Below are 144,179 nucleotides of genomic sequence, written 5' to 3'. Positions count from 1 at the left end.
CAAATCCTTAGACATGCTCTCTGTACTCCTATTTGGGACAGTAAGCATAATGCAACAATGATAATGTATAGACAAAGTAATAGACAACCAGTTAGTATTTTTCTGACCTGCACAGAGGAATAAGAGCATTCAGCATGAGTAGATTTTGGGAAGGATAACTAGTATTGTATTGAAGGATGTGAAGGTCAACCAGCGCAATTTACTCTAATTATCAAAGGAACGTGGTAACCAATTTCACAACAATGGGTTGGTTTATTCTCAAATACTGCATATTCTCAGGAGTATCTATTTGAGTAGGTTATCCAACTCACTTGATGTAATTAAGATGATTTGAAATAAACACAAATAGCAGTGTTATTCTAAATGACTGTTCCTCAAAAGGTTCTATAGCTGCACCATCGAGAGCATCCAGACTGGTTGCATCACTGCCTGGTATGGCAACTGCTCGGCCTCCGACCACAAGGCACTACAGAGGGTAGTGCATACGGCCCTGTACATTACTGGGGCCAAGCTTCCTGCCATCCAGGACCTCTATACCAGGCGGTGTCAGAAGAAGGCCCTAAAAACTGTCAAAGACTCCAGCCACCCTAGTCATAGACTGTTCTCTCTGCTACCGCACAGCAAGCAGTACCAGAGCGCCAAGTCTAGTTCCAAGAGGCTTCTAAATAGCTTCTACCCCCAAGCCATAAGACTCCTGAACATCTAATGAAATGGCTACCCAGACTACTTGCATTTCCCCCCTCTTTTATACTGCTGCTACTCTCTGTTATTATCTATACATAAGTCACTTTAATAACTCTACCTACATGTATATATTACCTCAATTGCCTCTACTAACCGGTGCCCCCCGCACGTTGACTCTGTACTGGTACTCCCTGTATATTGCCTCGCTATTGTTATTTTACTGCTGCTCTTTAATTATTTGTTACTTTATTTATTTTTTAAAGTTATTTTTCTTAAAACTGCATTGTGGGTTAAGGGCTCTGAAATAAGCATTTCACTGTAAGGTCTACTACACCTGTTGTATTCGGTGCATGTGACAAATACCATTTATTTGATTTCATATTTCTGACTTAATGCAATGGACAAAGTGGGTCATCAACAAATGCCGTGATGATGACACAGTAAAGGAAGGAATACAAGTTGGCAACATCCATTGGGAGCATATGATCATGGTCTTCACAACCAAGTTACTGCAAGCTTCTTCACTGGTTGAATATAAACCTATATATATCAAATATCAAATAGAATCAATAGAAACCAATCAACAAAAATCTATATAGCCTACCCTGCATAATACTCGTAGAAAAATGTGTTCCAAAAGGGTTATTTTGAGTTCCATGTAAAACCTCCTGTGGATATGTTCTCCCATGGGGACAGACGAAGCACCCTTTTAGGTTCTAGATAGCACCTTTTTCTTCTAGGTGTACGAGCATTTGCTACATTGAATCCTTCATCATGATGCCATATTTTAAGAATGAATGAGATAGCATGTTGACGGAGAGGGTTATCACTACTATATCACGGTAAACAAATTCACCAAGCCTCTGAATGCGACAAGGCACTCAAGAAGGTTGAATGTTTTTGCAGACACAGCACATATATTTTATTTCTAATGAATAGGCCTACACATGACATAACGGTGTTCGAGGATCGAGGCCAGGATACTTGTAATTGGCCAATGCAATTTGTATGTTCTCATGGCAAAGGCAGTCTATAAAGATATTATGAAAAATAAGCTTTGTAACATCTCAACTAGCCTACAGACATGAGAGCAAATGCGTTATCCATAAGAACACACTATGGCAAGATCCATTATGCCATCCAATAAAGATAAAATCAAAGTCATTCATTTCGCATTGGTATAGGTGCGATTACACAGAAACAGGATAGGAAGGACAAACGGTTCCTTACCGATTCGAAGGCGTCTAATTAACCGGACGAATGTATTCCATTGCAGTTGAAGATGAGACGCTTGATGTTTTTGTGACAATAATAACCTTGTAGCCTACATAAATCCTGTGTGATATTCGAGCTGCCCCACTCGCTATAGCTGCTGAGTATGGGGTATGATGGCGTTGTCTTTGCAGGGCCACAATGAAACTAACGGGACCAGTGGAGTGATTGACAACACCACCAGCCAATAGAATGGGAGGATGCTACTAGTAGTGAGGAACAGGGGATCGTAAACAGGTTCCGTAGCCATAAAGTCAGTAGGGTAGGCATTTAGAAAATTATTGAGGTTGCGAGACTATTGCGTTAGAGGTATTTCCATGACACGAGATTTTGGGTCTAGACTAGGTCAAGACATGGCTGCCCATAATGAATGTTCATCAATAGATGGAGGGATGAAGTAGGCCTACTTCACATGATAGGGATGGAAAAATGTGATGTTTTAATTGACAACTGCATCAGTTCTTTAGAAAAGTGTGTGCCCAATTAACATACATGCTTACACAAATACCAAATGTTAGATACTTCTATAGTTGAGACGATAGACTAATAGAAAAATAACTGCTCAATACACAGAAAATGTGTACATTGTATTGTGGGACAAGGTTTTGTGAAGATCATCATCATCAGTGCGATTGAATCAAAGATTTTGGAATTCAATCAATGATTTCTCGCGTTGACACTGTGTCTAATAATCATTGCGTTGGGGCGCCCTCTGCTGCCAAAAACTACCAGTTCGTATTATTCAAACTGCTCCCAAGTAATCTCTCATTATACCTTCATAGAATTAGGAAATTAGATCTGTATTATTCAAATACCAGTGAGATCAGATATGGAAATATAGTCACACTTATGAAACGTCTGTTTTTCAATTTGATGCCAATGTCAATGAAATAGGCACTATGGTCTCTACTCTAGAAACAGAGCTCTGGCAAGTAATTTCATAGTCCAAGTGGAATGAAAAAAGGGCTGTGCATACTCCTAATAATTTCACTTTACTGTAATTCCACACTGTAAATGTACCTTTAAAAAATATCCAGGACACTGTTGATACATTCTCAGCATAGTACAAGAACAAATGTCAGTACAGGCATGAAATTCTAAGGAGATGTGTGCCTACAGCTGTGCACTTGTTTCACACTAGTGTCTCTGTCATTTTTTACAATGCATCTTTTCACATCTGGGCTGTACAATGACAGTAAGCCTAATGTACATTCCACATCATAGACAATGCCACTACAACTGTTAAATATTTAGTCAAAGCTTTCACAGACAAAATACAGTACAACAGCTCTCTCTGGCTGTAGTGTGGTGGGGGGATGGTCAGTGGGTTACTTGCAGCTGTTCTTGGGATCCTCTGTTGTAGTCTAATTGAAATACCAGTTGTTGCTAATGTCCCCTGGGCAGCGACTCATTGACAGACATATGTGTCAGATACTCAGTCAGTCAGACAGCACCAACCTGCAGTTGATCCCCCAAAACAAGTCTTTTAACACTGGCATCTTATCAGCCCCTGTGCTGCCCCTCAACATTGACTATAGGCCTTTTTGAAACGACACACAGCATAGCAAACATTGTTTAAGCAGAACTATATTGTACAAATGAAAGGTGTTAGTATATATATTTTTATCACATCATGGATAACTTCCCAATTTTACTTTGATTTTTGTAAATTTGTAATACATTTGTATAAAAGTACTGATTCTACAGAATCAGGAAATGCATATGTTGTAACACAATCACTGTGGTCATCATGCTTGTGCCCCATTACAGTACTTACCGTATATACAGCAGCTTTTGTAATACATTTGTATAAAAGTACTGATTCTACAGAATCAGGAAATGCATATGTTGTTACACAATCTCTGTGGACATCATGCTTGTGCCCCATTACAGTACTTACCGTATATACAGCAGCTGATGTCAGACAAGAAGCAAGTACCACTTTCATCCAGAGAGTGGCAGTGATCACTAACACAACACATTGGACTCCTGTTGACTACTGTTACTAAACATATAGGCCTATTACAGTCGTTTGGTTACATGACTGTAAGGCAAACCCTGTGTTTCATCCCAAACAAGAATGTGCGGCTTTGCTCTCCTAAGCCTTACAATGACAGGGGAACAATTGAGGCCTGTCAAATCATCCACTGCCATAAAAATAATAAGATCCACCCAAAGTACCACAGAGAGAGCATGTCATCACAACAGTCTTCTATTCTTCTCCACCCGATGTGAAAGATCTCAAACTCGGATCAGTCTCTCTGGTGTTTACTGCTGCGGTTCAATTCAGCAATAAGGCACGGGGGGTGTGGTATTTACAGAATCTGATGAATGGATATTTGATGCATAAATAAACTGTTACTAATGTACTTCATCATCAATCTAAATGTGAACTGATAGTCACTATAAAACATCAATATATAGTACATCTTTTCAAAACAAAATATATATTTTTAAATATAAAATAAAATTGTATAAAATGTCAGTTCAGTGACATCAATGTCTTATGTACAAAATAGGAAATAGCTTTACAAACGACAAATTTGTTCAAACACTCTTAGCAGATATCTTACAACGCACAGTTGAGTTCCTTGGAGGAATGGTATTAGAAGTTCTCCAGATGACACGACCACAGGTCTCAAAGTATCAGTGGACTGGTGCCATGTCCCACTCCTGGTTCTTCAGATTATGATGTCTGGGTTCCTTGTTGGACATTCCTCATAGAGGGCTGGCTTCATGTTCCCTTCCTCTGATTCCTCACTAGACGAGACAAGCGGATATCCTTGGATTACTATTAACATCACATGAACCTACAGGTAACCCCAGTTCAGCACTGTAATAACAGTTATAGTACAATCAGAAAGGTTGACCCAAGCTAAGATGTTCACTCCTGGTTTCAACTGAAATACTATGTAATATAATCTTCTCACTGTTTTCCCCTTCAATGGATAGAGATGGGATTCAGACCTGATGCTGGATCCCTCCACATCCTCAATGGTGTCAGCCAGGGGCTGGTGGGCTGTCTCAGGCAGCAGCAGGGTGAGGGCTGCACCTAGCAGAGTACACAGGCCAAACAGCACCATGGGAGCATTCTTACTGACACCCCTCAGCAGGTAGATGATGGGAGCCAGGACTCCCCCTGCCCTGGCACACATGGAGCTCATACCAATTCCACTCTGCCTGTGGAGCACAGAGGAGACGTGTTCAGCCAAAATAACTCCACATTGTCGCAGCACTGTAATTAAGAATGTGCATTGAGACCCGTTCCGCCACATCTCCAAACAATTAACAACAGCTGCTCAGCTAGTCTGCTGCCTCTCTTCTTGTTGTGGTTGTTTGGGTCAGAGAAATGTACACTAGGCAAATCATGGGAAACATCAGAATCTGATTTAAATGTTATGAATGGTTAGACACCGGGCAGGACACTTCCTGAAAGTGAGATATACACTACTGTTCAAAAGTTTGGATAGAAATGTCCTTGTTTTTGAAAGAAAAGCACATTTTTCCTCCATTTAAAATAACATCAAATTGATCAGAAATACAGTGTAGACATTGTTAATGTTGTAAATTACTATTGTAGCTGGAAATGGCAAATTTGTTATGGAATATCTACATACTGTAGGCGTACAGAGGCCCATTATCAGCAACCATCACTCCTGCGTTCCAATGGCACGTTGTGTTAGCTAATTCAAGTTTATGATTTTAAAAGGCTAATTGATCATTAGAAAACCCTTTTGCAATTATGTTAGCACAGCTAAAAACTGTTGTTCTGATTAAAGACGCAATAAAACTGGCCTTCTTTAGACTAGTTGAGTATCTGGAGCATCAGCATTTGTTGGTTCGATTACAGGCTCAAAATGGCCAGAAACAAATAACATTTTTTTGCAACTCGTCAGGCTGTTCTTGTTCTGAGAATGGAATGCTATTCAATGCGAGAAATTGCCAAGAAACTGAAGATCTCGTACAACACTGTGTAATACTCCCTTCACCGAACAGCGCAAACTTGCCCTAACCAGAATAGAAGAGGAGTGGGAGGACCCAGTGCACAACTGAGCAAGAGGACAAGTACATTAGAGTGTGTAGTTTGAGGAACAGATGCCTCACAAGTCCTCAACTGGCAGCTTCATTAAATAGCACCCGCAAAACACCAGTCTCAACGTATACAGTGAAGAGGTGACTCCAGGATGCTGAGGTTAGAGGTTCTTGAGGTTAGACCCACAGAGAACTGCTCATTAAAGTAACTAACTTTGGCCTTCCGGATAGCCTGAGTGCACTTATTTCTCATTTGCCTGAACGACAGCCAGTCAGTCTAAATATTTGTGTGCCGAGCCTTTTGCCAAATGGTATTCTTGAGGTGGAGTAACTCTGCCAGATCACGGTCGAACCAGGGGCTGAACCTGTTTTTAATGCATATTTTCTTTATGAGGGCGTGCTTGTTAACAATACCACTGAAAATATCAAAAAAGAAGGTTCAAGCATCTTCGACAGATAATATTGCTGATATTATACCAATTTACATAGACCAGGTAATGAAGGAAGGCTTGCTCATGAAAGTTTTTTAGCACGAGTCTATGACAAATCAGGACAGGTAATTTAACTGAGCAGCCATTCAGAATACTCTTGTGACTTCATGCAACAGTTGTTTCAGCCCTCATCAGAAGTTCAAAAGTTAGGGTTAGGAATTAACAGACCTTTATACACCCATTGAGTCAGTGTCGACTATTGCAATGAAGAAAGACGTTATTGGCATTGGTTGGTAAAAGATGTGTCCACATAAAAAAGAACACATGCAACATTTACTTATCGATGTAAAATGCAATGAAGAAGTATTACAAAACTTAGCTTAACATGTCAATAATTTTTGCTGACTGAAGTGGAAACAGTTCTATTTCAAATACTTGTTTTGATGTCTCACTATGGATATACCTGGCCATGACCACAAGCTCGAAGAAACCAATCACACAGTGTCTGTTCGAGAGACAGGTCGAATGGTGAATGAGGTGAGCCTCTCTCCTTTGAAAAAGGAGCCACTTGCCTGCCAAGTTAGTCATTCTTGCCTCTCTTCCTTGTGGAAGTGACTGTGTTCACTAAAGCTCTCCTCAGCGCGACTGGATTTCTGTTTTTGCTACTGAACTGTTTTCAGGCGAACCATGAAGTTAACACTGCAGAACATAGTATTTCAGCTCCTGTCGATAGTGTTGAGTACCGACCAAATTAATTTTCTACCCGTCAGTCTCTAGCTCTCGAGATTTGGTTAGCTATCGCTGCAATGCTTTAGCTAACTTGGTTAACTAGCTGCAAGTCTAGCCAACCATGCTAACAAAGGACTAACACAGATACTTCCCGATGAGCCCTGGCAACTACCCCTACGCAGTGATCTTTTGACCCAGACGCACAGAGTAAAACCATGGCGCTCTGAACATGGCCTGTGAGGAGGAGAATCTGAATGCTACTTGCCTCTTGGAGTCTTCTAGACTACCCAGGAGCCCCTTATACACGCTCACTGTATGAAACAATGGCGCGTTATCGTTCTTATGACATACCTTCTCAGCCCTCAACAACAAAATTAAGGTCACAGAGATATTGACAGAGTCAGTTAGAGGATTAACTCCAAGGATGGTTAGACTCATGTTGTGATCTAATGCTCTATTCCTGAATGATCCTGATGGAAACCTGCCCAGACATCAGCAGTCCACATTAGTCAGCAGAACACTCCAAATGTGTGTCCCAAATGGTACCCCATTACCTATGTAAAGGAATACTTTTGACCAGGGCCCATAGGGCTCTTGTTAAAATGAGTGCACTATATAGGGGATAGGGTGCCATTTGAGTCAGATGCTCACCTTATGACAGTAGGGAAGACCTCTGCTGAGTAGACGTAGACGATGGATAAGGAGGCGGTGATCCCAAACTTCCCCACCATAGCCAGGACAGTTCTAATAATGGAGAGATCTGTGTATATGTGTGTGTGTGTTGTGGGGGGGGCATGGGGGAGAGAAGTGATGGGGTTAGAGATGAAACAGGGGGTATGGGGGTAGAGAGAAGTAATGCGGTTAGAGATTAAACGTGGGGGGTGGGTAAGTGATGGGGTGAATGGGGGGAGACAAATGATGGGGTTAGAGATTAAACAGGGGGTAGAAGTGATGGGGGAGAGATTAAACGGGTAAATAGCTAGGCTATTTGTGTATAGCATCTGAAGCTCTAGGTTACATTACTGTGAATCACTCTCCAGCATTCCTACTGGATACCGTAACTACCTAAGGTAGTGTAGATCCTATTGGAGACCGTAACCTCCTAAGGTAGTGTAGATCCTACTGGATACCGTAACTACCTAAGGTAGTGTAGATCCTACTGGATACCGTAACTACCTAAGGTAGTGTAGATCCTACTGGAGACCGTAACCACCTAAGGTAGTGTAGATCCTAATAGAGACCGTAACCTCCTAAGGTAGTGTAGATCCTACTGGAGACCGTAACCTCCCAGGTAGTGTAGATCCTACTGGATACCGCAACCACCTAAGGTAGTGTAGATCCTACTGGAGACCGTAACCACCTAAGGTAGTGTCTTCAAGTGTACGGCTGACATGACTTCCATGAGGGCCCCGGTGGGAGTTAATAACAACTCTACACCCAGGAGGTTAAGTCAGTAACAAACTCTGGTTATTACAAAAGGAGCTAGTTATATAACATTTAAATGTGGCTTGCATAAGATTTTCAGTTTCGAACGTAAGCCAAGTTCCAAGCCACAAAGACTTTCCATTGACTACTAGCTAAGTACTTATAAACAAGGCTATAAAACTACACAACTATGACATCATTCAAGGACTGCCATGGTTTAATTACACTGGTAAACAACTTAATTCAACTGAAGTCTTTTCAGGGCCAGGAGGATACTGTAACTCGTCATGTAGCTCAGGGTGTGTTTAAATATCTTAAAGCTGTATTGACACCCAGCAGAGTTTTCTATGGAATGGTCCATACCATCAGGAATGAAGATGGTTAGCAGGCAGGCCAGGCCTCCCACAGCGAGGAAGGCTAGCTGGGATATCCTCCTGGAGCGGTTCAGGGTAAAGAGGGTGATGGTCCTGGCGGGCATCTCCACCAGGCCAAAGATCAGCTGGGTCAGGTAGATGTTCATCCCAAAGTCAGAGATGTTCAGGGACAGGCCATAGTAGACCAGCACGTTGACAAACCTGGACAGACACAGAGATGGAATGGTGGAGGAAACACTGGTGAGGAAAGGGAAAGATGAATAACATCGCTGCCACTGCAGTGAAACAAGGACTCCTTTCTTCTGCTGGTTTGACTTAAGCCTATCATGCAAAGTGGAAAGATGTCTGGGAAGCAGAAATGTCTCTCTAGCCACAGACTGGATAATTGAACCAAAATCAAGGTACTTTCTAACAGACTAATATTACAGTATATACCTCTTGTAAACTGTATTTGACACGGAATATAGTGCAACAATTTACAGTAGTGATATCTGTTGACAATGTTTTCTACATTAACACTCACTTCTCAGTGCCTGGGAAGCTACGTAAAGTATTCCCATTCAAATAATAATCTTCCAGTGTTGCCTCAGTGAGTGATACACTGCAATTCAAATGGCTTACACAGCAAGCATAGTGACCTGAGGAGGCCTTAAGAAGCCTGTGCAGTGAACAGTTCTGAGAACTACATTGGCGTACCACATCAAGGGAATCAACCCATAATGAAAATAGTTAATAATGAATCATTACTGTGAATTTTTGGCAGAAACAGAAATCTCAATGAAACAGTAGTTGATACAGTAGATGTGATTAATTCTTGTTTGCCCCACAACAGGATGTGTCCTGACAAAGTTCTACTGCGAACATCACACGGAATACTGGGAATGACACTCACCACAGGTAAAATGACACTCACCACAGGTAAAACATGATACATGAATTCCTCCTCATTTTTGGCGTACGGACCAGGTCAATGACTGTGTCCTTTTTCCTCTCCTCCATCTTCACCATATCGTTGTACCCCTGAAAAATAACAAGAGCAGATGAGCCCTGAGTATTTCACCTGATGCTTCTCAGAAAAGGAATGACCTCATCAATGCAAAAAGCACACCAATGCAACTCATATAATTTGCATGTCCCGCATGCCTACACAGCATAGAGGATAGCATGCAAAGCACTTTAATATGCTCAGGTTTGGGCGCTATTGCACTCAACACTGCTTGTACATAGAAACGTTGTTTGGCAAGTGCTTTAATCAAGGCTGTTGGAATTTCATAATGATCAATGATAGCTTAGTCTCGTCCACCAGCCGGCTATTTCTCTCTATAGCAATTAGCCTTGGGACAAGGTTAATGATACTGTACTAGCTTCACAACAACAAAAAACACACCTGATCCTCAATGTCCTCCTGAGTCCAGTTCTATATGTGTGTGTGTGTGTGTGTGTGTGTGTGTGTGTGTGTGTGTGTGTGTGTGTGTGTGTGTGTGTGTGTGTGTGTGTGTGTGTGTGTGTGTGTGTGTGTGTGTGTGTGTGTGTGTGTGTGTGTGTGTGTGTGTGTGTGTGTGTGTGTGTGTGTGCACATGTGTAACCACACCTGATGTATCTCTATGTCCTCCTGCAGGGGTTTGCCGTTCATCAGAGCAGCTTTCCTGATCAGATCCATGGCCTCCTCGTTCCTCTGGTTGGCCATTAGCCACCGAGCCGACTTGGGTAGGACCCTAAGAATGTAGAGGAGAGGTGTTGACCCACACGCATAAACAACTACATATGACTCTCCGCATAAATTTGGCACCATGGGAACAAGAGATAATAACATGAAGATACATTTAGTCATGAGGCAGGATATAGGCCAATACTACTGCTAAAATATTAGAAAAAGAAAAGAAAATAATTTGGTACTATGCACACAATTTTGCAACTTAGATATACTTTAGGTATTCCCAAATGGCATTCAATGACCCATCTGGTTTTGATTATTGATGAAAAAAGAGAGTTCCTCTACATTCTCTTGAATTTCCCCTTCAGTGAGTTGTCTTACCAGCCTGGAATCAAAACTGAATGATCTTTTCCCTTCATGGACGATATTCAAAGTGAGTGATATTCCGTTTGTATTTAAGGCTACAGGCGTGCTACAGCTGGCCAGTGACTCACCAGATGTAGAAGATGAAGAGGAAGCCTGGTGCTGAGATGGCCAGTTGGAGCTTACGCCAGTCTCTGATGAGGTAGGCCAGGCCTGCCAGGGTGATGTAGCCGAACCCAAAGAAGTAGTCTGTGATGATCCCAGCTAGCATCCGGTGCTTTGATCCTGTCCACTCTGTGCCTGGGGGCAACAACAGAACAGTATAGAGAGTAGAAAACTAAAACCTTATCATCTGAATTTTTTCTTAGATCACAAGTCAAAATGTTATTAATGTTTAATGTGTGTGTGTGTGTGTGTGTGTGTGTGTGTGTGTGTGTGTGTGGTGTGTTTGAGAATGAGAGGGAGCGAGCGAGAGAGAGAGTGAGAGAAAGACTAACCTAAAACAAATGCGTTCATGATGACAGCTGAAATAGTTGTTCCAACCACAAAGCGCAGAAAGACATAAATGTAGAAATTTGGGGCAAAAGCAGCACCAACCCCAAAGGTTGACTGGATAGTCAAACCAACCAGGATGATGTTCCTGCGTCCAAACCTGAAACAAGAAAGAGGTAGCAGCTACTCTTCCTGGGGTCCGGCAAAATTAAGGCAGTTATACAATTTTAAGAACATTACAATACATTCATTACAGAATTCACAACACACTAAGTGTGTTGAGAATGAATTAGACTGTTATGGAGTGGGGGGTGCTGCAAATTAGATGCACTCTTTAAAATACCCCGTGTTAAATTCTTCAAATGCTTTTGACCTTTGACTTTGGCCAACAAGAGTGCATTTCAAATGAAATCACTGCCGCCTATACAGATCAATGAAGGAGACAGCTAGTACTGAAATAGTCTGTACAGACATTTTGTCTGTGTACTTTCTATGAATAATCCGAGATACACAAATAAAATATACTAGCAAATGTACATAGAAATAAAAGCTGCAAAGTGTTCATTGATCTCAATTTTAGTTTTACTTCACCTAAACTGTGACTGACCTCTCTCTTTATATTTCTTTAGCATGACCTTTTATTACGTTTGTGACCTACCTACAATAGATGTTCCATGGATCCTCAGGCTCTTCAATTTATCTGAGTCAAGCTAATTATAAATGACATTAAAAATACATAAGTAACACTGGTGGAAGACGCATGGTTGTTTTACACTTACTTATCAGCTAAGGAACCAAACAGCACGGCGCCGACCAGAAGACCAAACATGTAGATTGAGGAACCAATGTTGTTCAGATTGGCATTATCACACACCAGATCCCACTGTCAAGGACAGAGGGTTCAAATGAGATGAAATGCTACATCATATTAACAAGCCAATCTGTATTTTCACCTACATTCACCTACATTCACCTACATTCTTTATAAACCATGTACTAGGTATAACATTTCAGATTTCAAATGATACTATATCCCTTTTTACCAGGCTTTTGTCCTTGATTGACTATACATAGCCTATTACACTGTGAAGGTTCACACTCGCACAACACGGTAACTGTATTTTGACTGTGGTGTCCTACTCCTTTGCCCCTGAGCAATAGAAGCCTGTGAGCACCTTGCTTCTTAACATATTCTAATAGAAGCCTGTGAGCACCTTGCCATTCAACAGATTCCAATAGTAGCCTGTGAGCACCTTGCCATTCAACAGATTCCAATAGTAGCCTGTGAGCACCTTGCCATTCAACAGATTCCAATAGTAGCCTGTGAGCACCTTGCCATTCAACAGATTCCAATAGAAGACTGTGAGCACCTTGCCATTCAACAGATTCCAATAGAAGCCTGTGAGCACCTTGCTTCTTCAACAGATTCCAATAGTAGCCTGTGAGCACCTTGCCATTCAACAGATTATAATAGTAGCCTGTGAGCACCTTGCCATTCAACAGATTATAATAGTAGCCTGTGAGCACCTTGCCATTCAACAGATTATAATAGTAGCCTGTGAGCACCTTGCCATTCAACAGATTATAATAGAAGCCTGTGAGCACCGTGCTTCTCAACAGATTCCAATAGAAGCCTGTGAGCACCTTGCCATTCAACAGATTCCAATAGAAGCCTGTGAGCACCTTGCTTCTCAACAGATTCCAATAGAAGCCTGTGAGCACCTTGCCATTCAACAGATTCCATCAAAACATCCTTCAGGGCACTGACATCAATCAGGGTGGAACGTGACAGAAAATATGAGTTATTATAGATCATACAGACAGCCTCCAACAGTGGGCCTCACAGTGAAGGTCTGATCCCAGTGTTTATAAATCATAACAGGTTCTGCTGGCTGGGACCATTCCACTACGGCTACTGTCGCTGTGTGAGGGTCTGTCACGTGGCACCACTACACTGTTACATAGTAGTGAAACATGCTCCTAGGGAAAAATTTGTTCGACATAACAAACTGCAGAGGCTCCATGTGAATTCATCTGAGAATGTGGGACAGAGGGTAATGATCATGTTTGAACCCGACAGACAGAGAGACAGACTGACTGATTGACTGGCTGACAGAGAGACAGACAGACAGACTGACAGACAGACTGACAGAGAGACTGACAGAGAGACTGACAGAGAGACAGACAGAGAGGTTGCCCTGTTTTACTGCACCACCACTTACTCACCTCAGTTGCCACGGTGCTGTGGAAGGTCTCTTTGCTGAATTCCCATCCCCCTTGACAAACCCCGGTGACGTGGTCATCGCTAAGGGCCAGGGCGGTGCTGTGATTCAACTGGGCTAGCGGGGTGCTAGGGACCCCCCCAGGGGCAGAGCAGGACAGGTCAGGGTCATCGTCTGGGCCTGTAACCAGGCTGAAGTTAAATGCGTCTGAGCTGGCGGCCAAGGCCCAGGTGGTGTTGTTGGAGCGACAGAGATGAGGGGGGACGGCCCCCGTGAAGACCGATATCAGCATGTGGAACGCCAGCAGGACCTGGGGTAGGCAAATCCACACATACAAGATCTTCTGGAACTTGCCAAAGCCACCGATATGAGAAAGAATCTCGTCAAAATTCATGCTTCTTTCCATAGCTGCTATTTCAATGCAGACGCTACCCTAATGTATCATCACAGATACAAGAGGTCTAACAGAACAGTGCTCTCTCAAGTTGCCAACAAAGATTTGAAACTTCTGAATGGTTTGAAAGTGGAGTGGACAGATGGCTGAGAGGCAGCTGACACCTCACAGAGCTCAGGATAAACTACACAGACTGGTTTGTGTAATTCTCATTCAGTCCTCATTCAGATGAAGTCACACCTGTCTATGGTGTAGTGAACCCTGAGCGCAGGCAGGCTGCTGCCGCTGTCTGCAGTGTTGTGAACTTGAAGCACTGCATTTGCAGGGTAATATAACCATTCTGTACGGGGAGGGAGTGCCCTAGATCCTGGGGGTGGAGTCTCAGCTCAGAGGGAGGAACTGTACTTCGTGCTGGCTGAGTGACTGCATTTGTTAAAATCTCTCTATACTGTATATCCTTTACTCCCCATCTTTCTGTTTTTTTTGCATGGTGAGAGTCAGAAATGGTGGAATAAGTCATATTTGTGTGTGTGTACAGGCGTGTATGTGTGTTGTCGCAACAACGATGAAAGCTATAAATCCACTTGACTGCCTCCTGGGACACTACAGTTGCAAAACAATATCAGTGGAAAACGAATACAGTTGTAAAGAAATGCAGATTCCATCTGGTATCCAATGATTCATGTTACATAGAGATGCCAACAGTGGAGAGCTGGCTAAACTGGCCAGACAAAAGCAACAGATTAATGCCATGGGAAGAAGGGATTAAAGTTTGTCCCCCTGACACCAATGAAAGAGCTGCATTCTGGCAACTCCATAATTATCCATCACCCTGGCTCCTGTTCCTCGGTCTTATCATTTTATCCTTTCCCCTGTTGTGGATTCCCATGTTTGAATACGGCGAGCGCTCTTTTCTCTTAGTGAGCTGCAGCCCATTGCTCTCAGCGGACATCCCAAATCATAACCATTCATCAAAATGGAACAGAACACCCAGGGGTAACCAGAGAGGGGCTGACGTTCTGCATTCTTTTGAGAGGTGTGGGACTCCAGTTCCGGGTTCGCGTACTATGCAAGGACAATACACAAAACACAAATGCAAACATCTACAGTATATGACCTCTCCTAAATGACAAGATTAAACAAATGAATGACAACATTGCACCTAGGAAAGGACATTAAAGTCGGATGTTCGAATGGCTGCAACCGACTATCATTATCATAATCCTCAGACTCACATGTGAAACTCAGCATGTGAAGTTTTCCTGTGTCTAAAGTGACATAAGCTGCATTTAGACAGAGAGACTAATCATGACATTTTCTCCACTAATTGGTCTTTTGAAAAATCACATCAGATCTTTTCAATTTCATTGAAATGACGTTGAAACAACATTGATTCAACCAGTGTGTGCCTAGTGGGTATGCATTAGTTCCTGTAAATGGCTGTGTTGTAGTGAATAGGCAACATATGGTGCATTGCTTCTTTATCTGGAGAGGAGAACAGGAATCCAATTGTTTCTCCGTGATACGGATGTGGAGTGCCATAAAATGAAAATGCCTTCTTCATAAAGATGACCACAACCAAATAAGAAGTCAATCAATGACAAGGATAGCAAAATACTGAACAATAGCATTTACCCAAACATGCAGAAATTTCTAAGATTTTACTGAGTTACAGTTCATAAAAGGAAATCAGTCAATTTAAATACATTCATTAGGCCCTAATCTATGGATTTCAGATGACTGGGAATACAAATATGCATCTGTTGGTCACAGATATCTTTAAAAAAGGTAGGGGTGTGAATCAGAAAACTAGTCAGTATCTGGTGTAACCACCATTTGCCTCATGCAGCGCAACACCGCCTTCGCATAAAGTTGATCAGTCTGTTGATTGTAGCCTGTGGAATGTTGTCCGACTCCTCTTCAATGGCTGTGCGAAGTTGCTGGATGTTGGCGGGAACAAGAACAAGCTGTTGTACACGTCAATCCAGTGCTCAATGGGTGGCATGTCTGGTGAGTATACATGCCATGGAAGAACTGGGACATTTTCAGCTTTCAGGAACTGTGTGCAGATTCTTGTGACATGGGACCTTCATTATCATGCTGAAACATGAGGTGATGGTGTCGGATGAATGGCACGACAATGGGCCTCAGGATCTCGTTGTGGTGTCTCTGTGCTTTCAAATTGCCATTGAATTCATCAGATGGCACCAGAGAGATGGTGGATGTTTTACTTGCTCCTAACAGATTGTGTTTTTATGTTGTTTTTTTTAACGTTGTTTGTAACTAAATTTTTTACTTCTTTTGTACATAACGCTGCTGATACCGTCTCTTATAACCAAATATAACTTCCGGACAGCGAACTGGCGTCGTGGTAAGACAAGCGGTGGCGGACTATGCATATATGTAAACAACAGGTTTTGCTCGCCTGAGGTAGAGTATCCCATGATAAGCTGTTGACCACACTATCTACCTAGAGAGTTTGCATCTGTATTTTTCATAGCTGTCTACATACCACCACAGACCGATGCTGGCATTAAGACCGCACTCAATGAGCTGTATTCCGCCATAAGCAACCAGGAAAACGCTCATCCAGAGGCGGCGCTCCTAGTGACCGGGAACTTTAATGTAGGGAAACTTAAATCTGTTTTACGAAACTTCTATCAGCATGTTAAATGTGCAACCAGAGGGATAAAAACTACTAGCGGCGTGACCATCTTTACTCCACACACAGAGACGCATCTCCCTCACCCTCCATTTGGCAAATCTACCCTCCTGATTCCTGCTTACAAGCAAAAATTAAAGCAGGAAGCACCAGTGACATGATCAATAAAAAAGTGGTCAGATGAAGCAGATGCTAAGCTAAAGGACTGTTTTGCTAGCACAGACTGGAATATGTTCCGGGGTGGCATTGAGGAGTACACCACATCTGTCATTGGCAACCAGACGCCATGGATTACAGGCAACATGCATTAGAGCACCAGTTGTTTTGGATGACTGTGTGATCACGCTCTCCATAGTCAATGTGAGTATGTCGTTTAAACAGGTAAACATTCACAAGACGGCAGGGCCAGACGGAGTCCTGTCAAGGTTCCTCTATTCTCGAGAAGAGGGAACTGCCAGCTTGGAAGTGATAAACGAATGGTGAGAACTATGGGGAAAGATTCATCCCACCTACTGTTTGTGTGTATGTATGTGCGAGTAGTAGGTAGGGAGGGAGTGAGTTTATAAAATGGCATGTCTTTGTATTATGGACTTTAGAACATTCTCTGAATAAACTTTACGGACCTTTTGAATAAGCTGAGTCTTTGCCTAATTATTATTAAACCCAGGGTCTTACAAACCTCGGGGATTGGTCAAAACTTAAGTAATTGTTAGTTATGATCATTGGGATTGAACATTCTCGTGACACCTGCCTAAATTACTACTGACCCACAGCACTCACGTCTGTAGCCATTAAGTGATTTGAAAGGCTTGTCATGGCTCACATCAACACCATCATCACAGAAACCCTAGACCCACTCAAATTTGCATACTGGCTGAACAGATCCACAGATGATGCAATCTCTATTGCACTCCACACTGCCCTTTCCCACCTGGACAAAAGGAACACCTATGTGAGAATGCTATTCATTGACTACAGCTCAGCGTTCAACAGCATAGTGTCCTCAAAGCTCATCAATAAGCTAAGGACCCTGGGACTAAACACCTCTCTGTGGAACTGGATCCTGGACTTCCTAACAGGCCGCCCCCAGGTGGTAAGGGTAGGTAAAAACACACTGATCTTCAACACAGGGGCCCCTCAGGGGTCTGTGCTCAGTCCCCTCCTGTACTCCCTATTCACTCATGACCCCATGGCCAGGCACAACTCCAACACCATTAGCCAGCAGCATACCACCCTGCATACTACTGCTGGCTTGCTTCTGAAGCTAAGCAAGGTTGGTCCTGGTCAGTCCCTGGATGGGAAACCAGATGCTGCTGGAAGTGGTGTTGGAGAGCCAGTAGGAGTTACTCTTTCCTCTGGTCTAAAACAAAATGTCCCAATACCCCAGTGCAGTGATTGGGGACACTGTGTAGGGTGCTGTCTTTCGATTGGATGTTAAACGGGTGTCCTGACTCTCTGTGGTCATTAAAGATCCCAAGGCACTTATTGTAAGAGTAGGGTTGTTAACTCCGGTGTCCTGGCTAAATTCCCAATCTGGCCCTCAAACCATCACGGTCACCTAATAATCCCCAGTTTACTTTCCCCTGTAACTATTCCCCAGGTCGTTGCTGTAAATGAGAACGTGTTCTCAGTCTACTTACCTCATAAAATAAGTTTGCCTATGACACAACAGTGGTAGGCCTGGACAACAACGAGACAGTCTGTAGGCAGGAGGTCAGCGACCTGGCTGTGTGGTGCCACAACAACAACCTCTCCCTCAATGTGATCAAGATAAAGGAGATGATTGTGGACTACATGAAAAGGAGGACCAAGCATGCCTACATTCTCATTGACGGAGCTGTAGTGGATCAGGTTGAGAGCTTCAAGTTCCTTGGTGTCCACATCACCAACAAACAAACATGGTACAAGCACACTAAGACAGTTGTGAAGAGGGCACAACAAAACCCATTCCCCCGCAGGAGACTGAAACAATTTGGCATGGGTCCTCAGATCCTCAAAATGTTCTACAGATGCACCATTGAGAGCCTCCTGACTGGTTTAATCATTGCCTGTTATGGCAACTGCTTGGCCTCCGACTGCAAGGCACTACAGAGGATAGTGCGTACGGCCCAGTACATCACTGTCTCTGCCTGGCCGGTTCCCCTCTCTCCACTGGGATTCTCTGCCTCTAACCCTATTACGGGGGCTGACTGGTGTTCTTCCATGCCGTCCCTAGGAAGGGTACGTGGGTTGAGTCACTGACGTGATCTTCCTGTCCGTGTTGGCACCCTCCTCGGGTTTGTGACGTGGGGGAGATCTTCGTGAGCTATACTCAGCCTTGTCTCAGGGCAGTGAGTTGGTGGTTGAAGATATCCCTCTAGTGGTGTGAGGGCTGTGCTTTGGCAAAGTGGGTGGGGTTATATCCTGCATGTTTGGCACTGTCCAGGGGTATCGTCGGACAGGGCCACAGTGTCTTCCGACCCCTCCGGTCTCAGCATCCAGTATTTATGCTGCAATAGATTTTGTGTTGGGGGGTTAGGGTGAGTCTGTTATATCTGGAGTATTTCTCCTGTCTTATCCAGTGTCCTGTGTGAATTTGAGTATGCTCCCTCTAATTTTTTCTCTCTCCTTTCTCTCTTTCTCTTTCTCCTTCTCTCCCTCTATCTCTTTTCTCGGAGGACCTGAGCCTCAGGACCATGCCTCAGGACTACCTGGCCTGATGACTCCTTGCTGTCCCCAGTCCACCTGGTCATGCTGCTACTCCAGTTTCAACTGTTCTGCCTGCAGCTATGGAACCCTGACCTATTCACTGGACGTGCTACCTTGTCCCGGACCTGCTATTTTGGACTCCCTCTCTACCGCACCTGCTGTCTCTAACTCTGAATGATCTGCTATGAAAAGCCAACTGACATTTATTTCTGAGATGCTGACCTGTTGCACCCTTTACAACCACTGTGATTATTATTATCTGACCCTGCTGGTCATCTATGAACGTTTGAACATCTTGGTCACGGTCTGTTATAATCTCCACCCCTGGCCACCCCTCAGAGACTGATTCCTCTCTAGGTTTCTTCCTAGGTTTTGGCCTTTCTCGGGAGTTGTTCCGAGCCACTGTGCTCCTACATCTGCGTTGCTTGCTGTTTAGGTTTTAGGCTGGGTTTCTGTAAAGCACTTTGTGACATCGACTGATGTAACAAAAACATTTGATTGATTGATTGATCACCGGAGCTTCCTGCCATCGAGGACCTCTATACCAGGCAGTGTCAGAGGAAGGCCCTAGAAATTGTCAAAGACTCCAGCCACCCTAGTCACAAACTGTTCTCTCTGCTACCGCACTGCAAGCGGTACCGGAGCTCCAAACCTAGGTCCAAGAGGCTTCTTAAAACAGCTTCTACACCCAAGCTATAAGACTCCTGAACATCTAATCAAATAGCTACCCAGACTTTTCGCATTGCCCCCCCCCCCTCTTTTACACTGCTGTTACTCCTGTTATTATCTAAGCATCTACATGTACATATTACCTCAATTACCTTGACTAACCTGTGCCCCCGCACATTGACTCTGTATCGCTATATAGTCTCACTATTGTTATTTTACTGCTGCTCTTTAAATACTTGTTACTTTTATTTCTTATTCTTGTTCATATTTTTTTATACTGCATTGTTGATTAAGGGCTTGAAAGTAGTCATTTCACTGTAAGGTCTACACCTTTTGTATTCGGCGCATGTGACTAATAATGTTTGATTTGATCAAATGCAATTGTGTTCATTGTTCTTAGCTTATGCGTGCCCATACCATAACCCCACCATGTGGCAATCTGTTCACAACGTTGACATCAGCAAACCGCTCGCCCACACGACTCCATACACCCTGTCTGCCATCTGCATCTGCCCGAGCTCATTTCTCCAGCGTGCCAGCGATCCTTGAAGGTGAGCATTTTCCCACCCTACGACACTGAACTGCAGACCCTGGGGAGGACGACAAGCACCAGATGAGCTTTCCCGAGACTGTTTCTGACAGTTTGTGCAGAAATTCTTCGGTTGTGCAAACCCAGAGTTTCATCAGCTGTCAGGGTGGCTGGTCTCAGATGATTCTGCAGGTGACGAAGCCGGATGTGGAGGTCCTGTGCTGGCGTGGTTACACGTGGTCTGTGGTTGTGAGGCCAGTTTGACGTATGGCCAAATTCTCTAAAACGACGTTTGAGGCAGCTTATGGTAGAGAAATTAACATTACATTCTCTGCAATTGGTGTATATTCCTGCAGTCAACCATGACAATTGCATGCACCATCAAAACTTGAGATATCTGTGGCATTTCTTTTAGCTTTATTTTACTAGGCAAGTCAGTTAAGAACAAATTCTTATTTTCAATGATGGCCTAGGAATTCTGCCTGTTCAGGGGCAGAATTACAGATTTGTACTTTGTCAGCTCGGGGATTTGAACTTGCAACCTTTCGGTTGTTAGTCCAACGCTCTAACCACTAGGCTACCCTGCCACCCAACAATGTTAATGATCATGCTGTTTAATCAGCTTATTGATATTCCACACCTGTCAGGTGGATGGATGATCCTGGCAAAGGAGAAATGCTCACTAACAGGGATGTAAACAAATTTGTGCACAAAATATGAGAGCAATAAGCTTTTTGTGCGTATGCAACATTTTTGCGATCTTTGCATGTTTACATGTTGTGTTTATATTTTTGTCCAGTATAAATGGTCTAGAAGAAACAGCGATGGATGTGAAATGGAAAGCTTTCAATCAATGATGAGAGTTACAAAAACAAAAATACTATCACCTTGCGTGGAAATGCCCACATACATACTATTAGTTAATGTTACAGAGAGCAAGGTAGAATCATTACATTTAGCTGGCATCTGTTTGGACCTTTGTGCTCAGAGGGCAAGTGAACACCATTCATCAACACCTCTGATCACTGGAAAAATAGTTACCTGTAGTACAGAGAACACTCTAACAGTTGTTCAAGGGGAAAGTGGGGATTTCTTAACGGAAACTTCATCTTTGAGTGAGCTGGATACTGCAGGCAACGGTATGACATCAGTAGGACAGGAATAAAACCTTAGTAAAGTGGCAAACAGCTGGGCCAGTGAATGGCAAATGGCTTTTTCCAGTAAATAACTGTTGGCAGATCTGTCACAGACCTGGAGTGGTTGGGTGGTCGGCAGTGGGCATTGGGCAGTGGTCCGGAGTAGGTTTAATACAGATGGAGCCAATGCCATCCGCTTCCGAACACAACACTCCACATACTCCTAGAAAGTCAGACACAGCACCAAAGTCTCTGCCAAGCAAGCCAGAGAACCTGAATATTATGTTCTCCAGGTGAGCTAGAACTCTACAAAGGTCTTAGAGTCAGAAATAAACCCTACCTTTAGGTTCCCAGAGAAAGGGACTTGCTGCAGCACACCCGTGATTTAAGGTTTAATAGTGGAAAAAGATGGTGGAAAAAAAGCCACACTTAGTTGTTGCAGTAAATAAAGAGGTTTGTGGTAAGAAGAGGGAACGAAGAAGGAAATTCCACCAACGTGGTATTTAAACCCCCCAAAATAAAATAAATTCTATTTAGAATGGTTTACAGTCTAGTGAGCTGCAGCAGCCCCATCCATGGAGGGCTGGATGGGGAAAGGAGCTGTGTATTGGTTGTCATAAACTACATTGACTCATAGATAAGAGTTACCTTCTCCAACATTGTCCATACTTGTCCACTGCCTTCCACACAGGTAAACATACTGTAGACGGAATGCAATTACATTGTATCCTTCTGTAATCCTTTTATCTCACCAGATGACACAACAGAGCATCTGCCACACAATGGATGATAGCTGTGGTCACTTGTGGAGAATGGGGAGTAGAAAGGGAATGTTTGACCTCAAAATGTAAGTGACAGGCTCATACACATCCATGTATACCAGGGCTGTTCAATGTCGCTCCTGGAGGGCCGAAACACTTCTGGTTTTCATCTTAAGGGACTAATTCAGACCTGGGACCCCAGGTAAGTACAATTAACTACCAGGTAGAATCACCAACCAGAAGTGTTTTGGCCCTCCAGGACTGAAACTGAATAGCCCTGATATATACAAAAATGTTACAATTTGTGCATTAATCTTAAGACAGTTAGCTGAGACAAAAAAATATCACAATCGTATCATGTACATTTTCCTTCAACAAAGTATTTATCAGCAAAGCCAGTGCTAGTAGGAAAAGATAAGTGCCTTTTCTACTAACCAAGCTTAATTTTTGTGATGACCAAGGGGGGTAGTGGAATGTCTGCGTTTGCAGATGAGACGTCCCTTGTTGACTTGTAGACACCCCTCAGGTAACTCAGGACCTGTGCACATTGGTTTCCATGTGTTTGATGCCATTCCATTGGCTCCATTCCATCCAGTATTATGAGCTGTCCTCCCCTCAGCAGTCTCCACTGGTCTGGACACTCAATAAAATGACATGGCATTCCTGTCATTCCACAGGGGAGGTAATACAGTGGTTATCCTCATACATACCCCTTTCTCTTCCAATGTCTACTGGTCAGGACTGCCACCCATTGTATGCATGGCTCCCTGCCCCTGTTTAGCCGCTTTAGATGGAGAGGGGAGTATGGGAGGAAGGGAGGGGAAGAGATGAGGAAAGGAGAAGAGCAGATGATTTATTCCCTGAATTCTGTTAATTGGAGACCCCTGGATGGAGCCCGGAGGTGAGGGAGTCCGGGATGTGGACATGAAGCTAGGGTTAAGGATCTGGATTAGGCTAGGGCTGAACCGGGCAGTGGCTATGTCTCTAAGGTTAGGGTTAGGGTTGGTGGCTAGGGTTGAACCAGGATGTGGACATGAAGCTAGGGTTAAGGATCTGGATTAGGCTAGGGCTGAACCGGGCAATGGCTATGACTCTAAGGTTAGGGTTAAGGATATGGATTAGGCTAGGGCTGAACCGGCAGTGGCTGACTCTAAGGTTAGGGTTAAGGATCCGGAGTAGGCTAGGGCTGAACCAGGATGTGGACATGAAGCTAGGGTTAAGGACCTGGATTAGGCTAGGGCTGAACCGGGCAGTGGCTATGACTCTAAGTTTAGGGTTAAGGATCTGGATTAGGCTAGGGCTGAACCGGCAGTGGCTATGACTCTAAGGTTAGGGTTAAGGATCTGGATTAGGCTAGGGCTGAACCAGGATGTGGACATGAAGCTAGGGTTAAGGATCTGGATTAGGCTAGGGCTGAACCGGGCAGTGGCTATGACTCTAAGGTTAGGGTTAGGGTTGGTGGCTAGGGTTGAACCAGGATGTGGACATTAAGCTAGGGTTAGGATTATGGTTATGGTTGAGGCTAGGGTTAGGGTTGAACTGGGATGTGGACATGAAGCTAGGGTTAGGATTATGGTTATGGTTGAGGCTGGGGTCAGGGTTGAACTGGAATGTGGACATGAAGCTAGGGTTAGGGTTATGGTTAGGGTTGAGGCTGGGGTTGAGGCTAGGGTTAGGGTTGAACTGGGATGTGGACATGAAGCTAGGGTTAGGTTTATGGTTATGGTTGAGGCTGGGGTCAGGGTTGAACTGGGGTCATGTGGACATGAAGCTAGGGTTAGGGGTTATGGTTATGCTGGGGTCAGTTGAACTGGCTGGGGTCAGGGTTGAACTGGAATGTGGACATGAAGCTAGGGTTAGGGTTATGGTTATGGTTGAGGCTGGGGTCAGGGTTGAACTGGGATGTGGACATGAAGCTAGGGTTAGGGTTATGGTTATGGTTGAGGCTGGGGTCAGGGTTGAACTGGGATGTGGACATGAAGCTAGGGTTAGGGTTATGGTTATGGTTGAGGCTGGGGTTAGGGTTGAACTGGGATGTGGACATGAAGCTAGTGTTAGGGTTATGGTTATGGTTGAGGCTGGGGTCAGGGTTGAACTGGGATGTGGACATGAAGCTAGGGTTAGGGTTATGGTTGAGGCTGAGGTCAGGGTTGAGCTGGAATGTGGATATAAAGCTAGAGTTAAGATGATGGATGTAAATGAGCCTAGGCCAGTCGTATGGTGGTGGGAATCCTCTGCCTAAATCTTTTAATGACAATTTCCACCGTTTCTTCTCATCTTTATCTTTTAAGATTCTTTGAATGATGTGTTTCAATAATAATAATGAATTTGTTATATATAAATAATAATGTTAATGTATGTTATATCCATAAAACAATACATTTGTTATTTTAATTTAATTCATCTACTAGTCAAATTGTGGGGGGAAATGTGGGGAATCTTTGGTTAGCCTGAGGGCCCTGAGGATCGACACATTCCTTACAAATCTTCAAACCTTTCGTAACCCATAAATCTTTCATAAGTCGCATTATGTGAGGATGCGTCACACTATCTTACCACCTTTCGTAAGCCATAAATCTTTCATAAGTCACGCTATACGAGGATGCGTCACACTATCTTACCACCTTTCGTAAGCCATAAATCTTTCATAAGTCACGCTATACGAGGATGCGTCACACTATCTTACCACCTTTCATAACCCATAAATCTTTCTGTAGTCATGTTATTTGAGGATGCGTCACACTACTGCCAAAGCATCATGTTGCTCATTTTTCAGTCCAGCATACAGTATTTCGAACCACAGATTGTTTCAATAACTAAACCCACTTCTTGCAACTGGCGATGACATTTTCTTTACTGTGTTTTAGTGGGAGATGATGTGAAAGGTGTGTGTAATTTACGAGTGGCTGAGAGCGGAGCGGAGCGCCACAGCTTGGGACAGGAATGTCCCCTAAGGCCTTCCTGTCTAGGGGACCTGTCAGTTAGCTGGCTAATAGGAGGATGAGAGGAGGAGGTGGCGCTCTGTTTCAACATTCATGAAAGCAGTCAGAAAGGTTTTGCTTACATTTTTGTGAAGTTGTTTGAGTGATCACCTACGGCGTAAAGAGAAGTGTGAGTAATTGCTCTGTAACTGTCAAGTTCAAGACACCGGGTCATATATTTCATTAACACGAGAGTGACAGTAAAAAATAAATACTCTGTTTGAACCTCAGAGACATTTACTGCACAATGGAGATCATGAAAGAAGCTCTGGCTTGAACGTGGGACAATTTTATTGGTCCATTTTGTGTCTTTATGTAAAAAGCACATGAGGTCATGTTGCCTTAGGTTCCATAAGAACACTTTATGCACCAATCACAAATCCCCAAATGTTGTTTGTCATAGAAGATTCCCTCAGATTGCTCTGCGTGCCCCCTTGTGGTAGAAGAAGTATATTTTATGCAACAGGCAGTAACAAAACTCTTAGCAGGGTCACTAAAGACCTTCAGAATGTTTTGCTGCCATACACTGGCCATAAGATGAAATATTTCATAACTCCAAGCCATACGCTATAAATATATTTGATTCATAGAGTAAAAATAACCATTATGTATGGACAAAATTACGATACTCCTGGAGAGAGTGATCATTCATGAAGAGGAGTCTTGGCTGCGTTCCAGATCAGTGTGTGAGAAATATAGAGAGAAAAAAGGAGGGAGAGAGGGAGAGATTGTGTGTGTGTTAGTGTGTACAGGAAGGCATCAGGCCACAGGCCCTTCCACTTCATTAAGAAACAAATACAGGTATATGTGAATAGTAAAATGTAAACATCCAAATAATCTTTTGTGTTTTTATTTTGTTGAGGCTTATGGTTAACTAAAGAAACACAACATCACTTCTCAATACACTAACAGCAACGATGCAGTAGGAGTGAGTTTAATAATATTCTCACCCCAGGCATTGTATTATCAGGTTTTAAGGGGAATCAAGTCTGATGAAGTCTAATGCTTAGAATGCCTTGTACAGTTGTGGCCAAAAGTTTTGAGAATGACACAAATATTAATTTCCACAAAGTTTGCTGCTTCAGTGTCTTTAGATATTTTTGTCAGATGTTACTATGAATTACTGAAATATAATGACAAGCATTTCATAAGTGTCAAAGGCTTCTATTGACAATTACATGAAGTTGATGCAAAGAGTCAATATTTGCAGTGTTGACCCTTCTTTTTCAAGACCTCTGCAATCAACCCTGGCATGCTGTCAATTAACTTCTGGCCACATCCTGACTGATGGCAGCCCATTCTTGCATTATCAATGCTTGGAGTTTGTCAGAATTTGTGGTTTTTTGTTTGTCCACCCACCTCTTGAGGATTTACCACAAGTTCTCAATGGGATTTTAAGGTCTGGGGAGTTTCCTAGCCACGGACCCAAAATATCAATGTTTTGTTCCCCGAGCCACTTAGTTATCACTTTTGTCTTATGGCTGGAACAGGCATTGTTCGTCACCAAACTGTTCCTGGATGGTTGGGGGAAGTTGCTCTCAGAGGATGTGTTGGTACCATTCTTTATTCATTGCTGTGTTCTTATGCAAAATTGTGAGTGAGCCCACTCCCTTGGCTGAGAAGCAACCCCACACATGAATGGTCTCAGGATGCTTTACTGTTGGCATGACACAGGACTGATGGTAGCGCTCACCTTGTCTTCTCAGGACAAGCTTTTTTCTGGATGCCCCAAAAAACATCTTGCTTTGTGCTGGATGTGTCAATGTGTAGTTTATACATGCATAATCTATTATCTATTAGCAACAGGCACACACAGCAGAGTGAGATAGAGAGCAATGGTGTGGTGAACATACCTGAAGAAAATAAAATCCTGTTTCTATAGGCATTCTACTACTACTACAGTGGTGCTAAATCTATAATTTTTACAGAGAAATATCTTGAAACATATCTTGAAATAAGAAAAATTACTTGTATTAAGCCTTTTTAACTTAAAATAAGCAACATTCCATTACATTGAGTGATAATTTAGCTTGTAAAAACACAAATTGACATTTAGGCTTGCTTAGATTTCACTTCTTGCTATGTACTACTGCTATTACTAATACTACTACTGCTACTACTACTACTACTACTACTACAACAACTACTACTAATAGTACTACTACTACTGCTACTACTAATAATACAAGAAAACTTCAGCCACCCGAGCCACGGCCTGTTCACCTCGCTTCCATCTAGAAGGTGGAGACAGTACAGGTGCATTAAAGCTGGGACCGAAAGTCTGTAAAACAAATTTTATCTCCAGTGCTTCAGAGTTTTAAATAGTCACCACTATTCGGCCTCCGCTCAGTACCCTGCCCTGAACTTATTCACTGTTACTAACCAGCTACCACCCGGTACTCTACCCTGCACCTTGGAGACTGCTGCCCTTTGTACATAGTCATTGAACACTGGTCACTTTAATAATTAATAATGTTTACATACTGTTTTAACCTCTTCATATGTGTATAGTGTATTCTAGTTAATGTTCATCCTATATAATTACTGCTCTACACACTTTTTCTATTCATATACTGTCTATACTGTCTATACACACCATCATATACATATATAAAGTAGTAAAAAGTGAAGTATTTTGTCCCATATTCATAACATGCAATGACAACATCAAGCTTGTGACTCTACAAATTTGTTGGATGCATTTGCTGTTTGATTTGGTTGTGTTTCAGATTAAATTTGTGCCCAAAAGAAATTAATGGTAAAAAATGTATTGTTTCAGTTTTCTAAATACTTCTCCATGAATGTGGATGCTACCTTGATTACGGATAATCCTGAATGAATCGTAAAATAATGATGAGTGAGAAAGTTACAGAGGCATAGATATCATAGCATTATAACCATTATTATTATATCATTATAATCCAAGATTGCGTAGCAGTCAGACGTCCTTTGTCCTCGTCTTGTCGTGTCCATTGTATATATCGTTTTATATATTTTCCTTCGCATATTAAAAAAAATATTTTTTCTAAAACTCAACTTCAAAATACTCTCCTGCAACCCGCGTCACCCAATGTGGTGTGGATCTGTTTTTTATCTTCTAATGTATTATTCACCTCGAATCCAGAATCCCCCAACAGAAGCTAAACGCCTCACTAACCGAGTATTGGCTAACGTCGGTCCCGGAGCAAGCATCAATTAGCCTGGAGCTAGCCCATGCTAGGCCCTTTCTCCTGGCTTGCTAAAGAGGCCCATCAGCCACTCCTGGGCTACAATACCCGGACCCCTTCTACAGCCGGTACAGGGCACGGTACCCCGCCTATCCTTCACGACTGGACTATGACTTAATCTGCTCGAGGGGGTACTCAACTGGCCTCTACATAGCGACCACCCCTGAATGCCCATACGCAAGCTGCATCCCGCTAGCTGCTAGCTGTCTAGAGCAAACTGGACTGTTAGCTGTATAGATACATCGGCCAATTTCTTGGGCCACTATACCTATTTTGCCAATTGAACCCCTCTGCTACTCGGAACCCTACTAATCCATCATGACTGGTCTATATCGACGTCATAAACGTGGAGGCCAAAACAGACTTTACTCCGTCGAGACGTCCCTCTAAGGCCCTTCTGCTAGCTTGCTAGCCCCGGTCTGCTAGCATGTAGCCCCGGCCTGCTAGCTGTCTGAATCGCCATGTCTCCAGCCAGCCCAACCACTCACTGGATCCCTATTGATCACCCGGCTACGCATGCCTCCACTAATATCAACATGCCTTGTCCATTACTGTCCTGGTTAGTGATTATTGTCTTATTTCACTGTAGAGTCTCTAGCCCTGCTCAATATGCCTTAATCTACCATTTAGTTCCACCTCCCACATGCGGTGTCATCACCTGTCTTAAATGTCTCTAGAGACAATATCTTTCTCATCAATACTCAATGCCTAGGTTTATCTCCAATGTACTCACATCCTATCATACCTCTGTCTTTTCATTATGCCTTGAATCTATTCTCTCATGCCCAGAAACCTGCTACTTTTACTCTCTGCTCTGAGCGCACTAAACGACCAGTCCTGTTAGCCTTTAGCCGTACCCTCATCCTAATCCTCCTCTATTCCTCTGGTGGTGTAGAGGATAATCCAGGCCCTGCAGTGCCTAGTTCCACTGCTACTCCCCAGGTGCTCTCATTTGTTGACTTCTGTAACCGTACAAGCCTTGGTTTCATGCATGTTAACATTAGCAGCCTCCTTCCTAAGTTTGTTTTATTCACTACTTTAGCACACTCTGCCAACCCGGATGTCCTAGTCGTGTCTGAATCCTGGCTTAGGAAGTCCACCAAAAACACAGAAATGTCTATCTCTAACTATAACATTTTCCGTCAAGATATAACTGCCAAAGGGGGCGGTGTTGCAATCTACTGCCGAGATAGCCTACAGAGTTCTGTCTTACTATCCAGGTCTGTACCCAAACAATTCGAACTTCTACTTTTAAAAACCCATCTTTCCAGAAACAAGTCTCTCACTGTTGCCGCTTGCTAGAGACCACCCTCTGCGTCCAGCTGTGCCCTGGACACCATATGTGAATTGGTTGCCCCCCATCTATCTTCAGAGCTCGTGCTGCTAGGTGACCTAAACTGTGACATGCTTAACACCCCGTCCATCCTACAATCTAAGCTTAATGCCCTCAATCTCACACACATTATCAATGAGTCCACCAGGTACAACCCCAAATCCGTAAACACGGGCACCCTCATGGATATCATCCTAACCAACTTGCCTTCCAAATACACCTCTGCTGTTTTCAACCAAGACCTCAGCGATCACTGCCTCACTGCGATCACTGCCTGCATCCGTAATGGGTCTGCGGTCAAACAACCACCCATCATCACTGTCAAACGCTCCCTGAAACACTTCAGCAAGCAGGCCTTTCTAATCAACCTGGCCCGGGTATCCTGGAAGGATATTGACCTCATCCCGTCAGTAGAGGATGCCTGGTTATTCTTTAAAAGTGCCTTCTTCACCATCTTAAATAAGCATGGCCCATTCAAAGAATGTAAAACCAGGAACAGATAGAGCCCTTGGTTCTCTCCAGACCTGACTGCCCCTGACCAGAACAAAATAATCCTGTTGCGTTCTGCATTAGCATCGAACAGCCCCCGTGATATGCAACGTCCATGGAGAATAAGAGCACCTCCTCCCAGCTGCCCACTGCACCGAGGCCAGGAAACACTGTTACCACCGATATTTCCACAATAATTGAGAATTTAAATAAGCATTTTTCTATGGCTGGCCATGCTTTCCACCTGGTTACCCCTACCCCGGTCAACAGCCCTGCGCTCTTCACAGCAACTCACCCAAACCCCCCCACTTCTCCTTCACCCAAATCATGATAGCTGATGTTCTGAAAGAGCTGCAAAATCTGGATCCCTACTAGACATTCTGGACCCTCTCTTTCTAAAACTATCTACCAAAAATGTTGCAACCCCTATTTACTAGCCTGTTCAACCTCTCTTTCATATCGTGTGAGATTCCCAATGATTGGAAAGATGATTGGACAGTCTAGACCCAAACTGCTACAGACCTATATATATTCTACCCTGCTTTTCCAAGGTCTTTGAAAGCCAAGTTAACAAACAGATTACCGACCATATCGAATCCCACCATACCTTCTCCGCTATGAAATCTGGTTTCAGAGCTGGTCATGGGTGCACCTCAGCCACTCTCAAGGTCCGAAACGATATCATAACCGCCATCGATAAGAAACAATACTGTGCAGCCGTATTCATCGACCTAGCTTAGGCTTTCGACTCTGTCAATCACAACATTCTTATTGGCAGACTCAACAGCCTTGGCTTCTCAAATGATTGCCTCACCTGGTTCACTAACTACTTCTCTGATAGAGTTCAGTATGTCAACTCGGAGGGCCTGTTGTCCGGACCTCTTGCAGTCTCTATGGGGGTGCCACAGGGTTCAATTCTCGGGCCGACTCTCTTCTCTGTATACATCAATGATGTTGCTCTCTGTGCTGGTGAGTCTTTGATCCACCTCTACACAGACAACACCATTCTGTATACCTCTGGCCCTTCTTTGGACACTGTGTTAACTAACCTCCAGATGAGCTTCAATGCCATACACTCTCCTTCTGTGGCCTCCAACTGCTCTTAAATCTAAATGCATGCTCTTCAGCCGATCGCTGCCCGCACCTGCCCGCCCGTCCAGCATCACTACTCTGGACGGTTCTGACTTAGAATATGTGCACAACTACAAATAGCTAGGGTTCTGTTTAGACTGTAAACTCTCCTTCCATACTCACATTAAACATCTCCAATCCAAAATTAAATCTAGAATCGGCTCCCTATTTCACACCAAAGCATCCTTCACTCATGCTGCCAAACATACCCTCGTAAAACTGACCATCCTACCAATCCTCGACTTCGGCGATGTAATTTACAAAATAGCCTCTAACGCTCTACTCAACAAATGGGATGCAGTCTAAAAGCCCCATATGCTACCCACCACTGCGACCTGTATGCTCTCGTTGGCTGGCCTTCGCTTCATACTCATCGCCAATCCCACTGGCTCCAGGTCATCTTCAAGAACCTGCTAGGTAAAGCCTCCCTTATCTCAGCTCACTGATCACCATAGCAGCACCCACCCGTAGCATGCGCTCCAGCAGGTATATATCACTGGTCATCCCCAACCCCAATTCTTACTTTGGCCACCTCTCCTTCCAGTTCTCTGCTGCCAATGACTGGTATGAACTCAAAAATCTCTGAAGCTGGAGACTCTTACCTCCCTCACTAGCTTTTAAGCACTAGCTTTCAAAGTAGCTCACAGATCACTGCACCTGTACATAGCTCATCTGTAAATAGCCCATCCAATGTACCTCATGCCCATACTGTATTTATTTATTTTTCTTGCTCCTTTGCACCCCAGTATCTCTATCCTACCGTTATTGTAATGTGAGAGGTTAGCATGTCTTGGGGGTAAGATATTTGTGTGTTTGTAACCTTCTTATATATTAGTAAGAACCGAAAACCATCAGGCTCTGGACCTCGTAGGGCAGCGTTTCCAAAACTCTGTCCAGGGGATCCCAAATGGTGCACTTTGTAGTTTTTGCTAGATGATAAGTTGATTATTTGAATCAGCTATGTAGTGCTAGGGCAAGAAACAAAATGTGCACCTCTTGGGGTCCCCAGGACCGAGATTGGGAAACCATGTCATAGGGTAAGAGCTGAATACCCCTGCTGTACACTCATGCTTGAGCAGAGAATATCACTTCTGTAAAAACATGTTTTCATATATACTGTCTCAATATAGAGCATGTGTGTCGTGTAAACAAACATGTTCATCTAAAATGTGTCATTGGGTTCAAATAAGTTTTAACCGTACAAAGTTTAAGAATAAAGCACCGAGGAATCTAATGTGAATGTGCTAGTGTTAGGCAATAGATCTACAGACTGGGGGATATACAAGTGATCTGGGCTTGGAGGTCTAAGAGCAAGCCAGCGGTTATGTAGAGAAATATTTTCCTTTGGATCAAGTAAGCTACAGAAAGGTGTGTTTGGAGAGGAGACAGAGGGGCGCTTTGTGCCCCTCTCTGCCAGGTCAGCTTCCTCGATCACTCTTCCCCAATCCCCCTCCCTCTCTCTCACTTGTTATCCTTCCTTCCCACTTTTTCTTTCACAAGCACCCAGAGCTCACATCAACCTGAGTCCTTAAAAGATGCTATCTCTGCTCTGCTCTTCGCTCTTGGTCATTCTAGCTCAACAGGTGAGAGCTGCGACTTTCCGTTTCTCTTGCCTCACAATAATGATGAGTTGTTTCTCTGATAGGATGGGGCTTGATGTGATACTCAACACCTGCTTTCTAGGGAGAACCAGGAAAAGGGTGATGACAGCAAGTCACAGAGAAAGATGGTAGGGTTGGTATTAGAGTAAGGCCTTGGTTGTATATGTTATTCATACCTTACAATATGTTGAACTTGCGATGGTTACTTTCTAGGTTATTTTATTTGGGTGAAATATTTTCTTGTCCTTATTTATTTAATAAAATCTAATGAATTGAGTAGCCAATTCTTCAGTTGCAATTACTATTGAGCCTTGTTGAGTGAGAGGTAATGTTGTAGTAAAGTTGCAGTAAAAAGGGTTCCCTTTGCATCCCTTTTTAATCTCCTAGAGTCGATTGACACACCGGTCTGTCAATCTAAGTTACATACCCAAATATTCCCCATCAACATATGTCCGTTTAAGCTAGAGATATCAGGTTGTTTGCATTGGATGCTTCTGAATCCATTGCATCCGCCAGTCTCACATTTCCACATCTGCAGTGAAAGGTGGCAGAGCTAGAGCTGTGTTTGTCAGACCATGAGACATCCTGACTTCAGACCATGAGACAATCTTGAAAATTGGTCTTCTCGCGAAAAAGAACGGTTTGACCTACACAACTATTGACTATGACCACTCTATGGAAAGAGGAAACTCTCACGAAGACGATGGCGTTCTCCCCCACAAGTGTCAGGAGACTCGTCTGAAGTTGGTACCGTCGATGTGCCAACTGATGTTTGGTAGCGTCCAAACTCTTGGCTGATTTCTTTTGGATTTTCCCATGATGAAGGTAGGCCTTGAAATACATCCCCAGGTACACCTACAATTGACTCAAATGATGTCAATTAGCCTATCAGAAGCTTCTAAAGCCATGACATAATCTTCTGGAGTTCTCCAAGACACACTCAACTTAGTGTATGTAAATTTCTGACCCACTGGAATTGTGATACAGTGAATTATAAGTGAAATAATCTGTCTGTGAACAATTGTTGAGTCATTCACAAAGTAGATGTCCTAACCGACTTGCCAAAACTATAGTTTGTTAACAAGAAATTTGTGGAGTTGTTAAAAAACGAGTTATAATGACTCAAACCTAAGTGTATGTAAACTTCCAATTTCAATTATATGTTTGACAGTGAATGAAAAATACAATAATTATGTAATTTACACATCAGGAATGTATGATATATTGTAAAGTGTGTACCAAAACGTTAATCAAAATCATAGCGCCTTTGACTAACATAGATTTTTCAAATCGATTTATGGAATTTGTTGATACTTTTACTAATCATACTTTGTTTTGGTGTTCTGATCTTTGTATCCTTGTTTTATCCTTTAGCCTCTTAACTGTTGTGAAATGTGAATGTTGTGAATGCTTTAACCATAGGTGACTTCTTGGTGAACTTTAAACTTTATCAAGAACTTCTATATTATGTCACATAAAGCAACACTTTCAGAACAGTAAATCACAGGCTTTGTATAATATTATTTGTTTTAGTTTACGGGGACCTTCTGGTCTTTGTTCACTCCACCTTCCAAGCAGTGCTCGTTTACCTGTAACCATACGAGAACCCTGTCCTTGTCACGCCTTGGTCATTGTATTTTGTGTTTTTGTTATATGTTTGGGTAGGCCAGGGTGTGACATGGGTATATATGTTGTTTTTCGTATTGGGGTTTGTAGTATTTGGGATCGCGGCTGATTAGGGGTGTTGTATAGGCTTGGCTGCCTGAGGCGATTCTCAATCAGAGTCAGGTGATTCTCGTTGTCTCTGATTGGGAACCGTATTTAGGCAGCCTTAGTTTCGCTTTGTATTTCTTGGGTGATTGTTCCTGTCTCTGTGTAGTGTTCACCAGATAGGCTGTAATAGGTTTTCGTTCCGTTTGTTGTTTTTGTATTTATGAGTTATTTCATGTATCGTTTCGTTTTCATTTATTAAAGATCATGATTAACAAACACGCTGCATTTCGGTCCGACTCTCTTCCTTCAACAGACGAACGTCGTTACAGTCCTCTCCTTCCCTCCAGTCTCTATGCAAGGCTCAGAACCATGGTGGGCAGCTGTCTGCTCCACGAGGCAGCAAGGCCATGTTGGAGAGGAAACAGTTCTGCCAGTGGCCCTGTAAGTGCAGGGTTAAGCCCCAGTGTGCCCCTGGGGTCAGCTCTGTGCTGGATGGCTGTGGCTTCTGTAAGAGCTGTGCCCAGCAGATCAGAGAGGCCTGCAATGAGAGGGACATCTGCGACCCTCACAAGGGCATGTACTGCGATTTCTCTAAAGACCAGCTGCGATATGAGGCCGGAATCTGCGCTTGTGAGTGAACGTGTCAAATCTAGCCCATGGGCTATCAACAGAGTTAAGTCAATGTACAATTGAATGTCTCAAGGTCAATTACTTATTTTCGAAGGGGGAAGGAGCTGTACTATGTAATAGGACTCTGCTACTTCAAAGAACTGGCTAGAAACGTTAGTACATGAAAATACTTCAATCCCATGTGATTCACTCAGGATTGGAGATTTGCATAAACCTGTAGTTCCACAGGACTGGTTTACTCATTTACCCATGGTCTCTTTTATCATCAAAGGACCCCATTAGGTCAAACACACATTTCAATCAGGCAAATACCCCAAGGCTGACCACACGCTAACACCACAAGAATGTGGCAAGCACTGCACAGGCCAGTCAACTGAGTTGAGTGTTGTTTCCTTATCTCCTGCTTCTAGGCTTGATGGCAGTGGGCTGTGACTTGAACGGGGTCCACTATGAGAATGGCGAGGCCTTTCAGCCCAGATCACTGTATAAGTGCACATGCACTATCGTCTGCACCCTGGCCTTCATACCCTGGCCTGCTGTTCTCCTGGGTCCCGCCCCTCTGAGGAGCAACACACCCCTGCCAGCCGTCCTCCAGAGTGCCCCCGGTGCTTATAGGAAGCACCAGCAGGATACGACCTACATGGCTGCCATGCCAGGTGTATGTTAGTAGAGAAAACCAGGGCCAGAATTGCCAGCTTGTCTGCCCTGGAATGCTAATTGCTGTGAAAGTAAGCTGGATGGAAAGAGGGAGGCAGCTTTTAATGACTTTGGCTGGGAAGTACAGAGAGGATGGAGTGTGCCTGACTGGCTGTTAGGGAGTAGGGTGGATGGTTCCAGTCATGAACGAATGTCCATAGAGAGCTGGAGCTCACTTTCCATCAAAAGCAACAAGCCTCTTTTAAGTATGCTTTGATATATTTGAATACATGTCTGCTTTGCTTGGCTTGAAAAACAAGAAACATCTTGCTTTCTAGTGAATCTGAAAGGTTAGCAGCCACTTGGTCTTGATGTTTTTGATATTGCCATTACACAACTCGAATACAGTATGTCTTCAATCGCTGAATTCAAACCATACAAATAGGCAATTGAAACTATCTTGGCATCATGACCTGCCTAAAGATTTATCTCCAACTGAGTTATCCAATAGTCTTTAGCAGGCAGAATGATTGAGGACTGAGGGCTCTTGATTCTCTCTGAACAGCATGTGCTGTGTGGCAGAATGGCAGGTGCAGGCGGGTTTCTTCCTCTAGCCATCTGGGTGTTCACCCGGTGCCCTTTAATACTGAAAGCTTACAGGGATCCTCCTTTAGTCTGGAAGAAGAACTGCCTGATCCAGACCACTCCATGGAGTCCCTGCTCCAAGACCTGCGGCCTGGGTATCTCAGTCCGGGTCAACAACGGCAACGGCAAGTGTGAGATGAGGAAGGACCGCTGCCTCAGCCTGCTGCGGCCGTGTGAGAAGAGCATCATGAAGAACGATGTCAAGTTGACCGACCACCAGCCAGACTCTCTAGGGGTTGATGATGCATTGTTGAGATGGTGATGATGGGTGAAATGTACAAAGAATTCCCCCTATGCCCACAACACCCTAAATTTGACAGTGGTCTTGGATCGACTGTATACATTCACATTCACAGGTTCCTATGTGAATCTTAAGTAATCATTTGGTCGGTGCTTACATTTGTCTTATTTCAGGTGTGTATTAATATGCATGTGTAAATTGGATATGTGTTTTTTTGCATATCCCAACTCTCCCTAAGACACCCTTGGAGTGTGGGATCACGGCCAGGTTCAATCTAACTATGTCCTTTTCCCCTCTAGATGCAGAGAGGAAAGATGTGTAAGTCCAAGTTCCAGGCCAAGAAAGCTGAGAAGCTGACCTTGTCTGGGTGTAGCATCACCAAGAGTGTCGAACCCACTTACTGCGGCATCTGCACCGACAAATGCTGCTGCGTCCCCAACAAATCCAAAATGGTGGCCGTCAACTTCAAGTGCAACGGCGGCTCCAACGTGCGCTGGAAGATGCAGTGGATAACGTCCTGCGTGTGCCAGAGTATGTGCGACGACCCTGGGGACATGTTCGCAGAGCTACGCTTCTTCTAGCACATTCTCAAGCATCTATATCAACCTTTGAGCCTCATCGATATTGATGCCTACAGACTCCAACACAGGCCTTACTGCCTCTGACCGAGTCATCCATATCCCTGCCTACAGATTCCAACACAAGCCTGGCCTTACTGCCTCTGACCGAGTCATGGTGGTTAAGCGGACAGGACTTAACCTTCAGTCTGGACATCAACTGCTCCTGAACAGTGCCTGTGTTCTCTGGCTAGATGCACGTGGGCTGATATGAAAGTTGAAACACGTGGAACCTCAACTCATGAAGTGTGACTGGGTAGAGACAACTAGGGTTTGGCTGATTACTTAACAATTAACATGAAGGGAAACGTAATGTAAGTAATGACAATTTGGAGTTGAACCTCAAGTGCTATGGTTTTTACAGTACCTCATTAACAGTAGGGCTGTCCCTGAGGCCAATAGTGGTAACAGGGATAGATAGAGCAAACATGTTCTGGGTCAGTTATCTTCTTAAACCTTTTTTATGATCTAGAGAACAACTGATCGTAACCCCTTATCAATACCAAACACAGTGTTATACCAGCTGGATAAAAAATGAATCTTTCTACCAGTTAATTCTCAAGCAAGTTAGCTCCAAAATATCTTACAATCTCACGTCCACTTTGATTCACTACAGATTTGGATTGTTAGTTTGAATTGTTAGTTTGGTATAAATGTTTATTTGTATTGTTGACATAATAACCTTTTGTGTCAAGGTATACATACTCACTACTCGGCAATCCATTGTCATTTATTTTGACGGATGAGGAATATAATTTATGCACAAAAGTGTACGAAATCGTTTGAAACTTGTAAACAAGAAATAAACCAGTTATTTCTAAAATGACAGTACTATTTTCTTCTAGTAAAATACTAAATTGCTTTGCACATATACACCAACACATTACCACACACGGTCCACTGTGTGTACAGTCTGCTAGTGCTAACACACTCACACAGAGAGGACCTTCAAGTGGCAATGTTGAGTCTGGCAGCGTCAGGCATTAGTCTGTCCTTGGTGGCATCCAGCTGACTGTAGTCTTCTATCACGGAGGAGAGGGAGGAGATGGGCCCCGTGAAGCAGCCCTGCTCCATCCTGTCCATCAGGGAGGAGATGGCCTTATTGAAGCAGCCCTGCTGCATCCTGTCCACAAACAGGTAGTGATGCAAGTGAGCCTGACAAAACAATACATTATGTCCGATAGGGATGTACTCTACACTGATCACAGGGAAAATCCTGATGCCTACAGCCTTGCTTAGAGAACCGCTTCTCCTTCTTTAACAGAACTCTGCTATTGTCCTCTGTGAAATGGAAATGGTCTTGTTGCTGTCTTTACCTCTCAATCTTCTGGACCCTAAACACTTCTTTTGCAACAGAGTTTAAGGTTGTTGTGATTGAAGATTAGGTTAGGATGCACCTTCTTCCTGTAGAGCTTGGTGATGCGGTCTCAGAGCTCTATGAAGGTGGGCTTGACGCAGATGTTGTTGGTCAGGGCCAGTAAGGAGTGATCCACAGGGGGCATAGAACACAGCCCTGTCTTCCATCCCTCCTGGTTCCATGACACAAAGGGCAGTGTGGGCCTCAGTCTGAGATGAAGAAGAGAGAATAAATATGGGGCTACCATTGGTCAACCTGCTTTTCAATGAAAACATATAGGGTGGATTTCTCATTCTCAAAGGAGAAGTTTAGGCGCCTGGAAATGAGCCCATAGGTTACCAGACACGGAATCAGCCCACATTTCCAGGGTTTACTTTAAATCACTTCTAGATGTACAGTCTAATTGAACAACCAAAGTATATAATACTGTCGCTATCCAAAGTCACCTAAATGTGACACAAGTTGTCTGTGCTCCAGGAGATTTCTCCTCCAGATTTACATGGTGGTCATCCACAGGTATGTGCTCTCATAAAACCTCCTGTTTCTGCTCTTGACAACATGCCTCATGAAAAAGATGGGAGCTGAATTCATGATTCAGGGGCATCGGTAGTGGAACACAAACACGCAGCGGTGAATAGGAACACTATTTGAGAGTGAGCAGCTGGGAAGGTCATCTCTGGGCCGTACGAGTATGGATGAGTCTGGGTGAATAGGCAGTTTGTCACGACTCCCACCGAAGGCGTCTCCCCTGCCTGTCCGGGCAGCGCTCGGCGTTGCCTAGCTACTAGCCGCCATCGATCCATTTTTCCTTTTCTGTTAGTTTAGTCTTATTAGTTGCACCTTTTCCTTTTTGTGTTTCTTGATTTGTGGTCTATTTAAGCCCGCTTAGGTTTGTACAGGATTCATTTTGTTCTCTGTCGGTTGTGGATGTGTTCTCATTTTCTCCGGACCGTTTGTCCTGTGTTTTGGGCTGGTCAGTGTTATGCGCCCTGTATTTGGCGTGACCGTTTTGTGCTGGAGAATAAATACAACAAATCACCTCTGCTCTCTCTGCCTGACTCCTACCCACCACTCCTTGTAACCTGTGACACAGTTGCAGTCGTTTTTATTAGAGATTGGAAACAGGAATGGGGAGGGGAGGATAGCGGATGTCAGACACCTGTATGTTGCCCCAGAACCTGAGGGCACAGGCCAGGTATTGGTCTTTACTGGAGGCATCTCAGTGAACATCTGGTCCAGCCTGAGGTAGGATAGACACAGACAGTATTGAATGCATACATTTTCATACGGGTCCCTCTTGGGAATCAAACCCACAACCCTGGCGTTGCAAGCGCCATGCTCTACCAACTGAGCCACACAAGACTGCAATGTACCGTAACTAAATTTGTATTTTTTTCAATTTTTCTTGGGTCACTATAACTATACAGTATATATTTTGCCAATTGGATTGATCCCCTGTACCACACGGAACCCCACTAATCTACCGACGGAAACGCACGAAGTGGCTAAAAACAGACCTCCATCCTATGCTAGCTTGCTACAGATGGCCCGGCTAGCTGTCTGAATCGCCGTCACCCCAACCAACCTCACTACTCACTGGACCCTTATGATCACTCGACTAAGAATGCCTCTCCTTAATCTCAATATGCCTTGTCCATTGCTGTTCTGGTTAGTGTTTATTGGCTTATTTCACTGTAGAGCCTCTAGCCCTGCTCACTATACCTTATCCAAACTTTCAATTCCACCACCCACACATGTGATGACATCACCTGGTTTCAATGATGTTTCTAGAGACAATATCTCTCTCATCATCACTCAATACCTAGGTTTACCTCCACTGTATTCACATCCTACCATACCACATCCTCTGTACATTATACCTTGAAGCTATTTTATCGCCCCCAGAAACCTCCTTTTACTCTCTCTTCCGGATGTTCTAGACTACCAATTCTCATAGCTTTTAGCCGTACCCTTATCCTACTCCTCCTCTGTTCCTCTGGTGATGTAGAGGTGAATCCAGGCCCAGCAGTGTCTAGCTCCAGTCCTATTCCCCAGGCGCTCACTTTTGATGACTTCTGTAACCGTAATTGCCATGGTTTCATGCATGTTAGCATTAGAAGCCTCCTCCCTAAGTTTGTTTTATTCACTGCTTTAGCACACTCTGCTAACCCGGATGTTCTAGCCATGTCTGAATCCTGGTTTAGGACGACCACCAAAAATTCTGACATTTTCATCCCTAACTACAACATTTTCAGACAAGATAGAATGGCCAAACGGGGCGTTGTGGCGCAATCTACTGCAAGGATAGCCTGCAGAGTTCTGTCCTACTATCAAGGTCTGTACCCAAACAATTTGAACTTCTACTTTAAAAAATCCACCTCTCTAAAAACAAGTCTCACTGTTGCCGCCTGCTATAGACCACCCTCTGCCTCCAGCTGTGCTCTGGACACCATATGTGAACTGATTGTCCCCCATCTATCTTCAAAGCTCGTGCTGCTAGGCGACCTAAACTGGAATGTGCTTAACACCACAGCCATCCTACAATCAAAGCTTGATGCCCTCAATCTCACACAAATTATCAATGAACCTACCAGGTACCACCCCAAAGCCGTAAACACGGGCACCCTCATAGATATCATCCTAACCAACTTGCCCTCTAAATACACCTCTGCAGTTTTCAACCAAGATCTCAGCGATCACTGCCTCGTTGCCTGCATCTGTAATGGGTCAGCGGTCAAACAACCTCCACTCATCACTGTCAAACACTCCCTGAAACACTTCAGCGGGCAGGCCTTTCTAATCGACCTGGCCGGGGTATCCTGGAAGGATATTGATCTCATCCCGTCAGTAGAGGACGCCTGTTTTTTTTTATGCCTTCCTCACCATCTTAAATAAGCATGCCCAGGAACAGATATAGAACCAGGAACAGATATAGCCCTTGGTTCTGTCCAGACCTGACTGCCCTTAACCAACACGAAAACATCCTATGGCGTTCTGCATTAGCACCGAACAGCGCCCGAGATATGCAACTTTTCAGGGAAGCTAGAAAGTTAGAAAAGCCAAGCTAGCTAGCTTTTTCAAGCAGGAATTTGCTTCCTGCAACACAAACTCAAAAAAGTTCTGGGACACTATAAAGTCCATGGAGAATAAGAACACATCCTCCCAGCTGCCCACTGCACTGAAGATAGGAAACACTGTCAACACCGATAAATCCACTACAATTGAGAATTTCAAGAAGCATTTTTCCACGGCTGGCCATGCTTTACACCTGGCTACCCCTACCCTGGTCCACAGCACTGCACCCCCCACAGCAACTCGCCCAAGCCTTCCCCATTTCTCCTTCTCCCAAATCCAGTCATGTAACTGCTTTCCTCCTCATCTTCTTCGGAGGAGTAGCAAGGATCAGACCAATGCGCAGCGTGGTAAGTGTCCATGATGTTTTAATAATAACTTAACACGACTCAATACAAAAATAACAAAGTGAATGGAAACGAAAATCGAAACAGTCCTGAATGGTGACACAAACAACAAAACAGGAAACAATCACCCACGAAACACAGGTGGGAAAAGGCTACCTAAGTATGATTCTCAATCAGAGACAACTAACGACACCTGCCACTGATTGAGAACCATACCAGGCCAAACACAAAACACAACATAGAAAAACGAACATAGACAACCCACCCAACTCACGCCCTGACCATACTAAAACAAAGACATAACAAAAGAACTAAGGTCAGAACGTGACAGTATCCCCCCCCCCAAAGGTGCGGACTCCGGCCGCAAAACCTGAACCTATAGGGGAGGGTCTGGGTGGGTGTCTGTCCGCGGTGGCGGCTCTGGCGAGGGACGTGGACCCCACTCCATCATAGTCTTTACCCGCTTCTTAACCCGCCTCCGTGGCGCCTTTTGAGCGGCGACCCTCGCCGCCGACCCCGGACTGGGGAACCTAGCAACGGGTCTCGAATGGATGGGAGAATCCGGCAGCACCGGAGAGATGGGAGACTCCGGCAGCGTCAGAGTGAAGGGCGACTCCGGCAGCATCGGACCGGCGGGAAACTCTGGCAGCTCCGACGTGAAGGGCGACTCCGACAGCGCTGGAGTCATGGGCGATTCAGGCAGCTCCTGGCTGACGGACGGCTCTGGCAGCTCAGGACAGACGGGCAGCTCTCGCAGCTCAGGACAGACGGGCGGCTCTCGCAGCTCAGGACAGACGGGCGGCTCTTGCAGCTCAGGACAGACGGGCGGCTCTTGCAGCTCAGGACAGACGCGCGACTCTGGAAGCTCCTGGCTGACAGACGGCTCTGGCAGCTCAGGACAGATGGGCGGTTCTCGCAGCTCAGGACAGACGGGCGGATCTTGCAGCTCAGGACAGACGGGCGACTCTGGAAGCTCCTGGCTGACAGACGGCTCTGGCAGCTCCTGACTGAATGGCAGCTCTGGCAGCTCAGGACAGACAGGAGACTCTGGCAGCGCTGGACAGGCGGGAGCACCTGGAGGAAGGAGACGGAGTGACAGCCTGGTGCGTGGGGCTGCCACCGGAGCCCTGGTGCATGGAGGAGGCACCGGATAGACCGGACCGTGGAGGTACACTCGAGGTCTCGAGCACAGAGCCTGCACAACCCTACCTGGCTGGATACTCCCCGTAGCCAGGCCAGTGCGGCGAGGTGGAACAGACCGCATTGGGCTGTGCTGGCGAACCGGGGACACCGTACATAGGGCTGGTGCCATGTACCCCGGCCTGAGGAGTCACACTGGAGACCAGATGCGCTGAGCCGGTTTCATGGCACCTGGCTCGATGCCCACTCTAGCCCGGCCGATACGAGGAGTTGCGATGTAATGCCACCTCTCTCCACGGTAAGCACGGGGAGTTGGCTCAGGTCTAGAGCTCAGGTCTCCTATCCCCCCCCCAATCCAGCCGCGCTGCCTCCTCATATCGCCGCCTCTCAGCGATATTCCCCAGCCTGTGCCCAGGGTTCTTCTCAGTCCAGAATCTCCTCCCATGTCCATGAGTCCCGAGATTTCCGCTGCTGCCCGATACCACGCTGCTTGGTCCTTTGGTGGTGGGTGATTCTGTAGCGTCTTTCCTCCTCCTCTTCTGAGGAAAACTAAGGTCAGAACGTGACAACTCAGCTGATGTTCTGAAAGAGCTGCAAAATCTGGACCCCTACAAATCAGCGGGGCTAGACAATCTGGACCCTTTCTAAAATGATCTGCCGAAATTGTTGCCACCCCTATTACTAGCCTGTTCAACCTCTCTTTCGTGTCGTCTGAGATTCCCAAAGATTGGAAAGCAGCTGCTGTCATCCCCCTCTTCAAAGGGGGTGACATTCTTAACCCAAACTGCTACAGACCTGTATCTATCCTAACCTGCCTTTCTAAGGTCTTCGAAAGCCAAGTCAACAAACAGATTTCCGACCATTTCGAATCCTACCATACCTTCTCCACTATACAATCTGGTTTCAGAGCTGGTCATGGCTGTACCTTAGCCACGCTCAAGGTCCTAAACGATATCTTAACCACCATCGATAAGAAACAATACTGTGCAGCCGTATTCATTGACCTGGCAAAGGCTTTCGACTCTGTCAATCACCACATCCTCATCGGCAGACTCGACAGCCTTGGTTTATCAAATGAATGCCTCGTCTGGTTCACCAACTACTTCTCTGATAGAGTTCAGTGTGTCAACTCGGAGGGCCTGTTGTCCGGACCTCTTGCAGTCTCTATGGGGGTGCCACAGGGTTCAATTCTCGGGCCGACTCTCTTCTCTGTATACATCAATGATGTTGCGCTATTGCTGCTGGTGAGTCTCTGATCCACCTCTACGCAGATGACATCATTCTGTATACTTCTGGCCCTTCTTTGGACACTGTGTTAACAACCCTCCAGGCGAGCTTCAATGACATACAACTCTCCTTCCATGGCCTCCAATTGCTATTAAATACAAGTAAAACTAAATGCATGCTCTTCAACCGATCACTGCCTGCACCTGCCCGCCTGTCTAACATCACAACTCTGGACGGCTCTGACTTAGAATATGTGGACAACTACAAATACGTAGGTGTCTGGTAGGTGTCTGCTCACATTGTACATAGACTTATTTTTCTACTGTATTATTGAATGTCTGTTTGTTTATTCCATGTGTAACTCTGTGTTGTTTTATGTTTCGAACTGCTTTGCTTTATCTTGGCCAGGTTGCAATTGTAAATGAGAACTTGTTCTCAACTTTATTTACCTGGTTAAATAAAGGTGAAAAAAATGCATTCAAGAAAAGATAATACGCTACTGTATACCACTTTCACACTACACTATACATGCCAGGACACACTACTGGCATAATGGGCTATTCATAGGTCTCTCTATGAGAGGCAGGGTAGCCTAGTGGTTAGAGCGTTGGACTAGTAACCGGAAGGTTGCGAGTTCAAACCCCCAAGCTGACAAGGTACAAATCTGTCGTTCTGCTCCTGAACAGGCAGTTAACCCACTGTTCCCAGGCCGTCATTGAAAATAAGAATTTGTTCTTAACTGACTTGCCTGGTTAAATAAAGGTCAAATTAAAAATTAAATTCCTGGTTTACTGTGAGATTCCACTTTGAGACACCAGAATATATAATGAATGCTTGATATCATGCTATCACTCACTGTTTATGTTAGAAAGTGATAAATGATGCTGGCTCATCTAACCAATAGGCGGCGCTATCACCGGTACTAGGTTGGTAACCGTTCTGTGAGCAATAGAGATAGTTGAGTATTGGTCTCCGTGATAGATGGTGGTGTAAATCAGTTACTAATAAATGACAAGTAAAGATTACATCCTGTGTCGTCCAATTATATGTTGGTCTATTCAAGATACTACAATTGCATAGAACAGAGTAGACAGCATCAGTGAGACGGAGCTTTGCTATTCACTGAGTGTCAACAAAGGACACTTGTACAGAGGGCCGTGGGCAATGTAATATCCTGAGTTCCAGAGAAGTCTACGGGTAAAAATAGCTGTTGGGACAGGAGAGCAGATCTCCTAGTGGGGAAGTGAACATCAGCCAGGGTGTAGAGAGGGGTAACACTGGGCACCAGGTAGTACAGTCGAGGGAAGGGAACTAGGTCCATGTCATTCAGGTCCATGTTGAGCGATCCTTCAAAACGAGCCGAACTACAGCAGCAGAGAAACATAAACAGTGAATTGGTAGCACATCAGACATGTAAGAACCAAGCAGACAGATGCTAATACCTCAGACAAACAAACATGATTCTTTATTGACACAAATAACCCCCAATTAACAGTGCAATGACTGCACTGTGCAATTACGTTGTTGGTAGTGGGGTGGTTCTTTTGTAATTATATTATAGCACTTTTATAACTCAGAGTTTCCTCTCAATTTTCTTAAAAATGTCTTTTTAATGTTGTTTTTTTAAATCCAAAAACAGATGTTGGTTTTTACAATGGCAGTAAAATGCACTGGAGGAGACCAGACAGCAAACACCTGGGAGGCTCAATGAAGAGGCCTAGTGCCACAGACAGCAGCCTGTCTATCTCCAATAGTCTACCTGGTGATATTGAGCAGCAGGTTGGCTACGACATTGTTCATGGCATTCTCCGCTCCACTGACCCCTCCCTGGCCTGAGACGATGGTAGTGTCCTTCTTGATCACATAACCTACCTTTCCACTGTGGGGCATGTGCTTTATCTTCTTCACTATGTCTACCAATGACTGGAAGAAGAATAACAAAAATGGACAAAGGAAGTACATCACTGCTGTTTAACTTTAACTGTCAAAAACAGAATGGAGGACATGCATAATGAGGAAAGACCTGAGCACTGAATCAAAGTCTAAGATTACACTTTAACCCTGACACACAGGCAGTAACACACGCACACAGACAGATAACACACCTGATTCTCCACAAGGACAACACAAGTCGGTGAGCTACTGCATGGCCAAGACACTGTTGTAGGAGGAGGTGATGATGTCAAGTTTTAACACACAGTAGCCCAGTCCCTGGCCATCACAGCATAGGACACAACACATTATGCTCATCCAAAACTTTACACTGGAAAAATAATTGAAAGCACCAATGCTGTTCATGCAGTTATGTGTTTATTAATGTGGTTCAGTAGTTATGAGACTATGAATGCATTTGTACACTCCGAGTCCTCACCTCCAATCATTGAGTGAATGAGAAAGCATTGCAGCCAGTCACAATGCTCTGCTGCCCTCTTCAACTGGTCCACAATCTGTTCCCTGTAGGCTGAGCCGAACGTCCAGCGGCCCACTGCCCTGCAGATAAATTAATGAGGTTTGCACACTTGCTGTACAAAAGAAGTTTGGCATTGTTTGATCACAGAATTACCTCGATAATTAGACTTTTATTGACTAGTCCTAATGTTCACGTTTTTGCCAGAAACCGATCATCAGTGTCAGTGGTGCTTAACAATTAGTGCTGAGCGATTAACCAAGATGTCGGTTTAAATATCTGAATGCCATTTAGTTTTTTTTTCTTTCCGTGAGCTAGATGTGCAGTTTCTTTAGAGATAAATTAGGTCAAGCCTGAACTGTGCGATGTAGTAGGGAGTTGTAGTTTCCAACAGGACAATATTCTACATAGTTTAGCACAGAGAACGTTCTAATTAACTACAATAACCATAATACATTGCGAGTCAGCTTAAACTTGTCCGGTCTGTGCGGAACACATGACCGAGAGGGTTAGAAAGCAGGTGCTTAGTGAGCCGAAGATGCATGATCTATGTGATTGATAGTTGGTATTCAGCAGTCATAAAAGTAAGCCTTATTTACTTTGAAGAACTACTAAATAGTGATTTTTGTCAGACAGCATAGGCAGCAGTTATATAGAGATGATGACTTGGAATGAAATAATATAGTCATCAACTAAAACAAATATTTTATTAAAGTAATGTAATGTGAATAAATTATGGTTAATGAGTGATAAGCAATAATGGGCAGTGCCCACCATCAAGGGACTTTTGTGAATTGTTTTATTCTGTGTTGTTACAGCATTAAACCCACATAATGCATAGTGCATTTAATGTCTAAGAAATGAATAATCGTATTTGAAAACCATGATAATTTTTTATAATCGAACCGAAACCGAACAGACAAAAAAAAGCACTAATCACTACACACCAAACTACTGACAATGCTGTCTCCACTGAAATAGACTATTTATGTGCCATATAATGAAGCGATTACCATGTAAAGCTCAGGGGTACTAAACTCTTTACCCCTACAAGGTAATAAGCGTGCTGTTTTTCTGTGATACCTGATAATTAATTGCACCCGCTTTGAGTCCTACTGTAGGTCTAAGTCAGTCCCTGATTAGGTGAGAACAATGGAAAAGCACATTGAAACTAACGTTGAGGTCTAGAGTTGAGTTTGAGGTGCCTAGCCTATACAGAACTTTTACAAAAAAATGAATTTCATAATCTGCATATGGGCATGTGAGATGGCAGAGGTAGGCATGCAGACAGAGAGACTGTCAGTCTCTCAGTTAGTCACTCAGTCCCTCACCAGGACACGTCAATGACATATATCGCATGCGGGCCCTGTAGGATCTCATTTACCATGCCCTCCTCCACTCCTCCATGTCTACCAACACCGCCTGTAGAGAGGGCATTCCTCTTGTCAGAGGGTGTGTGAAGCTCACACACACACACACACATCAAGCAGAGACAATAAATCATCACTGGAATTTACCCTGGGATCGTATCCTCCCACCGGTGATGTCACAAGCTCCTCCATTGCTTCTGCTGGAAATACATACATAGCAGGGAACAACAATGGTCATTTGAGAAGGTGAGTAAAGGTTGACTGACTGACTGAACATGCACATTTCACAGGCAATGGGTCACAGCAAAAGATGGACGGGATGGAATTACCTTGGGTGAACATTCTGGGAAAAGCTGCTCAGAGCCTCATTGTAGATTACTTTCTAAATGACAAAGAAAATAGGAAATAAATGTGAGAGATACTGTAGCCCAGTTATGAATATGTCAAATGAGAACATACCACTAGCCTTACTTCCTGTCCCATTTTACACACCAGGGGATAAAAACCACAGGTGACTGGCATTCATCTAGAATACATTGTTAAACATAATATTTTCTCCACTACTGGTAGCCTTGACCATTTCTCATCAAATCAAATAGATGCACCTTTTAATAACTACAATTATTTTTAAGGAAAAGTTTACTTACCTTGTTGACATATGAATGCTTCCGCAAAGCAAGATCCCATAACCTGCAGCCCACCTGGTCACCACACGGTCCAACTGCAGAACACAGCTAACCCATGTTACATAAATATTAGCTAGCTGTTCCATTTTAAAGCAATGCTATATTGCTACCTTACTCAACATCAGACGTCAGCATGCCTGAGTGGACAAAACATCAGGAACATCTGCTCTTTCCTTGACATAGACTGATCTGGTGAAAACTATGATCCCTTATTGATGTCACCTGTTAAATCCACTTCAATCAGTGTCGATTAGGGTTCATAATAAATTATTTATATGAATAGCATAGCGTGAAATGGAAAATGTAATTATATGCTATGTCTAAATCTTCTCTACGGCCTCTGCAAGATAAATCAGCGCTCAGGGTGGGGACAGACAGCCCAGCTCAGTACAGAAAGCAGTATTTGCCCAATTATATTTAAAAGTTCAAATCAAATTCTCTAGCCTACAGCATACTTGAAACTTTGTGGGCCGCATGTGCTGCACTAGAATCGAATGTTCAAATCAAATCAAATGTATTTATATAGCCCTTCGTACATCAGCTGATATCTCAAAGTGCTGTACAGAAACCCAGCCTAAAACCCCAAACAGCAAGCAATGCAGGTGTAGAAGCACGGTGGCTAGGAAAAACTCCCTAGAAAGGCCAAAACCTAGGAAGAAACCTAGAGAGGAACCAGGCTATATGGGGTGGCCAGTCCTCTTCTGGCTGTGCCGGGTGGAGATTATAACAAAACATGGCCAAGATGTTCAAATGTTCATAAATGACCAGCATGGTCGAATAATAATAAGGCAGAACAGTTGAAACTGGAGCAGCAGCACAGTCAGGTGGACTGGGGACAGCAAGGAGTCATCATGTCAGGTAGTCCTGGGGCACGGTCCTAGGGCTCAGGTCCTCCGAGAGAGAGAAAGAAAGAGAGAATTAGAGAGAGCATATGTGGGGTGGCCAGTCCTCTTCTGGCTGTGCCGGGTGTAGATTATAACAGAACATGGCCAAGATGTTCAAATGTTCATAAATGACCAGCATGGTCAAATAATAGTAAGGCAGAACAGTTGAAACTGGAACAGCAGCATGGCCAGGTGGACAGGTGGATGTTCTCTTCTGCTTTATCATGGGTTGAAAGATGTGCATAATTCCATTCCATATAATACACTATATTACAATACAGGACAGTAATACAGTTCACACTAAAAAAAGATTAGGCTACTGGAGCTAGTTTTACCCAAGATAGAATATAGTTAGCTACATCTATGGGCTTTATTTTTTTCTGTCATGTGTAATGTGCAGTAGCCTATATCATATATGAAATGGATAACAGCACAATCATTTGGGCTAATTAAAAATCATTAATGCAGGGCTCATAAAGTGTATTTAATTAATATATGGCTCATCAGCAGGGTTGGGTAGGTTACTTTCTAAATGTAATCTGTTACAGTTACAAGTTACCTGTCCAAAATTGTAATCAGTAACGTAACTTTTGGATTACCCAAACTCAGTAATGTAATCTGATTACATTCTGTTACTTTTAGATGACTTTCCCCTTAAGATGCATTAGAAGAAGGAAATGTCATGGATCCCTCTGGAACTTTTTTTTACGCACACCTGGCCCCTATTCCCAGTGATTAGTAATTGTATAAGTGTACCCTTGGTTTACCAGTGTCCTGTCGATTATTGTTACAGTGTCCGTTGGTACCTGAGTACCTATCTGTGTGTTTTGGCTTTCGTGCCATTGTGGATTGCGCAGATGTCGTTCTTTTGTTTGGGTTTCTAACCTGTGTTTGTATAGTGTTCTTGCACTGTTGTGCTGTCTCTACACATCCAGACGTTCCTGTCTGTCGGCTCACATATTCTCATCCACATCACACCGGATATTTTCACTTCCAATGCAACGTGGAAAGAATCTTTTGGAATGCCTTATCCATCCTCCGCAGGCGTCTACTGTGATGTCCTCACATGCTGCATCCATTGCAGCCAGCAGGGTCATCTGTGTGTGTGGCTGACGATCGTACACCTTCCACCTCCATGCTGAAAATAACTCCTCAATTGGGTTAAGGAATGGTGAATAAGGTGGGAGGAATTCTATGAGCATCCTCGGGTGGGTCACAAACCATTGCCATGTTTGATCGATGGAAACTCACATTATCACAAATGACCACATACTTTCGGCAAATCCTCTCTAAACAGAACCCTCTCATCATCAGGGATGAGAGCCCTGTAGAGAGTCTCTAAAAAGTTGAGTAGATGGTGGGTGTTGTATGGCCCTATACGGGGGATATGGGTTAGGACACCATGCTCTGAAATAGCAGCACACATGGTGATACTTCCTCCCCGTTGGCCTGGCAAATCCACAGTAGCTCTGTGACCGATGATATTCCGACCCCGCCTTCTGCATTTGGTCAGGTTGAAGCCAGCCTCATCCACGTATACAAAGTTGTGAGAGGGTTCACTTGATTCCAACTCCATTATACGCTATATCCCAGAACACACAGTTGAATTTGTTTTGGTACGGAAGAGTGACATAAAATGTACATATATTGCATGTTCCTTCCACAGCAATGGAAATGTGTGCAGTTTATGCTTACTGTACTATGTATCACTATAAAATGTTGCTGTAAAGTAGTTACATGGATATATGTTTTACCTGTACATACTGGTACCGTAGCTCCTTAACTCTGTCCTCATTCCTTTGGAATGGTACACGGTACAGCTGTTTCATAATCATCTGGTTTCTATGCAGCACCCTGTCGATGGTTGAGATGCTAACCGTATGGATGTTTTCAAAGACATCGTTGTCTTCTATAATGGTCCTTTGCATTTCCCTGAGTCTCGTGGAATTGTTTGCTAGGACCATGGTCCAAATAGTCTCCTCCTGTTGAGGTGTGAATAGGCGTCCTCTGCCACCGGTTTGAGGTAATCTTGCAGTCCTATGTGGGGAAAAATGCAGTGATGCATCGCACACTCTCACAGACAAAAACTATGCGAACACACATTTTACTGTAAAACATGCATGTAAGGTACAGTATGTATCTGTATAGAGTATATTTCTGTATGCTGTGAAATACAAGTGGACTACTGTAATATGAAGCATTGTAGGAAGTATACAGTATACTGCTTATATACAGTAACAGTACACTGTAACAGTGTAACAGTGCTACATTGGTGGACATACCTGTTCTCTCTTCGAAACGTTTGAACTATTGATGACACGGTTGTCCCAATATTCGGCTGCACCCTTCGACCCGCCTCAGCCATTGTAAGGCCATGATTGACAACATGATCTACAATAGTGGCCCTTATGTCATCAGATTAGCACCTATGTCCTATTTTGCCTCTTCCTCTGTTTTGCCTTCCACCACGCATCCTTGCTCCTCTTCTTCCTCCTCTAGGCTGTTGACCCTGTTCGTTTCCTGGTCCATCCATTATTGGAAAATTGCAACTCTGTTTTGTGGTCTGTCTATATATGCTTGCCAATTGATTCTTCATGAGATGCACCTTTGAGCAATTTAGACAACTGGTTGATTGTTGGTTGAACTAACACTTTTACATTCCTTCATGAGTGAGGGTCAATTTCACCTGCACGATTCATTAATTCACATTTTTGTACAAAAGGTTTAATAGAAATGTGTAAAACTATGCTTGACAGTTTATGACAAATAGTTCAACAATTTTGCTTGTAATGGCTTATGCAAGGAACTAATGCCTAGATGTTTTGAGGGGTAAGACTATTCAACAGAGAACCATCTACTATATTTTGATCAACATGACATGAACAATTGCTAATGTGGAAAAAAGTTGACACTTGTACATTATCAATTGCAATTTGTTAAAAGGAATAAGAAATTGTTTTAATGATGTGCACAAGTGACTAGATGATTTGGAATTTGTACAAGTTGTATCAAGAATTGCACTTTTGATCTAAGAAATGCACCAAAGCAACTGAGAAAAACTGCAATACATATTGATCCCTGCAAAGCATTACATATGAATCTTAAAATAGACATTTAATTAATATTGAAGCAGAAAGTGAATATCCAACAGAGATTGGTAATAAAAATATAGAGTAACTTTGTGCTTTTCTCCACCCCCCACCAGGTGTCTCCCATCTCCCCTTATTATCCCCTGTGTATTTATACCTGCGTTCTATGTTTGTCTGTTGCCAGTTCGTTTTATCCATCAAGCCTAATAGTGGTTTTCCCCTGGCTCCTGTATTTTTCTATAATTCCTGTTTTCTAGTTTTCCCGGTTTTGACCATTCTGCCTGCCCTGACACTGAAACTGCCTGCTGTTCTGTACCTTTAGACTCTGATCTGGATTACTGACCTGTCTGCCATTGACCTCTCATTTTGCCTGCCCCTGTTCTAGTAATAACTTTTGTTACTTTGACACTGTCTGCATCTGGGTCTTCCCTAAACCGTGATAGTACGAATTGGGAATTGGCCATGACCGACCCAGCAAACACAGCCCAGCTCCACAATGCCATCTCCCTGCAAGGAGCCACCATTGGACGACACAAGGAGTTACTGCAATGTCTTATGGAGGGACCATACCCTGGCAGAATACCATGACCAGGCGGCCAATACTTTTCTGGAGCAATTCCGTGGATTCCCCACTGGGCAGCGGGTCACCTATCCCAGTGTCTCGAGAAGTCTGCTTACCTCCTACGGAACACAATGTTGGAGATTCTGGAATCTGCCAGGCATTTATCTCCCAGTGCTTCCTCATTTTCAAGTTGCAGCCTTCTTCGTTCCCCTCGGACCCCCATCAAAAAACCAGGCTCATCAAGAAGGGGCGAGTACTCTGATGGGCCTTATCTTTTTTTGCGACAGGGGGCAGCATTTTCACTTTTGGATGAATAGCGTGCCCAAACTGATCTGCCTCCTACTCTGTCCCAGATGCTAATATATGCATATTATTATTAGTATTGGATAGCAAACACTCTCAAGTTTCTAAAACTGTTTGAATGATGTCTGTGAGTATAACAGAACTCATATGGCAGACAAACAGGAAGTGAGAAATCGATTTTCAAAACAGTGCTTATTCAAATGTGGAAAAAAGCTGACACTTGTACATTATCAATTGCAATTTGTTAAAAGGAATAAGAAATTGTTTTAATGATGTGCACAAGTGACTAGATGATTTGGAATTTGTACAAGTTGTATCAAGAATTGCACTTTTGATCTAAGAATTGCACCAAAGCAACTGAGAAAAACTGTAATACATATTGATCCCTGCAAAGCATTACATATGAATCTTAAAATAGACATTTAATTAATATTGAAGCAGAAAGTGAATATACAACAGAGATTGGTAATAAAAATATAGAGTAACTTTGTGCTTTTCTCCACCCCCTACCAGGTGTCTCCCATCTCCCCTTATTATCCCCTGTGTATTTATACCTGCGTTCTCTGTTTGTCTGTTGCCAGTTCGTTTTATCCATCAAGCCTAATAGTGGTTTTCCCCTGGCTCCTGTATTTTTCTATAATTCCTGTTTTCTAGTTTTCCCGGTTTTGACCATTCTGCCTGCCCTGACACTGAAACTGCCTGCTGTTCTGTACCTTTAGACTCTGATCTGGATTACTGACCTGTCTGCCATTGACCTCTCGTTTTGCCTGCCCCTGTTCTAGTAATAACTTTTGTTACTTCGACACTGTCTGCATCTGGGTCTTCCCTAAACCGTGATAGTACGAATTGGCCATGACCGACCCAGCAAACACAGCCCAGCTCCACAATGCCATCTCCCTGCAAGGAGCCACCATTGGACGACACAAGGAGTTACTGCAATGTCTTATGGAGGGACCATACCCTGGCAGAATACCATGACCAGGCGGCCAATACTTTTCTGGAGCAATTCCGTGGATTCCCCACTGGGCAGCGGGTCACCTATCCCAGTGTCTCGAGAAGTCCGCTTACCTCCTACGGAACACAATGTTGGAGATTCTGGAATCTGCCAGGCATTTATCTCCCAGTGCTTCCTCATTTTCAAGTTGCAGCCTTCTTCGTTCCCCTCGGACCCCCATCAAAAAACCAGGCTCATCAAGAAGGGGCGAGTACTCTGATGGGCCTTATCTTTTTTGCGACAGGGGGCAGCATTTTCACTTTTGGATGAATAGCGTGCCCAAACTGATCTGCCTCCTACTCTGTCCCAGATGCTAATATATGCATATTATTATTAGTATTGGATAGAAAACACTCTCAAGTTTCTAAAACTGTTTGAATGATGTCTGTGAGTATAACAGAACTCATATGGCAGACAAACAGGAAGTGAGAAATCGATTTTCAAAACAGTGCTTATTCAAATCCCTGATAGTTATGGATGTGCTTGCACTTCCCAGGGCTTCCACTAGATATCACCGACTTTAGATCCTAGTTTTAGAAGCTCATTGGAGCTCTTTTAGTGAGTGGTCTGGCAGAGAGCCTCCGTCTTATGACGCGCGGTCACGAGAGAGTATGCTCTGTTCCAATGCTTTTCTTCATACAATCAAATTCTCCGGTTGGAACCTTATTGATGATTTAAGTTAAAAACATCCTAAAGATTGATTGCAAACATCAGTTGACTTGTTCCTACGACCTGTAACGGAACCTTTTGAGTTTTTGTCTGGAGGAAGTGCTCGCTCCTCATGAAGATGGATTACTGGGCTGAACACGCTAACAACAAGTGGCTAAATGATGGGCTTTATGGAACTTTATGGAAAAAAATTAGTCATTCATTGTCGATCTGGGATTCCTGGGAGTGCCTTCTGATGAAGATCATCAAAGGTAAGTGAATATTTATAGTGTTTCTCCTAACTAATGTTGACGCCAAAATGGCGGCTATTGCTTTGGCTGAATTGGGTACTGAGCGCCGTTCTCAGATTATGCTTTTTTAAATTTATTTTTTAAATCTGACACAGCGGTTGCATAGAGGATAAGTCTATCTTTACCTCTGTGAATAACACTTGTATCTTTTATCAATGTTTGTTATGAGTATTTCTTCAAAATCATCGGATGTTTTGGAATCAAAACATTACTGCACGTAACGCGCAAAAACTGAGATTTTTGGATATAAATATGCACATTATCGAACAAAACATACATGTATTGTGTAACATGATGTCCTATTAGTGTCATCTGATAAAAGATCATCAAAGGTTAGTGATTCATTTTATCTACAGTGGGGAGAACAAGTATTTGATACACTGCAGATTTTGCAGGTTTTCCAACTTATAAAGCATGTAGAGGTCTGTAATTTTTTATCATAGGTACACTTCAACTGTGAGAGACTGAATCTAAAACAAAAATCCAGAAAATCACACTGTATGATTTTTAAGTACTGGACGCCGTGCCTGACTGGACATTGGCGCAGAGGAAGGCTCCTGCCATGGAGTGGGACTGGACGCCGACCCTGGACTGGACGCCATGCCGTGAATCGTCGCCAGAGGCTCCGGACCGTGAACCATTGCAGGAGGCTCCGGACCGGGGACCGTCGCCGGAATCTCCGGACTGGGGTCCATTGCCGGAAGCTCTGGACTGGTGACACGCACTTCAGGACGCGTGTGAGGAGCAGACACAGGACGTACCGGACTGGGGAGGCGCACAGGAGGCCTAATGCGTGGGGCCGCCACAGGTTGCACCCGACTGGTGACACGTTCTTCAGGGCTAGTGCGGAGAGCTGGCACAGGACGTATCAGACTGGGGAGGCGCACTGGAGGCCAGATGCGTGAAACCGGTGCAGACTGGTGTCACGCTCCTCAGCACGTCTGTGCTGCAGCACTCTCATCGCTATCACCTCTCTCCGGAATCTCTCATCGAATTCCTCCTTCGACTCCCTGACCTGCTCTGGTTCACCCCCCAGATCTGCCGACCACCCCATGTTCCCCCCCCAAAAAATTGGTTGTCTTTTGGGCTTTCTTTGTGGACGCGAACCCCGGCGTCTTCACTGTACTCCATTCTCTCCTTGAGTCCTTGTTTCCATGGAAGGCGTTCATCTTCTGCCATAATCTCCTCCCAAGTCCAGGATGTCTTCACCTCCTTTATCTCCTCCCAAGCCCAGGATACCTTCACCTCCCAGCCACGCTGCTTGGTCCTGGTGTGGTGGGATCTTCTTTCAGGATCGTAGCTGTAATCATACTCAGACCAAAGCGCAGTGTGGAATCGGTTCGACATCTATTTATTAGAAGAGAACCGAACAAAAAAACAATAAAGAATACACGACACGTGAAGCTCTTGCAGTGCTCACAGGCAACTACACAGAAACAAGATCCCACAAAACACAGTCGGTAAATGGATGCCTAAATCAGAGACAACGATAAACAGCTGCCTTTGATTGGGAACCATACCAGGCCAACATAGAAAAAAACAACCTAGATTACCCACCCTAGTCACACCCCGACCTAACCAACATAGAGAATATAAAGGCTCTCTATGGTCAGGGCGTGACAGAAAGATGTTACCTCTCTCTCTCTTTCTCTCGCTGTGTCAGTTTATGGAAAATGTTGAATGAAAAGGCTATAATATTATTGTATTAGCTGCATGTATATTTTATGACCACATCTGTAAATCAGACCAGTGTCTTTCATGTGGGAGGGGAATAAATTAATTCCAGCAAGGATTTTAGAAGATCCATTTTATTCAGCAGAACAAATGTAGAAAAACAACAAGGTGACAAAGCAATGAAGACTATTTTGTTACATGCTGATATAGCCCCTTCTAGTGACTGCCATTTCCTTACCACCTGTTTATTTATTTTTCTTAGTTTTTAGTCTACTGTCTGTGTTGTATCATGTTATGTATTGTCTGCCTGTTTTGTTTTGTTCTCCCAAATTTGAAAAATATATACACTACCGTTCAAATGTTTGGTGTCACTTAGAAATATCCTTGTTTTTGAAAGGAAACAATTAAAATAACATCAAATTGATCAGAAATACAGTGTAGACATTGTTAATGTTGTAAATGACTATTGTAGCTGGAAACAGATTTTGTTAATGGAATATCTACATAGGTGTACAGAGGCCCATTATTAGCAACCATCACTCCTGTGTTCCAATGACACGTTGTACTAGCTAATCCAGGTGTATTATTTTAAAAGGCTAATTGATCATTAGAAAATGCTTTTGCAATTATGTTATCACAGCTGAAAACTGTTGTCCTGACTAAAAGCAATAAAACTGGCCTTCTTTAGACTAGTTGAGTATCTGGAGCATCAGCATTGGTGGCTTCGATTACAGGCCCATAATGGCCAGAAACAAAGAACTTTCTTCTGAAACTCGTCGGTCAATTCTTGTTCTGAGAAATGAAGGATACTGTCACGACTTCCACCGAAGTTGGCTCCTCTCCATTACACACCTGGTTTTCATTCCATAATTACTGCATGTATTTAGTCCTCTGTTCCCCACCATATCTGTGTGTTTAATTGTTTATTGTTATGTGGATTTTGTCAGGCTCTATACTTTTGCTATGTTCCGTGTTTTTGGCACGTTATTGTTCTTATGTGCTATAATTGTTGGACTGGAATTAGCCTACAATCTGCTCTCCTGCACCTGACTTTCTCCTCCCGTACACACCCCTGACAGCTATTCTATTCATTGGCCGTTCTCAACGTCAACAGTGAAGAGGCGACTCCAAGATGCTGGCCTTCTAGGCAGAGCTGCAAAGATAAAGCCATATCTCAGACTGGCCAATAAAAAGAAAAGATTCAAAATGGGCAAAAGCCTTAATTTCTCAAAAGAATAGACTGACGAGTTTCAGAATGGTGATGGTTGCTGATAATGGGCCTATGTAGATATTCCATAAAAAAATCTGCCGTTTCCAGCTACAATAGTCATTTACAACATTAACAATGTCTACACTGTATTTCTGATACATTTTATGTTATTTTAATGGACAAACAATGTGTATTTCTTTCAAAAACCTAGGACATTTCTAACTTTTGAATGGTAGTGTATATATATATTATTTGAAATAAAATTATACATTAAATGAATAAAAACATAGAAAAGACAAAGATGTGGCTACATTGAGATTACAAAATAGGGTAGTGGAAGCATTGTCTGGAACTGGAGTTGGTTGCACTTCTACAGTACATCACAGCTCTCGTAGACTAAACAAACCCGTCCCTTTGGGAGTGGGAGTGTGATTTATGAGTACTGTCAATGTAGATTAAGAGAATGAAGATGCATTTACAAGCCTTCTTCAGTTGGCTATAATATGAGCACTGGAAATGCAGTGGTCCTTAATCACAACATGTTGCAGTCCTTCAAAGAAACACTTGAAACACAGTTTTTTCTCATGTGAAACTAGACTAATTCATATGGAGGGTGGTTTACATTTCTGGATCATTCTCTTACCAAAGAACAACAAATGTTGCATTGGCAAAATATGGATAGATAGTTATGAAGCAGAATTTGGTCAGTCTTGTTGCTGGAGAGCTGGCCTGCATTGGTTATGACAGGCCCTTTAGGCAGCTGGACAGGAGCCCACACTGACGGCCCCGCTGACCAGGGCAGCTTTACTGAAGCTCACTTGGCTCTCATTCACAGTCAGCTTCCTCATACAGCCTGTGTAGGCCCTCCTAGTTGCAATGCCCGCTGGAAGAAGAGATTCTAGGACGATAGATAATAAATAACATTATAAACACATTCATTACTACTTAAAGACACAGCAAAACAAGTAATTGGATGAAACTACTATAGCTGTAATGTAGTTAATAGGATTTTTTTGTATAGCATTCTTTTTTTCTTAATTTCACCCCCCAGCAACCTATACAAAGTTGTTACAGTTTGGATGTGATTTGTGGATGGGTTCTCAGGAATTACGTGTTATAAATAGTGTTTAACCACTAGTATGAGAGTTGAGTAGTCTAGAGATGCATGTCCTTGCTACTGACCTGGAGCTCCACCAATGAACACAGGGGTCCTGGCACTCTTGGTGCTGGGGTTGAGTGGTCCAACCACGTGATTGACCTCTGAGTCCACATCCAGCTGGACAACATTGGCATCTCGAATCACTTTGAACCAGAGGAGGCAGGAAGGAACTGCACATATCAGTCACTGCACATAACATTAGGGCCGGATGATACCAGTATCGCGATACTCATTAGTATCATGGCAAGAAAACAAAATGTGAAGCGGATTTAACATCTTTAGGAAAACAGCCCTAATGTTGGAAACAAACATCATTATGTTGTCATCAGTCACATTTGTTTATTTTCCAAGCTATATCACACAATATTTTATTTACAGCAGATTTTTTCAAGGAACCAAATAGTAAAGTCTGCTTCATCTTTTCTTTTTTGACATGGAAAAAACATTGCAATACTGGTATCGTCATGGACCTACATAACATGGACCAATCAGTGTAAATAAATCATGGTCTCATCCTGTTTAAATTAGGGCAGTCAGTGAAGGGAAGCCTCTTACCTGTGATCCTGTGCCAGCTCCCATCACACAGGCCTAGTCTAGGAGTGACCTGAGTGAAGAACTCACGAACTCCGTTGTTCACCAGCACCATCACCTGTGAGCATAGAACAACACTTTCAATGATGACAAGTCCAAGATCTAAAAATAGAAAATCAGCAAATTAATACAGATGACTTTGTATTAGTGGCTTACTGCTCCTTGATGGATGTACATGGTGAGGTACTCCACAGCTGCTGTGTACACATGCAGTAGCACCCCTGATGCCACACGGGGGCGCACCTCCACCACCAGTTCAAACTTCAGCCCCAGGTTGAACGTGTCATCTGAATGAGACGGATGGAAAGAGAAGTTCAAGCAAAGTCTGCTTTACAACCCCCTCGTATTCTGAACCTCCCCTTTAACGTCTGTAACCTGGAATATTTCACTGCCCTTTGGCCCAATGAGGTATGTCCACGTGTGAAACTTAGCCGGCCACAGTAGGGTGTGAAATTGCTCTGTCCTCATTCAAACAGCTGCAGCTCGGCTCCCAAGAGTTTTGGGTCTGCAACTGTCCTCCGTGCCCTCAAATTTTCTACCAGGCCCAATTTTCACCACAGCTGCACTGGGGATATTGTATTCCTCTATCCTGACTACAGTTTCTCTGCTTTCCTGTCTGTGTGGGGATTGGTGAGTGGTCCAAGGGTTTTGTCTGCTTTCCAGAGGAAATCTAAAATGGCGTGTGATATAATTGACTCATTGTTTCCAAACAGTTTCAGACCCTGCCAAAACTATTAGTGTACAACGATACAATGTCCTGAAGATTGCAGCAAATCAATGTTTCACAAGCTTTTCCTTTGGTTTCATACTTCAAATTAATCTGGAATGGTTCAACCACAGTATGAAGCCAGAAGAGCTTTGAGAGGAATAATGTGTGTTTGTCTATTACCCAAAACAACATATCCACCCTCTTCGGAGAAGTATGTCCCCGGCTCGGAGAGTCCCTCGAAACACGGCGTCACCCCAAAGGTCTGGGACACGGAGGACAGCCATTGGCCATTCAGCTGGAGGTTCTTCACACAGCCAGTGAAGCTGTATGCAGAGTTTCTCTATAGGAGACAAATACAGCACATGGAAGCGTAAATGAGTAGTACTAGACTGGTCCTATCATGGTAGTAGAGTAGAGTGGTAATGTCTGGAAAATATGTTCCACTAATAAATACGGTCTTGTAGAGAAGGGTCCCGTTGGTGGTTTCCTGTTCTCTGTGGGAACCGTATCATCTGAAGACAGCAGTCTGAATTGAAAATACTTGAATGACACCCAGTGTGAACATATAATGCCAGATAAGACTAGAGGACCATAAATCACCCAAACATCTCTTGCAATGCTCTGTTTGGAGAGGTCAGGATCTTAACTATTTTATCCTACTTCAACATTATTGGCCAGGCTTTGTGTTTCCAGAATTCCACTGTAAAAACTTTGGAACATTCTGTTCCATTTGCCTTCGGTAGGCTACTAGGCTACAAATGGCACCCAATTCCCTATATAGTAAGTGCACTACTTTTGACTGGTACTACCCCTGGGTGCTAAGAGGTGTATCTTACCTGTATGTTCCTCTGGGCCCTCCCTGGGGGCACCCCCCCCAAGTAGAGTTGGCTGCTGACGTGCCAGGAAATGTTGGAGCCCTGAGCTCTGTCCTCCAGCACTGTCAGCCCATCAATGACTAATCGGCCTAGATTCCCATCACGGATAAAAATAACCTGCAGGAGAGACAGAACAGAGCTGCCACACTGAAGTGTTGGAGTATTTTACTGCTAAAAACTAGTGTTTTATCTTAATATAGAATTAGATATTTTTGTAGGGGAGAGTGGAGTAAGTTGAGCCAAAGCGGTAAATTGAGCCACCCTTGTTTCTATACACAAATGAAAAATTTGACAAAATATTTTGGAAGTCATTATTTTATGGAGTATATGAAGAAAGAAACCACACAGAAAAAGTGGTTAGGTCCAGGAAACAGATTTTTCACCAAGTCAAATAAATGTATTGTGTTAGAGGTTTCATGATGCTCGTACCTAAACAAAAGTAGATACTTTTAAGATCGTTCAATTGAGGTCTGTATAAGCTTCAATATGAGGTCTTAAACCTAGCATGAAAGTGCATCCTTGTAGCTGTGTGGGTTAATAAAGTCAAATGTTTTGCCATGGGGTAAGTTGAGCAGATGGTTGAGCCAATGGCAAGTTGAACAAATTGAAGTGTTGTCTTCACAGGCATAATGCAAGGCATTATTGCTGTGACATGAAATAACAACAGGGCCTGGCCTATGTTAAAAGTGTTTTAAAAAGTTCAGTGTTGTTAGGTGTTAAAAGACCCCCCTAGGGGAAGTTACCCGTAACTATTTCCATGACCTGTCCTAGAGATGAAACATGCCTTTGGGGGGCTCCCGGGTGGCGCAGTGGTCTAAGGCACTACAAACACACTGGTTCCATTCCAGGTTGTATCACAGCAGTCTAAGGCACTGCATCTCAGTACTAGAGGTGTCACTACAGACACCCTGGATCACAGCGGTCTAAGATACTGCATCTCAGTGCTAGAGGAGTCACTACAGACACCCTGGTTCCATTCCAGGTTGTATCACAGCAGTCTAAGGCACTGCATCTCAGTACTAGAGGTGTCACTACAGACCCCATGGATCACAACGGTCTAAGACACTGCATCACAGTGCTAGAGGCGTCACTACAGACGCCCTGGTTTCATTCCAGGCTGTATCACAGCGGTCTAAGACACTGCATCTCAGTGCTAGAGACGTCACTACAGACACCCTGGTTTCATTCCAGGCTGTATCACAGCGGTCTAAGACACTGCATCTCAGTGCTAGAGGCGTCACTACAGACACCCTGGTTTCATTCCAGGCTGTATCACAGCGGTCTAAGACACTGCATCTCAGTGCTAGAGGAGTCACTACAGACACCCTGGTTCCATTCCAGGCTGTATCACAGTGGTCTAAGACACTGCATCTCAATACTAGAGGTGTCACTACAGACACCCTGGTTCCATTCCAGGCTGTATCACAGCGGTCTAAGACACTGCATCTCAGTGCTAGAGGCGTCACTACAGACACCCTGGTTCCATTCCAGGCTGTATCACAGCGGTCTAAGACACTGCATCTCAGTGCTAGAGGCATCACTACAGACACTCTGGTTCCATTCCAGGTTGTATCCAACCGGCCGTGATTGGGAGTCCCATAGGGCGGCGCACAATTGGCCCATCATCGCCCGGGTTTGGCCGGTGTAGGTGGTCATTGTAAATAAGAATTTGTTCTTAACTGACTTGCCTTGTTAAATAAAGGTTCAATAAAAAATAAATGGATGTTTAGGTTCCACCTCCAAAGAATGATGAAGGCAATTGATCCATATTCACAAACTGGGTGTGGGGAATTTCCACATGGAGTTGATACACATCAATAAATAGGGCGTAGCTAGCTAGCATGCTAACCTTATCTGGCTAGCTATCTTGCTGATCTTATCTACATAGCTATCTTGCTAATCTTATCTACATAGCTATCTTGCTAATGTTATCTAGTTAGCTATCTTGCTAATGTTATCTAGCTAGCTATCTTTCTAACCTTATCTACATAGCTAATATTTTATCTGTTGTTGCCGGGTTTTTTAAAATTCCACCATATTCAAAAGATTAGCCAGCTGGCTCTGTGGCTTGTTCTCGCACTGGATTTGTCGTAGCATTGATTTAGGGAAAACTTCACCACAGAAGGAAACCACTGGCCTATCTTTGACTTTGGCATCTATTGTTATCTTCAAAGTTTTGGCATCTTCCATAAATTGTGTCTGCGAATATGCCATAGAAATAGTAAGAAAGTATAAGATGAAGCTCTAGTAATATGGATAAGTATTTAAAGACAGCTGATATGTGTTTTTCTACATTGTAATGGACACGGTGCAACCTTTGGTAGGCTCCTGGCAGGCTTCGGCTGGGGTACAGCAAAGCCAAGTCAGCCCGAGCTCATGGTTCTCACAAGGGAAGTGAAATGATCGGCTACAATGATTTTGCTCATGTACGACGTGCCTTTTCATTATCTGGATAGACACTTGTGGTTTTTAACTAACGTTACACCAATCAAAGCAGTGGACGGATGGGGGGAGTGGGTATGCAAAATGCTTTAATATCATGCAATTATACAATTTATGAAATGGTCATATACAGTATATATTTGTTTTTATAAAGACTAGCTAAAAATAAGTGAAAATTGACAAATTATCAGATGGATTAAGATAATTAATCCACAGATCTGTATTTAATAGTTTACAAAAGTAGTTACCTTCTGAAATCTGGATTCAATTAGTTATAAAAAGTAGTATATTTTTAGAATCTGTATTCAAATAGTTGTAGTCAACTATTTGTTCCCCTGTTTTTTATATTTTTATAAAGCATAGTTAAAACTATATTTATCCCAGGTCTGGTATACTGTATGTGACTGTCAGAGGTCAAAGTAAAGTATTTTTGTATGGATAGTGGGGAATAAGTACATCCACTTACATTGTGCCATGCTCCATCATTGTACTTCTCCAGGCTCTTGATCTTGACCCTCTGCTGACCCAGGTTGAATGTGTACACCAGCTTGCCATGGGCCAGGAAGAGAGCCATGAAGTTGTCCTCCGCCTCATCTGATGCATAAAAGATTAGGCCAAAGGAGGACTGGGTCTTCAGGGACAGGGAGAAGTGAGACCTGGGGGAGTATGGTGCATAAGAACTAGTACTTAGACCAGAGAGCACGTGACTAGTACTTAGACCAAGAAACCAAAGTGGAGTTGTAGTTCAGAGTGGGTTCAGGATTGACCTCTGGTTGACTTCTGGTCAACCCCGGCATTACCTCTTAGAGAGGGACCCTGGGATGTCTGTGAACTCCTGCCTGCTGTTGGCAGTGCCCCCATAGTGATGGGCATGGCGGGTGGCACGGGGCCTGGGGGACAGGTAGCAGGGCGTCTCCTCTGTCTCTCCTGGCTCCTGGTCATCACTATTCAGTCCCAACAGGCCTTTTGGGAGGTTGGACTTATCTCTGCCCACCTTTGAGAGACAAAGGAAGTCACTTGACTGTTAGTAGTGGGTCAATGCATGCATGCCTCTAGTTCAATATTCACTGATTAATTCTGTACTCCTTCCGCATTGATTATACCAAGATGGGCATGAATAAAAATTAAATTGACATTTCGTAGCAAACTGTGTTCACTGACATGTATGGAAATGAATGAATGTCTTTATACCTTCCTTGTATGGCCCTGCTTGGGTTTGGCAGAGTTCTTACTTTGCTTCAAGAACAGGGCAGCGGGTGGTCGCTTCACAGGGCAGTCCTGCAGAGAGGTCTGGACATTCTCAGTGTACTTCTGAAAGTCCTCTGGCTCAATGTCTCTGTCTTGTCTGAAGAGAAAGAGAGAGAGAGGGAATAACATCTAAGTGCCAAAGACCTAAGAGCCATAGAGATACTCACACACACACACACACACACACAACTGTCTCCATGGAAACACACTCCTTGTCCTCCCACTCGGCTCTCAACAGCAGCTCTATTTGTGAGCCTGGCTTTCCTCCTCTCATAGATAAAACTCGGCAGCTAGGTTTTCACCAACCAACCTAAGCCAAATGATCAATTAGCATGTTCTCATAACAGCAGTCCCTGGAGAAAGGAAACAGGCTCACTAACAGTGTGCAAACTTGGACTTGTTCACTCGCTAATAAAATGCTCTTTACAGAAACACATTCAGCATTGACTGATGGTGGACGAGGTCAGCTCACCCATTGATTGCTTTATTTTAAATTGTTTAAATGTAACCTTTATTTAACTCGGCAAGTCAGTTAAGAACAAATTCTTATTTACAATGGCGGTCTACACCGGCCAAACCCGGACGACGGTGGGCCAATTGTGCGCCGCCCTATGTGACTCCCAATCAGTTAAGTGACTTCTCTATATAGATGCAATCCATGACAATCCATTTCATCAAATGCATTAGGCTACAGGGCCACTTGAGTTGCAATCCTGTCTATGTATTTCTAATGTGATCTGAGTGCTGTGGCAGGGAGAGAGTGTGACCTGCTGATGTAGGCATAGCTGATGCAGCCAGTGAAGTTCTTGATGCTGCTGCTGGGAGAGCCTCCGAAGTAGAAGTTCCTCACTGTGGATGCTGACGGGGCAGCAGTCGGACGTTTCTTCTCATGCTTGTCTTTGTCATCCACCACCAACTCATACCTAGGATAGCATTAGATGGTTCATAAGCCAATTAGTGCAATGAATAATGATAACCTATTCTATATTCAAAGAAACCTTTCAAAAATGAAGAAATCTCAAAGTGCCTTAATTAACAGCAGGACAATCCGGAAAAGCACATTGTACATGGGAGCCATGCATTGGATTCTTACTTGTCATTATTCACTGAAGCTACCAGGAAATGGGTAATTCCATCATTGTACTGCTTCTTCTGTGATTTGACTCTGGTGCCTCTGGAGTTCAATACCACTGCTCCATTCTCAAGGGTGATGGTAAACTCATCAGACTGGAGGAGAAAGACAGAGGAGAGTTTATAACAGTTGTATTTCCTTTGTAGTTCCTTTTGGAACTCATATTAAAAAGAGACCATTCTTGATTTAAGAATAAATCAGTATACCCCTTCGCTGTGGTAGAACAGGAGACCAGTAGGTTGCAGTGTCCTGAAGTTAAGGCCTCCCTCGAAGGAGTCGAAAGGAGATATCTTTGCCGCAGACCCTAGGTAGCTCTCTCCAGTGAAATAGGCTTTACGGGACAACTGTGACAATCCATGACACAACAGGGATATTGTCAACTATTGTAGTTCAGTTGATTCTGTATATGCTTTGTCTAGTAGAGTTTAATGTGGACTACAGTACATACAAAGTACTCCTCAGGACAACCGCTGCTGATGCCAATAGTGCCAGGTTCTTCCAGGAGGTTGAAGTCTTTCTTCTGGAACTGGAAGCCCTTCACACAGCCCTTCAGCCCAACCGGGGAGGACAGATCAGGCCTGGGGGAGAGGGAACAGGCTCATAGTTTCATGGGGCATAGCTGTCTAATGCCAATGTTATAATCTGTTGATATTGTGTTACAATTGTCAATTGCTTTTAAGGTTATACCTCTGTCAAAGTCCTTGGATTGGTGTGAGAAAGTGCATGATTGTGGTGTTGGTTGGACAACTCACCTGGAGAGGAGAATGTGCGAGGGGGCTCCTCCTATGTAGATATCAGAGAAGGGCAGAGTCTTTTTCTCGTTCTCCATGGACTTCACGTGACTCTTGTCCACCAATAGAATGAACTTCTTGGAGTAATGGTAAATCACTGACACCTATAAAAAAACAGCGTAGATTAGATTACTGTTGAGGACATTTATTTTATTCTCACATTTGTATAATGCACACCCCTGCAGACACAAAGGGAGTGGGCTGATTTATATTTACCTCATGGTATCTTGCGTCGTTGATTTGTAGTTTGGGTGAGTTACTCTCCATGACGATCGGGCCTCCACTGAAGCCAAAGTCATACATGAGACGTAGGAAGCCATTCTTCAACTCCAACAGGAAAAGTTGTCCTGGAAAGAAGATAGAAGAATTACAAAAAAAATTGTTCAGTTACATGAAGAAAAATTATTGGTAAATCTCTATGCTCTCTGAAGTATTACAAGGCGTAGCATTGCATCACAGACTGACTGTGTTGCTTGTTCAAATATAAAGGTGACATTTTTTTGCTATATTTACCCCATTGACCATGAGTAACAGGATGCCGTTGTTTGCCACTGTCCGAACAGCAATGTCAAACCGGGTGACGATGCCAAATTTACCCCTCCTCTCCATGTTGTTGATGAGGGCATATCCAGTTCCGTCAAACAGGTAGCTGGCGATACGACTTTGTGAGAATGCCAGCTTATACCTGATAGGTCAAAGAAAACAATGTTCTATTTAAGTCAACATTAAATTACTTTTCTGAACAAGCCTCAGATGTAGACGTGGACTCTTTAAAGGCAGAGGTAATATCTAAAGTTCCCAACAAAAATGTTTGGACAAGATGCAGTATATCATACCTGGGACAAGGTGTTGAAGCAACTACATCCATCTTGTGGGTCTGTTTGAAATTGTACATACTGATGACATCGTTATTCAAAGAGGCCAATTCGATGCAGCCCACAAAAGGAGCTAGGCTTAGTGCAGGTGGAAGCTACAAGAAAAACAAATGAACAACATTCAGAATCTTATCTTGGAAGGGAAGAGCAAATACAGAATCACTGCAATACTGATTCAATTCTGCTGTGTCAATGGGTCTTGTGTGAAGTACAGATTACATCAACACTGTATGATGAAAGCGGTCTGCTATGCATTCGCCAATGCCACAGAACTCTGATCAGAGGCTGGTGTCATATCCTGTTAGAAAGTAATACTGTACCCTGATATCAGCGGGGACGCCACCCACAAAGAAGACAGTATCTTCAGGATCCAGGTCGAACAGGGAGTCGGTGCCAAAGGCCTCTCCCTTCTGGATGAATTTCTGCTCGTCTGTGGATGTCTGACTGGGTACGGTCAGGAACACTTTGCCATGTCTGCCCAACCTGTCAAAACAGAGACACAAAGCAGCGTGAATAATCAGTCACATCAACACCATTACCTCCTGTATGGGCAGATCAGCCTCCTAGCTCCCTGTGAGTGGTTAGACTAGACAGTTGTATTGACTGTGTGAATGGATGGGCGACCTTTAGCCTGGTCGCAGATCTGTACTCAGTGGTGTAAAGTACATAAGTAAAAATACTTGAAAATACTACTTAAGTAGTTTTTTGGGGTATCTTTACTATTTACAATTTTTGACAACTTTACTTTTACTTCACTACATTCCTAAAGAAAATAACGTACTTTCTAACCCCATACATACACCCAAATGTACTCATTACAATTTGAATGCTTCTGACCTTAGTTCTTTTGTTATGTCTTTGTTTTAGGTTGGTCAGGGCGTGAGTTGGGGTGGGTTGTCTATGTTCGTTTTTCTATGTTGTGTTTTGCGTTTGGCCTGGTATGGTTCTCAATCAGAGGCAGGTGTCATTAGTTGTCTCTGATTAAGAATCATACTTAGGCAGCCTTTTCCCACCTGTGTTTCGTGGGTGATTGTTTTCTGTCTTTGTGTATGTCACCAGACAGGACTGTTTAATTTCGTGTCATTCTCTGTTATTTTTGTTTTAGTGTTCTGTGTTTAAAAAAATTAATCACGAACATGTACCACGCTGTACATTGGTCCTCCGATCCTTCATACTCCTCAGACGAGGACGACAAACGTTACATTAGCAGTACAGGAAAATGGTCCAATTTACAGACTTATCAAGAGAACGTCCCTGATCATCCCTACTGCCTCTGATCTGGCAGACTCACTTAATATACAAACTAAGAATTTGTATTATGTCTGAGTGGTGGAGTGTGCCCCTGGCTGTCACAAAAATATAATAATAATAATAAGGAAATCGTGTCGTTTGGTTTGCTTGATATAAGGAATTTGATGTATAGCATTTACTTTTACTCAATAATGATAGTTGAGTTCTTTTCCCACCACTGTACTTAAGTACATTTAATACCAGATACTTTTAGACTTTTACTCAAGTAGTATTTTCCTGGGTGACTTTCACTTTTACTTGAGTCATTTTATATTAAGGTATCTTTATTTTTATTCAGGTATGACAATTCAGTACTTTTTCCACCTCTGGCTGTACTGTATGTGCTTTAGCCAAGTCCTTTGTCATTGGTTGTCAGTCATGATGTCAAACATGTATGGCATGACAGCAGACACGACAGAAGTCTTGTCTATCAAGCATTAACTGATCTGCTTCCAGAATATGAGATTCAATCTGTGTGGATCTGTTTCTTAGGAAATACTCTACTGTACCTCTCCACTTTGATGAGGTTGAAGACTGGAGGCCATTGGCTGATAGGCTTTGAACCAAGTGGGATCTCGACATCTTCCTCTCCCAGGTTGTAGACGTACACCAGGTTGTCATTCTTGATTGCCAGACCCATGTAGTCCTTCCTACCCTACATGATATATAGGACAAAAAACAAGGTTACAGGTTTTATACAACATATAATGCATGTACTGTAATATGGAATCCCTGCCTGTGCTCTTTTCAGGAAAAGCAAAGCATCCAAATCTTTGGTTTCATAAAACCAACGAATGGTCACTGAGAGTGCCATTTCTAAGGAAACACCACTGCCTAATTTACAGCAGTGGCAGAATCACCAGGGTAAGCAGCATCGTTAATGAGAACAGAGAGGCCCAGAGAGGAGAGATCTGCCCTGCTGTCAATAAGCCCCTATGGGTGGGGGTTAACGCCATTTATGTAAAGGATCCCCGACTTTGAAGGACGTGGCACACACTATTGTTAACAGGGGTTTCCTGGAAACCTTTCAAAAACGGCAACCGCCTGCTTTCAAAGGCCTCTCCTGCTCACATAATGACAACAAACCATTCATCTGCACACAAGCTGCTCTCCCTTTCATCTCAGGCCGTCCTCAGGGTCCAAGTCTGGGAAGTTTCAATAGCAGATCTGGGCCATTCTGCACCCCTCTCCTCCCACCCACCCACTTCTTGCACACAACAGAACAATGCCTCAGTCAGATCACAGGAGCCATTGTGTTCTATGCTGCTATCCTGATCCCAGATGTGTTTATGCTGTATGGCAAACTCCCATGGTAGTGACATCACAACAGCACGCGTTGGCTATCAAACATATCTGCTTTATAGAAGAGCCAAGCTGCTGAACCCAGCACCAGCCCTGCTCCCTGTTCCCTGTCCCTCCTCTCCCCCAAGCATCCTCACGTTTCTGTCTCCCAGATAGAAGATGAAGCGGTCCTCGATAGGGTCCTTATCTGGGTCCACCCTGATGAACAGGCTGATGGTGGTCACTGTCTTCAGGTCCTCCAGGTTGGTGTGGGGCTGCACCTGAACCGATGACTGACCGTTGAACTTCATGGACACTTGGACCTATGGTGTGACAAAACATGATATATCCATGTCATACGACCTTGATTGTGAACAAGACTTGGGATTATAGTAACATGAGACTAAATAGAATTTTACTCATCATAGGTGGATGAAAGTACATTTTGGTTGTGATATAGTGATTGTTAAGATGATAATATTGACCTTCTTGGCCACACTCCTGGCCTGGGCAATGAGCTCTCTGATCCTCATGATGTTAGTGGTCACATTGTTCACTTGGTTCTTCTCCTCCACCACACGCAGCTTATCCAGCAGTTCAGGGACCAGCTCAGACAGGTTCTCCACTAAAAGCACCACCATAGATGACAAGAGGAAGATGACAATTTACAACAATAATTCAACTACTTTTTTCTATTAAGCCACCACAACCACAGAGCATTTTTTTCTGAGAATCTCTGTTCAGTTTTACACCTACTAGTTTCAGTGTAATGCTTAGTCATGAAGTCTTCTCTGTTGAGGATTGAAATGCTGTTGTCTGTATGGGTGTACTGTACCTGCTTCCCCAGCAGAGACTACAGCGCGGTCAAAGGCTGCAGCAGAGTAATCTTGGTTCTTCATGTTGGTGGCCCACTCCTCCACCTTCTCGTGGATGGGGGTGATGGTCTGCAGGACCTCCACAGAGCGGTTCAGGGTGCCTTCAGCCACCTCCTCGGTGAGCTCCAGACGCTTGGTGGTTCTGCCTGGAAGGTCAGAGTGGAATTCAGAACAAAAGAAAATGTCACTAAAGAGATGAGAGCAACCTTGGAAGGGAAGTGAATAAATACAATGATGTGTATGTCAAAGACCCTAGATAGGCTACGGGCCAGAAAGATCATGTGTTTTACCTGGCTCAATTCCCTTGATATCTTTCAGTACTACCGCTAGTTTTTTGGTGTAATCCCCCATGGTCTCCTTGGTCTCCTCAATGTATTTCATCTTGTCCAGAACCTCAGCTTCAACCTCTGTGGAGATAATTCACACATGCATCATCACTGAGCATAACCTGTACAAGCTAGACTCTAACAATAATCAAACAGTGCTGAACCAGAAAATGTGTTATACCGAATTGCTCAGAGCGCAATGAAACAGATTCCTTGAAGACATGCTCACTCTGGGTCTTCAGAAACCCCAGCTGGGTGTTGATTCCATCGCTGGCCTGCCATAGACAGCACAGTTTTAGGTTATCAAGTGAAAATCACGGTACGGTAGCCTAAATATATGATATGTAGCTAATTGTGCATTTCAGACAACCTACATCCTCAGCTCTTGTTGCTAAATCCATTGTTGTCAGTCCAGTGATGTTGGCCTCTTCGATGTACTGGACTATGTTGTTGTACACATTGGCTGTAACCAGAGCCTTCTGCACGAAGCCGTTGGCATCACTGCGTTTCAGATTACTAGATGAAAAGAAACATATCACAAAATCAATGTCTGGTTAGAATGTTTGTAAAGCATTGAGGATAAGGAACATAGCTGAAGTGCTGGCCTACTTTTAACTGGTGCTACTACTGTACATTAAAGGGTGGCCTTTCAATGGTGCTTTTATCCCGTGTTGGATAAACATGTTCAGTGGGTATTTTGTATCTTGAATGTGGTGTCCATTATCATGGAGTAGAGGATATTCAAGTGTAGTGGTACTTAGTAGTTGGTTGGTTCTACAATGTGATGTGCATTTATAATGGACTAAGGAGGAGTGTTTAGAGTGATGCAATGATTAGATCACTACTATGTAACATCACTACTGCTCACTACTCCAGCTCATCCGCTTGACTCTGGAGGTCCTCTGCGTGGTCCTGGGCTCTCAGGACCAGGTCTCTGTCTGTCAGGGGCAGCACCTCAGTCTTCTCCTGCAGCCCCTTGCTGGCGCCGTCGATCACAGCGTGGTATTCAGTCACGTTCTACACAGACAAAGACCCCATTCCAGGACTTAACTGACAATATTACCTCTGAATGATTATATTTCCCTACTGAGTAACCCAATAGAGAGGCAATTGACTTAAAGGGGAATTGTTCAAAGAAGCAGTGGCTTTTTCGATCCCAATCAATTCTAAAAATGAGTCTCTCATTTTGTCTGTCTGTTAAATTTGTTATGGATTGCATAGACCAGTACATGGGACTCTCCCTGTCAGTCCATATTCAACACATGAACTGAAACATTATATGACGACCTCATTGAGGGGGTCCTAAACACAAAGCTTTCAGGCATAGCAGGTTAATAGTGACTATGGTGTGTACACTCTTAGCCTTTTTTTTTCTATCTAGAACCTAAAAGTGTTCTTCGGCTGTCCTCATAGGAGAACCCTTTGAAGAACCCTTTTTGGTTCCAGGTAGAATACTTTTGCATTCCATGTAGAACCATTTCCATAGAGGATTCTAAATGGAACCCAAAAGGGTTCTACCTAGAACCAAAAAAGGTTATCCTATGGGGACAGCCGAAGAACCCTTTTGGAAGCCTTTTTCCTAAGAGTATACAGGCCGAGAACAGGCCTTACCTGCACCAGGAGATGCATCTCGGCCACAGTATTTTCAGTGTCCATGATAAGGTCTTTAGCCATCTGCAAGGTGTCATTCACAGCTTCGTGGTTCTCTATCAGTTCCTGCTGCTTGGCCTGGGAGCGAGAGTGGACAGGATTAGTGAATACTTTGACTACTGTAGAGAACCGAGAATATACATTGTGTAGAGAGTACAGGATATGTATCTCTCCCATATGAACACTTGTATCATAAAAGTACATAAATCACAGCTTTCATTTCAAATGTCAAATGAAAGCTGCAAGCCTAATCGATGCAGAACATCAACATTTAATTTATAGAACTCCCTTTAACAACTTGTATTTTGCCCTAAAGAGGCAAGAGAGAGATATGTGTTGACAGCAGTCATGAGTATGGTACAGTAACATTCTCTTTCCCCCATAGTCACCCTGGCTGTGTTTCTCCTGCCACGACTTGTGTTGAGTAATCTGCTATGGGAAGGAAGAGCCCCAGATTATGGTCTGCCTCCTGTTTGGACAGTACACCATTCACGGAATAGATTTGAAGCCGAGGCCCAGATCAAGGAGATAACACACACATACAGCCCTGCACCAGCTGGTTGTCCTATCTCCACCCTTCACTGCAGCAGCTGGTTGTCCTATCTCCAGCCTTCACTGCAGCAGCTGATTGCTCCTCGCACCAGCCTTCACTGCAGCAGCTGGTTGCTCCTCGCTCCAGCTTTCACTGCAGCAGCTGGTTGCTCCTAGCTCCAGCCTTCACTGCAACAGCTGGTTGCTCCCAGCTCCAGCCTTCACTACAGCACAACCACAATAGGCCCATAATGTCAATTTGTACATGACAACAGGGCCAGTCTCTGGTATAAATTAGAATCGCAATCCCTCAGGATTTCACACCATAATGAATAGGAACAACATGCCTGTTGTATTGTATTTTGGATGTATTATTTAAAATCTTTCAGTTGTCTAACTAGCCTCATGCCTCAGACGGAGGAAACGTTCAGGATCTGTACAAAATTACTGTACACATTCAAGTAGCTGTGGGTATTCAACTCTAAGGGGCATATCCTCTTTATATGGGCTATGGGGTTACGCTTGTGTTGTACAATAATGTATCTACCCCCCACTTTGTGCCTCCTAACAATCCTTAACAGCTGTTTCTGTCTTATTGTTCTCTACTACTAAATACCATGGGTAACTGAGTTCTCTGGCAGATGTTGGGAACAACTACAATCCCCATACTGTATGGCAGAGAGGGAATATCTGGTCTATTCCTTGGAAGGAGTTGAACTGTTGCTTTCCAGTGATAAAGTCAAGCTGAATTCCTGCAACAGTCAGAGGGAAGATAAAGGCAAACGGTACTGATGCACCTCAGAGCAGGCTGGAGCTGCACTGATCTCTTTAGCTGGGCGCTATCAAATCAAATCAATTGTTATTGGTCACATACACATGGTTAGCAGATGTTAATGCGGGTGAATTGAAATGCTTGTGCTTCTGGTTACAGTTACAGTACAGTAATATCTAATAAGTAACATTTCAATTCCCCAACAACTACCTAATGCACACAAATCAAAAAGGGGTGAATGAGAATATGTACATATAAATATATGGATGAGCGATGGCCGAGCGGCATCGGCACGGTGCAATAGATGGTATAAAATACAGTATATACATATGATATGAGTAATGTAAGACATGTAAACATGATTAAAGTGGCATTATTTAAAGTGGCATTGTTCAAGTGACTAGCGATCAGAGTGAGCTGTGGTAACGAAACCATGCTGACAAACACAGGGAGCCAAAAAAAGCCATAAAGCCATAAAGTCAGTCAGGCAGCCAGTCAGTCGGCTAGAGGCATTTGGGGAGGTAGGAGGAGAGAGGCTCCAGACGGCACGCTCTAGTCCAAGCTGACCCCGGGGTCGTGGGAAGTTACCTCACTCTTCTGGAATTTGACAGTGTTGCCTTTGTTCATGTCTTCCGTCTCCTGGACAGTGTTGGCAGCCTTCTGAAGGATCTCCTGGGCCTCAGAGAGCTTGTTGGTGAAGCGGGAGAGCACCTCCCGTACCGGGGCCACGCGGCTGTCTGTACTGATGAGCTTCTTCTCCAGCTGACGCATGCGTCTAAGGACTGGACAACACAAACATTTGTAAATACACAAGACCACAAAGCTTGTCTCTACCTCCCCATTATAACACGTCTGTAGCGTGTGTGTTTCTTTGTGTAGATGTGAGTCCGTGCGTTTTTCCTCACGGTCGTGGGCCTCGGTTGACTCATCGGTGGCGATGGGTTCTTGTGGGGAAAGGTCCAGTTTCTTCATCCAGGCCACCATGCCCTCGGCAACAGCTGTCTTTTGAATGATGATCTCTGGGTCCAGATCCTGATGGACACTGTACAGCTTCCAGTCACTGATCATCTCTGTGAGACACAGACACAACACAGAGCACAGGGGGAAGGAAGGCTGGTATATGGCTATGGGACCAAAAGCACCCTCATAAACAAGTGCTGATCAATGGATGGCAGTAGGAAATACAGCAAAGGTGATTTGGATTTAAATCTTAAGGCAAGGCGGGCTTAAAAAGTAATTGGATATCATATATCAACATTTATAACATACCTAGGAGCATTATGAATAATGGGGGAGGTGTACGGTGCTCAGAGAGGCATAGCAGTGTATCTTTAGCAGGCTTAACAATACCTTCAATTAGCACTTTGAGGGCGGTAAGGTTAGTTGTCAGCTCATCAGCCAGAGTGAAGCTCTGTAGTGTGTCGTCATCCACTCTGTCCCCCAAGGACTTCAGTACACTCTCCTGGCCCACAGCAAACACCACACAGAGTCAAGACATGAAAAGCACCACAGAACACAAAAATCAATGACACATTCTGGACACCACCACCACAAGCTCAACTAAAACAGATTTGATGGCTCAGAGATAACTGAACTGTATAACCTTAGTCTCTCATGACAGACGGTAACATTAAAATGTTACATTTACATTTACATTTAAGTCATTTAGCAGACGCTCTTATCCAGAGCGACTTACAAATTGGTGCATTCACCTTATGACATCCAGTGGAACAACCACTTTACAATAGTGCATCTAAATATTTTAAGGGGGGGGGGGTGAGAAGGATTACTTTATCCTATCCTAGGTATTCCTTAAAGAGGTGGGGTTTCAGGTGTCTCCGGAAGGTGGTGATTGACTCCGCTGTCCTGGCGTCGTGAGGGAGTTTGTTCCACCATTGGGGAGCCAGAGCAGCGAACAGTTTTGACTGGGCTGAGCAGGAACTGTACTTCCTCAGTGGTAGGGAGGCGAGCAGGCCAGAGGTGGATGAACGCAGTGCCCTTATTTGGGTGTAGGGCCTGATCAGAGCCTGGAGGTACTGAGGTGCCGTTCCCCTCACAGCTCCGTAGGTAAGCACCATGGTCTTGTAGCGGATGCGAGCTTCAACTGGAAGCCAGTGGAGAGAGCGGAGGAGCGGGGTGACGTGAGAGAACTTGGGAAGGTTGAACACTAGACGGGCTGCGGCGTTCTGGATGAGTTGTAGGGGTTTAATGGCACAGGCAGGGAGCCCAGCCAACAGCGAGTTGCAGTAATCCAGACGGGAGATGACAAGTGCCTGGATTAGGACCTGCGCCGCTTCCTGTGTGAGGCAGGGTCGTACTCGGATGTTGTAGATGTTGTAGAGCATGAACCTACAGGAACGGGTCACCGCCTTGATGTTAGTTGAGAACGACAGGGTGTTGTCCAGGATCACGCCAAGGTTCTTAGCGCTCTGGGAGGAGGACACAATGGAGTTGTCAACCGTGATGGCGAGATCATGGAACGGGCAGTCCTTCCCCGGGACTGTTAAATGTTAAATCGAGTAGTGGGAGATTTGGTTCTGGAACCAACAGGCCCCTGAACAGCTTCTACCCCCAAGCCAGAAGACTGCTAAATAGTTTCATTTTTTAGTCTACACTAGTTGTTTACGAAGCATGCAACAAAAACATTTGAGTTAGTATGAATTAACTCTATGTTGGTTTTTGCATTTGGACATTATTTCACCTCCAGAGAAATGTCAACTATGAAAGGAGGAAGGTGGAGGAGGATGAGTGATGAAGGTGTCCTCTTACCGTCTCTGCAAGATGGTTCATGTCTAAGAGTAGAACAGCGCTGGCCTCCTCCAGCTGCCCAGTCTGGGTCCTCATCAGAGCTGACTTATTCCTCCAGTTCACAAACTGTGTCTGGAAACAAAACATAGGGGTAATGGGATACACTTCCACAATACTATTACAATACACTAAATTTATGTTAGGATTGTGAGAAGAAAATTATGTGATTCACACAGTAGAATGGTTGTTAGATTGGCTGGTTGGTTGGTTGGTTGGTGTATGATATTTGCCTAACTTTATTTTTAGAAAAACTCTGCTAGTTGAGCTGCTTATTTGTCTTATTTAAATCAAAATGAACTGATAATATAGGTGTGTATAAACATCTTGAGTCCCAACTATATCAGCCTGAGCAGAGAGAAAGGCTGTACGTGGTGTAATCATAACAACATACAGGAACTCAAGTTCTTTTGTTCACCTGACCTAGAATTCCTTACAATCAAATGCCGACCGCATTATCTACCAAGAGAATTCTCTTCGATCATAATCACAGTCATGTATATCCCGCCCCAATCAGACACATCGACGGCCCTGAAATAACTTGTTTTGACTCTATGTAAACTGGAAACCACATATCCTGAGGCTGCATTTATTGTAGCTGGGGATTTAAACAAGGCTAATTTGAAAACAAGGCTCCCTAAATTTCATCAGCATATCTAATGCGTGACCCGGGCTGGCAAAACCCTGGATCGTTGTTATTCTAACTTCAGCAACGCATATAAAGCCCTTCCCCACCCTCCTTTCGGAAAATCTGACCACAACTTATTTTTGTTGCTCCCAGCCTACAGACAGAAACTAAAACGGGAAGCGTCCGTGCTCAGGTCTGTTCAACACTGGTCCGAACAATCGGATTCCACCCTTCAAGATTGCTTCGGTCACGTGAACTGGGATATGTTCTGCATAGCTTCGGACAATAACATTGATGAATACGCTGATTTGGTGAGCGAGTTAATTAGCAAGTGCATCGGTGATGTTGTACCCACAGCGTCTATTAAAACATTCCCCAACCAGAAACCGTGGATTGATGGCAGCATCCGCGCAAAACTGAAAGCGCGCGAACCACTGCTTTTAATCAGGGCAAGGTGACCGGAAACATGACCGAATACAAACAGTGTAGCTATTCCCTCCACAAGGCAATCAAACAAGCTAAGTGTCAGTATAGAGACAATGTAGAGTCGCAATTCAACGGCTCAGACACGAGAGGTATGTGGCAGGGTCTACAGTCAATCATGGACTACAAAAGGAAAACCAGCCCTATCGCGGACCACAATGTCTTGCTCCCAGGCAAACTAAACAACTTATTTGCTCGCTTTGAGGACAACACAGTGCCACTGACACGGCCCGCTACCAAAACCTGCGGGCTCTCCTTCACTGCAGTCAACATGAGTAAAACATTTAAATGTGTTAACCCTCGCAAGGCTGCCGGCTCAGACGGCATCCCCAGCTGCGTCCTCAGAGCATGTGCAGACCAGCTGGCTGGTGTGTTCACGGACATATTCAATCAATCTTTAACCCAGTCTGCTGGTCCCACGTGCTTCAAGAGGGCCACCATTGTTCCTGTTCCCAAGAAAGCAAAGGTAACTGAGCTAAACGACTACCGCCCCGTAGCACTCTGTAACGGCTTTCTTTCTGGGAAGGAGAGGCGGACCAAAACGCAGTGTGGTTATAGTTCATGGTAATTTAATAAGGTAACTCAAACATGAACAGGAATACAAAACAATAAACGTGAAAACCAAACCAGCCCTATCTGGTGCAGAAAACACAAAGACAGGAAACAACCACCCACAAAACCCAACACAAAACAGGCTACCTAAATATGGTTCCCAATCAGAGACAATGACTAACACCTGCCTCTGATTGAGAACCATATCAGGCCAAACATAGAAATAGACAAACCAGACACACAACATAGAATGCCCACCTAGCTCACGTCCTGACCAACACTAAAACAAGGAAAACACAAAAGAACTATGGTCAGAACGTGACACACTCACTTCCGTCATCTTGAAGTGCTTTGAGAGACTAGTCAAGGACCATATCATCTCCACCCTACCTGACATCCTAGACTCTCTCCAATTTGCTTACCGCCCCAATAGGTCCACAGACGACGCAATCGCAATCACACTGCACTCTTCCCTAACCCATCTGGACAAGAGGAATACCTATGTAAGAATGCTGTGCATCGACTACAGCTCAACATTTAACACCATAGTACGCTCCAAACTTGTCACCCCACTCTGTGCAACTGGGTCCTGGACTTCCTGACGGGCCGCCCCCAGGTGGTGAGGGTAGGAAACAACATCTCCACCCCGCTGATCCTCAACACTGGGGCCCCACAAGGGTGCGTTCTCAGCCCTCACCTTGTACTCCCTGTTCACCCATGACTGCATGGCCATGCATGCCTCCAACTCAATCATCAAGTTCGCAGACGACACTATAGTGGTAGGCTTGATTACCAACAACGACGAGACGGTCCACAGGGAGGAGGTGAGGGCCCTCGGAGTGTGGTGTCAGGAAAATAACCTCACACTCAATGTCAACAAAACAAAGGAGATGATCGGGGACTTCAGAAAACAGCAAAGGGAGCAGCCCCCTATCCACATCGATGGGACAGTAGTGGAGAAGGTGGACATTTTTAAGTTCCTCGGCATATACATCACGGACAAACTGAAATGGTCCACCCACACAGACAGCGTGGTGAAGAAGGCTCAGCAGCGCCTCTTCAACCTCAGGAGGCTGAAGAAATTTGTCTTGTCACCAAAAACACTCACAAACATTTATAGATGCACAATGGAGAGCATCCTGTCAGGCTGTATCACTGCCTGGTACGGCAACTGTAAGGCTCTCCAGAGGGTGGTGAGGTCTGCATCACTGGGGGCAAACTACCTGCCCTCCAGGACACCTACACCACCAGATGTCACAGGAAGGCCAAAAAGATCATCAAGGACAACAACCACCCGAGCCACTGCCTGTTCACCCCGTTATCATCCAGAAGGCAAGGTCAGTACAGGTGCATCAAAGCGGGGACCGAGAGACTGAAAAACAGCTTCTATCTCAAGGCCATCAGACTGTTAAACAGCCACCACTAACATTGAGTGGCTGCTGCCAACACACTGACTCATCTCTAGCCACTTTAATAAAGAAACATTCATTACATAAATGTATCACTAGCCACTTTAAACAATGACACTTTATACTGTATAATATTTACATACCCTACATTACTCATCTAATATGTATATACTGTACTCTATACCATCTACTGCATCTTGCCAATGCCGTCCGGCCATCGCTCATTCATATATTTTTATGTACGTATTCTTATTCATTCCTTTACACTTTTGTGTATAAGATAGTTGTTGTGAAATTGTTAGGTTAGATTACTTGTTAGATATTACTGCATGGTCAGAACTAGAAGCACAAGCATTTCGCGACACTCGCATTAACATCTGCTAACCATGTGTATGTGACAAATAAAATTGGATTTGATTTGAAAATGTACTATACCTGCAGACGTTGGGCGGTGTAGTTGTAGTACTTGAGCCTGTCGTTGGCTGCAGCCCCAGTGGAGATGTTCAACACACTGACCTTCACCTGGTCCAGGGTCTTATTGGACAGCCTCAGGTCACCAATCAGGTGCCAGATACACTCATCACAACCTGGTGGTAGGGAGGAGACAAATTATTTGTGTGTAATTTCCCCAACATCACATCATGCTAAAATCCAACACAAAGGGTTGTTTAAGATAATAATAAAAATGAATGTTTCAGTTTAACTAGACACTCTTACTGATGTTGCAGAGGTTGACCGTGGTGGATTCAGGGAGGCACTCCCCAGTGTGCACATCACAGTGGCTGCTAGCACAGTCACATTCTGGATGGAAGAAACAGACATACACATTTCATATAGTTGATTAAATGTCGATTTCCATTTATCGAGTTGAAGGCTTTAGGAGATAGGAGAGTCAGTCGGAGCACAAATACCAAATATATAATGGAACCCATGGTGGGTATTTTGGCTGGGAAGGAGTGCTGCTGCACATCTGTAGTGTGGTTCTGGTTCTCTATGGTGAAGCTGTGGAATGGATGATGGTTCCGGCAGCTGGGCAGATAAATTAGGACTGGGCGGGCGGTGATGTCAGAGGAACGTAGGCTGCCAGCTGCAGTTAGTGTCTGTGGTCATGTGCAGATGCGTACGGATGGTCCCGGTGTTTCAGATCGCAGCAGATGCCTCCCTGACATCATGTATGAGTGGGTGTGAGAATGGTGGACTGGCTTGCTAGCTACAGATAATGTTATCTGTTCTTAATGTTTGACCAACTGGTCTGGGTGGTTCGCAAGATTAGACCGACACAGTACTTACTCTGACACCCTGAGGGGCCGTAGTTCCAGTAGTCTGGGAGGCAACGCTCGCAGTATCGGCCTCCGGCCCCTGGTTTGCACTGGCAGCTGTGGGTCAGAGGATGACAGGTGGGCCGGAGACCGGCAGGTCCGCAGTCACAACTATGGCAGCCCTGGCAGTTATTGAAACCTGTGTGGCCCTTCTAAAGAACACAATGGATACACAGTATGTTAGACATCTGGTTGTTATTTCTGTTATTCACAGTAGCCTTTTGTCTGCTTTCATCTTATTGTCTGCTTTACTGAGCATATCTGTTGTCAGGAAAATCTGTCCAACAGTGTTATTGTGTGACCACATGGTTGTAAGGCTGTCTCCTTGACAAGGCCCTTGAGCATCTCACCTCACATTGGTCACAGAGTTGGCCGGTGACACCAGGCTTACAGTGACATGTCCCTGTCCTGTCATCACACGAAGCTGTCCCACACTTACTACACTCACACACTGTAACACAGGACACACTCATAGTTAATACAGTGGGTCAAGAAAGCATGACATGGCCACAATGAAAATAGTTATTTCTGCCCTAAAATACAAATGAAAATCCTGCAATAGATTGTGATTTTTCCCATTTCTTCAGTTGTATTCTTCATAGTTTTCTACAAGTGAGTTAGAGCTGGACTTATCTCATCCAAACAGCAACAGTCCGTGTAGACCCAAATTGGTCTACACGGACAAGTTCTGGCCTGGTTTAGATCTTATTTCTCAGAATGATATCAGTTTGTCTCTGTGAATGGTTTGTCCTCTGACAAATCAACTGTAAATGTTGGTGTTCCTCAAAGTTCCGTTTAGGACCACTATTGTTTTCACTATATATTTTACCTCTTGGGGATGTCATTTGAAAACATAATGTTAACTTTCACTGCTATGCGGATGACACACAGCTGTACATTTCAATGAAGCATGGTGAAGCCCCAAAATTGCACTCGCTAGAAGCCTGTGTTTCCGACATAAGGAAGTGGATGGCTGCAAACTTTCTACTTTTAAACTCTGACAAAACCGAGATGTTTGTTCTAGGTCCCAAGAAACAAAGAGATCTTCTGTTGAATCCTACAATTAATCTTGATGGTTGTACAGTCGTCTCAAATAAAACTGTGAAGGACCTCTGCGTTACTCTGGATCCTGATCTCTCTTTTGACGAACATATCAAGACTGTTTCATGGACAGCTTTTTTTCATCTACGTAACATTGCAAAAATCAGAAACTTTCTGTTAAAAAATTATGCAGAAAAATTAATCCATGCTTTTGTTACTTCTAGGTTAGACTACTGCAATGCTCTACTAGACTCCTGTTACCTGGAGACTCCTGCTACCTGGATAAAGCACTAAATAAACTTCAGTTAGTGATAAATACGGTTGCTAGAATCCTGACTAGAACCAACAAATTTGATCATATTACTCCAGTGCTAGCCTCCCTACACTGGCTTCCTGTTAAGGCAAGGGCTGCTTTCAAGGTTTTACTGCTAACCTACAAAGCATTACATGGGCTTGCTCCTAAATATCTTTCCGATTTGGTCCTGCTGTACACGTATGCTACGGTCACAAGACCCAGGTCTCCTAATTGTCCCTAGAATTTCTAATCAAATCAAATCAAATCCAATTTTATTTGTCACATACACATGGTTAGCAGATGTTAATGCGAGTGTAGCGAAATGCTTGTGCTTCTAGTTCCGACAATGCAGTGATAACCAACAAGTAATCTAACTAACAATTCCAAAACTACTGTCTTATACACAGTGTAAGGGGATAAAGAATATGTACATAAGGATATATGAATGATAGATGGTACAGAGCAGCATACAGTAGATGGTATCGAGTACAGTATATACATATGAGATGAGTATGTAGACAAAGTAAACAAAGTGGCATAGTTAAAGTGGCTAGTGATACATGTATTACATAAGGATGCAGTCGATGATGTAGAGTACAGTATATACGTATGCATATGAGATGAATAATGTAGGGTAAGTAACATTATATAAGGTAGCATTGTTTAAAGTGGCTAGTGATATATTTACATTTACATCACCCACGACTGCGTGCGTGGCCACGCAGTCGTGGGTGAACAGTGAGTACAGGAGAGGGCTCAGAACGCACCCTTGTGGGGCCCCCGTGTTGAGGATCAGCGGGGAGGAGATATTGTTGCCTACCCTCACCACCTGGGGGCGGCCCGTCAGGAAGTCCAGTACCCAGTTGCACAGGGCTGGGTCGAGACCCAGGGTCTCGAGCTTGATGACGAGCTTGGAGGGTAATATGGTGTTGAATGCCGAGCTGTAGTCGATGAACAGCATTCTCACATAGGTATTCCTCTTGTCCAGGTGGGTTAGGGCAGTGTGCAGTGTGGTTGAGATTGCATCGTCTGTGGACCTATTTGGGCGGTAAGCAAATTGGAGTGGGTCTAGGGTGTCAGGTAGGGTGGAGGTGATATGGTCCTTGACTAGTCTCTCAAAGCACTTCATGATGACGGAAGTGAGTGCTACGGGGCGGTAGTCGTTTAGCTCAGTTACCTTAGCTTTCTTGGGAACAGGAACAATGGTGGCCCTCTTGAAGCATGTGGGAACAGCAGACTGGTATAGGGATTGATTGAATATGTCCATAAACACACCGGCCAGCTGGTCTGCGCATGCTCTGAGGGCGCGGCTGGGGATGCCGTCTGGGCCTGCAGCCTTGCGAGGGTTAACACGTTTAAATGTCTTACTCACCTCGGCTGCAGTGAAGGAGAGACCACATGTTTTCGTTGCAGGCCGTGTCAGTGGCACTGTATTGTCCTCAAAGCGGGCAAAAAAGTTATTTAGTCTGCCTGGGAGCAAGACATCCTGGTCCGTGACTGGGCTGGGTTTCTTCTTGTAGTCCGTGATTGACTGTAGACCCTGCCACATGCCTCTTGTGTCTGAGCCATTGAATTGAGATTCTACTTTGTCTCTGTACTGACGCTTAGCTTGTTTAATAGCCTTGCGGAGGGAATAGCTGCACTGTTTGTATTCGGTCATGTTGCCAGACACCTTGCCCTGATTAAAAGCAGTGGTTCACGCTTTCAGTTTCACGCGAATGCTGCCATCAATCCACGGTTTCTGGTTAGGGAATGTTTTTATCGTTGCTATGGGAACGACATCTTCAATGCACGTTCTAATGAACTCGCACACCGAATCAGCGTATTCGTCAATATTTTTATCTGACGCAATACGAAACATGTCCCAGTCCACGTGATGGAAGCAGTCTTGGAGTGTGGAGTCCGCTTGGTCGGACCAGCGTTGGACAGACCTCAGCGTGGGAGCCTCTTGTTTATGTTTCTGCCTGTAGGCAGGGATCAACAAAATGGAGTCGTGGTCAGCTTTTCCGAAAGGGGGGCGGGGCAGGGCCTTATATGCGTCGCGGAAGTTAGAGTAACAATGATCCAAGGTTTTACCACCCCTGGTTGCGCAATCGATATGCTGATAAAATTTAGGGAGTCTTGTTTTCAGATTAGCTTTGTTAAAATCCCCAGCTACAATGAATGCAGCCTCCGGATAAATGGTTTCCAGTTTGCAAAGAGTTAAATAAAGTTCGTTCAGAGCCATCGATGTGTCTGCTTGGGGGGGGGGATATATACGGCTGTGATTATAATCGAAGAGAATTCTCTTGGAAGATAATGCGGTCTACATTTGATTGTGAGGAATTCTAAATCAGGTGAACAGAAGGATTTGAGTTCCTGTATGTTTCTTTCATCACACCATGTCTCGTTAGTCATGAGGCATACGCCCCCGCCACTCTTCTTACCAGAAAGATGTTTGTTTCTGTCCGCGCGATGCGTGGAGAAACCTGTTGGCTGCACCGCATCGGATAGCGTCTTCCCAATAAGCCATGTTTCAGTGAAGCAGAGAACGTTGCAGTCTCTGATGTCCCTCTGGAATGCTACCCTTGCTCGGATTTCATAAACCTTGTTGTCAAGAGACTGGACATTGGCAAGAAGAATGCTGAGGACTGGTGCGCGATGTGCCCTTGTCCGGAGTCTGACCAGAAGACCGCTACATTTCCCTCTTTTTCGGAGTCGTTTTTTTGGGTCGCTGCATGCGATCCATTCCGTTGTCCTGTTTGTAAGGCAGAACACAGGGTCCGCGTCGCGGAAAACATATTCTTGGTCGTACTGATGGTGAGTTGACGCTGATCTTATATTCAGTAGTTCTTCTCCACTATATGTAATGAAACCTAAGATGACCTGGGGTACTAATGTAAGAAATAACACGTAAAAAAACAAAAAACTGCATAGTTTCCTAGGAACGCGAAGTGAGGCGGCCATCTCTGTCGGCGCCGGAACACAACAAACAGCTGGAGGCAGGGCTTTCTCCTATGGAGCTCCATTTTTATGAAATGGACTGCCTACCCATGTGAGAGACGCAGACTCGGTCTCAACCTTTAAGTCTTTACTGAAGACTCATCTCTTCAGTAGGTCATATGATTGAGTGTAGTCTGGCCCAGGAGTGTGAAGGTGAACGGAAATGCACTGGCGCAGCGAACCACCCTTGCTGTCTCTGCCTGGCCAGTTCCCCGCTCTCCACTGGGATTCTCTGCCTCTAACCCTATTACAGGGGCTGAGTCACTGGCTTACTGGTGCTCTACCATGCCGTCCCTAGGAGGGGTGCGTCACTTGAGTGGGTTGAGTCACTGACGTGATCTTCCTGTCTGGGTTGGTGCCCCCCCTTGGGTTGTGCCATGCCGGAGATCTTTGTGGGCTACACTCGGCCTTGTCTCAGGATGGTAAGTTGGTGGTTGAAGATATCCCTCGAGTGGTGTGGTGGCTGTGCTTTGGGAAAGTGGGTGGGGTTATATCCTGCCTGTTTGGCCCTGTCCGGGGGTATCATCGGATGGGGCCACAGTGTATCCTGACCCCTCCTGTCTCAGCCTCCAGTATTTATGCTGCAGTAGTTTATATGTTGGGGGGCTAGGGTCAGTCTGTTATATCTGGAGTAAGCTTTAAGTATGCTCTCTCTAATTCTCCCTTTCTCTCTTTCTTTCTTTCTCTCTCTCGGAGAACCTGAGCCCTAGGACCATGCCTCAGGACTACCTGGCATGATGACTCCTTGCTGTCCCCAGTCCACCTGGCCGTGCTGCTGCTCCAGTTTCAACTGTTCTGCCTGCGGCTATGGAACCCTGACCTGTTCACCGGACGTGTTACCTGTCCCAGATCTTCTGTTTTCAACTCTCTAGAGACAGTAGGAGCGGTAGAGATACTCTATATGATCGGCTATGAAAAGCCAACTGACATTTACTCCTGAGGTGCTGACCTGTTGCACCCTCGACAACCACTGTGATTATTATTATTTGACCATGCTGGTAATTTATGAACATTTGAACATCTTGGGAATGTTCTGTTATAATCTCCACCCGGCACAGCCAGAAGAGGACTGGCCACCCCTCATAGCCTGGTTCCTCTCTAGGTTTCTTCCTAGGTTTTGGCCTTTCTCTGGAGTTTTTCCTAGACACTGTGCTTCTACACCTGCATTGCTTGCTGTTTGGGGTTTTAGGCTGGGTTTCTGTACAGCACTTTGATATATCAGCTGATGTAAGAAGGGCTATATAAATACATTTGATTTGATTTGAACTACAAGTTAATATTTGGTGAACATGCAGCCCTTTTCCATGATACTATTCTTACACGGATGTGCACATGGCATTAGATAATACACAGGCCAGGGTTGTCTGAATTGTACTGCACTGTCTCTGAGGCATTGTGTCATTAGAGCATGGCAGGAATTCTCACTACCCAGCCTGCCCAACTGTGTAAACACACAAAATAGACCTCCCCGTATTTAGTTTCAGATAAAGTCTTGTGATTGACTTATGTCTATATGAGCAAAACAAGGGGAAATTGTTAAACCTCTATTGAAGACAGATCCATAGTAAGTCTTTAACCCCAAGAGCAACGTCAAAGCAGCTTTCAAATCCAGAATTGTGCAAAATTCACTATTGTCAGACATCAAATTAATATCTATTTTTCCCTTGGATATTTTTCCATGGGTAGTCTACATTGACAGTAAAGTCGACCTGTGTCACACCCTGATCTGTTTCACCTGTCCTTGTGATTGTCTCCACCCCCTCCAGGTGTTGCTTATTTTCCCCGGTGTATTTATCCCTGTGTTTCCTGTCTCTCTGTGCCAGTTCGTCAACCAGTGTGTTTTTCCCGTGCGCCTACTTTTTATAGTCTCTTTTGCTAGTCCTCCCGGTTTTGACCCTTACCTGTTTCTGGACTCTGTACCTGCCTCTCTGACCATTCTGCCTGCCCTGACCTCGAGCCTGCCTGCCACTCTGTACCTCCTGGACTCTGAACTGGTTTTGACATTTTGCCTGTCCATGACCATTCTCTTGCCTACCATTTTAGATTATAATAAATATCAAAGCCTCCCGTTTCTGCATCTGGGTCTCACCTTGTGCCCTTATAACCTGACTTATTCCCTTTAGCTCCTATTGGAGCAAAGGGCCTCAGTAGGGTAAGTAATGTCTAACAGTACTCTTGGCAAGCACCTCTGCAGTTCTTGGCACTGATGGCGTCACCGTAGAAACCTGGGGCACACCGTTCACAGTTGGCTCCGGCCGTGTCCCCCCAGCAATTCTGACAGAAGCCGGTCACGTTGTGGCACTCATTGAAGATGTGGTTAGGGTCCGAGTTACCGTTACAGTCACAACTCTTACAGGAGTCACCGATCACCATGGGGTTGCCATAGAAACCTGGAGCACATCTGGGTGAGGAAGATGCAAGGTGGTTACCAATAATTGTTTGATTTAGTATGACTTATCACTTACAGTGAAACATCATTGTTATATGAAAGCATTTCCAAATATTTATTGTTCAGGCCCTGAAAAAATAAATAGTGAAATTGTAAGAGCTTTACTTGTGTCTATATGAGCCGATTTAGGATAATACGTGTAATTGCTCCCACGGTGGTGTTAACTCATGGTGTTGGCCAAGGTTCTGTCAGCACTGACCTCTCACAGTAATGTCCAGCATAGCCCTCTTGGCAGTTGCATCGTAGGATGTTACTGCTTCTGTCACAGTGCTCTGCAAAGCTGGCCAGACACACAGCGGAAAGAATGTCAGTCAGTGAGCTCTGCTCTCACACAGGCCTCTCTCTGCACGGCCTGCACAACAGTAGGGTCTGGATGGACGGACGCTATAGCTTACTTGTTGGAGGGGCTGGACAGGGGACAGGCGCACGGCTGGCAGGAGTGACGTCCGTGGTTAGCGACGTCAGGCATGTATCCATCCTCACATATTTCACAGAAATCCCCAGTGGTGTGGTCCTGACATAACTGCATGGTAAAGAGTGGAATATAGTTTAAATCTATTACTGATATGATAGTAGATAGTAATCTAGAGACTAGAAGTATTCCCCATGGTGTAATCAAACAATAAGGCACAAGGGGGTGTGGTATATAGCCAATATGCCAAATAGGAAAACACTCATCCAGAGGCGGTGCTCCTAGTGGACGGGGACTTTAATTCAGGGAAACTTAAATCTGTTTTACCAAATTTCTATCAGCATGTAAATATGCAACCAGAGGGGAAAATACTCTAGAATTATTTGAGCATAATTCTATCCTCCTGATTGCTGCTTACAAGCTAAAGTTAAAGCAGGAAGCACCAGTGACTAGATCAATGAAAAAAAAGTGGTCAGATGAAGCAGATGCTAAGCTACAGGACAGTTTTGCTAGCACAGACTGAAATATATACTGGGATTCTTCCTATGGCATTGAGGAGTACACCACATCAGTCATTGGCTTTGTCAATAAGTGCATTGATGTTGTCGTTGTCCCCACAGTGACCATATGTACATACCCCAACCAGAAGCCATGGATTACAGGCAACATCTGCACTGAGCTAAAGGCTAGACCTGCCGCTTTCAAGGAGCAGGACTTTCAAACACGGACGATTATAAGAAATCCCGCTATGCCCTCCGAAGAACCATCAAACAGGCAAAGTGCCAATACAGGACTAAGACTGAGTCGTACTACACCGTCTCCGATGCTCATCAGCTTGCAAACCATTACAGACTACAAAGGGAAGCACAGCCAAGAGCTGCCCAGTGACATGAGCCTACCAGATGAGCTAAACTACATCTATCCTCGATTCGAGGTAAATAACACTGAAACATGTATGAGAGCACCAACTGTTCGACTGTGTGATCACGCTCTCTTACACGAGTAAGACGTTTAAACAGGTCAACATTCACAAGGCCGCAGGGCCGGATGGATTACCAGGACGTGTACTGTGAGCATGCGTCGACCAACTGGCGAGAATGCTATTCATTGACTCCAGCTCAATGTTCTACACCATAGTGCCCTCAAAGCTCATCCATAAGCTTGGGACCATGGGACTAAACACCTCCCTGCAACTGGATCCTGGACTTCCTGACGGGCCGCCCCCCAGTTGGCAAGGACAGGGAACAACACATCCGCCACGCTGATCCTCAACACGGTGGCCCCTCAGGGGTGTGTGCTCAGTCCCCTCCTGTACTCGCTGTTCACTCGTGACTGCACGGCCAGGCACGACTCCAACACCATCATTAAGTTTGCCGATGACACAACAGTGTTAGGCCTGATCACCGACAACAACGAGACAGCCTATAGGTAGGAGGTCAGAGACCTGGCCATGTGGTGCCTGGATAACAACCTCTCCCTCAAAGTGATCAAGACACAAGACACAGGAGATGATTGTGGACTACAGGAAAAGGAGGACCGAGCACGACCCCATTCTCATCGACGGGGCTGTAGTGGAGCAGGTTGAGAGCTTCAAGTTCCTTGGCGTCCACATCACCAACAAACTAACATGGTCCAAGCACACCAAGACAGTCGTTGAGAAGGCACAACAAATCCTATTCGCCCTCAGGAGATTTGACTCAGATCCTCAAAAGGTTCTACAACTGCACCATCAAGAGTATCCTGACTGGTTGCATCACTGCCTGGTATGGCAACTGATCGGCCTCCGACCGCAATGCACGACAGAGGGTGGTGCGTACGGCCCAGTACATCACTGGGGCCAAGCTTCCTGACATCCAGGACCTCTATACCAGGTGGTGTCAGAGGAAGGCCCTAAAAATTGTCAAAGACTCCTGCCACTCTAGGCTGTTCTCTCTGCTACCGCGTGGCAAGCGGTACTGGAGTGCCAAGTCTAAGTCCAAGAGGCTCTGAACAGCTTCTACCCCCAAGCCACAAGACTACTGAACATCTAATCAAATGGCTACAACCCCTCCCCCCTTTACGCCACTGCTACTCTTATTATTATTATTATTATCTATGCATAGTCACTTCAATAACTCTACCTACAAGTACCTCAATTACCTCGACTAACCGGTGCCCCGCAGATTGACTCTGTACTGGTTACTCTCTGTACAGAGTCTCGCTATTATTATTATGTCATTGCTGATCTTTAACTACTTGTTACTTTTATCTCTCATTCTTAATCGTTTTTTTAAACTGCATTCAGTCTTATTGGTTGCTGACAGTGCTGAATAATTACACTTAATTGCTAATGACTAGATTTAGAATGATCTGAACCCCACCCTGTTCAACTGGGTCCTGAATTTCCTGACGGGCCGACCCCAAGTGGTGAAGGTAAGCAACAACATCTCCGCAATGCTGATCCTTAACATGGGGGCCCCACAAGAATGTGTCCTCAGCCCCCTCCTGTACTTCCTGTTCACCTATGACTGCGTGCCCATGTATGCCTCCAACTAAATCATCAAGTTTGCAGACAACACAACAGTTGTAGGCCTGATTAACAACAACGACAAGACCGCCTACAGGGAGGAGGTGACAAAACGAAGGAACTGATCATGGACTCTAGGAGACAGCAAAGCGAGCACGCCCCCATCCACATCGACAGGGCTGCAGTGGAGAGGGTGAAAAGCCTCGGTGTGCACATCACTGACAACCTGAAATGGTCCATGCAAACCGTGTGGTGAAGAAGGCGGAACAGCGTCTCATTAACCTCAAGAGGCTGAAGAAATTCGGCTTGGCCCCTCTGACCCTCACAAACCTCTACAGATGCACCATTGAGAGCATCCTGTCAGGCTGTATCACTGCCTGGTATGGCATTTGCACTATCCGCAACCACAGGGCTCTCCAGAGGGTGGTGCGGTCAGCCCAAGCATCATCGGGGGCACACTGCCTGCGTTCCAGGATATCTACAGCACCTGTTGTCACAGACAGCCCAAGAAGATCATCAATGACCTCAGCCATCCGAGCCATGGCCTTTTCACCCCGCTACCACCTAGAAGGCGGAGACAACTTAGTCACTGTTACTGGCCGGCTCCCACCCGGTACTCTACCCTGCACATAGTCATTGAACACTGCTCACTTTAATAATGTTTACATACTGTTTTACCCTCTTCATATGTATATACTGTATTCTAGTCAAGCCTCATCCTATTAAACTACTGCTGTACACACCTTTTCTATTCATATACTGTCCATAGTGTCTATACACAACATCATATACAAATGTGTATTGCTCGTTCTGATATTTCTTAATTATTTTATTTTATTTGTTGGATTTGTGTGTACTATTTTGAATTATTGCACTGTTTGAGCTAGGAAAAACATTAGCATTTCACTGCACCTGCGATAACATCTGCAGAATATGTGTACTTGACCAATAAAATGTGATTTGATTTAATTAACCTATGGTGAACTACTTTTGACCACCAGGGTCAATACAGTAGGGCTCTGGTCAAAAGTAGTGCACTATATACTGTATAACAGGGAATAGGGTGCCATTTGGGATGTAGACTTTAGAAGTGTAAAGTATATAACACAGCAGACGTTTCACCATGTAATATCTAACTACATTAGTTCCTGTTCGTTTGGACCAGAATGAGTCTCATTCAAATATCCTTTAGTTCAGAATACCATTTAATTAAAACACCAAACCCCAACTTCCTGGTACTGTTTCCCCTGGGGATAGGGAGTAATCCTGTGATACAGAAAACAAACCCCTCAAGAATATTTTACAGCATGGTAAATGGTCTAATCCGCTCCTAAATGGCATGAACATTGAAACAATTCACATCTGTAGCCTTCTGGTCCACTCTGAATGTCCTCTGTAAAGTGAGCTATTTCTGAACTATTTCTCTGTGCTCCCACTGCCGTAGAGAACAAAGATGACATTCACCATGTAGTGTAGCCTTTCTCTGTTTCAAGTGCAGCAGCATGTCCCAAAGACTATGTCACTGTGCTCCACTTCTAAAAGGTGGAACCTCAAATAAATGTTAAGGGCAATTCCACGTTAACAGAGTGATGCAGAGACTCAGATTTTCCACACTCCTTGTGCACAGAGTTTAATCGTTTGTTTAACTTTGCAATCGTTATTTTTTGTTGGCATACAATTTAAAGTGAAAAATCTGAATCTCAACATCACTCTGTTATCGGGGAATTGCCAGTATGCATTTATCATTAGCTGTTCATATCATGTGTTCGGAAGTGCTATAAGTTATTTAGCCTACATGAGACTAAGCATGAGTCTGGCTCTATATCTGCCTCTGGTACAGGGATAAATAAATATGGTGAGTCTCAGCCCAGGCAGGAAAACAAGAATTGGCTCCAAACCAGAGTTCAGTCCAAAGTCAACATCTTCTCAGGTCTTAGGCTGTGGCAGACTCTCTCTCTCTCTCTGAAATAGGAACAACAAACCCGGTGCCCCCCTCTCCCTCCCTGCCTGCACCTACTCCTCACAATAAGAGGCAGATAGTTTATTGACTTTGGGCCTAGTGAAGGCTTCACTCTCTGACTTAGTGGTAAACTCCTCGGAAGATACTGAGGATGGGAAAGGGGTATGGCTTGGTAATGTGAATCTCATCATAATCCAATAACAGAGCAGAGGCGATATGTCTGCAGTGGAGAGGCCTCTATATATGGGTCTCTGCTATTAGAATGCTCATGTACACAGAAGAAGTAAACAATTTCACAAGACGTGGAAGATCGTCAATTCTAAATTTAGACACTGGGGGATCTGCTCCCTGCCCCCTCCCCTTCCCCCCACCCCATCAAAATTCTCTCTACTGCCTTAAATTTAGCAAACTAAAAATAAATATAGTTATTAAATTCATTGTTCTGTGACTCTCTGTGACCTCTTACACAATGCAAAGTAGGTTTGTGTAACATTTACATTAGTTACATTACTAACATTTACATTAGTCTTGCTCTGGGCACATTGTTTTGCCTGTGTGTCCCTGAGATATAAGGTCTCTCTCTAAGATAGATGCCCATTCTTTGGGCCCCCGTTGGCCCCCAAACAGGAAATATCTGCCTGCACCTTGTCTACCCACTATAAATGTGTGAGCAGCACGTCCAGTATTGTTTCTCATGCCATTTCTGCATGCTATGTTCCCTCTATGTGTGTTGCTCAACACTTGGCAGCTGGTTTCCATTAGGGCTCCACCGGTGGCTAGCGCGGGCCAATGGAGAGTGATATGTCCCTCATCAGGGTCTCGGCTGGAGCTCCTCCACAAACATCCCGACGCCAGGCAGAACACAGAGAGGGTTGAGACGCAGCACTGAGTGGCCAGAGTGCTGCCACAGAGATATGGATCCACACAGCAAGATCCTCTCACACCCAAACCACCCCAGCATTTCACAAAAAAAGATCTAAGAAGCATACTGACTGACTTACAAACCTGCCTCTCTTGCAGTGACTATCAAACCCCATTAGAGTTTAGCTATAGAAGCATTCAGCACAGTTCATGGGCATAATATCCAATGTGACAGTCTGATTCAGTCATGTGGAAAAAGTGATGTCGAAAAGTTTGCAATAACAACAGGTCCTCTGTATTTAGCTGTGATAAGGAACTGGACGCCTGCTATGCATCCTGTACCAGCCAAGCAGAGAAAAAAACTAAATGTCTGGTCTTACTTTCATCACAGACTGCTGTTCCCAATGTAAACCAATGGAAGTCGCTGGGCAGACGATCCCTGAGAGGACGATGGAGAGTAGAAGGCAGAGGCAGGGCAGAGCTTTAGTAGCAGACATGTCTGTGTGTATGTCCAGTGGAGCGCTGCTCCCTCTCGCTCTCTGTCTCACTGTCCTGCCTGTAGTGAAGTCTTCCTGCGACACAGGCAGCTCTCTCTCCCTCTTTCTGCAGCACCCGTTGGTTAACTTTTCCACTGGTCCGACCTTGCGGTGCAAGCGCCAGCTCAGTCCAACCGCAAGTCCTATAAAACAAATAGTGTGTACTTCCTTCTCTCCTTTCCTTTCAACTCCTGCCTATGCCTCCCCCAGTGGACCTGCCTCCCCAGAGCCTGATTATAAATCACATTCAGATGAGAAGTCGGGAGAGGCAGAGAGAAGAGGAGAGAGAGGGGGGAGCAATAAAAAAGGGAGAGAAAATTAGAGAGCAACGGGGTGCACTAGACTAGTGTGTATTTCAGACAGGCAGACAGTGGTCATCCAGGTGGCATATCTCCCTCTGACTGGCAGAGTCACGTTGAGTGTTGTTGGTCAGCAGCTGTCTCCGTCTGCAGGGTCCCTCCATGGTACCCTTGGGGGGGACTAGGCAGCAGACACAACCTCCAACCCCTCTCAGAGCCCACCCTCCCCCCTCTGGTCGTCCAGGTAGAGAGAGGGGCCGGGATAAGCCTCAGCACTACGTCTGCAGTTCTGAAAAAATAAAAAAAGCTGCCCCAAAACCCCACCTCAACACTCTTCTCCCCCATCCCCCTTCCTGGCTGGCGCTGCCCCTCTGTTTTTCTAAACACAGGTCAAACTGTCAAAGAAGGTGATACATTTATGAAAACTATGTTAGTCAGGATGCTTCCCCCACCAGGAAGGAGGCCAGTGACTATGGCTGAAAGTAGCACTCAGTCAGTCAAAGGAAGTATTGTCAAAGTTCAACGCTGTGTACTCTAGGATCAAAGTATGGTGTCCGTGTCGGTAGATGTGCTTCATTCGTGTCAGAAATGTTCAATGCAGAAACACATGACAATAAAGAGACGTCTCATGCCAGCCATTAGATTGTGACAGGGTGATGGTGTTCTCTCTCCATCTCTCTGCCTATAAAGAGTGTGTTGTAAGTCGTTTCAAATGTGGCGTCTGAGTTATGTGCCATTGGTCCTGACTGGACCATGTGGAAGTTCTACACTGCTCGTCGAACATCTCATTCCAAACTCAGCCTCTACTCTTCTGGGAAAGCTTTCCACTAGATGTTAAAAAACATGGCTGCGGGGACGTGCTTGCATTCAGCCACAAGAGCATTAGTGAGGTAGGGCACTGATGTTGGGCGATTAGGCCTGGATCACAGTCTTTGTGTTCCAATTCATCCCATAAGGTGTTCAATAGGGTTGAGGTCATAGCTCTGTGCAGGCCAGTCAAATTCTTCCACATTGTCATGCTGAAAGAGGAAAGGGCCTTCCCCAAACAGTTGCCACAAAGTTGGAAGCACAGAATAATCTAGAATGTCATTTTATTACTGTAGAATTAAGATTTACCTTCACTGGAACTAAGGGGCCTAGCCTGAACCATGAAAAACAGCCCCAGACCATATTTCCTACTCCACCAAACTTTACAGTTGGCACTATGCATTGGGGCATAGTTGGCATTGGCATCCGCAAACCCAGATTCGTCCGTTGGACTGCCAGATGGTGAAGTGTGATTGATCACTCCAGAGAACGCGTTTCCTCTGCTCCAGAGCTTTACACTACTCCAGCCGATGCTTGGCATTGCGCACAGTGATCTTAGGCTTGTAATATAATAATAATATATGCCATTTAGCAGACGCTTTTATCCAAAGCGACTTACAGTCATGCGTGCATACATTCTACGTATGGGTGGTCCCGGGGATCGAACCCACTACCCTGCCGTTACAAACGCCATGCTCTACCAACTGAGCTACACAGGACCACAATTGTGTGCAGCTGCTCGGCCATGCATGGAAACCCATTTCATGAAGCTCCCGACAAACAGTTCTTGTGCTGACGTTGCTTCCAGAGACCGTTTGGAACTCGGTAGTGAGTGTTGCAATTGAAGACAGATGATTTTTTTCACGCTATGCACTTCAGCACTCGGTGGTCACGTTCTGCGAGCTTGTGTGGCCTACCATTTCACGGCTGAGCCATGGTTGCTTCTAGACGTTTCCACTTCACAATAACAGCATTTACAGTTGACCGGGGCAGCTCTAGCAGGGCAGAAATGTGATGAACTGACTTGCTGGAAAGGTGGCAAGTCACTGAGCTCTTCAGTAAGGTCATTCAACTGCCAATGTTAGTCTATGGAGTACACATGGCTGTGTGCTCAATTTTATACACCTGTCAGCACCAGGGGTGACTGAAATAGCTAAATCCACTAATTTGACTGGGTATCCACATACTGTTGTATATATAGTGTATGTCTCGAATGATCAATAAACAGGCCGTCACATTCCACTGATGCATGTTAGGGATGTTTCTTTTAATCCAGTCTTTCTTCCATGCAAGAGGAAAACAAGACAACAACATGTCCGTTACCACGCATCAGAGGAGATCAAACGTCAACCTGTAATATGATTGGAATTATCTCTCTCACACACTAACACACAGCACACACATTGCTTATGTAAAGCCTGGCCTCAGAACCATAAGAAACATCCTGTGGTGTTTACGGTTTCCCAATCTTATAACTTTACTAGGTTAAATAACAAACGGACAGAGAGGGAAATATGGTTAATGCCCACAGGTGTTTTACTGTTACACTGCACGGGGTAACGGGGAGCTGCACAAAACCAACAAACCTAGCCTGAACTAGCTAGCCATACCTCCCACTGGACTGGGACAACTGTGCGGCCACGGGGTGCTAGCCTCTCCCGGTATATCACCACTCCAACCTGGCCAACTACGTAGCAGGGACCCACCCAGTTGCTGTCCAGTTTGGGGCTCTTGCTTTTCACTCTCTTGGGGCCGTACACCCACACCAGGTCTCCTGATGTAAAACGTTGCCCCTCACATGCACATCGTACAATGTGCATGTGAGGGGGCAACATTTTACATCAGGAGGAAGATTTTCTTCATAGTCTTGGTAATGCCGAAATGTCCTACACCAGGGCGTCCATGGTGTAGCTCCAGCACTTCTTCTCTCAGGACGTAAGGGACGACAAACTGCCAATGAGCCTCTCCTGAGGCTGATTCCAACCAGCTTATTTTCAGTGCTCCATCTCTTATTTCTACCCCAGGCCACTGTGACCACACTCCCCTCACAGTGGGTGTCTGCTCCACCACCTTTCCCAGGGGGCAACGTCCTTCCTCCACCCAGCCAATCACCATATGTAGGTCGGGATCAGCCTGCTGTTTTTTAATTTAATTTTTTACCTTTATTTAAGTCAATAGATGTCTAGAAATTACAACAACCAATTTGACAGAGCTTGAAGTAAAAAAATGGGCAAATGTTGCACAATCCAGGTGTGGAAAGCTTACAGAAACTTACCCAGAAAGACTGAACTGTGATAGCTTCCAAATGTGCTCTATAAGGTATTGACTCAGGGGTGTGAATACTTACGTAAATGAGATATTTCTGTATCTAATTTTCAATAAATTTGCAAATGTCAGGTTCTGACCTTTATTTCCTTTGTTTTGTCCTTATTAGTATGGTCAGGGCGTGAGTTGGGGTGGGCAGTCTATGTGTGTTTTTCTATGTTGGGGTTTTGAGTTCAGCCTAGTATGGTTCTCAATCAGAGGCAGGTGTCATTAGTTGTCTCTGATTGAGAATCATACTTAGGTAGCCTGGGTTTCACTTTGAGTTGTGGATGTTTGTTTTCCGTGTGTGTGTTTGTTGCCACACGGTACTGTTTCGGTTTCGTTCATGTCCACATTTATTGTTTTGTATTTCATAGTGTTCAGTTTATGTCTTAAAATAAACGTTATGGACACTTACCACGCTGCGCATTGGTCCTCCGATCCTTCTCGCTACGCCTCCTCAGAAGAGGAGGAAGAATGCCGTTACAGAAACACCCACCAACAAAGGACCAAGCAGCGTGGTAAAGGGCAGCAGCAGCAGCGGGAAAGAACACAGGACTTCTGGACATGGGAGGAGATTCTGCTGTATTTTAACCTCAATAAACCCATATTTAATTTACTATATTATTCTTGTCTGCATTAAACATATCATTAGAGCAAGTTTTCAGACCACTAATTATTTTTCAATTTATGGTTCAGCCTTATTTTTAAAAAGAAAAATAAATCCTCAATCTACACAATACCATATGCCAAAGCAAAAATGGGTTTAGAATTTTTTTCAACTGTATATGACTGATACTCTGTTTACACAAGTATTCAGACCCTTTGCTATGAGACTCAATGTGCGTCTTGTTTTCATTAATAATCCTTGAGCTGTTTATACAACTTGGAGTCCACCTGGGGTAATGTCAATTGATTAGACATGATTTGGAAAGGCACACCTTGGAGAACCATCTCTGCAGCACTCCACCAATCAGGCCTTTATGCTAGAGCGGCCAGATGGAAGCCACTTCTCAGTAAAAGGTACGTGACCACCTGCTTGGAGTTTGCCAAAAGGCAACTACTAAAGGTCTCAGACCATGAGAAATAAGATTCTCTGGTCTGATGAAATCAAGATTGAACTCTTTGGCCTGAATGCCAAGCGTCACGTCTGGAGGAAACCTGGCACCATCCCTACAGTGAAGCATGGTGGTGGCAGCATGCTGTGGGGATTTTTTTCAGTGGCAGGGACTGGGAGACGAGTCAGGATCGAGGGAAGGATCCTTGATGAAAACCTGCTCAGGACCTCAGACTGGGGCAAAGGTTCACCTATCAACAGGACAATGACCCTAAGCACACAAACAAGATAACACAGGAGTGCCTTCGGGTCCTGTTTTTGCTCTGTCATTTTGGGTTATTGTGTTTAGATTGGGGGGGGGAAATGTAATTCATTTTAGAATAAGGCTAACGTAACAAAATGTGGAAAAAGTCAAGGGATCCGAATACTTTCTGTATGCACTAAACTTTCCTCTACCCTTGCAGCTGGCTACCAAATGAATTTAGGAAGGCTGTTTTTCATGATAAGAACCCTCTTTTTGGTGACTGTCAATATCCAATGCTATGCGACTCAAACATGAGCAATAAGAGATCAGCACAATGGACAGTGTTTGATTAATTTACCACAAAAAAATGATTTTATTATCAAGCCACTGCTCTATATTTTTTAAATAGTTTTTGACTATGTTTTTGTTTCTTGTTGGTGTGGTTACAGGTACATTATCCATTTCAAATGATAAGTTTATTGAACATACCCGTAGGCTGTTACTAAAAACAAAGAAAACCGTAAGAAATACAGAATTAAAGTGATAAATAGGAAAATATATAAATACATTGGTCTCCTCCCTCAACCTCCCCTTCCCTCAACCCCACCAAGGCAACATGTCTAAATCCACCCCCCACTCCTGGAAACCATGTTTCCCCCTGCACCTAGCACCTCCCCATTCCACCCCTTCCCCCAACCCCACCAAGGCAACATGTCTAAATCCACCCCCCACTCCTGGAAACCATGTTTCCCCCTGCACTTAGCACCTAGCACCTCCCCATTCCACCCCTTCCCCCAACCCCACCAAGGCAACATGTCTAAATCCACCCCCCACTCCTGGAAACCATGTTTCCCCTGCACTTAGCACCTAGCACCTCCCCATTCCACCCTTCCACCAACCCCACCAAGGCAACATGTCTAAATCCACCCCCACTCCTGGAAACCATGTTTCCCCCTGCACTTAGCACCTAGCACCTCCCCATTCCACCCCTTCCCCCAACCCCACCAAGGCAACATGTCTAAATCCACCCCCACTCCTGGAAACCATGTTTCCCCCTGCACTTAGCACCTAGCACCTCCCCATTCCACCCCTTCCCCCAACCCCACCAAGGCAACATGTCTAAATCCACCCCCCACTCCTGGAAACCATGTTTCCCCCTGCACTTAGCACCTAGCACCTCCCCATTCCACCCCTTCCCCCAACCCCACCAAGGCAACATGTCTAAATCCACCCCCACTCCTGGAAACCATGTTTCCCCCTGCACTTAGCACCTAGCACCTCCCCATTCCACCCCTTACCCCAACCCCACCAAGGCAACATGTCTAAATCCACCCCCACTCCTGGAAACCATGTTTCCCCCTGCACTTAGCACCTAGCACCTCCCCATTCCACCCCTTCCCCCAACCCCACCAAGGCAACATGTCTAAATCCACCCCCACTCCTGGAAACCATGTTTCCCCCTGCACTTAGCACCTAGCACCTCCCCATTCCACCCCTTCCCCCAACCCCACCAAGGCAACATGTCTAAATCCACCCCCCACTCCTGGAAACCATGTTTCCCCCTGCACTTAGCACCTAGCACCTCCCCATTCCACCCCTTCCCCGTTGGCCTGAAAGCAAAGAAAGTAAAGATTAAAGTAGGTAAGGACACTACCGGTCAAAGGTTTTAGAACACCTACTCATTCAAGGGTTTTTCTTTATTTGTACTATTTTCTACTTTGTAGAATAATAGTGAAGACATCAAAACTATGAAATAACACATGGAATCATGTAGTAAGCTAAAAAGTGTTAAACAAATTCTTCAAATAGTCTGCATTTGCCTTGATGACATTCTTCAAATAGCCTCCCTTTGCCTTGATGACATTGGCATTCTCTCAACTAGCTTCACCTTAAATGAGTAGGGTGTTCTAAAACTTTTGACCGGTAGTGTATGTGTTGGGCTTTATGGATTGTTTATTTTTGTTGGGCTTTAGCTGAGATTGTTCTTTAGAGTCAACCATGGGAACATCTGTGTCATCCTCATCTTCAATGCGAGGATCTGGACAGCCATGCTATTTGAGGTCATGTGAAGCACTGCCGTTGCAATTATGACAATGCAGCATCTTCTTGGTTGAAAGCGCAATGTGTTTATGAGACAATGGAAATGACTTTTCCATACACCAAACATGTGCTCCACCACACCTCTGGTGCGGATATGAGCTTGGTTGTACCATTGTTGCTCAGGTCCTATTGCATGAAGCTAGGGGGTGACCAAGAAATGGGTCTGCATACCCACTATCACCCAGTATGATTCCAACATGTTGTCCTCCAAGCTGATCATACAAATATTTTTTTTTCCCAACATGCAACAATGTTGAAGAACTGCAAATTGGGAGTGCACACACTTTGTATATTTATTCAGAACCAGGTTTTTTGATTCCTGTACTCCTCAGCATCTGCAGTAGAGGGACACTTGATGGGAATATAACATCCATCTACACAGCCACTGACTACCATATTCCTAGAACTGCGCATCAGGGAACTTGATGTAATTGTCTTTCAGTTCACATATAGCATTGCAGACTTTGTGAATTATTCTGCGTACAGTTGGTTCACTAGAAGCACACAAATCTCCTATTTCACCATGGAAGATCCCAGATGCCAAAAACCTCAAGTTGATCAGAACTTGGAGGGATGGGCTTTCCCCTAAGAGAGTCAGATGAAAGCCTTGGCTTAAGCAAACAAATGATGTCAGCTGCATTGTCTTTCAAAATCATTCAGTGGGTTTCTCATGTCTGTTACTGCCCTTCTGTCTGTTCTTGGTGATGCTCTTTGATCATCATTGAAATAGTCCAGGTAATCCATGTTCCTCCATTGCCAAGGTCAACCTGGGGGCCAACATCCATTAATATGTGTCTGCAGAACCCCTGCCATAATGTGTAAATTGATGGTTCAGATTATGGGATGCCAAGGTCATATTTTTCCATATTCGGTTCCAGTTATAGGGTTTTTCAGATTCACTTAGATCTGTGGACCATACTTGTTTAATTGCTAGCTCAGAATGTGAGCTTTCCAAAAGTTGTTTATATATTATAGAGATCAGTCCTTTCTAGAGCCCAGATCATGTATTTATAGATCCCATCATTGCATGGTTCAGTGTTTGGGTTTGCCAAGGGACTCCATAGGCCAGTACAGCTGACCTACATTGTAAATATAGAAAAAAAGGAGTTGCCTGGTGATGTGTATGTGTCTTTCAAATCTTGGAATGTTCTGAAACCATTACTGTCCATGATTTTGGCAAGGGTACTGATACCACATTTGTGCCATTGGGGGGGGGGGGGGATTCAGAAGGCTGTCCTCCAGATTGGAAGGAATTGTTGTGAAACACTGGAGTATGGGCATACCATTTTGATTCCCAGTTACATTGTTTTTACATTTTACACCAAGTAGAAATTGTGTGAGAAATAGTAGGACCAAAGCGTAGTTTACACAGTGCAAGAGATATATCAGTGAAGACCACCTCTTCCAAGGTAATAGGAAACACCATATTTTTCTATGTACTCAGCCAGGGGGCAGAAGGATCATGTCTAAACCAATTTAGGATGGGACAAAATTCTAGTGCCTGGAAAAACAAAGATGTAGGAACGGCTAGTCATCCCACGTCTATCCAAGTTTGTTCATTTTATCTGGGCTCGCTTACTTTACAATATACATTTCCTCCCAATATCCAGAAGGGATACACCAAACAGGCTACCTAAATATGGCTCCCAATCAGAGACAATGACTACCACCTGCCTCTGATTGAGAACCATATCAGGCCCAAACACAGAAACAGACAAACAAGACATCCAACATAGAATGCCCACAGAATCTTAAGTTAATAAAATACAAAAATATTATAGTTTATATTATAGTTTGTGTGTCTATTATTATTTTAATAGATATCAATATGGGGAATCCCTGCAATAGTGTGTAGTTTGGGACACACCCATAGAGACCCTATTTTTTAAAGAGCAAGTCACAGGCCGAGGCTATGGCTGCAGATCTCAGTAACATAACTTCAATGAATCTACTTGGCGTGTTCCAAGACAGGTGAGCAGACTCAACGGAAGCCCCAAACGGTTCTGTTCTTTGTTGGAGGTGTTCCAGTCTGCGAATAATCATTTCTATTCATATATGGGCACGTGCATTACATAGTATTTCACATACATGTAGTACTAGAATCACAACCTAGTGAGCTTAATACTATTAATACTAACATAGTAGTAATTGCCTTGAGGTGAAAAGGTTGTAGGCCTATTGGAATTGGATATTATTTCTCTATGAAAACTTGATGTTTGTGCTTTGACTTTTGAATTACATTTCTATACTGATGCCAGTCCCATAAGGGCAGAGGTGGCACCACAGGTCCAAGAGTAACGGTGTGTTTTTTTCCTGATCTGGAGAACTAGCTAACTCCGAACCCTAATGACATTGTGATTAAACCTTTTTTATTTTTATATATGGGCTATTTAATACTTTGCTGTATTAAATAGCCCATATAAAAAAGGTTTAATGTAATGTAACCAATCAGTCCCCCTTTTACTTGTATCATTTCACACCCTGCAAATCACCAGCGGAGGGTGACCATTTTCACATTCACTCTGTTTACTAATGCTTACAAATTGGATCACAACTCTACAAATAACAACGATCCCACTCTGGAACTTTGTTATACCTGTAGAGTAGGGCTCTCCAACCCTGTTCCTGGAGAGCTACCCTCCTGTAGGTTCTCTCCAACCCCAGTTTAATTAATCTGATTTATTTTATCAACCAGCTAATTATTAGAATCAGGTGCTCTCTTATTTCCCTCAGCATCAGCAGAGAGCCTCTAATATTCCTCCACCGATCCTACCAGGAGAACGGTACAAAGCCACCTCACCAACTACCGCTGGTCGTCCACACAATCCTATAGCCCCTGCGGCTGTCACTGGCCGGCCATGAAGCCCCGTGCTGCTACTGCGGAGAAGAATTAGCAGGTCTACACTTTATTGTATGCGAATACAGGTATTTTCGCCTCTAGTTTTACATATGACCTGCTCTGTGTAGACCAGCACTCCTAATCTGGGAAGGCCCCGGTTTCAGCTGCAATCAGTAGTCCAATTATATTCTACAAATGTTTCTTATCCCTAATTAGTTTTGCACTGTATACTGCCCTCTACTGGAGGGTCTGATATTGGCAGTTCTGTCACTAATTCACTAGTTTTTAAATGACTGCTTCCATGCAGTTACTCTGCATTGATTCTATTGAAACACTAATGTGAAGTCACCAAACTTAAGTTGCTGTAGCCTAGTTTTATTGTAGCCCAGGCCAATGAAGCACTGTTGGCCAACTGGTAAAATATTAAGGTTATTACAACCTAGTGAAAATGTCATTTTAGCCTACAGTCTGGTTTATAGTTGGTTTGTAGACAGTTGTCGCAGTGACATGAACATTCTGTTGTCCAACATCAAACTTGCATGACAACAGCATGGTGATCCAAATGGCATAACTGCTGTATTTTAACCCCAATAAACCAATTTGTTTAATATTTAATTTAGTATATGATTTTAATTGTCTACACTAAACATATCCTTAGACCAAGTGTACATTGCATTCTGGAAAATTCAGACCACTTTTTTTGTTTTTATATACACGCAATACTCCATAATGACAAAGCAAAAACAGGTTACATTTTGGCAAATGTATAAAAAATGTAAACAAACTGATATCCTATTTACATAAGTATTCAGACCCTTTGCTATGAGACTCAAAATGGGACTCAGGTGCATCTTGTTTCAAATGACAATACTTGAGCTGTTTCTACAACTTGATTGGAGTCCACCTGTGATAAAGTCAATTGATTGGACATGATTTGGAAAGGTACACACCTGTCAATTTAAGGTCCCACAGTTGACAGTGCATGTCAGAGCAACAACCAAGCCATGAGGTCGAAAGAATTGTCCGTAGAGCTAAGAGACAGGATTGTGTCGCAGCACAGATCTGGGGAAGGACACCAAAACATTTCTGCAGCATAGAAGATTTCCAAGAACACAGTGGCCTCCATTCTTAAATGGAAGAAGTTTGGAACCACCAAGACTCTTCCTAGAGCTGGCTGCCTGGCCAAATTGAGCAATCGGGGGAGAAGGGCCTTCATCAGGGAGGTGACCAAGAACATGATAGTCACTAACAGAGCTCCAGAGTTCCTTTGTGGAGGTTGGCGAACCTTCCAGAAGGACAACCATCTCTGCAGCTCTCTACCAATCAGGCCTTTATGGTAGAGTGGCCAGACGGAAGCTGCTCCTCAGTAAAAGACACGTGACAGTCTGCTTGGAGTTTGTCAAAAGGCACCTAAAGGATTCTAAGACTATGAGAAACAAGATTTTCTGGTTTGATAAAATCAAGATTGAACTCTTTGGCCTGAATGTCAAGGGTCACGTCTGGAAGAAACCTGGCACCATCCCTACAGTGAAGCATGGTGGTGGCAGCATGCTGTGGGGATTTTTTTCAGTGGCAGGGACTGGGAGAGAAGTCAGGATTGAGGGAAAGATGAAAAGTGCAGTGTACAGAGAGAAGCTCTCAGGACCTCAGACTGGGGCAAAGTTTCACCATCCAACAGGGACAATGACCTGAAGCACACAGACAAGACAACACAGGAGTGGGTTCGGGTCCTGTTTTTGCTTTGTCATTTTGGGTTATTGCATGTAGATCAGGCTGTAATGTGAGAAAATGTGGAAAAAGTCAAGGGATCTAAATACTTTCTGAATGCACTGAACGTTCCTCTGCCCTTGCAACTGCCTATCAAAGAAATTTAGAAAGTCTGATTTTACTTCATGATAATAACACTCTTTTCGGTGACTGTCAGTATCCGATGCTATGCGACTCATGAGCAATAAGAGATGGACAGTGTTTGCTTAATTCACCACATTTTATTAAGAAACTGCTCTGATTTAAAAAAAAATTTTTTTTGACAATGTTTATTTTGTTTCTTGTTGGTGTGGTTACAGGTACATTATCCGTTTCAAATAATACGTTTATTGAATATGTACTCGTAGGCTGTTACTAAAAACAAAGAAAATGGTAAGAAATACCGAATTTAATTGATTCATAGGAAAAGAAAAAACACAAATTGGGCCTCCTCCCTCAACCTCCCATTCCCTCAACCCCACCAAGGCAACATGTCTCCATCCACCCCCCACTCCTGGAAACCATGTTTCACCTTGCAACTAGGGTTGCTCATCAGTTACCCCCATCGTTCTTCTTCAGGCGATCAAAAAAACAACAACCTCTCCATACCACCCCTTCCCCGTTGGCCTGAAAGTTAAGATTAAAGTAGGTATGTACACTACCGGTCAAAAGGTTTAGAACACCTACTCATTCAAGGGATTTTCTTCATTTTCTACTATTTTCTACATTGTAGAATAATTGTGAAGGCATCAAAACTATGAAAAACACATATGGAAGTAACCAAAAAAAGTGTAAATAAATCAATTCAAATAGCCACCCTTTGCCTCGATGACAGCTTTGCACACACTTGGCATTCTCTCAACCAGTTCCACCTGGAATTATTTTCCAACAGTCTTGAAGGAGTTGCCACATGCTGAGCACTTGTTGGCTGCTTTTCCTTCACTTTGTGGTCTGACTCATCCCAAATCATCTCAATTTGTTTGAGGGATTGTGGAAGCCGGGTCATCTGATGCAGCACTCCATCACTCCTACTTGGTCAAATATCCCTTACACAGCCTGGAGGTGTGATAGGTCATTGCCCTGTTGAAAAACAAATGATAGTGAGACTATGCGCAAACCAGATGGGATGACGTAACGCTGCAGAATGCAGTGGTAGCCATGCTGGTTAAGTGTGCCTTGAATTCTACATAAATCACAGACCGTGTCACCAGCAAAGCACAATCACACCTCCTACTCCATTCCTTACGGTGGGAAATACACATGCAGAGATTATCCGTTCACCCACACCGCGTCTCACAAAGACATGGTGGTTGGAACCAAAAATCTGACATTTGGAGTCATCTGACCCAATGACAGGTTTCCACCGGTCTAATTCTTGTGTTTCTTGGCCCAAGCAAGTATCTTATTCTTATTGGTGTCTTTTAGTAGTGGTTTCTTTGCAGAAATTCAACCACAAAGGCCTGATTCACAGTCTCATCTGAACAGTTGATGTTGAGATGTGTCTGTTACTTGAACTCTGAAGCATTTATTTGTGCTTCAATTTCTGAGGCTGGAAACTCTAATGAACTTATCCTCTGCAGCAGAAGTAACTCTGCGTCTTCCTTGAGAGCCAGTTTCATCATAGCACTTGATGGTTTTTGCAACCTCACTTGAAGAAACTTTCAAAGTTCTTAATGTTCCGGATTGACTGACCTCCATGTCTTAAAGTAATGATGAACTGTCGTTTCTCTTTGCTTATTTGAGCTGCTCTTGCCATAATATGGACTTGGTCTTTTACCAAATATGGCTATCATCTGTATACCAACCCTACCTTGTCGCAACACAACTAATTGGATCAAATGCAATAATTAGGATATCAATTCCACAAATGAACTTAAGGCACGCCTGTTAATTGAAATGCATTCCAGGTGACTACCTCCATGAAGCTAGTTGAGAGAATGCCAAGAGTGTGCAAAGCTGTCGAGGCAAAGCTTGGCTATTTTGACGAATCTCAAACATAAACAAATCACTTTTGGTTACTACATGATTCCATATGTGTTAGTTCATAGTTGATGTCATCACTATTATTCTACAATGTAGAAACAAATTAAGAAAAACCATTGAATTAGTAGGTGTGTACACACTTTTGACTGGTATGTCTTGACTCATATTGTCAGCCAGTCCAAGCAGATTAGTTTGGAACAATCTCACTCACACACACACACACACACAAAAAACACACACACACACACACACACACACACACACACACACACACACACACACACACACACACACACACACACACACACACACACACACACACACACACACACACACACACACACACACACACACACACACACACACACACACACACACACACACACACACACACACACATTGTTTGAAGTTGATAACACAGCTTCAGAAGAGTTCAAAGGCGACACATTCATATATGAGCGCTGACCTTTCTTGGACTAGGGACTTGATTAGCAGGAAATCGCTGTGACTAAGGTTGCAAAATCCTGGGATACTTTCAATAACTTCACAGTAAATTATCCTTATTGTATTGCTTGACTATATTCCTACTGAATGGTTGGAAGAGAGATTGACTTCATCATTACTTGTTTTTGTAAGAGGTGTTGACAAGTTGAATTTACTGAGCTGTCTTTTTAAAATACTTTTACATAACATTTGTTTCCTCATTTCGCACCTGATTATATAAAACACACATCAGAATTGGGTCAGATTGATACAAGAACCTCCATACCTGAATTAGATTAGAAATAATGGCAGATATTTTGATACTTCAAACACCACACACATTAATATAACCTACCACTCACCACTTTTCTCAGTGTTTTATTCCCACTAGTGCACCTTGTTTTAAAGTGTGCATCTTCAGTTTATAGTCTTATGTATCCCTGGGCCGCTGGTGGTCAGCATCGATTAGAAGCAGATGGGGGTGTTTGAGAGGAGGGATAGAGAGGAAAGGTCTGAGTTGGTGGGGAAATTAGTCACACATTAAAGACTGGTTTCACATAAATTGCTCCTGTCTACGGCGAAGAGATACAATCCGACAAAGCGAGTGAATATGTTCTGCAGTGCATTCATTCTGGCATGTCTCTTATCCAGCCTGTGACTTTGGAATGTGAAACTTATATTTAATTATGAAATGCACAAAATTAAGAACTGCAGCTGTCACAATTACACTCATACCAAGGGAAAACAGAAGGCATCTTGTATGTGGTCAGATGAAACCCCATATCCTAGGCCCTGTCTTTAACTGGACATCACTTTCACAGGAGGTTGGTAGCACCTTTAATTGGGGAGGAAAGGCTCATGTTAATGGCTGGTGCGGAATATGTGGAATGGTATCAAAACACATGGTTGCCATGTGTTAATATCATTCCATTTACTCCGTTCCAGCCATTATTATGAGCCCTCCTCCCCTCAGCAGCCTCCACTGAGAGCTATGTACTGTATGCCTCAGCTGGTGGAGCAGTGGTGAATGTATCCTTTCATAGTGCCTGCCTGCTTGCTTGCCGTGGGTACAGCCTTTGGGCCTACAGACCTCAGAAACATTACTCCACTCCAACATTAGTCAGTTACTAGGTAGGCAAAATGTCACTTAGTTACAAGGTACAGTATATATGCTATGTATCATATTCCTAATGGTTGACAAGCACACTAATTGTTGTTACTGTCATGGCCCGGATCAGGGTACAATGCTTCCCCAACAATAAGCAGGAGAAGCACATCAAGAGGAAGTGCTAGTCTGGATGTGCATTCCTCCACTATCTCAGTGTGAAGAGGGACATGGCAGATAGCAACCCGTCTGGATACTAGCAGTGACACAGGACTTAGGACTCCCTCCTGTCCTACTCTGTGTTCACACTGCTGTATCGTCCTGTTATCAGAGACAGTGGCTGACAAGGACATGTTTCATATCCCATCCTGTCACCTTACCATGCACTCACACTCCCAGTTCCACACCAAGGTCCACGGAGTTCTGTTAGTCCATCCCAAAATCCTTAGCAGGAGTAAGCTGTTGGATGATGTAAATTCAGTACAACGTCTGGGTAGAAGGCTGTCTAATTTCTACAGTATTTTGTGTCAAGCTTGATCATCTTTTAATGACACGTGCTTGAGTGTATTCAAAAGTGTTTATCTCGTAATGTTAAATGTCATGAAGTTAATTGAAAATAGACATCACCTTTTTGTACTGTACTCAACTGAGCTGGACTAGTATTTTAGCTACATGAGTGCCCCCCAGTGTTGACAAACTAAACTACAGGTAATTTCTCCCCAGTAGAAGCTGCAGTCCCCTCGGGAATCACCACCCTCATTCTTGCTCAGAGAGAAGCATGTTTTTGACAAAAGGCATCGAGGATCTTCACACTGGATATAAAATGCTTCAAATACTGAATACTGTGTGATCCATGGTTGAGGGTTTCTAAAATCGAATGTATAAATATTGAATATACTCCCAACCATATTTTCCAAAGCAGAAAAATGAAACACTCCCACACGTGGTTGTTTCAAAATCTACTGAAAATCATGCTGCATCTGTCGGCCCTAATTATCATGAAAAATGATGGAGCGATCTTCAGAGGGACGGTCAAAGTCTCCAGTTGATATTGATCCCTTCCCTTCCTCTAGTGAGGTACTGGTGCTGCTGAGTAGCTCTGTGGAGGAGGTGTAATCCCACTATACCTGACAGAGCTCGTTCCCACAGACAAACCCTATCCATCACCCCTACGACCTTCACCTACACACACCACAGAAAGACGACAAATTACATTGATTTACTTTTGGAACAGAGCTACCGCCGCGCTGAGGTTGATTGCGCCTCTCTTCAAAGTTATTATTGTGTTTTTGGGTGGACCAGTGCAGCGGTGTGTGTCTAATTGTGTCTAATTGGTGAGCTGGCTTGATCAAAGCAGCCCACTCTCCGGAACTGTCAGTGCCCAGCCTACCGTAGGCAGCTCAGCTCAGTCTGCATTCTGGAGGAGGGAGAAAGTAAATGACTTTTTCTTCATGAGGCCAGGCAGACAATAAGCGTGTTGTGATGCTGTCAGACTAATGAAAAATACCCGGAGGGGAGTCATTGTCTTTTTAATGACTTCATTATGTTTCTTTAATTCATTAAATGAAAACCTTTGTTCTCTCCGAGGAGATTCAACGCTCTGACTGGCTATTACAGGCTTATGGTATTGAGCTGTCCTCTTGTTCTTTAGATGAGCACAAAGTAAACTGTATTTTCTCACTCAGTATATTAGAAAATAAACCTGAGTACCATTACCTCTGTATGCCTGTTGATTCAAAATTGATTTCTGTAGAATGATACTTCTTCATATGCTAATAATGGAACCCTGTTTCAATCTGAAATGCACAAATGATAAATATGTGAAACATTCGCTTATAATTGTATGAAAAGAGATGGCTGGTGTCCATACTAAAGCACACTATTTATATTCACTATCAATTAAGCCTTGCATCAAATCCCCACACGTAGAAACAGGCACTACTATATCAAAATCTGCATGGATAAACGACACACTAAATCAGTCCCTAGGATAAACAATCGGATTCGTCACCATCAGCAAACACAACACAGTACAGCACTGTTAGCCCTGGTTCAGAGGCGTTGGGTTAAATGCCAAAGACACATTTCAGTTGAATACATTCAGTTGTACAACTAACTAGGTATCCCACTTTCCTTTTCCTTTCCCATCTCTAAGAGTCAGGTTGGTTAGATGACTGGATGTCTGGACCACATTTTCCCCCAGCCTGCAGTACCCTGCCAGACACTCTAGAGGGCAATACTGCACACAGATTCAGGCCTGGAACTACCGCAACATCTCCCCAAGGTCTCCCAGAGAAAAGAGAAAAACGTCCTCCATTGTTTCCCAGTTGCTGCAGGATGGGACCCCTGCCAGCCTCCTCCTAAATATTACACACCCGGAGAAGAATAAGTGAAAACTCTATGGAGCAGAAAATACAGGCCATAAACATTCAGACTTGGCATGGGCCATTTAATGTTATGGTCTTGGGGAGTGGATTTTGAGGGATGTTTTTTCTACTTCAGTAGATAACATAGCCACTATAATTTGACAGAATTGCACAGAGTTGCAGCCAATTTGTCTGGTTTATTTAAAAAATACTGATGTAATTCAGAAGAGAACCAAGCTGTAGAAAGCCATAAAGCACTGCTTTCAATAAATCCACCAAGAGCATTCATATTGTGATGTGAAAATGTATCTTTTGAAAGAACAAAATATTCCAAGATGAAGGAAAGACCATAACATGAGATGTCTCTTTACAACTGGAAATGCTTTTGTCAAAGACGTCAAGCAGGACGTCAGGCAGCTATCAAAGGTTACCAAAGGAAATGTAAATACAGACAACAGTCTTCTCTCTGGTCTCCAAAGCATTGTGGGGGTGTAGTCAATGTCAGTGGAGACGCAGGCAGGAGGGGTGGTTGTGGGAGAGCTGTGTTATCCTCCTGTGATTGGGGTGACATTTCCTCTCTAACCCACACAGAACGTCAGTCCTGTCAGTCTCCACAGGCGCTTAGCTGTAAATCAAACACATCCTGCAGCTCCCAGACCCATTTCTGACACATAATGACAAAAACTTATTTCAAAGTCACTCCTGTCTAAACCTTATTCGAATATCTCAGGGGAGACGAGGAGAAAGGTCAAGGTTGAGGTGAAAGCAACCAGGCACAGAGACGCCTTTGAAATAATGATCAGAATTTCTCATTCTGAATCATCAATCATGTTTGGTCAGATATGTCCTGTTTGAATATAAAAGATCTTTCGAGGGTGCAAAAAATAACAAACAAAATGTGGGGAATTGTAAATGAAACGGGGAAATGTAAATGAAACGGCCGGGCACTCACACCCATAGCATTGTTGTATACGTTTCTATTTTCGGCATTAAACATGCAGGAGCAGATTAAATCAGATGAGTCCTTTCCCCGGATTGGTGATTTTCCAGGTGAATTCTGTGACCATACTGGTTATATGCACTAATATGATGATAATAGACATGCTCTATGACTATACACTCACATGCATGTGCGAATAAACACACAAACATAATCGTTTAAGATGTTGTGTTTTAATTGTCACATACACCGGACAGGTGCAGTGAAATGTTTTGTTTTACAGTGTCAGCCATAGTAGTACGATGCCGCTGGATCAAATTAGGGTTCAAAATAAGTGCCTTGCTCAGAGTAACCACGTTCTTATCTGTAAAAACAAACAAACATTGAAATCTGAAGAGTATGACCACAAAGTGTGTAGCAGTGTGTGTAGCAGTGTGTGTAGCACTCAACCTCAGAGTTAGGAGTTGGAGGGAGGGCTGTAGAATAGAGAGCGAATGGATGGCCAGACATCTGCTGCCTGCCATACTTGTCAATATTTGCTCTAATAATTGCCAGGGTGGCACTTTGTTATCCTCAGAAACCCCCTCTAATAATGGTCAGAGTTCCTCAAATAAGTAGACGAGTGCAAAGCCACTTAGTTTTTTATTTGAACCACCTGTAACATTTCCACGTTAATCTCTCTTCCAAGCTTATTTTTGAGGAGTGAGACAGATTTCCTTTCCTAGAAGCTTTCTTTCTACAAAAGAGTGTTCAGAGGCTCCAACAGGACGGAGGGAGAAGTGTGCAGCAGTAGTCACAGAATAGCTTCAGGGTCGTCACTGCTAATGTACAGGACAGAGAGGGAGAAGTGTGCAGCGGTAGTCACAGAATAGCAGTGACGACCCTGAAGCTAATGTACAGGACAGAGAGGGAGAAGTGTGCAGCAGTAGTCACAGAATAGCTTCAGGGTCGTCACTGCTAATGTACAGGACAGAGAGGGAGAAGTGTGCAGCAGTAGTCACAGAATAGCTTCAGGGTCGTCACTGCTAATGTACAGGACAGAGAGGGAGAAGTGTGCAGCAGTAGTCACAGAATAGCTTCAGGGTCGTCACTGCTAATGTACAGGACAGAGAGGAGAAGTGTGCAGCAGTAGTCACAGAATAGCTTCAGGGTCGTCACTGCTAATGTACAGGACAGAGAGGGAGAAGTGTGCAGCAGTAGTCACAGAATAGCTTCAGGGTCGTCACTGCTAATGTACAGGACAGAGAGGGAGAAGTGTGCAGCAGTAGTCACAGAATAGCTTCAGGGTCGTCACTGCTAATGTACAGGACAGAGAGGGAGAAGTGTGCAGCAGTAGTCACAGAATAGCTTCAGGGTCGTCACTGCTAATGTACAGGACAGAGATGGAGAAGTGTGCAGCAGTAGTCACAGAATAGCTTCAGGGTTGTCACTGCGGCAGGTAGCCTAGTGGTTAGAGCGAAAGGTTGCTGGATCGAATCCCCGATGTGACAAGGTAAAAAAAAAATGCCATTCTGCCCCCCAAAGGCAGTTAACCCACTGTTCCCTGGCAGGCCATCATTGTAAATTAGAATTTATTCTTAAATGACTTGCCTAGTTAAATGAAGGTTAAATCAAATCAAAATGTACATGTCAAAATGTCAAAATGTATGGACCAAGATCAAATACTGCACAGGAAAGAAAATGGGTCACTTGGAGGCAGAGATGTTACCCTCCTGCACTTACAGGTTTGGTGACCACTGGAGGTGCCTTGTCTGCTAAAACAGTCTTTGGCTGAGGTGTCATTTGGTGGAACGTGTGCTTTGCACTACTTCAAAGGGGGAGTGTTTAATGTGAGAATAAACACATACAGTAGTTCCGAGTCCCCCTCGGCCCCCATAGTCTACACAAAAACACAGCTCTCACATGAGTCATTATCCATGAATTTCACAGTGTAGTATTTAAAATACACATTTTGATTTTGATTTCCCCCAAGTGACTTCAGCTCCTTATGATTCTTCTCTGACTGAGAGCACGAATGTACCCATTGCTCTCTGGGTGCAGCGGAGGCAGTTGTGGTAGACCTTAACCATTGCTTTATTATTCCCCAGCACATTCTATTACATTGTGCCATTACACCGTTTTGTTTGTGCCCCAGAGCGTTGCACATGATCTCAAAAGGAGACACGTCCTAAAATACAGTAAACACAGCATTGCCATTACAAAAAGTGGCTTAGCGATTTATGAAAGCATCATTCAATTAAGTATGTTTTGAAAAATGGACCAACTTACCTAAACCTTCCTGCTTTGGCCAGTCAGCCTTTAACTTCTCACTTCACAGAACTCTCCACTTCTATCTTCCAGAGATATTGATGAATTATGCTTCCATTACACTCCTTGGCTTGTGTAGAGAGAAAGGACACATTTTTTCTATCTGTTTCTCCCTCAAAACAGAAAATCCATACATCTTTACCTCATCTGTTATGTGTAGAATTCCTGCAATTGACTAATACGTTATATGTGTAATACGTTATAATGGGAACTGACATTTAAATGCCCAGATGTTAGTCATAAGACATCTCCATGCTCTACATTACGCTCCACATTCCAATGTCTCTGTATGTTCTAGTTTCACCATGCGAGGCTTGCTTTTAAAAAAGAAGAAGAAAAGCCTCCATGTGAGTGCTCCTGTCCAATGTTAGTGACAGTAAATAAAGTGTGTTTGGAGTGAGTGGCCTAGGGATAGGCCCAAACTGCACCCTAGTCCCTATGTAGTGCAATACTTTTGACCAGGGCCTATAGGGAATAGGGTGTCTTTTGTGACCGGGCCATGGTATTAAGCTGATGTTGTGCAGCATGAACCAGACCAGAGGCTGCATGGTGCTGTGAGCTGTGTCATGGAGGCTCAGCCAGCAGGACTCTATCCACCAGAGCATGATCAACTCATACACAGCGGTTGGTTATTAAACACATCAGTCTTTAGACAAACATTATTGTTAAAACACATTTTATGGGTGCACTCTTAATGAAACAAATATTCACCCCAACTTATTATTTCGGCAACATATAAAAAAGAAACCTGCGGATGATTTATGCTTATTCACATTCCAGGCATCCCACCCGCTTCTTCTCTCTTCACTCACATCAACCTCACGTTGTCGACACCCTGTCTCCTTTAATGTTACTGACAACTAACCCCAGGAACATGGCGGTGCTACCTGAATCTAAATCTGCCCAACAAGAGGGAAATGACATTATAGAAGCAGTCAGATACAGAAAGCCCTGGTGACTTTCCAACAAGATCCACTTGTGATTAGTCAGTGTGAAGGACTCCTGCTCCACCAGTTCCTTGGCTCACTGGCTTTCTAATGGGATTAAACTCATACCTCAGCCAGATAAACTGGATTCCCATATCCCTCCTGGCAGGAGGGCGTAGGTTACAATCACTGGAGGAGGTACTGAGTGGAGGAGAGGTGAGGGAGAGAGGAAGAAGAGGAGATAATTAAAGATGGGTTGTGATTAGGCTAGTTTAGGGGCCCCCCTGTCCACATCTCAGCTCTAATCAGTCCAGGAGGAGGAGGAGAGGAGATAGGAAGAAAGGAAGAGACAGGATTCTAATCAAAATGATGAGCCCAAAAAAGCAGCGTTGCCCTACAGAGAGGGAAGAGAGGAGTAACTACGGTAACTACGGTAATCAGTCCAGTCTCCTATGAAATGGACAGTAGAATGGCAGAACAGCTGCAAGGAGAGCCTTCATAGGACTGGACAGAAGTTCTACAGTCTTATTCCCACCATTAATGTCATAAGCTTGAGTCTCAACTAATGTAAACAGAAACATTTACAACTAACTAAGGACCAAAAAGAATGCTTGAGCTAAATAGCAACCTACAGTATTTATTTGTTTGTATTTTATTAATTTAACCTTTATTTAATTATATAACACAGTGGTTTCTTTCTCTCTCTCGGAGGACCTGAGCCCTAGAACCATGCCCCAGGACTACCTGACATGATGACTCCTTGCTGTCCCCAGTCCACCTGGCCATGCTGCTGCTCCAGTTTCAACTGGCCTGGGCCCTAGGACCATGTCCCAGGACTACCTGACATGAGGACTCCTTGCTGTCCCCAGTCCACCTGGCCATGCTCCTGCTCCAGTTTCAACTGTTCTGCCTTACTATTATTCAACCATGCTGGTCATTTATGAACATTTGAACATCTTGGCCACGTTCTGTTATAATCTCCACCTGGCACAGCCAGAACAGGACTGGCCACCCCACATATGCTCTCTCTAATTCTCTCTTTCTTTCTCTCTCTCGGAGGACCTGAGCCCTAGGACCGTGCCCCAGGACTACCTGACATGATGGCTCCTTGCTGTCCCCAGTCCATCTGACTGTGCTGCTGCTCCAGTTTCAACTGTTCTGCCTTATTATTATTTGACCATGCTGGTCATTTATGAACATTTGAACATCTTGGTCATGTTCTGTTATAATCTCTACCCGGCACAGCCAGAAGAGGACTGGCCACCCCACATAGCCCGGTTCCTCTCTAGGTTTCTTCCTAGGTTTTGGCCTTTCTAGGGAGTTTTTCCTAGCCACCGTGCTTTTACACCTGCATTGTTTGCTGTTTGGGGTTTTAGGCTGGGTTTCTGTACAGCACTTTGAGATATCAGCTGATGTACGAAGGGCTATATAAATAAATTTGATTTGATTTGATTTGGTTTGCTTGGTAACAGGCTGTATACAATGACACCCCTCTGCCCCTTACAGTAAAAATTCAGCACAATTCCTCATTTGCATGATACAGTATCACCATGACAATGGTTCTCTTTCAGGGCTTTTGGAAGAAAAATGCTTCTCCTATAGAATTAAACAGGTCTAATTCTATGGCTCCTCCCCTTCCTTCAGCAGTGTGTACTGTAGCAGTTTGCATTGTAGCATACAGTATACTGTAGGTGGCAGTTGGTGCCGACCCTCCTGGACTGTAAGCAGTGTAGTAGGAGTGATGGTTGGTGATGCCAGACCACATGTGAATAAAGAGAACCCTGTATGCTGGCCCAGCTGCTCCTGGTTGGCCTCTGCACAGTCAAAGGCAAACAGCGGGCCTCTTACAGTTTACACTCCACACAGATAACACGCTCTGCTCTGTTACTGGCCGGTCATAGGCCAGTATAGGCACACAGCCAATCACAGCTGAGCATGGTATGTGGCGATATCTCAGGCCCCTGCCCATCTGCTTCCTGGCCTGGGTGACCTTGGCAGTGACCTCTCTTGAAGGATTTGAGAGTCCTAGGATGAAGACTGTAGTCTGAGTGCAGGACTGACCCCTGGCTAACACACAACCTGCATTCAGAGGGAACATCTGAAACATGGACTTGTATAAAGGTTATTGTGTTACATTGTTGTTTTTTTTCAGATCAGCATGCATATATGTACAACACACCAATAACTCCCTCCTGTTTGGATGTCACTCTCCTTCCTCTGTTGAAAACCAGAGGCCTGTGTCTGAAGCAGTCTTCCGATGGGGAGACTCATCCAGTGAGACAAAACAGAAACACCTTCTGACAGTCAAAAGACAGCTATTGACCTGGCGTGATAAAGCCAGAGCTTCACTGCTCCCCTGTCAGCGTGCGAACGGCGCAGAGCAGACTGACGGACATTTCACCTGTGCAACATAGCTGCAGTGTGCATAGAGCAAATCAATGGAACGTCACCCAATAAGTCAAGTAAAAAGTGAGCGAAGGTGACAAACGATAAAACACAAAAAGCGGCGCGCTGGGAAACAGGAGGAGAGGAGAAGCCCTAGCTTAGGGGAAATGCTTACCAAACACATAGATCAATCACAGAGTCTAGGCACAGAGCAGAAACATGCCTCACACAGGTGGGGTGGCTGTGATGAGAAGTGCATGATCATTCCCTTGCATGCTAAGTTTAACCCATGGTGCACAGAGGAATGGCCTGGGATCTGGGACGTGGGAAGGGTGTCTGGGGGGTGGATGACAGGAAGCAGGGGCACCACTAGAGGGGAACATTTTCCCTGGGCCCAGGCCTGGGGGATAGAGGGGCGGTGGGATCACACCCCTGACGGGAAGGTAGGCAGTTTGTGGAGGGGATGGATGAAGGGAAACTGGTGGGTGGATGAAGTGATAGATTTATGATGTGAGACGGGTGGGTGGTGGTTGGGTGAATGTGAGGGAACTGGGTGGTAGGTCTAAGGAACTAAGTATGGTGGGTGGTACTGTAGAAAGGTGGTTTATGGAGGGTTCAGTCAGCACACTGTCCAGCAGCTGGAAGTGGACCACACCACATTGCTGTGGCTCCACTCTCAGGAAGTCAGTCTTCTCTGTCCCCACATTCCTCCAACAGATGTTTGACAAAGAAAATATTTTCACAGCTGGGAGGGAAGGGAGGGAAAATATGTGTTTCACACTGGAGTTGGCAAAGAAGAAGAAGAAGAAACAGATACACAAGATGGTCTGTTACTGTTCTCGCAGCGTCTTCACAGGTTTGGGCCAGAACGCTGTATGTCCATTCAGAGTTTCTTCAATCTTTAGCAGGTTTCCCTGTGTCACTGCTCTGGTGTGTAGTCCAGCTGATTTGGCCCATCCATCCTTCATACATCAGCCTTGTGAAAGTACTGTACATTGGTCCATCCCAAATGGCACCCTTTTCACTATATAGCGCACTACTTTTCACCAGAGCCTTATGGGCCCCTAGTCAAAAGTAGCGCACTACGAAGGAAACATGGTGCCGTTTGGATTTCAGCCATGTCTAATGATGAATCCACTCTACCGCAGCAACCTCTGGTCTCTCTACCAATGATGAAGATGATGATGATGATGATGATGATGATGGAGGATTTTACAGCAGACAACTAAATAGATGATTACCATACAATAATAAAAACCATACATTTAGGAAGATGCATGAATGACCTAATATGGATTTGGAACTAAATGATTCTGTAGGACTATTGCATTGGAAGTAAAACCATGCCATATCAATGCACCTTCTGCCGAGCAGTTGGATGTAATTGTGTGCAGTAATTGGATGACTTGGATGGCAATTAGTGTTTCTCTCTCTGTCCATGCTTTTAACAGGTTTATGTGATAGATCTGTTCCGGAGGACGATGACCTGGCTGTCGGATCCGATAATGAACTTCTCCTATTCTCTCCAGCACTTCATATGGTCCTTTTCATGTGGCTAATAGTTTACACTCTACCGTGGGGACCAGCGCTAACACCTTATCTCCCTGTTGAAATTCCCTCAGGCTATCCTGCTGGTTATGTGTTTCGCTGCTGCTCTTGTGCTTGACTCATGTGCTCTCTGACGACGGGTGTGACTGTGGATATCCTGTATTGCATTGCCGTGACATGCTCTATAACACTAGTATAAGGGGTGGATTGGTGCTCCCTGGTTTCCCGGGCGATGTCTAAGATTTCCCGGTGGTGCCTCCCATATACCGGCTCAAAGGGAGAAAACCCCACCGAGGCTTGGGGAACCGCTCTAATAGCAAACATCAGATGCGGCAACATGAAATTCCAGTTTTTCCCATCCTTATCGATTTACCTTCCTGAGAATTGATTTCAGGGTGCGGTTGAATCTCTTAACCAGCATGTCTGTCTGAAGATGGTAAACCAATGTCTTCAGCTGTTTCATCTGTCACAACTTACAAACGTCTGCCATAAGGCAGAACATAAATGGGGTCCCCTGGTTAGTAAGGATCTCCTTTGGAATCCCTACCCTGGTAAACAGGAGCACTAACTCCATGGCAATATTTTTGGAAGCCATCGTCCAAAGGGGAATGGCTTCTGGGTAGCGAGTGGCATAATCTAGGATGACTAGAATGTATTGTTGCCCTCTGGCAGATTTGGGTAGTGGGCCCACTATATCCATCGCTATCCTCTCAAATGGCGTTCTGATTATTTTGATTATGGGGAGTGGAACTAACAGGCTTCTAACAGCTGCATGGGGAGCTGTTAACTGGCACACTGGGCACTCTCTACAATGTCGAGCCGCCTCAGCCTGAATTCCTGGCCAGTAAAACCTTCTCACAATCCGTTCTCGGCGTTTATCGATACCAAGGTGTCCACCCAGAATATGCCCATGAGCTAGGTCCAGTACTGTTCTCCGGTACCAGGTGGGGACCAACAACTGTTCCACCACATCAACTCCTATTTTTGAGACTCTGTACACCAAACCCTTTTTCATGATGAAGTGGGGAATCTAGTAGGCATCGTCCTATCATTTATGGGGGTACCATCTACGACCTGCACATCTGCTCCGGCTTGCTGCAGGGTTGGATCCTGGGTCTGGGACGTCCCAAAGCTAGTCAGGGACCCTGCCGGGTCTTTTAGTTCTAGATAGTCGCCATCTGGATCCAGATCAACCCAGGCCCCACTAGTACCGGACTACTCGTTATTGACGGGGTCTGCCCCTTCTTTCTCATCCTCCCCTACTAGCACCTGTGAGGTTGGTCCCTGGGAGACTTTTTATTTTCTTGGCTTTGGTTGAGGGCTACAGGCTACTTTCTGCTTGGTCAGGGGTGTTGGCTTCAAAGATAGCAGGGTTTGTTACACAAATCGGGTTCTTGGTATATCCCTGTCCAAACGCCAACAGGTAAATCCAAACAGTCCAGGTCATACACTGTAAATCCAGGCAATATATTGTCACTTTATCTTTCTCTATGGTTCACAGATCCCCCAGCCCCTTCCTGACTCTCTTCTTGGTTTGTCTTGACCGCTTATCTGTGGGTCGGCCCCAACTTTTATCATTCTGCACCCTTCTTTGCAACAATGACTTATTTTGTACATAATGTTGCTGCTACTGTCTCTTATAACCGAAGATAACTTCTGGACATCAGAAGAGCGATTACTCACCACGAGCTGGAAGAAGCTTTTTCTTTTAACCTCTTGCTCCTACCTGGCACGCAGGCATCCCATCTAGAGATCTGGAAATGCAAATGCGCTACGCTAAATGCTAATAGTATTAGTTAAAACTCAAACATTCATTAAAATACACATGCAGTGTATTGAATTAAAGCTACACTCGTTGTGAATCCAGGCAACAAGTCAGATTTTTTAATTGCTTTTCGGCGAAAGCATGAGGCTATTATCTGATAGCATGTAACACCCCAAAAGACCCGCAGGGGACGTAAACAAAATAATTAGCATAGTCGGCACTACACAAACCGCACAATAAAATATAAACATTCATTACCTTTGACCATCTTCTTCGTTGGCACTCCTAGATGTCCCATAATCACTATTGGGTCTTTTTTTAGATTAAATCGGTCCATATATAGCCTAGATATCGATCTATGAAGACTGTGTGATAAACGAAAAAAATAGCGTTTCAGAACGTAACGTAATTTTTTTAAATTAAAAAAGTCGACGATAAACTTTCACAAAATACTTCGAAATACTTTGTAATGCAACTTTAGGTATTAGTACACGTTAATAAGCGATAAAATTAATCAGGAGGCGATGTAAATTCTATAGGTGTCCGTCTGGAAAAAATGTCAGGAGAAATCTCAACCAAAACATCCGGTCGGAGACCGGAGGGAATCGGTTCCCTTGATTCGGTTTAACCAAGAATCAAAGCCGAAGCAAATGACAAGACTATAGACATCGTGTGGAAGCTGTAGGTACTGCAACCTCGGCCTCATTTAATTCGGTTCACCTTTAACAATTCCTGGACGTGGCGCATGGATATTTATTTCCATTTTCAGTGATCAGATTTTCCTGCACTTTTCAATGAAACGCACGTTCTGTTATAGTCACAGCAGTGATTTAACCAGTTTTATAAACGTCTGAGTGTTTTCTATCCACACATACTAATCATATGCATATACTATATTCCTGGCATGAGCAGCAGGGCGCTGAAATGTTGCGCGATTTTTAACAGAATGTTCGAAAAAGTAGGGGGTAGGAGTAACAGGTTAAACAGGTCAACATTCAAATGGCTGCCGGGCCTGACGGATTATCAAGACGTGTACTGTGAGCATGTGCTGACCAACTGGCAAGTGTCCTCACTGACATTTTCAACATGTCCTTGTCTGAGTCTATAATACCAACATGTTTCAAGCAGACCACCATGGTCCCTGTGCACAAGAACATTGAGGTAACCTGCCTAAATGACTTCCGGCCCGTAGAACTCACGTCTGAAGCCATGAAGTGCATTGAAAGGCTGGTCATGGATCACATCAACACCATTATCCCAGAAACCCTAAACCCACTCCAATTTTCATAACACAAAAACAGATCGACACAGATGATGCAATCTTTATTGCACTCCTCACTGCCCTTTCCCCCTGGACAAAAGGAACACCTATGTGAGAATGCTATTCCTTGACTACAGTTCAGCGTTCAACACTATAGTGCCCTCAAAAGCTCATCACTAAGCTAAGTACCCTGGGACTAAACACATCCCTCTGCAACTGGATTCTGCACTTCCTGACGGGCCACCCCCAGGTGGTAAGGATAGGTAACAACACATCCGCCATCCTCAACATGGTGTCCCTCAGGGGTGCGTGCTCAGTCCCTTCCTGTACACTCATGACTGCACGGCCATGCACAACTCCAACACCATTATTAAGTTTGCCAATGACACAACAGTGATCACCGACAACAACGAGACAGACTATAAGGGGGTCAGAGACCTGGTCGTGTGGTGCCATAACAACCTCTCGCTCAATGTGATCAAGACAAAAGAAGATGATTATGGACTATAGGAAAAGGAGGACCGAGCACGCCCCCTTCTCATTGATGGGGCTGTAGTGGAGCAGGTGGAGAAATTCAAGTTCCTTGGTGTCCACATAACCAACAAACTAATATGGTCCAAGCACACCAAGACAGTCGTGAAGAGGGCACAACAAAACCTATTCCCCCTCAGGAGACTGAAAAGATTTGGCATGGGTACTCAGATCCTCAAAAGGTCTACAGCTGCACCTTCGAGAGCATCCTGACAGGTTGCATCACTGCCTGGTATGGCAACTGCTCGGCCTCCGACCACAAGGCACTACAGAGGGTAGTGTGTACGGCCCAGTCCATCACTGGGGCTAAGCTTCCTGCCACCCAGGACCTCTATACCAGGCAGTGTCAGAGGAAGGCCCTCCAGTCATGGACTGTTCTCTCTGCTACTGCATGGCAAGCGGTACCGGAACGCCAACTCTTGGTCCAAGAGGCTTCTAAACAGCTTCTACCCCCAAGCCTTAAGACCCCTGAACATCTAATCAAATGGCTACCCAGACTTTTTGTATTGGCCCCCTCTTTTACGCTGCTGCTACTCTCTGTTATTATCTATGCATAGTCACGTTAATAACTCTACTTACATGTACAGTTGAAGTCAGACGTTTACATACACCTTATAGCCGAATACATATAAACCAGTTTTTCACAATTCCTGACATTTAATCCTAGTAAAATTTCCCTGTCGTAGGTCAGTTAGGAGCACCACTTTATTTTAAGAAATGTGAAATATCAGAATAATAGCAGAGAGAATTATTTTTTTCAGCTTTTATATCTTTCATCACATTCCCAGTGGGTCAGAAGTTTACATACACTCAATTAGCATTTGGTAGCATTGCCTTTAAATTGTTTAACTTGGGTCAAATGTTTCAGGTAGCCTTCCACAAGCTTCCCACAATAAGTGTGGTGAATTTTGGCCCAGTCCTCCTGACAGAGCTGGTGTACTTTTTTAGTTCTGCCAACAAATCATCTATAGGATTGAGGTCATGGCTTTGTGATGGTCATTCCAATACCTTGGCTTTGTTGTACTTAAGCCATTTTACCACAACTTTGGAAATATGCTTGGGGTCATTGTCCATTTGGAAGACCCATTTGCGACCAAGCTTTAACTTCCTGACTGATGTCTTGCTTCAATATATCCTCAAAAATGTCCTCCTTCATGAGGCCATTTGTTTTGTGAAGTGCACCTGTCCCTCCTGCAGCAAAGCACCCCCAGAACATGATTCTGCCACCCCCGTGCTTCACAGTTGGGATGGTATTCTTCAGATTGTAAGCCTCCTCCTTTTTCCTCCAAACATAACGATGGTCATTATGGCCAAACAGTTCTATTTTTGTTTCCTCAGACTAGAGGACATTTGTCCAAAAAGTATAATCTTTGTCCGCATGTGCAGTTGCAAACAATAGTCTGGCATTTTTATGGTGGTTTTGGAGCAGTGGCTTCTTCCTTGCTGAGCAGCCTTTCAGGTTATGTCAATATAGGACTTGTTTACCTGTGGATACAGCTACTTTTGTACAAGGTCCTTTACTGTTGTTCTGGGATTGATTTTCACTTTTCGCACCAAAGTACATTCATCTCTAGGAGACAGAACGCGTCCCCTTCCTGAGCGGTTGTCACGCCCTGACCTTAGAGATCCTTTATTCTCTATTTTGGTTAGCTCGGGGTGTGACTAGGGTGGGCATTCTAGTTTCTTTATTTCCAGGTTGGCTTGGTATGGTTCCCAATCAGAGGCAGCTGTCTATCGTTGTCTCTGATATCGGATCATATTTATGCAGCCTTTCCCCACCTGTTTGTTGTGGGATCTTGTTTTTGTGTAGTGCCTGTGAGCACTGCATTTGCTTCATGTTTCGTTACTCTTTATTGTTTTTTTGTGAGTTTCATTTAATTAACATGTGGAACTCTACGCACGCTGCGCCTTGGTCCGAGTATGATTACCACGACAATCATGACAGCGGTATGACGGCTGCTTGGTCCCATGGTGTTTACACTTACGTACTATTGTTTGTACAGATGAACGTGGTACATTCAGGCATTTGGAAATTGCTCCCAAGGATGAACCAGACTTGTGGAGGTCTACAATTTTGGTGTCAATTAGCCTATCAGAAGCTTCTAAAGCCATGACATCATTTTCTGGAATTTTCCAAGCTGTTTAAAGGCACAGTCAACTTAGTGTATGACATCTTCTGACCCGCTGGAATAGTGATACAGTGAATTATAAGTGAAATAATCTGTCTGTAAACAATTGTTGGAAAAATTACTTCTGTCATGCACGAAGTAGATGTCCTAAACGACTTGCCAAAACTATAGTTTGTTAAGAAGAACTTTGTGGAGTGGTTGAAAAACAAGTTTAAATGAATCCAACCTAAGTCTATGTAAACTTCCGACTTCAACTGTACATATAACCTCAATTACCTTGACTAACCGGTGCCCCCGCACATTGACACTGTACCTCCCTGAAATTAGCCATGCTATTGTTATTTTACTGCAGCTCTTTAATTATGTGTTACTTTTATTTCTTATTATTTAAAAAAATGTACTTCTTTGTTGGTTAAGGGCTTGTAAAGTAAGCATTTCACTGTAAGGTGAAATGCCTGTTGTATTCGGCACATGTGACAAATAAAATTGTACTTGATTTATATTGGAGACTTTGACACCCTATTCCTTTCATAGTGTACATTTGACCAAAGCCTAGAGACCTATCCTCTCGTCCATTTAGGACTCGGTCGTGGTTTTATTCACCCAGAATATGAGCGCCAGCCAGCCCAGTACAGGGTATTTTATATGGGAACCTCGTCTAGAGGGGAGGCCTCAGTGAGCTGAGCTATCTGAACAGAAACAACTAGATCACCAGGGACCAATTAAGCTCTATTTCCGGGGCTGGATGAGGGCCGTTTTGATCCAAACTGAAAGAGAACAACCTGCGCTGAGAGAACAATTTTCTCCTCTCAGAAAAATGTGCCTGGTCAATTATCCAACCCCTCCTTAACCATTCAGTGTTTTATCTATGAATTCAAGTCAAAACAACCGGTAACGAACAGCACTCTGGTCCCTCTAACATCGTAAACATGCATCTGTCCAAAGGAAGGATGAGTTGTATTTGGAATGCTGTTCTTATTTAACCTTTGATTAACTAGGCAAGTCAGTTAAGAGCACATTCTTATTTACAATGACGGCCTACAATACATGACATAGTCAATTGGAGTGTTATGACATCTAAATCATAATGAACATTTACCCCCAAGTTGAACCCTCTCCTCTCTCTCCTGTCTCGTCACAGCTGTGTCTGCGAGTTTGAAGATCCTCATAGTGGAAGGAAAACATGGGCTGGGAGAGATCAATACCCATCCTGTTTTTATTGCTGCTGTGGCCTGGAGACGCTCGTGGAGCCTCTCATGGAGCTTGGCCAGAGACAGCAGGCAGTATGTCAGCCAAAGACCAGAGAGGAAAATCCTGTCTGTGAGAAACACGTTAACAAACTGGACACTCAGGACAAACAGATAATGCCCTCTATCCCAACTTTGAATCAAATCAAATCAAATCAAATTTTATTTGTCACATACACATGGTTAGCAGATGTTAATGCGAGTGTAGCGAAATGCTTGTGCTTCTAGTTCCGACAATGCAGTGATAACCAACAAGTAATCTAACTAACAATTCCAAAAAAAAACTACTGTCTTATACACAGTGTAAGGGGATAAGGAACATGTACATAAGGATATATGAATGAGTGATGGTACAGAGCAGCATACAGTAGATGGTATCGAGTACAGTATATACATATGAGATGAGTGTGTAGACAAAGTAAACAAAGTGGCATAGTTAAAGTGGCTAGTGATACATGTGTTACATAAGGATGCAGTCGATGTTGTAGAGTACAGTATATACATATGCATATGAGATGAATAATGTAGGGTAAGTAACATTATATAAGGTAGCATTGTTTAAAGTGGCTAGTGATATATATATATATATATATATATATATATATTTACATCATTTCCATCAATTCCCATTATTAAAATGGCTGGAGTTGGGTCAGTGTCAATGACAGTGTGTTGGCAGCAGCCACTCAATGTTAGTGGTGGCTATTTAACAGTCTGATGGCCTTGAGATAGAAGCTGTTTTTCAGTCTCTCGGTCCCAGCTTTGATGCACCTGTACTGACCTCGCCTTCTGGATGATAGCGGGGTGAACAGGCAGTGGTTCGGGTGGTTGATGTCCTTGATGATCTTTATGGCCTTTCTGTAACAACGGGTGGTGTAGGTGTCCTGGAGGGCAGGTAGTTTGCCCCCGGTGATGCGTTGTGCAGTCCTCACTACCCTCTGGAGAGCCTTACGGTTGAGGGCGGAGCAGTTGCCGTACCAGGCGGTGATACAGCCCGCCAGGATGCTCTCGATTGTGCATCTGTAGAAGTTTGTGAGTGCTTTTGGTGACAAGCCAAATTTTTTCAGCCTCCTGAGGTTGAATAGGCGCTGCTGCGCCTTCTTCACGACGCTGTCAGTGTGAGTGGACCAATTCAGATTGTCTGTGATGTGTATGCCGAGGAACTTAAAACTAGCTACCCTCTCCACTACTGTTCCATCGATGTGGATAGGGGGGTGTTCCCTCTGCTGTTTCCTGAAGTCCACAATCATCTCCTTAGTTTTGTTGACGTTGAGTGTGAGGTTATTTTCCTGACACCACACTCCAAGGGCCCTCACCTCCTCCCTGTAGGCCGTCTCGTCGTTGTTGGTAATCAAGCCTACCACTGTTGTGTCGTCCGCAAACTTGATGATTGAGTTGGAGGCGTGCGTGGCCACGCAGTCGTGGGTGAACAGGGAGTACAGGAGAGGGCTCAGAACGCACCCTTGTGGGGCCCCGTGTTGAGGATCAGCGGGGAGGAGATGTTGTTGCCTACCCTCACCACCTGGGGGCGGCCCGTCAGGAAGTCCAGTACCCAGTTGCACAGGGCGGGGTCGAGACCCAGGGTCTCGAGCTTGATGACGAGCTTGGAGGGTACTATGGTGTTGAATGCCGAGCTGTAGTCGATGAACAGCATTCTCACATAGGTATTCCTCTTGTCCAGGTGGGTTAGGGCAGTGTGCAGTGTGGTTGAGATTGCATCGTCTGTGGACCTATTTGGGCGGTAAGCAAATTGGAGTGGGTCTAGGGTGTCAGGTAGGGTGGAGGTGATATGGTCCTTGACTAGTCTCTCAAAGCACTTCATGATGACGGAAGTGAGTGCTACGGGGCGGTAGTCGTTTAGCTCAGTTACCTTAGCTTTCTTGGGAACAGGAACAATGGTGGCCCTCTTGAAGCATGTGGGAACAGCAGACTGGTATAGGGATTGATTGAATATGTCCGTAAACACACCGGCCAGCTGGTCTGCGCATGCTCGGAGGGCGCGGCTGGGGATGCCGTCTGGGCCTGCAGCCTTGCGAGGGTTAACACGTTTAAATGTCTTACTCACCTCGGCTGCAGTGAAGGAGAGACCGCATGTTTCCGTTGCAGGCCGTGTCAGTGGCACTGTATTGTCCTCAAAGCGGGCAAAAAAGTTATTTAGTCTGCCTGGGAGCAAGACATCCTGGTCCGTGACTGGGCTGGATTTCATCTTGTAGTCCGTGATTGACTGTAGACCCTGCCACATGCCTCTTGTGTCTGAGCCATTGAATTGAGATTCCACTTTGTCTCTGTACTGACGCTTAGCTTGTTTAATAGCCTTACGGAGGGAATAGCTGCACTGTTTGTATTCAGTCATGTTGCCAGACACCTTGCCCTGATTAAAAGCAGTGGTTCGCGCTTTCAGTTTCACGCGAATGCTGCCATCAATCCACGGTTTCTGGTTAGGGAATGTTTTTATCGTTGCTATGGGAACGACATCTTCGACGCACGTTCTAATGAACTCGCACACCGAATCAGCGTATTCGTCAATATTTCCATCTGACGCAATACGAAACATGTCCCAGTCCACGTGATGGAAGCAGTCTTGGAGTGTAGAGTCAGCTTGTTCTGACCAGCGTTGGACAGACCTCAGCGTGGGAGCCTCTTGTTTTAATTTCTGTCTGTAGGCAGGGATCAGCAAAATGGAGTCGTGGTCAGCTTGATGTACAGTAACAGAGTATGCATGTTGAGGGATGATGTAAGGATGGCGATGATAATGCTGCTGCTGCTGCTGATAATGATGATAATCATCATTATTAAATTGTGTTGATGTCTATAGAATTTTTTGCTAGTACACCTACATGAATGGCGACAACATACATATTTGTCATCTTACTTTTTACCCTTACCCTTGAATAATATATGCCGAAGTGAAAAAGGAAAAGTGCCCCCATTTTACCACGGTTTCCTAACATTGCAGAAATGAGTTTCCTGTTGCCTCCAGCTGGTTCCATGTTAGTCCTGCCTGCTGACCGGTAGTGTCATGCCCCCGTCGTCTGTACTGGTGTCATACAACCCACTGTGTGTGCTGCTGTCCAGACTGACCAGATGCCCTCCTAGAGCAGTCCTGGGTGTTTGACCTTCTGACCAGACTGACCAGACTCCCTCCTAGAGCAGTCCTGGGTGTTTGACCTTCTGACCAGACTGACCAGACGCCCTCCTAGAGCAGTCCTGGGTGTTTGACCTCCTGACCAGACTGACCAGACGCCCTCCTAGAGCAGTCCTGGGTGTTTGACCTCCTGACCAGACTGCCTTGAGCCAGGATACAGTCACTAGGCTAGAGCAGTGAGAACTGGCTTGCAGTTACAGTATCAACTCTACTCTGTGTTTTACTAATACATTAAGCAGTTGTGGATCGACTACTGAGTGCATACAGTACGGCACTTATTGAATGTAATGCAATAACACAACTCCAACAGTGATTGATTCCAAGCGGAGACTCAATAGCCCCTGCTAATCACACGTTTTTCCAAATCACTAGAGCACATCAATCTCTGTAGTCAGATACAGCCTCTGTAAGCTAGGCATTGAGACCTGCGGGGGCAGGATTGTGAAACATGGATGGTAAATTGTGTGTTTCCCAGGATGTTGCCTGTTAGAAACTAAAGGCCCCTGCCTGCCTCTGCTCAGCAGTCTGAGCATCTTAGATGTTTATTAGCAATTTTTCTAGATGGCTGGTACCATATGTCAGGAAGAGAGGTTTATAATTTGCTTCCTTTGTATGTCCCATTCCCTGTTTTGCACACTCACATATGCTATAGAAATTTGAGACGAAGCCCTGCAAGTATTTTTTTTAAAGTATATTTCTTTACAATTGTTTTTTGTCATTTAGCAGATACTCTCATCCAGAGCGACTTTCAGGAGCAATTAGGGTTAAGTGCCTTGCTCAAGGTCATATTAACAGATTTTTCACGTAGTAGCCTTGGGGATTTGAACCAGCGATATAGGGCAAGTTGTATAGGTCAGGTTTCCATTAATCTAATGACTGCTGTCATCTGAAGTGACAGATAATGACAATTTCAGGGGCTGCTGCTCTCTTGTTGTACTCCTCCCCCCAACAGTAGTAAAACAAAGGAAAATAGCATCTGTGAAAAGACCGATGTAATGTAATTCTCTAGTTGTAATTCTCTAGTTGTTACATGAGTCAAACTATATAGTGATTGCTGTTTAGTGATACTTGGACAATTGGAGCCATTTCCCCTTTTGATTGTCAGAGCTTGTTATAACAGGATCTCCAGCCCACCTGGGGACAAACCGTCTCCCAGACAGCCAGGAAAATATTACTAACATTATAATATGCTGCTTCTCTCCAGAGATGGGAACAACTCCTTACACTATGCAATATTTCAGGAGAGAGAAAGAGAAAATATGAAACAGTATGCAAGTTGGCTTACAGTTAAAGCCCAATAACCGACATTGAAGCATTGCCAGGTTCAGTTTCCTTTCAAACGTCAGAGCCGTGAAAGTAGGAGCCACATTAGCACAGGGGGTGAATAGAGTCCGGTGTCCGGCCATTTTCTTGTCCGCTTCGCTCACTGTCAGGCCCTTTTCTGTGCTCCATGCACAGCCTTCCTGTGAAAAGAGCAAGGATTAAGACAGTCGAAGACAAAGACAAAGGGGACACATCTTTCCCCCGAGAGCCACACAATGACCGCAGACAATGGGATGATGTGTTCTTTTGGCCAAGGCCGGATGTGTCATCTCGCACTACTGTGCAGAACTTCCCAGCATTGTGTGCGGGCCTCTGCCATTGTGCCTGGGCCATACTGACACCTTGGAGATATTTCACAGTGGATGAATGCTTTCTTTCTTTCTGCCCAGGCTGCCTGGTGTTCTCTGGCTCCCAGCTCCCAGGGCCAGGAAGCAGGGAGGCCCCTGGACTCATGAGCCAGCAGAGCTGACCGCAGCCAGTTAGCCACCGCTGCTGTGGGGGAGGTGGGGATCCTCTTTCTGTCTATGTCTGTCCATCCATCCATATTTCCCTCATCTATTGCTCTCACACTGTCACTCCTCCCGTCGCCTGTCAAATAGCTTCAGACTCTCAGTGTTTGTCAGAACTAAAGTGTCAGGGGATCTGCCTATGCAGATGTCTGTCACATTTGGCATGGCCACAAAGCTGTGTCTAGTGAGATGTGACTGGAGGCAAGCTGAATGGGCAGTCAGAGGACAGAGGACCTGACTGACTGGGAGACCTTTTGAGAGCAGAGCAGAGCAGTGAGTGGAGTGCTGGCCACTGGAAGAGAACCTGGCCCCAGGGGGCTAAGAAAGCACATTCTTCTTCAATGTCATGGAGATTGCTGTCTCTAATGAACTGTAGCCATGGGCTATCAACTGCTGCCAAACTGCAGAGGGGTGTTGTTCTTTTGGTTAATTCAATCATGGGCAATTTTTGCAATGTCTGACGTTGTGAAACTGTTAGTGGGAATTTATTTCCATACATTCTTGTTTGATTTGATTCCATGAAAGAGCTTAATGAAAGACTGAACCCTGGATTACATGAGTGCCGAAGTGGTAGGCAGCATTATCCTATTTTCACAACTGAAGTTAAGTGAGGACATGCTTTCATCAATATTGAAACTACGGTAACGCTTTATTTGGACAGTCCATTTGTAGATGCTCGACAGATGCTCAGTTTCATTTCAACTATCTACTAACCCTAGCACTAACCTTAGCAAGCAGTTGCTAATCAACAGATCGTTTGTTGATAGTATGACCATCTGTAAAGCATCTACAGATGGACAATCCGGACTATCCAAACAAAGTGTGACCGAAACTCCAACAAAGTCAGCTGCACACTGAAATGTGCCAAAATGGAACTAGCTGTTCTCATAGGATGGCTATCTTCCTTCCCAACAATATTGACTGTGGCAAAATAATACCCTCAACAGAAAAGCAAATCAGACTTTACCCCATGGCACTTAACAGGATACATGATCTTTGAATAATGCTTTAGAAACCTTATACACCTCAAAGAGCTTAGGCGATGTTAGCTTCGCCCTTGGGGTAATACCTAGAGTAAATTAAATAGGTTACAGAGAGGAAGAGAAGACAGGGACATTGAAAACAGCAAGAGGCTCAGTATTATTGGTGGAAAAACCACAACAGCCAGAGTAATCCCTCTCATAGTGCTGTCCCTCCACATGACAGACGTGTGATTGACAGGTAATTAGTTTGAGAACTTGGCCATCTTAGCTCCCATTCATCACCTCATTCTAACAGTCTTCATTGAGGTGATCATGTATGGATTTATGTCATTGTGGTTAGTTCAGGCAAAGTGAAGCTTTTCTTAAATCTTCACTTTCAATGCTGAAAGTTTGCACTTGTCAAAGGGTCAGTGCTATCCGGATTCCTATCCGTCCTTATCCCTAAACACTAACCATAATCTTAACCCCCTACCCTACCCTTACCTTAAACATAACCCTGACCTAACCCTAGCCTTAACCCTTACCTTAACCATTTTAAAGGTGCACTTCAATGGAGTAGGGACGTCCCAGGATCCCAGGGTTTAGGCTAGGGGATTCACCTTGGCAACCTCCAATCTACCACATTTCCTCTTCCACTAGGCCAATTAGTTTTTCTGTCTGAGAAGGCTTTGAGATGATGAAAATAATTTCTACATGAACTTTACAGCTGTTTTAACAATGAAACAGAAGTGACAATGCAACTTTTTCATGTTCAAGGCTCACCCCTCCAGATGAAAAGGTTATTTCTGTCACGGCTGTCATAAGAACAGGACCAAGGCGTAGCGGATGTTGAGTTCCACATATTTAATTCCACATATTTAATCCCACCGTACCCAGACTGGGCACCGGTGCAGAGGAAGGCTCCCGTCCTGGAGCTGGACTGGACACCGTGCCTGGACTGGGCATAGGCGCAGAGGAAGGCTCCTGCCATGGAGCGGGACTGGACGCCATGCCTGGACTGGCCACCGGCGCAGAGGAAGGCTACTGCCCTGGAGTTGGACTGGACGCCTTTCCTGGAAGCTCCGGACCGTTGACGCTCGCTGGAGGTTCCGGACCATTGCTGGAGGTTCTGAGCCGTGGACAGTCGCAGGAGGTTCCGGACCGTGGACTGTCGCAAGAGGTTCCGGACCGTGGAACGTCGCAGGATGTTCCGGACCGTGGACCGTCGCAGGAGGTTCCGGAACGTGGACCGTCGCAGGAGGTTCCGGAACGTGGACCGGCGCAGGAGGTTCTGGACTGTGGATCGTCGCAGGAGGTTCCGGACTGTGGACCGTCGCAGGAGGTTCCGGACTGTGGACCATCGCCGGAGGTTCCGGGCTGGGAACCGTCACCGGAAGCTCTGGACTGGGAACTGTCGCCGGAAGCTCTGGACTGGGAACCGTCGCCGGAAGCTCTGGACTATGAATGTGCACTGGAGGCCTAGTGTGTGGAGCCGGTACAGGTGGCACCGGACTGGTGACACGCACATCCGGGCGAGTGCTGGGAGAAGGCACAGGACGTACCGGACTGGGGAGGCGCACTGGAGTCCAGATGTGTGGAGCTGGTACAGGTTTCACCAGACTTCTAACCGGATCCTCTGATTGAATGTTAAGCAGAACACACTTGCACAACATCTCTCTCCTCTCGCTCTCCCCCAACTTCTCCATTGCCTCCCTGATGGTCTCTGGCTCTTCAGGGAGAGTGCGGGGAGCTGGTACAGGACGTACCGGACTGGGGACACGCACTTCAGGACAAGTGTGCTGCAGCATTCTCATCGCTACCACCTCTCTCCGGGAATCTTTAATCAAATTCCTCCTCCAACTCCCACACAGGCTCTGGCATTCTCCACTGCTCGAACGCCAGATCCATGTGTCCCCCTCTTGAGGTGTCTTAGGCAGTGGACTGACGGCACACACCTCATGGCGAGTGCGAGGCACCGGCACAGGACATACCGGGCTGTCGAAGCGCACTGGAGATCTGGTGCGTGGAGCCGTCACATATGGCACCGGACTGATAACCCGCTCTTCAGCACAAGCCGCATACTCCTAGCCAACTCCATTTTCCGGTATCCTTCCTCACACTGTTCCATCGACTCCCATGCGGGCTCTGGCACTCTCCTTGGGTCGACTGACCACTTCTCTATCGCCTGCTCCATGTGCTCTGGCTCTTCCCGCGGTTCAGCCGGCCACCCCTTGTTCCCCCTCCCCAAAATATTGGGGTTATCCTTGGGCTTTCTGTGGATGCAAACCCTGGCGTCGCCGCTGTCCTCATTTATTACCTTCCGTCTGCCACCAAGGAAGGGTCTCGCATCCACCCATCACATCTTCCCATGTCCAAAACTCCTTTACCTCGTGGATACGCTGCTTGGTCCTCTTTTGGTGGGATATTCTGTCACGGCTGTTGTAAGAACAGGACCAAGGTGCAGCTGATGTTGAGTTCCACATATTTAATTCAAAGAGAAACTTAAACAAGATATATCACTAAATGAACAACTAAACGTGACTACGTGGTGCACATGCACAAACACAAAACAATATCCCACAAACACAGGTGGGAAAAATATCTACTTAAATATGATCCCCAATTAGAGACAATGATTACCAGCTGCCTCTAATTGGGAATCATACAAAACAACAACATAGAAAATATAAACTAGAACTCAACATATAAATTATAAACTAGAATACCCCCTAGTCACGCCCTGACCTACTACACAATAGAGAAACAAGGGCTCTCTATGGTCAGGGCATGACACTTTCATGGTTTTATATGCAGTAAAAATGGCCACTTGTATGCAACAGGCTGAAACTCTGGGGACATGGTTCTAGCTGGCCACAGCTGGCACACAATGGAGGTACCAGCAAACTTGTTGTGGTGTGTGTTGTTGAATTGTTTTGTGTTGGTACTGAGGAATTCTTCTCTATCAACATGATGGAGAGTTTTCTGCATGCTCCTCACACAGGTGCTTTTAATTTTTTATAACATTTAAAATCATATTAATTTACTGGTAAAATCTATTGTTGAGCTTTTAGTGGCAGTCTATAAAACAACAGACTATAAAACACAAGTATTCTCTCTGGAGAAGTTGCAGACTACTTTTTCAAAATATATAAACAACATATTTGCTTATACTGTATGGTTTCACATTATCAAAAACCAAAAGATGGAACTATGTCAAAGTTACAGTAGTAGAATCCATTCCACTGAAGTGCCATCGCCCTGCTCAGCTAGACACCAGTGCTGTCTCAAGTTCAAAAGGCTGTGCTCTCAGACTTATCCCTTGCCTCAAGGGACCTCATTTAGGACATTTCCACAAATAACACTCACGCTAGATTTTTTAAGTGGAAAAGTGTATTCTATTTTCCAGTATATATATATATATATATATATATATATATATATATATATATATATATATATATATATATATATATATATATATTCCAGTGTTCAACTGGACCGTCCGTACAAATCCAAACACAAGCACATCTGTTCCTGGTCGCCTCTCAAAGCAGACACCTCTGATCTGGTGTCAATATACATGTGAAGTTGTAGGAACACATTAGATCAGGATGAATGGGTAAATAGCTGTAGTGGTACACTACCCCAGCTGAATGAATGGTAGCCCAGGTTGTCTGATGTGTGTGTGTGTGTCTCTCTCTGGCCTGTGCCAAGGCAGAGCAGGGTTTGAGTTTTAGGTGCAGGCTTCTCTAACACATAAGTTACTAACTAACACATAGTTATGTTTCCTTGACAGCAGGGCTCTTGCCAGCGCATAGCTGAAGCTGTTGGAGTAACGCCTGCATACCCGTCTTGTCTACTCCTGTCAAATAGTCTCTGGCCATCATGTAAACATAGGTAATGAGGGCATGAGAGGCTGTGCTCCTCCTCATAGAGGGGGAGTGGCCATACATTAGAGTAGTGGGGGTCTGTGCTTACAGAGAGAAGAGCTTTCACTTTCTGATATCTCTAAATACTGTTAAAATATTCAGATTGGCCTCTATATACTGTACACAGATATGAACTGGGAATGCTTTCCAAGTAAAACATGCTTTTGTGAATCTAAGCATCTAAGCAAATTTTATGTGAACAGCCTCTTATTTTTATCAAGTCTGTGATGGCCAAAATATGATTTTATTGATTTGGTAAGAGATTCAAATGAAATTACAGGTCAATAGTTTTGGCTCATCCTTAACTTAAGGTCCTTGTTTTTAGTTTTTATCTCCAATAATCTCCACATTAAATTGGTTGCTTTTAATTTCCTGTCTGTAAGAAAAAGATGACTTCTATTACCTTTGTTTGTTACTTAGTTACAGTGGCCACGGAAACAAGGCTCTGGACAAGTTTTGAGGAGTGCTGTATGTCTAAATATCTAGCGAGGAGATTACACATTTAATACATGCCAGAAATATCAGTAAATTATGTTATGCTTCCTTGGAATAAAGTTAGGCTTTATCTTCAGTGTTTGAATGAAAATTTGCTCTGCAATCCAAGATCCAGTAGACAAAATGAAAGCAGAAAACAAAATGTCCTCAGCTAGCAATGCTTCTGTGGTTTAAACTCTTCATACTGCCTTTTTGAACATTCATGGCAAGTGAAAGCTCAGTCAGTTCTCTCTCTCTCTCTCTGTCAGCCATCTTAAATCCATTCAGAGATCTCAAGGGACCAGTTTTCTGCATGCTCAACATGCTTACATCTCCTTCAGCCCACACAGTCGCCATGGCAACCATGGACCACATCTGGCTCCCAGTGCATCTGTCAGCCCTCTCCAACATCCTTCCGCCCCACTACTCCCTCCGCCCATGTTCTCGGCCACCATGACTCTCCACCATGTCGCTTCTTACTACAGAGGGCGTGGAGCATGGCGCTCCGTCAACCATGCATACACTTTGTGACATACTGTAGTAGTTAAACCTTCATTTGATTATGAAGACCTGAGATAGATTTATCACAAATAATGTTTAAGTGAAGTGCACTTGTCATGAGTCTTCAATGAAAATCATTGTTGGGGAATATTGTTCCTTTTATGATCACAAACCTCCATTTTAATTCTACACCATAAATAGATACAGTGGAGATTTTACTGTAGCAGAGGGCTCTACTCTGTCTTTGCACAATTTGTGATTGGTTTTTAGGTGCCATGAGCACCACCTGAAGGGGGCAGACTTGATCCTTTATCTTACAGCCGTGTCGATATGTTCTCACTTCCTTAACAAAACCACGCAAACCTGCTGTGTCACAACCACTTCTTTGAGCCCAAGACCACCCATCCATCACCAAAGTCCCTGGCCGTGATTTAAACCCTCAACCCCCCCCCCCCAACCAATCAAATCTCTTCAGAAACACAGGAAACTGCACTGCATGTGTGTGAACTATGTGTGTGAACGACAGAGGGGATAAGAGAGAGAGTGAGAGAATGAAAGTGGGAGAGAGAAAGAGCAGGTCTCCCTCATCACTCTGTAATGTTTTCCGCAGGCTTTCAGTAAAAGGCAAAACAGCATTGTTCAGTCAGCTGTGCCGAATGTGTCTATTCTCTCGTAGCCCTCTTCTCTTTCATGGGAGATTTCTTTCTGTTGTTGTCACCAAACCCTCCCCAATCTCTACCCTCTAAAGTCCCTCCCCCTTTCCCCAAAAAAGAGGAGGGGTGGGGGATGTCCATGGTCTGGCATAGGCAGGTGGGGGGAGGGGCATAGATAGCACTGTTGTAATCTGCAATTGTTACTGTCTGTGGCCTAGACACGCTGTCACCATCCCAAATGGATTTAACCATCAATGGCAGCAGCCATTTACAGCTGGTAGAGGTCTGGCCAGGCTGCTCAAACTCATGTTCAATGAGCCCCTCACCCCCATTCCCACAATCTGGTATCAAAGGCCATTGTGTCACAAGAAAGTGGAGGGGTCAACCATTCACCCCCTGGGTCAGCTACAGGCTGAGATAGAGGGAAAGTGAAAGCGAGAGAGACTGTTAAAATAGGCCATCGGACGGTTAAATAGCCATCAGTAGCCGGCTCCCACCGGGTTACGCAACCCTGCACCTTAGAGTCTGCTGCCCAATATACATAGACATGGAATCACTGGCCATTTTAATAATGGGACACTAGTCACTTTAATAATGTTTAAATAATGTTTACGTACTACTTTACTCATCTCATATGTATATACTGTATTCTATTCTACTGTATTTTAGTCAATGACACTCCGACATTGCTCAATCTAATATTGATATATTTCTGAAATCCATTATTTTACTTTTAGATATGTGTGTATTGTTGGAATTGTTTTTAGATACTACTGCACTGTTAGATACTCCTGCACTGTTGGAGCTACAGTTTAAGTCGGAAGTTTACATACACCTTAGCCAAATACATTGAAACTCATTTTTTCACAATTCCTGACATTTAATCCTAGTAAAAATTCCCTGTCATAGGTCAGTTAGGATCACCCCTTTATTTTCACCACTTGTGAAATGTCCGAATAATAGTAGAGAGAATGATTTATTTCAGCATTTCACTACACCCACAAGAACATCTGCTAAATATGTGTATATGACCATTAACATTTGATTTGATTTGAGAAAGAAAAATAGAGGGAGGAGGATCTTTAAGTTTTGAGAACAGCAGCTTCATAGAACACTTCCAACTCTCTCTCGCTGCAGACGGAGATGACTAGCGCCTGACGTCAATGGAGCCATTTAATCCGTCAGACTGAAAATATTTGGAATTCGAGGCATTTGTCTCGTATTATCACTGGAATGTATTTGAGTTCCTGTTTGATGTCTCCTTGTGCTTGGTTCCTCTCTGCCTCCGCCCTGCCGTCTCCTCTCACTCAGGCCGTATTTACGGGGACTCATAAGGGCATGTGAGGATCGTTTGACCCTCTCACAGGCCGGGACAAAGCACAGCTTCAAGAGGCCATACTGATAGCCTGTTTGTTCTGGCTTGATATATTGGTTTCTTTCATGTGTTGGCTGTGGTAGCGAGACGCTGATTGACAGGAGCAGAGCGTGAATATGAATGATTTCATAATATCTGCTGAGAGGCTGGTGGTGTTTATGATCAACAAGAAATGATCTTAATCTAAGCCTGTTGTTTAGTGGGCAAGTATAGCAAACTCAATAATATGATGTAGGGCCAAGGTAGCTAATACATACACAGTTACTCTCAGTTCCATCCTCAAGCTCAATAGATTCTAGACTAGAGCAGGATCCCAGGTTACACCAGATGTGTTCCTTGACTTGCTAGTGAAAACTCAAACCTGACAGATTCTTTGCTGTGCAGACATGTTAATGTCCTGATGCCATTTATGCTGTTTTAACTCCCCCCCATTTCTCAACCCCAAAATGATTACATAAGGAGTACATTAGAGAATAGTCCAGGTGAATTAATGCTTTTACAATACATATCAACAATAACAGCACTTTTTTGACCCATGGAGGAAAACAAAATATTGATTATTTCAATGTAACTTCAGGGAAATATGCTTTCTTGGAGTGAATCAAATGTAATAATAACACTATACTATAAATCTCATGATTTAATGAGATGTGTCCCAATCAGAAAGCCTGTAATATTGTCATTGTCAATAAAACAATCAACTGATCTCAATTAAAGTTGTTGTGTTTGGCGTCGTTTTGACACTTCACTGTTTTTGTTTGTGTGCCAACAGAGGCATCTAAACTATGCAGCTCATCGTCCAATCAGACTCTTCCGATACTATAGGGCCCTAGTATCTGGTTTGGTGAGTGTGCAAATGGGACTCAAATCTAGATAACAATGGCAGCCAGTCTGTGTCCATATGACAAACTCATGGCTCAGGATAATGTTGCAATTAGCTGCACAGTCACCATTCAGTAAAGCCATGTAATCACATGTAGCTGGCAAAATTAATGACTGGGTGGAGAGAGTTAGATAGTTCATTATGAGACTCAATGACTTGTATCCTACAAGCAGAGTGTGAGGGATCTTGAGGTGTCCTTTTTCAAATGACACCAGTTCTCAGGTTTATGGATGAGTCTGTTTCTCCTAATTGTCCAGGGAGACCTTCATTTGGAATGCAGTGTTGAAGTTTAAATTGAGCTGAGGGGCGGAGGGGTTTGTGGAAAGAGAGAATTCTTCTTCCTGCAAAGTAACCTTGGAGAGGCAGCAATTATACATAGGATATCTTTGGGTTGGTAAATGCTCCAGAATGCGGATGAGATTTCCTTTCATATCCCTTCTCTCCTTCCACGAAGATAATCACTCTCTCTCTCTGTCACCCAGAGAAGAGCTGAGCTCTTGAGTCCCTTTATTTCACAGTTTTGCTTCTCCCTGTGTTACCATGGTAACCTGGATACCGTTCAGTCCCGTCTTCAGTGAGAGGCAGGCAGGCAGCCTTTGCAGGTGGCTGTGCTTTCATGCAAAGAATGCTACAAATGCAGTTCCTTCCAAACAACTGACTGTGAGTGAGACCCTCTATTATTTGGTTAATCTGAATTGCTCCTGTAGATTCCCAATGTTTGTTTGAAATAGCAAAATATAAATTGTCTATAGATTCTTGAAACGCAACATGTTGAGAAAAAAAACCTTCCTTTTACTCTGTGAGGATGCATCTGTCAGGAGTAAATACATTAAATTAGCTTCTGGACGTAATAAATCAAAATATATTGACTCATACATTTAGAACCACCTGTCTTAATCACTCATGATTTTTTCAATAACAAACTTGCACTCTGAAATGTGAGTGAGATGATGGGGGATAGAGTAATGCCATTGATGTAATATGAGTGGACTACTATGCTGCGCTTGTTGCCGAGTAACCGGTTGCCGTGGCAACACTTCACCTTCTTTCTTCTCCTTCTTCCTCCTTCAGTGGGTGTGTGATCTTCATTACTGGTGATATTAAAGTGGCTTTTGTTAATGGCTTAGGATAACTAGCTGGCTGGGGAAATCCATATTCGTACACAGGTCCAGAAAAACTATCCAGGGGACTGGTGTGTCGTCCACCATACGCGCCCTCCTGGGTGGCTTGCAGGAGAGGAGACTAGTCATGTCATGTGACTGGCTGGGCTAATGGGGCTGCACACCGAAACGTGACTGAGTGCAGCCCGGCTGGCTGATTGAGTGACTGGCTAGCTGGCTGTGTGGAGGTAGCCTGACGGTGTTAGCAGGTTGGCATTTATTGGGATGACTCATGTACTGGAGGCAGTGGTCACTAGCTGACACAGCTAAAAGGTCATAAAATCAGATTTTTTTACCTAACCATAACCCTGTTTAACCATACTGCTTACCCTAATGCCCAACCCTAACTTTAAATTAAGACCAAAAGGTACATTTTTATTTTCATAAATGTTTACAATTTTGACTTTGCAGCTGACCCATCTAGAGAAAACTGCTCAGTTACACCTCCAGGGCAAGACTCATTGTAATGGTCTTCTGGTGAAAGAGAGGCGGACCAAAATGCAGCGTGGTGGTTATTCATGTTTAATTTATAAAGACACTATACATGAATAAACTAACAAAAACAATAAACGTCCGAAAACCTAAACAGCCATATCTGGTGCAAACACTGAGACAGGAACAATCACCCACAAACACACAGTGAAACCCAGGCTACCTAAATATGGTTCCCAATCAGAGACAATGACTAACACCTGCCTCTGATTGACAACCATATCAGGCCAGACATAGAAATAGACAAACAAGACATCCAACATAGAATGCCCGCTCAGATCACACCCTGACCAACCAAAACGTAGAAACATACAAAGCAAACTATGGTCAGGGTGTGACACTCATATATGGCAAAAACCTTATGGAGAGTTGAGATGACATCAAACACATTCTGTTTTTCATTAAAACTTCTTAAGGATCGGTGTTCCATCAACGGGACAGTTGTAGTTCATACAGCACGTTATGTCAAGATCTCAGATTTTAGAGAAACAACAAATGTCGGTACATGTCGGTACATATAAGTGTCTTAAATCGGCTGAAAGCTTAAATTCTTGTTAATATAACTGCACTGTCC

The 144,179-nt window shown here is 44.2% G+C and overlaps 4 protein-coding genes and 1 pseudogene across 5 annotated transcripts in view; 1 reads left to right on the top strand and 4 right to left on the bottom strand.

The window, feature by feature from the left end:
- Positions 1-2,103, bottom strand: part of LOC123990674 (tyrosine-protein kinase Fyn-like) — a 97,077-nt gene extending 94,974 nt beyond the window's left edge. Inside the window, exon 1 of one of the 2 annotated variants that reach the window (XM_046291412.1) lies at positions 1,915-2,103. The gene's annotated coding sequence lies outside the window, so the exon portion shown is untranslated. The remainder of the gene's footprint in view (positions 1-1,914) is intronic. The other variant, XM_046291414.1, reaches the window with a different exon arrangement.
- A 342-nt stretch (positions 2,104-2,445) lies between these two features.
- LOC123991594 (solute carrier family 22 member 6-A-like) lies at positions 2,446-14,362 on the bottom strand. The gene is made up of 10 exons (XM_046293222.1): positions 13,683-14,362; positions 12,236-12,339; positions 11,462-11,616; positions 11,096-11,264; positions 10,539-10,662; positions 9,861-9,967; positions 8,937-9,148; positions 7,800-7,908; positions 4,924-5,136; positions 2,446-4,716 (listed from the first exon to the last, which is right to left on the bottom strand). The coding sequence occupies exons 1-10, from the start codon at positions 14,082-14,084 to the stop codon at positions 4,638-4,640; spliced, it is 1,674 nt and encodes a 557-aa protein (XP_046149178.1). The 5' UTR covers positions 14,085-14,362; the 3' UTR covers positions 2,446-4,637.
- Positions 14,363-35,399: 21,037 nt separating this feature from the next.
- Positions 35,400-38,227, top strand: LOC123990343 (cellular communication network factor 6-like). Its single transcript, XM_046290923.1, has 4 exons — positions 35,400-35,622; positions 36,033-36,278; positions 36,912-37,102; positions 37,444-38,227. Exons 1-4 carry the CDS (start codon positions 35,400-35,402, stop codon positions 37,723-37,725), a joined length of 942 nt encoding a protein of 313 aa, XP_046146879.1. The 3' UTR covers positions 37,726-38,227.
- Positions 38,228-38,709: 482 nt separating this feature from the next.
- LOC123990341 lies at positions 38,710-57,505 on the bottom strand (annotated as a pseudogene).
- Positions 57,506-58,746: 1,241 nt separating this feature from the next.
- LOC123990673 (laminin subunit alpha-4-like) lies at positions 58,747-96,089 on the bottom strand. The gene is given in 39 exon segments (XM_046291411.1): positions 58,747-59,940; positions 60,225-60,344; positions 60,757-60,850; positions 60,949-61,079; positions 61,682-61,841; positions 62,338-62,493; positions 65,285-65,474; positions 65,619-65,812; positions 66,010-66,163; positions 66,834-66,989; positions 67,160-67,293; positions 67,405-67,542; positions 67,647-67,776; positions 67,951-68,093; positions 68,206-68,336; positions 68,484-68,674; positions 68,826-68,959; positions 69,185-69,347; positions 70,664-70,809; positions 71,594-71,758; positions 71,921-72,060; positions 72,271-72,456; positions 72,601-72,717; positions 72,818-72,911; positions 73,011-73,152; positions 73,505-73,653; positions 74,248-74,364; positions 76,178-76,371; positions 76,495-76,659; positions 76,940-77,051; positions 78,359-78,469; positions 81,902-82,053; positions 82,184-82,267; positions 82,757-82,937; positions 83,136-83,236; positions 89,290-89,504; positions 89,752-89,832; positions 89,948-90,075; positions 95,672-96,089. Coding segments are annotated over 39 exon segments (5,562 nt in total). The 5' UTR covers positions 95,789-96,089; the 3' UTR covers positions 58,747-59,794.
- Positions 96,090-144,179: the final 48,090 nt, after the last annotated feature.

The sequence above is a fragment of the Oncorhynchus gorbuscha genome, linkage group LG12, assembly GCF_021184085.1.
Source record: "Oncorhynchus gorbuscha isolate QuinsamMale2020 ecotype Even-year linkage group LG12, OgorEven_v1.0, whole genome shotgun sequence".
In the NCBI taxonomy this organism is placed as follows: domain Eukaryota; kingdom Metazoa; phylum Chordata; class Actinopteri; order Salmoniformes; family Salmonidae; genus Oncorhynchus; species Oncorhynchus gorbuscha.
The sequence above is the reverse complement of the archived record's forward strand: the minus strand, read 5'-3'. Positions and strand labels throughout refer to the sequence as shown.

Coding starts and splice junctions, on each gene's coding strand:
- LOC123991594 (XM_046293222.1), bottom strand. CDS start 14,084: ATGGAAAGAAGCATGAATTTTGACGAGATTCTTTCTCATATCGGTGGC. Junction 11,617..12,235: donor TTTGGTTCCTTAGCTGATAA/GTAAGTGTAAAA, acceptor TTCTTGTTTCAG/GTTTGGACGCAGGAACATCA. Junction 5,137..7,799: donor GTCTTCCCTACTGTCATAAG/GTGAGCATCTGA, acceptor TGTGCTCCACAG/GCAGAGTGGAATTGGTATGA.
- LOC123990343 (XM_046290923.1), top strand. CDS start 35,400: ATGTTGGAGAGGAAACAGTTCTGCCAGTGGCCCTGTAAGTGCAGGGTT. Junction 36,279..36,911: donor CTACATGGCTGCCATGCCAG/GTGTATGTTAGT, acceptor TAATACTGAAAG/CTTACAGGGATCCTCCTTTA. Junction 37,103..37,443: donor AGAGCATCATGAAGAACGAT/GTCAAGTTGACC, acceptor TTTCCCCTCTAG/ATGCAGAGAGGAAAGATGTG.